General features: G+C 51.1%; 1 protein-coding gene across 4 annotated transcripts; it reads left to right on the forward strand.

Moving 5' to 3' along the window:
• Positions 1-23655: 23655 nt before the first annotated feature.
• LOC112544843 (protein phosphatase PTC7 homolog) lies at positions 23656-119080 on the forward strand. 4 transcript variants are annotated; one of them, XM_075914699.2, is made up of 6 exons: positions 23658-24152; positions 51640-51819; positions 75314-75512; positions 80072-80195; positions 115207-115336; positions 117277-119076. In XM_075914699.2, exons 1-6 carry the CDS (start codon positions 23951-23953, stop codon positions 117333-117335), a joined length of 894 nt encoding a protein of 297 aa, XP_075770814.1. In that variant the 5' UTR covers positions 23658-23950; the 3' UTR covers positions 117336-119076. The 4 variants fall into 4 exon arrangements, 2 of the variants coding, with proteins under 2 accessions (XP_075770814.1, XP_075770815.1); XR_016348227.1 differs by lacking the exons at positions 115207-115336; positions 117277-119076 and adding an exon at positions 86655-95163 and having other exon boundaries at positions 23656-24152; positions 80072-86392; XM_075914700.2 differs by lacking the exon at positions 75314-75512 and having other exon boundaries at positions 51640-51856; positions 117277-119080.
• The last annotated feature ends 24145 nt before the right edge of the window (positions 119081-143225 follow it).

Raw genomic sequence — 143225 nt, forward strand, 5'->3', positions numbered from 1 at the left:
GGGCGGGCAGCGCGGCGCCAGCAGTCACGGCGCCGCGTCGGGGATCGGATCCCTGTTTGTCCGTCTCCGTGGCCCGTGAGCTTCATCCGGGGGCCCGGACGGAGGAGAATCCTGGTTCCCCCTCGGTGCTGAGGGGCGAGCTGCGCCAATTCCTCGCGGATAACCGCGGGGCGAAAGGAAAGGTGCAGCTCGCCCTCCAGCGCTGGGGGGACTTTCACTCCATCCTCCAGGCCACTAGAGCCTTGTTGCAGGAGGGGAGAGGGACCAGTAGGCAGGACGACGCGGCCTACCGTCAGACCCGCAGGTTTCGGGACGCTCTCCTGACCTTCGGGTCGGGGAGCGGTCTGCTGCGGGGTCTGCGTGAGGCCGCCGACTCGCCTGTCCGCGAGGATCTACCCCAGCCCTCACTATGAACTGTACCATCTTCGCAACATTGAATGCCCGGGGCTGTAGGGCGGGTCTCCGCAGGAGCCGGGTGCTCTCCTTCCTTCGGGAGGGGGGGTACTCGGTGGTTTTCCTGCAGGAGACCCACACGACTCCAGCCGTCGAGGCTGGCTGGCGGCTGGAGTGGGGGGACGGGGTGTTTTTTAGCCACCTCGGCGCCCACTCGGCCGGGGTGGCCACCCTGTTCTCCCCTGCCCTACGGCCCGAGGTGCTGGGGACCGCCGGGGTTGTCCCGGGCCGCCTGCTGCACGTCCGGGCCCGCGTGGAGGGGCGGACGTTGAACCTGGTCAACGTCTATGCCCCGAACGCGGGCCCGGACCAGGTCACCTTCTATCGGCAGGCGGCCACCTTCCTCGGCACTCTGGATCCTCGCGAGGGCCTGGTCCTGGGCGGGGACTTCAACACCACCCTCGATGACCGGGACCGTGTAGGACTCGCGAACTGCCAGGCCGCGGCGGACGTCCTCAGGGAGATCGTAGAACATCACTCCCTGGTGGACGTCTGGCGAGACCACCACCCGGACGACAGTACCACCTTCACTTACGTCCGGGTGGGGAAAACACGGTCGAGCCACTCCCGGTTGGATCGCATTTACCTATCACGATTCCATCTGGCACGAGCCCACTCCTCCAGCATCCGGCCGGCCCCGTTCACGGACCACCATTTGGTGTCCGTGAAGGCCTCTCTGACTTCGGAGAGGCTGGGGCCGGCCTATTGGCATTTTAACAATAGCTTGCTGGAGGACGTGGGCTTCGTGGCGTCCTTCCGGGAGTTCTGGCAGGCCTGGCGGGGGCAGCGGCCCGCCTTTCCCTCGGCGCGGCGATGGTGGGATGTGGGGAAGGTGCGCGCCCGGCTCTTCTGCCGTGACTACTCCCGGGGCGCCAGCCGGCGGAGGGATGCGGCGATAGAGCAGCTGGAGCGGGAGGTCTTGAAGCTTGAGAGGCGCCTGGCGTCCGCCCCCGAGGATCCACTCCTCCGCGAGGCGTGCCGGGAGAGGCGGGAGGAGCTCCGAGCCCTGGAAGATCACAGGGCCCGGGGCGCTTTTGTCCGATCCCGCATCCACCTCCTTCGGGAGATGGATCGCGGCTCCCGCTTCTTCTATGCCCTGGAGAAAAGGAGGGGGGCAAAAAAGCACGTCACCTGCCTCTTGGCGGAGGACGGCACCCCCCTCACGGATCCGGCGGAGATGCGTGGAAGGGCCAGGGCCTTCTACGCCAGTTTGTTCTCCCCGGATCCGACCGAAGCCGACGCCTGCAGGGCGCTCTGGACCGAGCTCCCGACGGTCAGCGCGGGCGACCGAGACCGGCTGGAGCTGCCTCTCACTCTGGCCGAGTTCTCGGAAGCCCTCCGTCTCATGCCCAACAACAAAACCCCGGGCATGGACGGGCTGACCGTGGAGTTCTACCGCGTGTTCTGGGACGTCCTCGGCCCGGACCTCGTCACCGTCTGGGCCGAGTCCCTGGAGAGCGGGGTCCTCCCTCTGTCGTGCAGGCGAGCGGTGCTCGCCTTACTGCCGAAGAAGGGGGACCTCCGTGACCTACGGAATTGGCGTCCCGTCTCGCTCCTCAGCACGGACTACAAGATCGTAGCGAAAACCATCTCGCTGCGACTGCGGTCCGTGCTGGCGGACGTGATCCATCCCGACCAGACCTACACCGTCCCGGGCCGTAGTATATTTGATAACTTGTATTTGGTCCGGGATCTCTTAGAGCTCGGGTGTAGGGACGGCTTGTCGTTCGCCCTCCTGTCCCTGGACCAGGAGAAGGCGTTCGACAGGATGGACCACGGGTATCTCCTGGGCACCCTGCAGGCCTTTGGCTTCGGGCCCCGGTTTGTGGGTTTTCTCCGGGTGCTGTACGCCCTCGCGGAGTGTTTGGTCAGGCTCAACTGGACCCTGACCGAGCCGGTCAGCTTCGGGCGGGGGGTACGTCAGGGGTGTCCGCACTTTTTGATCCTTTTGTCTCTAGCCCGCACTTTTTGATCCTTTTGTCATTATTTGTCCCAAGCAATCAGTTGGACATGGGTCCAGTGTCCCTCCCATAAAGCTGGGGAGGGGCTTTTAGAAGGTGGGCGGGCTTTGCCCGCCTACCTTCCCATGATTCCAAATAGACCCCTCTACACCTTGTAATCCCCTTCCCCCCTGTGACGTAGTGGGGGTACTTGCTGGGATGTGGTGACCTCTGCTGTCTGGAGCAAGACCCAGCAGGGAAAACCTCACTAGGCCAAGGTAATGCCAAACTTGTTGAACCAGTGGCCAGACACCCCCCATGGAGAGGAACAAAGGAAGGTGGAATGCTGCCCTGGCTGGGGGGCAGGGCTGGAAATGAGTTAGTTGGTTGCTGGCTGTCTGTGAGGATGGAGGAGACAGCCTAGGGAGAGGAGCTGGAGTTTAGGGGCCCAGTCTCCCCCATCTCAAGGGGGCCTGAGGCATCCTAGCCCAGCTCTGTGACCAGACTACATCTGTGCTATGCTGTATCCTGGAGAGGCAATAAACTTCCTCTATTCCACCGGCTGGTGCAGTCTGTTTGTGCCATTTCGGGGTGCAGGAGACGGGGAACCCCCAACGCGCCGTCACACACCCCCCCCCCCCAGGTTACTGGGGAGCAGGTCACACTCACAGGTGTGCCTGGGCGCCTGGTGTTTAAACACCATCACCACTGGGGTGCTCAGGGTTTCTTTTGGGTTAAGTTGGGGAAAGCCCTATCCACCCCCTTGCTGCAGTTCCTTGCTGGCAATGAATGTAAAATGGCGGTGCCTCCACCTGGATGGCCTTGTACACACACTGGTGCCTTGAGAGCCTCCAGGAACATACTCATTCCAACATAAATCTGGATCTAATTCCAGAACAACTACAGATCATAGACATCTGCCTATCGGAAGCAGCCTGCTAGATCCCAGTTCCAACAGGCATCTAGTCCCGGTCTGTAGCTGCACTCCGACAGCCCCTGGACAGGATCAATTTCCTTGGCAGCAGCCTGGCTCCCCTTCTGTTCCAAACTCCAAGGCAGAGTCCCAGACTGCTCTCTCCATGTGCATGAAGGAAAGAGGCTTAGCAGTCCTCTCCCACACCAGAGTCCTTCCTTCCTGTTTTTCCCAAGGGCTCATGGGAATTGTAGTCTGGATTGTAGCACACAGGGTCTTTTCAGAATAAAACAGAGGCCCCTTTAGTAAGGGGACTACACCCTTTAGATTTGACACTGATGACTCATCATAGAATAATAGGACTGGAAGGGACCTCGAGAGGTCATCGAGTCCAGCCCCCCGCCCTCAAGGCAGGACCAAGCTCCGTCTACACCATCCCTGACAGATGTCTATCTAACCTGTTCTTAAATATCTCCAGAGAGGGAGATTCCACCACCTCCCTTGGCAATTTATTCCAATATTTGACCACCCTGACAGTTAGGAATTTTTTCCTAATGTCCAATCTAAACCTCCCCTGCTGCACTTTAAGCCCGTTACTCCTTGTCCTGTCCTCAGAAACCAAGAAGAACAAATTTTCTCCTTCCTCCTTGTGACACCCTTTTAGATATTTGAAAACCGCTATCATGTCCCCCCTTAATCTTCTTTTTTCCAAACTAAACAAGCCCAGTTCATGAAGCCTGGCTTCATCGGTCATGTTCTCTAGACCTTTAATCATTCTTGTCGCTCTTCTCTGTACCCTTTCCAATTTCTCCACATCTTTCTTGAAATGCGGCGCCCAGAACTGGACACAGTACTCCAGCTGAGGCCTAACTAGTGCAGAGTAGAGCGGCAGAATGACTTCACGAGTTTTGCTTACAACACACCTGTTGATACAACCTAGAATCATATTTGCTTTTTTTGCAACAGCATCACACTGTTGACTCATATTCAACTTGTGGTCCACTATGACCCCTAGATCCCTTAGAGGTAGTACCAAAGACGACAGCAGTTTCACTGTGGCAACAACACATCTCAGCACTTTCCTCCAGTAAGAACACTCCTTTTCAAACCGAGTCTATAATGCAGAATCAATTCTTCCGGACAATTCATGTCTTCGAAAGTTCATATTAATGCTATGTGTAAGTTTGTTCAAAGTTTCATGATCAGCAATAGCTCTTGCAACATTTCTCCAATTAGAGTGACCATTGACAAATGTTTGTTTGCAAATTATTCCCTGACCATAGTCAAGGAAAACATAACAACAGACTGGTTGATTTTTTTTCTCAGAAATTGCCTTGGTGGTTTCTCATTTCTGTGGTCCCATTTTTCTTCATCCTCAGAAAATGGGACTCTCATGAAGACCTCTAAATTGCTTTCATCTTCCAACCTCATACTCTTTTCTCAAGTTTTCCATGTTACCTGTGTTTTTTGGTTTATTTACTAAGAAATATTCTATCATATCCAATGAAATAGATTTTGGCCATGATGCAATGTCTTCAGGGTAGGTTTCTTCCCCTACTTTGAAGTGGCAATGGAACTACAAAATATTAGTAATTTTCTCAGAGTCCACTTGTTCTACTTTTGCAGTCCTCGTGGTAGCCCCATATAAGGAGGGTCTGAATCAGTGTTTCCATTACAGCCAGCTTGAATGGGAAAGGAGTCCTGGCTGTGGTTATGTAAATACACTTCACTCATGGGGTACGTCTACACTACAACGTTAATTCGAACTAACTTAGTTCGAATTAGCTTAGTTCGAATTAGTTAATTCGAACTAACGGATGTAGATTAAAAAAATAGTTCGAATTAGCAAAATGCTAATTCGAACTAGCATGTCCACATTAAGTGGACCCTGAAGCGGGCTTAAGGATGGCCAGAAGCAGTGCCGGCAGGGCATCAGAGGAGGACTTAGAGCGTGGAGATGCTGCCTCAGGCTAGCCAAGGGCTGTGCTTAAAGGGTCCCGACCCCCACCCCGGACAGACAGGGCACTCCAAGCCAGGACTGCTTTGCAAGCGGGGAACCCCTGAGAACTGAGTGCCCACACTGGGCACATCACACCACTCGGCCATCAGCCCGGCTGCACTTGCCGCAGGCTGCCATCTGGGGAGAGGGGGCAATTGGGGGGCTGCAGGACAGCTTCCACCCCCAGAAGCCCGCAGAGCCAGCCCAGTCCTCCCCATCGGGGGCTTGTGCCCCATTCCTCCCTCACCTCCTTCCACTTACCCTTCCCTAGCCCCTCTTCTTGATGTACAAAATAAAGATAACGTGTGGACAAAACTAGAAACTCTCTTTATTTAACAAAACTCGGGGAAACTGGGAAAAGGAGGTGGGAGAGGGGAAGAGAGAGGGTGGGAGAGGGGAGGGGGAAAACTGGGAGGAGGGAGCTGAAAGGAGGAAGCAAGGGAAAGGAGGGGGTGGGGAAACTGAAGGATCGGGGTGGGGGTCTCGCCGGGCCAACCGCCTCCCAGCACGGCGAGGGAGGGGGCCTCGGTGTCCCCGGGGGGATGGGGTGGAGGGTGCGGAGGTTGAGGTGGGGGGTGTGGACATTGAGGAAGAGGTTGTGGGGGTTGAGGAGGAACAGGTGGGAGGGGGGGCAGGAGTGGGAGGAGGGACAGCAGTTGGGGGGGCAGCAGGCGCAGGACCGGCACGGGGCACCATGCTCTGCAGCAGGAGCTGCAGATTGGTGCTCAGCCCTCGGCGCTCAGCCAGCAGCTCGTGGCGGACCTGCAGGTCTTCCCGCATCCAGGCCTGTAGTGTGCGGTGCACGGCTCGCAGGGCCCCCAGGTGCTGGTCCCGGTACTCCTGCTCCGTGCTGGTGGTCCGGAGCAGGCCGCGGGTGCGGGAGCATGTCCCGGGCGGGGTGGTGCGCCCTGCACAAGCAGCTGGTGCAGCTGTAGAGAAAGAAGAGAAGTGGTCAGTTCTCCCTGGGGACGCAGAGGATGATGCCCAGCCCCCTCCCCCACCCCGCAACGTGAGGGTGACCATGTCCTGCACCATCACAGCCGCTGTGCTTGTACAGAGGCCATGGTCAGGATGTCTGGCTCTCCCCGGGACTGGGAGCTGCCCCAAGACCACACCCATGTCCCTGTGCCATGTATAGTGTGGCCGGGGCGGCAGGGGGAGGGGAGATGTCCCCTGCCTCCGTGTAGAGGGGACATGTGAAGGGAAAGCATCCTGCTAGGTCCTGCCCCGGGGTCGGGAGCATGTCACGTCTCTTTGCACAAGCATGTGCCTATTGGGCAATGGCCCCTGGGTGTCACGCAGCTGGAGCCACCTGCCCAAGGGTGGCATGGCACGTGCTCGCACGTGCACAGGTGTCTGCATGATCCGTGGAAGGCATGGCCCACGTGCACGGTCTCTGGTCTCCCCCCCCCCCCCCCGAACTACTTAATTCAAACTACTTACCCGGTACGGTCTCCCTGGTCGACCCTGCTGGAACAGCTGGCGGTGGCCCCTCCGGTGCGCCCAGGTCAGGGCCCTCTGGTCCCGGCTCGCTGTCCCCCGGGCTGGCACGGACCGCCCCTCCCCCCAAGAGTTGGTGGAGGGCGGGGAAGTAGGGGCAGGTGGCAGCCCCTGCAGCGGTGCCGCCCCTTGTGGCCCTGGCGTATCCCTGCCGCAGCTGCTTCAAGTTAATTCGCACCTGCTCTTGGGTGCGCCTGTGTCCCTTGCGGGCCATGGCGGCTGCTATGCGGCCATAGACGGCCGCGTTCCTCCTCCTAGTGCGGAGATCATGGACATTGGGGGCCTGCCCCCAAATATCAATGAGGTCCATGACCTCCGCACTAGACCAGGAGGCCGCGTGCCGTCTACGGCCCCTGGCTGGCCCCTGGGTGCTGGGGGACTGGGCAGGGGACGGCTCGCTGCCACTGGCTGCCTGGCTCATGGTGGGGCCACTGGCTCAGGGGTAGACACTGCTGGCAGGGCTGTCTGACTCCAGTGCCGTCTGGCCAGAATCTACCCCTTTAAGGGCCCGAGGCTGGGGGAGAGGAGAAGAGTTTTCCTGGTGGTGCCCAGAGAGGCCACCAGGGGGAACCTGGGAAGGGCTAGCCTCCCACTAGTTCGAATTAAGGGACTAGTAAATTCGAACTAGGCTTAGTTCGAACTAGGTAATCCTCATTTTACGAGGATTACCTAGTTCGAACTAAGCGCTCCGTTAGTTCGAACTAACTTTCATAGGCGCTACACAAGCGCTCCGCTAGTTCGAACTTAATTCGAACTAACGGAGCGCTTAGCTTACAATGCCTGCATTTACTGTTATGACCACTAATCCTTGCAGTAATTGTGGGAATGCACAATTACTGCAAAGTTAGTTCGAACTAACACAGAAAGGTGTTTTGCCTGGTGTAACCAATTTGGCTGGTGAGGGGGTCACGAACTAACAATTTAATATTGAGCAGGTCTAAGCACCATGGGTATGTCTACACTACAAAGTCAGACTATTTTTAACTCAGTCAGAAGGAGACACCCTGTGAGTGCAAATACCCTGAAAGAGCAGCCTCTGTCCATCCAAGTGTATGTCTACACTGCAGCACTAATTCGAACTAACTTAGTTTTTAGGTCTAGATGCACTAAGCTAATTCGAACTTAATTTGAACTAATTCGAATTCGAATTAGTTCAAATTAACTAATTAGCATGTCCACATTGAGTGGACCCTGAACCGAAGTTAAGGCTGGCTGGAAGCAGTGCCAGCAGGGCATCAGGTTAGGAGTTAGAGCGTGGAGCTGCTGCCTCAGGCTAGCCAAGGGCTGTGCTTAAAGGGACCGGACCCCCACCCCGGACAGACAGTTCTCAGGGTTCCCCACTTGCTTGTCTACCTCGATGAGGGACAGCAAAGCAGTCCTGTCTTGGAGTGCCCTGAGTGCCCACACTCGGCACATTACAGCACTTGGCCATCAGCCCGGCTGCACTTGGCGCAGGCTGCCATCCGGGGTGGGGGGGTCAATCGGGGGGCTGTCAGGATCCAGGAGGCCCTGCAGGAGAGCTTCCACCCCAAGGAGCCCGCAGCGCCACCCCAGTCCTCCCCATCGGGGGCATGTATAGCTGCTATTAAAGTTAATTCGAACTAACAGCTGTTAGTTTGAATTAACTTTGTAGTGTAGACATACCCTCAGAGCCCTATAGATTAAGCTGGGGAGGGAGTCAGTAGGCTGCATGCCCTCCAGGCATTAGCTTTAAGACTGGTTCAACCTGCTTCTCCCCACTTTTTCAATGATAGAGTTAAAGTAGGCTGCGAAAAAGAAACGGGTTTCACTGGTGCACTCCCTCCTGCCAGTCCTGTTGAGTAGGGTCAGCGCGGGAGACAAGCCTAGGACGTTCGGCACGGACCCTTTGTGCTTGAAGGTGGTTCCAGACACAAAGACTCGACAGAAGACACAGTCGGTGCCGACATCTCGAGCACCGCTGGCACCGAGGTCTACAGCTGCACCTGCAGCCCCATCCTCCAGGGGCCCAGCACATACATTAGCACCAACCCCACTGGCACTGGTGCCACCCACTGTTCCGGAGCTGATACTGCAGCCTTCCAGTCTGGCACTGGAGATGCATGATAGATCATCGGCACCGAAAAAGGCTCCCACAAAAATCAATAGGCACCGGCGCCCTAGCCCGGCATCTCTACCCTTTTTGACGGCACCGAGGTCTCTGGTGCCGCACCTTATTGTAACCGACCATGATGCCCCCTCATATATGAGGCAACGGAGGTCCCTATCTCCACCATGGAGGGACCTCCATCATTATGCCCATCCGAGGCACACTTCTCTTTCTCCGCCTCCCTCCTCTAGGGGCTCAGTTATACGCCCCCATTCACCAACGCTGTTTCCACATGCAGCATACTGGGAAGGGCATAGGAGTGCGTTTTCTTCGAGACACTCATCACCCAGATGGTCACACTACCACAGCTACTACCACGACCGTGCACCCTATTGGTCAACTGGCTACTGCCATCACCAGCCTTCACATCCTAGACACTGGTCACTGTGCTGCTACAGATCTTTGCCTTCGCATGGATAGTCGCCTGCGAGGAGGCACTGAAGCAGAAAACACCCCCCTACACACCACCCCAGAGTTCCTCCCCTCAAACACACCACTCGGAGCCTGAAGAGGTGCAACTATCAGACCCCGAGGAACAGCAGCCTGACACTTCCCCTATAGACCAGTGGTCCTCGTCTCCAGACAAAGCCGTAATTCCAGGGGACACGTCACCTCCAGACGACCGTAAACAATTCCAGGAACTAAGTCCTTAGTTCGGCTTAACTTTAACCTGCCGCGTGTAGCCGCGGGTAGTTCGTTTGAACTAAGGGGGATTTAAAAATGGTGGCCGGACGGGAACATGCAAATAAAGCCCGGGATATTTAAATCCCGGGCTTCATTTGCAACTCCGGTTGCCTGATTTGCCTACCTAGCTCGAATTAACGAGCTAGTGTAGACATACCCTAAGAGCTGAAATCACTGGTTTGACTGGGAGCTAGACTCATTGCAGCCAGTGAAGCGGCGGCAGGCGAGGAGTGGTGACCAGTGGTGCGGCGCGGCTGGTAGGAGCGGCAGCAGGCGACCAGCAGAGCGTCCGGTGGCTTGGAACGAGACAGCTGGTGGAGCGTGGCGGAGTGGCTCGTAAGGTGTCCCCTATCTATCCCCCCACTCCCATTTCTACCCAGGTTGGGAGGTGAAACCCTGCGGGTGAACTTTTGGACTCTGGGTGACACTGACCAGGGACAGAGACTTTTGGGGTGCTGGACTTCGGGTGATTCTTGGCTGGGGGCAGGGGGCTTTGCTCATGTTTGGGTTATGAACTCTGTTTGTGGTATTTTCCCAAGTTAATGCCGTATGACTTCTCTCTCTGTTTCATTAAATGTTTCTTTCCTACACTCAGACTGTGCTTGCGAGTGGGGAAGCATTGCCTCTCAGAGGCACCCAGGGGTGTGTGAATTTCCCAGATTACTGGGTGGGGGCTCGAGCCAGTTCTGTGTGAGATGGACCCCAAGGGTATGTCTACACTACCCCCCTAGTTTGAACTAGGGGGGGTAATGTAATTGAGGGGGAAATCTCGCTCCCCTGGGGTACAGAGCCCCCAGAAGGGTCCGAGGCCAGAGGTCAAATCAGAGAGGCAGGAGAGAAATCTAGAAGGAAAAACTTTATGATGCATGCATGCAGGCTGTTACACCAAGAGTGAAAGCAGCTCTGAGTTACAGGTTTTTGGATCCTTTATACAGAATGCTTAGACAGTTCAGTTGTGGATTGTTTTTTTTTAACATATCAAAGTCTCAGCAGAAGTACTCTGAGACTTCTGTTCACACCAGGAGTGCTAGAAGTAAGTTTTATAAAACAAGGCACATGAGAATGTGGAGTGGAGAAGTCTACAAGGCAAACGGTGACAAAGATAAGGGTTTACATGACAAATTGTGACAGACTAGGAGTATCCATGAACTTGAGATAGGCATTGTAAGGGTCTTGATTAGAGCTAATTTGATTTCTCTCTGTTACAGGGAGAGAGGCCTGGAAAACTTTTTAACGCTTACAGCAGTTTTCTTTTAGAGAGTTTTGATTTCCTGCACAGTCCCCCCTTTAGACACAATTGGAGTTATTTGATTTTTCTTCCACATAGTCATACGGAGTTGCAAATGAAGCCCGGGATTTGAATTTCCCGGGCTTCATTTGCATAAAGCTGGCCGGCGCCATTTTTAAATGCCGGCTAGGTCGGACCCCGTGCCGCGCGGCTACACACGGCACGGACTAGCTAGTTTGGATTAGGCTTCCTATCCGAACTAGCTGTACGTGGAACGAGGCGTACAGCTAGTTCGGATTAGGAAGCCTAATCCAAACTAGCTAGTTGGTGCCGTGTGTAGCCGCGCGGCACGGGGTCCAACCTAGCCGGCATTTAAAAATGGCGTCGGCCAGCTTTATGCAAATGAAGCCCGGGAAATTCAAATCCCGGGCTTCATTTGCAACTCCGTATGACTACATTACCCCCCCTAGTTCGAACTAGGGGGTAGTGTAGACATACCCTTTGTTCCGGGCACAATGATTGTTAGGAAGAGATGGGATCCACCTAACAGAGTCCCATGGTGGAAGAAACCGAAGCCCGCTCTGTGACACCACCTGCGTAACCACGCATTTACTTCCTGAATTCGACGATCCCTGCTCAGTCCTTTCCCTTCAACAGGGAGGATGGACGAGAACACCACTTGTGCTCCGAATTTTTTGATCCTTCTTCCCAGTGCTACATAATCCACAGTAACCCGCTCAAGGTCATTCTTGGCCATATTGTTAGTTCCCACATGGAGAGGCAGGAAGGGGTAGCGATCCGAAGGTTTGATCAGTTTTGTAAGCCTCTCAGTCACATCCTGAATTCAAGCTCCCGGTAAGCACCACACCTCTTGAGATTCCTGGTCCGGACAGCAGATGGATGGCTCAGTCCCTCTTAGGAGGGAGTCCCTGACCACCACCACCCGTCGTCGTCTTTTGGGGGTGGTGGCCGTGGAACCCCCATCCCTAGGACTACGCATCCCATGCCTTCCAGTAGATGGTGTTCCCTTCCGGTTTCTTCCTTGTGAGGTCCCTTCCAAAGCATTCACCACCGCAGAGCCTGTGGAGAGAGCCTGAAAGCGATTACTTTCCTCTATAGCATTGGGGGGTTCCTGTATGGAACGGGTCCCATATGAGGAGAGGTTAAAGTGACTGGGACTTTTCAGTTTAGAAAAGAGGAGACTGAGGGGGGATGTGATAGAGGTCTATAAAATCATGAGTGGTGTGGAGAGGGCCGATAAAGAAAAGTTATTCATTAGTTCCCATAATAGAAGAACTAGAGGACACCAAATGAAATTCATGGGTAGCAGGTTTAAAACTAATAAAAGAAAGTTCTTCTTCACACAGTGTGTAGTCAGCCTGTGGAACTGCTTGCCAGAGGAGGCTGTGAAGGCTAGGACTATAACAGAGTTTAAAGAGAAGCTAGATAATTTCATGGAGGTCAGGTCCATAAAAGGCTATTAGCCAGGGGATAAAATGGTGTCCTTGGCCTCTGTTTGTCAGAGGCTGGAGAGAGATGGCAGGAGACAAATCGCTTGATCATTGTCTTTGGTCTACCCTCTCTGGGGCACCTGGTGCTGGCTACTGTCAGCAGACAGGATACTGGGCTAGATGGACCTTTGGTCTGACCCAGTATGGCCGTTCTTATGTTCTTATGTTATGTTCTTATTTGCTGGCCTTTTTCCCCTTCTAGAACTTACATGGTGCCAGTTCTCTACCTGGTCCCGTACTGCCCTCTCTGGCTCTTCCGCCTGCCGTGCTTGCAGGATTAAATGCTGCCTTCTATCGAGGAAGTCTTCATCCTCTCTGATTGAGCGTAGGGTCGACACTTGGTCCTCTGGTCCTCTAATTTTTTTCTTCCAAAATGGCGACCAGCTTGCACTTAGGTCTGCTGTTGTTACCTGCACAGCATGTGCTAGGTTTGTCTTCCTCCCAGAAGAAAGAACGGATTTCATCTGCACTATCACCATCCATACCTGCTGTCCTGGAGAAAGGATTTAAAAGAAAGGCAAGAGAACCTCGCCCCCTTCCCTCTCCCTCTCTAAACTCCCTGTTAGCACTCACCTGTTCACAGGCTCCTTGGTCGCTTGCCCACTGCCTTATAAAGCCCTGGACTGCCTGAAAGTCCCTCCCCCTACCAAGGCTCAGCCAACCAGCAGAGGCTTCTAGAATTCAAACTTTAATTAGAAGCCAACAGTTTCCAGCTGCTAGTCACAGCACACACTCTGTGAAGGGAGGGGGAGGGGGAGGGGGAAGGGGAAGGGGGGGGGAAACCATCACTCTCAAACACAGAGGCTACGTCTACACTGGCCCCTTTTCCGGAAGGGGCATGTAAATTTCACTAGTCGTCGTAGGGAAATCCGCGGGGGATTTAAATATCCCCCGCGGCATTTAAATAAAAATGTCCGCCACTTTTTTCCGGCTTTTAAAAAAGCCGGAAAAGAGCGTCTAGACTGGCCCCGATCCTCCGGAAAAAGTGCCCTTTTCCGGAGGCTCTTATTCTTACTTTGAAGTAAGAATAAGAGCCTCCGGAAAAGGGCACTTTTTCCGGAGGATCGGGGCCAGTCTAGACGCTCTTTTCCGGCTTTTTTAAAAGCCGGAAAAAAGCGGCGGACATTTTTATTTAAATGCCGCGGGGGATATTTAAATCCCCCGCGGATTTCCCTACGACGACTAGTGAAATTTACATGCCCCTTCCGGAAAAGGGGCCAGTGTAGACGTAGCCAGAAGGTGTGTCTACACTGGGCCACTTATTCCGGAAAATCAGCCGCTTTTCCGGAATAAGCCGCGAGCTGTCTACACTGGCCCTTGAATTTCCGGAAAAGCAACGATGCTGTACTGTACAAAATCAGCTGCTATTCCGGAAACCGTACGATGCTCCCGCTCGGGCATAAGTCCTTTTTCCGGAAAAGCTTTTCCGGAAAAGGGCCAGTGTAGACAGCTTTTCCGGAAAAGCAGAAGAAACGTAAAAAAGCGGTTTGGACGGCGGGAGACCCCGTAGAAGCCACGGACTTCCGCATTACCCGAGGGCTTAAAGAGCCCGCACACTACTGGCCGCACGTGGCAGGAGGCCCCCGGAGACCTCCCTTCCTAGCTCTGTCACGTGGCAAGTGTGCTGCCCAGCCACCTCAGCGGAGGCATGGCAGCTCGAGGTGGTCAGCCACCATCACCCGGGGCAGAGGAGGAAGCCCCCAGGGGCCGGAAGCGCAGGGCCCCATCCTGGACCCCCAGGGAGCTGGAGGCCCTCCTGGACCTGTGGGAGGAGGAGGATGGCCCGGAACCTGGCCCAGCAAGGGCACCCCAGCCGCAACTGCGAGCAGGTCCGCTCGAAGGTCAAGGAGTTGCGGCTGGGGTACGTGCGGGCCACGGAGGGGAGGGGAGCAGGACCTGATGCCTGCCCCTATTTTGAGCGGCTGAACTCATTTTTGGGCGAGCCAGCCCCGCAAGGCCCAGCTGTCCCCGTTGACACCTGCCAGCACCCCCCGATCATTCGTCCCACCGAACCGGAGGAGGAAGACGAGAGCGGCGGCGCTTCGGGAGAGGAGGCCAGCGTTGCCACCCAGCAGGCCCCCTCCAGCAGCTCCTCTGTGGCCGGGGAGGAACCCACTGGTGAGTCTTTGAAGGTTACACTCCCAAAGGGCGGGGGGCGGAGGGCGGGGGGGAGCGAGACCCAGGTGTCCGGAGGGGGGAAGGGGAGAGCATGTCACTCAGGCCACGTGAGCTGCACGCTGCATAGCATGCGGCAGTTAGCAGCACGTGCAACCACGTGCAGCCTGGTGACTGAGCGGCAGGTGGCCGTGGCAGGCAGCTGCGGGCACGGCTGGGACCGTGCTTCTCACACACATTTCAGCGGGATCAGGGGGAAGGGTGGATGCCGGCTGGAACCGGCCAGGGCCCGAGGGACTCAGCCCAGAGCCTGCTGCTCCACCAAGGGGTGCAGCACAGGGAATGGCACACTGTCCCAGGCCTGGCTGTGAGGCACAGCCAGCTGCTCCTGGGATAAGTGCAGCGTCACAGTCCTGTGACCGTGGACCGCCACCGAGCCGCTCACCTGCTCCCAGTGCCTTGGCAGGTTCCCTGAGGGAAGTCCCCACTGCGGCCACACCTGTCCCTGGGCTACCAGGCTTGCGGGAGGGATAGTGGGAGGGAGATGGGCCCCTGAGTTTTGCTGCAAGGATGGGACATCTCCTGGTCAGAACCAGAAGGGTGACTGGGTGGGGGGATATCGCACGCAATGGGATCTGAGAGCCCAGACCGCCACTGACAGGTGTGCTCCCAGGCACTGCGTGGGGATGCATCTCGCTCCCTGTCAAACACCAGTGATTAGCCCTAAGCTTTTCACAGTGTCCACCGGCAGGGAGTTCCACAGGTGAACGCAGCACAAGCACCCTCCTGCCCTGCACGGAGCCAGGATACAGACCGGTGCTTACAATACTGCAGGGAGGACCCTACTCCCAGGGGTGGTCCTTCTTGCCAACATACAACACCCCCCGGGAGCAGGAGGGGAACTGAGTGGGCCCAAGCCACAACTGTGCGGTCACCTGGGGCTCTGGGGTGGAGGGCATGGAGGTGTGGGGACAGTGGATGGCCTGCCTGACTGACCCGTCCTTTCTTCTCTTCCCTGCAGCGGGACCCAGCACCAGACCCGCGACTCCAGCAGCAGCGGCACCCCCAGCTGCCCAAGCCCGGAGGACCAGGCTCCGACACCGGGACCAGCTGCTTCGGCGTCATGTCACTGCGGTGGAGGGGATCCAGACCTCCATTGCGGAGCGTGTGCAGGGGGACCAGGAGTGGCGGCAGGAGGGATGGGCTGCGTTCCTGGAGGAATGCCGCGAGATGCGTGCCACAATGGGCACCCTGACGGCACATTTAATACATGCCATCCACTATGGCATGGCCGGACCGCATGCCCCCGCCATCCCTCCGGGAGCACAGCCCATGCCCCCTCCTATCCCTGCTCCTCTCCCAGCTCCTGCTCCTCTCCCTGCTCCTGCTCATGCTCCTGCCCCTGACCCTGACCGTGCTCCTGCTCCTGACCCTGCTCATGCTCCTGCTCCTGCCCCTGACCCTGACCGTGCTCCTGCTCCTGACCCTGACCCTGCTCATGCTCCTGCTCCTGACCCTGAAGACCGTGCTCCTACTCGTGCTCCTACTCGTGCTTCTACTCGTGCTCCTACTCGTGGGCACCTCAGCGTGCAGGCTGCCCCAACGCGGTCTGCCCAGCGTGGGCAGGTCCGCCCCCAGAGGGGCGCTCGCAGGGGCCACCCGTCCCAGTAACTGCCCCTCCCTCCTTCTCCCAGTTAAAGTCCCCCCCCTCCTTCTCCCAGTTAAAGGTCCCCCCCCTCCTTCTCCCAGTTAAAGGTCCCCCCCCGTCCTTCTCGCAGTTAAAGCTCCCCCCCCCCCCCCTCCTTTGTAAATAAAAAGTTCTGTTTTCATTTCAATCTTGTGTGGTTATTGTGTTCCTCTAGTAACTGTACAGAAATTATGTGAGATGCCAATTAGCCACTTCAATTTAAGAGGGTTACAACTGTGGACAACAAATTCATGACTCTATCACCGGGGGGGGGGGGGGGGGGGGCTTTTTCAGTGGTCATTGGTTCGCGGCGCATAAAGAAATACTGAGACTTTTCAGTAAAGATGTAAACCAGAAACTATATTTACATAGCAACAAACAAGCAGAAAAAAATGGTTACAATATGCAGTACAGTACAGATTCAAAAACATAAGTTAGGCGCAGGGAGGACGATTGTGGTGTTGCTGGCCACCTCGATCCTTTGGTCCTTCCGGGCCTCAGGAGAGGAACAGCCAGGAGATCCCTCGACGGATGATTGTGGTGTTGCTGGCCACCTCGATCCTTTGGGCCTTCCGGGCCTCAGGAGAGGAACAGCCATTAGATCCATCGAAGATGGCACTGATGTAAGCCTTCCACACAAGTCCCAAATCCTGTTGGCTGTTCCTCAGGACGGCGATGGTGGCCTAAACCCTAGCCTAACTTAAAAGAAAAACCCTAACTACACCCGACGCACCCGACGAACAGACTCGATGACGGCCGCGATGTGCTGTGACCCGACGCTTTACTATACTATTGGGGGGGGGGAGGTAAGGGGAGGAGGTGGGGAAGGGTAGGAGCTGGGACGGAGTACTCTGGGGTGACCCAAGCGACCCTGCTACGGGGCTTGGGCAAACATGTCCACCAGGGCCTCTCTAATGCGCACCGCCTCCTGGCGCGCCTGGCGGATGGCAGCTGTGTCGGGCTGGTCCAAGGTCTGTGCCTCAGCTGCCACCCATGCAGGGAGGAAGGCCTCCCCACTGCGCTCCACAATATTGTGGAGCACGCAGCACGCGGCCAGCACTTCCGTTGCATTCTGCTCACCCATGTCGAGACGGGTGAGCAAACAACGGAAGCGGGCTTTTAACCGTCCAAACGCCAGCTCCACTGGGTTTCGGGCCCGGTTGAGGCGGTCGTTGAACCGGGCCCAGTTCTGGTCCGGCTGCCCCGTGTAGGGCCGCATGAGCCAGGGCATCAGGGGGTAGGCTGCATCCCCGACGATGCAGATGGGCATCGGCACATTCCCGACAGTCAAGTCCCACCGGGGGAAGTAGGTGCCCGCCTCCAACCTCTGAAATAGTCCTGAGTTCCGGAGGATGCGGGCGTCGTGTGCCCGGCCGGACCAGCCGCCGTAGATGTCCAGGAAGCGACCCCGGTGATCCACGAGGGCTTGCAGGACGATGGAGCAGTACCCCTTTCTGTTCATAAAGTGGGCTGCTCGATGCTCCGGGGCCCGGATGGCGATGTGGGTGGCGTCCAGGGCTCCCCCGCAGTTGGGGAACCCGAGGGCAGTGAAGCCGGCCATGGTCTCATCGACGTCGCGCAGGCGGATGATTCTTGGCAGCAGGACGTCGTTGATGGCGTGGACGACCTGCAGAAGGGTGCAGAGAAACACAAGGGAACACATTACATACAGTCAGGGGTGAGTGTGCGCTCCCTTGGGTCCCCCCCTTGATTCCCTCTGTCCACACACACACACACACACACACACACACACACACACACACCCAGGGCCCCCCTCGCCCCACGCCCCACGCCCCCCCCCACCAGTGGGCCGGTGCAAGGGAGGGACGGTCGAAACCCCTGAGCGACCCAGCCTGGAGTCTTGGGTGTCCCTGGGCCTGGAGTGGAGCACCCTCCCCCCATCTCACTCCACCTGGGACTTACCTGGATGACGATCACGCCAACGGTGGATCTTCCCACCCCGAACTGGTGTGCCACCGAGCGGTAGCTGTCCGGTGTGGCCAGCTTCCACAGCGCGATGGCAACCCTCTTGTTGACGGGGATGGGTGCCCGCAGCCGGGTGGCGGTTCTCTGCAGCGCGGGGGTCAGCCAGGTGCACAGCATCAAGAAGGTCTGCTTCCTCATCCGAAAATTCCGGACCCACTGGTAGTCGTCCCATCGTCCGAGGACCACACGGTCCCACCAGTCGGTGCTCGTTTCCAAAGTCCAAATGGGCCGGTCTATCGTCGGGTGCTGATGCCACGCGGTTGCCAGGACCTCCCTGGTGAGGGAGTCCAAGGCAATCTCTGCCTCCTGGTACATGAACACCAGGGCACCAGCCTGCAGCACGAGCTCCAGGCACCTGTACAGGTCTAACAGGGGCCCGAGCAGGTACATGGCCATCCACGGCTCCATAGCAGACAGTGCAGAGCAGAAAAAATAAAATGCCAGGAAAAGCTGGTGGGGGGCCAAAGGGTGGTGTCCCCAAAACTCACAGGGCAACCACCGACCCTGTGAAGGGTGCCAGTCTCTGGCAGAGGTCACAAGGCACGGGAGCACGAGACCAACGGCTGCCCGGCGAGACCCCTTTAACCACGCGTCTGGACGGAGCTCCGGCCCCGCCCCCGGAAAGGTCTGGTGGCCTTTGCCCTTTTCAAAATGGTTCCGGGCTTTTTGCTTTTCCGGAAAAGCGCGCCGCCAATGTAGACGCGCTTTTCCGGAAAAGCGCATCGTTATCACGGAAACTCCGTGGCCAATGTAGACACTCCTTTTCCGGAAAAGCTGAAAACGGAATGTATTCCGTTTTAAGCATTTCCGGAAATTCATGCCAGTGTAGACGTAGCTAGAAGGAAAAAAAAACCCTCACTCTCAAACACAAGCTCAGCACACAGCAAGAAAGCCCCAAACACAACACACACTGCAGATAGCCACTTCCCTCAAGAGTCCTGTATCTGCTTCTCCTTTACCTGGAGAGCTCCCTCTCTAAACTACGTGTTAGCACTCACCTGTTTGCAAGCTTCTCTTTTATTTTGTAATAAAAAACACTTCTTTAAGGTGATGATTTGATTTTTGTGTACTGGAAGGTCTGTCTGTGTGTATCTGCATGCCTCTGACTGAGGGGTCAGCTACCAGAGACTGCAGCTTGTTTTTCTCTTTCTTTTTGCAAGCTCTTTTGGGGCAAAAGAGCTTGGGGTACCCCTGGGGCTGATTTCATGTGTTAACCCCCAGTTTTAGGGATAAAAAAAACACTTGATGGTGGCAGCAAATCCCCCCCCCCCCCGAATCACAATACACAGATTTTTTGGGGAAGCTTTTGATAACCTGTGTCTGTAGAGGCAAGGTTTTGAGTCCTTTGCAGGCCGCCATCTTCTGCACTCTGAGTGCCAGAGTGGGGAACAGCCCTGACACCAATGACATAGATTTTGGCCATGATGCAATGTCTTCAGGGTAGGTTTCTTTCCTTAGTTTGACAAAATTGCCAACATTTTGTAGTTCCATTGCCACTTCAGAGTCCACTTGTTCAACTTTTGCAGCAGTTGTGGTATCCCTATGTTGAGGGGTGACAAGCCCTTGGAGGCCCCTCGAGCTTATTCTCCTTGCAGGAGTGACATAACAGCCATAGAGTTTTTACAGGATGGCTCAACGGCCCCAGTCTATACCCCAGCCCCTCTATTCAGGGTAATACAGTCCAGCAGCCTATGTCCATAAACACTGGGAAAACTCCCCCACACAGGGGTATGTAAGGAGGGGTAGGGGGACCCAGGCCCTCCTTCTCCACCATGTCCCAGCCCAGGCCCCTGTTGGCAGTAGCATGATCCACTGGTTGCTCAGCGGGGAATCCTGCCACAGCACACTGAGCGCACAGGGCAATTCCCCGCCCTGGGCTACTTCGTACCGGGACTCATCAGACGCTCTCTCCATCCTCACGCTCAAATCCTCTGGCTTCTCTTGTAGCCCCTCTTGGCTTAGCTGGTGCTGTTTGGTCCAGAAGCACTTCCTCCCCTGGCTCTGCGCCAGCGTATCGTTCCCCTTCAGCAGTTAGCCCAGATTGAGCTGCTCCAGAAGCCTTTATCATCTGTCTCCAGTTGGAGCATGTCCAGCAGGGCTGTGGGGGTGGGGCCCTCTCAGCCAGTGTAACTCAACCCCGCACTGAAGCTGATGGATACACCCCATCACACCCCACAACTCGGCAAGTGATCAGATAATTGAGCTGTTTCATCACGCAAACTTTTCGATGAATGTCCTCTATTCAATACTTCAAGGCTACGTCTACACTGCACGCTTCTTGCGCAAGAGTCTTGTGCAAAAGGTCAGTGCAAGAGCACATCCATACTGCCATGTGCATTTGCGCAAGACCATCCATGGCAGTGTGGACGCTTTCTTGCGCAAGAAAGCTGTGATGGCCATTTTAACCATCGGGGCTTCTTAGCATCATAGAATCATAGAATACTAGGACTGGAAGGGACCTCGAGAGGTCATCGAGTCCAGTCCCCTGTCCTCATGGCAGGATCAAATACTGTCTAGACCATCCCTGATAGACATTTATCTAACCTACTCTTAAATATCTCCAGAGATGGGGATTCCACAACCTCCCTGGGCAATTTATTCCAGTGTTTGACCACCCTGACAGTTAGGAAGTTTTTCCTAATGTCCAACCTAAACCTCCCTTGCTGCAGTTTAAGACCATTACTTCTTGTTCTATCCTCAGAGGCCAAGATGAACAAGTTTTCTCCCTCCCCCTTATGACACCCTTTTAGATACCTGAAAACTGCTATCATGTCCCCCCCCTCAATCTTCTCTTTTCCAAACTAAACAAGCCCAATTCTTTCAGCCTTCCTTCATAGGTCATGTTCTCTAGACCTTTAATCATTCTTGTTGCTCTTCTCTGGCCTGTCTCCAATTTCTCCACATCTTTCTTGAAATGTGGTGCTCAGAACTGGACATAATAGTCCACTGAGGCCTAACCAGCGCAGAGTAGAGCGGAAGAATGACTCCTCGTGTCTTGCTCACAACACACCTGTTAATGCATCCCAGAATCATGTTTGCTTTCTTTGCAACAGCATCACACTGCTGACTCATATTCAGCTTGTGGTTCACTATAACCCCTAGATCCCTTTCTGCCGTACTCCTTCCTAGACAGTCGCTTCCCATTCTGTATGTGTGAAACTGATTGTTCCTTCCTAAGTGGAGCACTTTGCATTTGTCTTTATTAAACTTCATCCTGTTTACCTCAGACCATTTCTCCAATTTGTCCAGGTCATTTTGAATTATGACCCTATCCTCCAGAGCAGTTGCAACCCCTCCCAGCTTGGTATCATCTGCAAACTTAATAAGCGTACTTTCTATGCCAATATCTGAATCGTTGATGAAAATTTTGAACAGAGCCAGTCCCAAAACAGATCCCTGTGGAACCCCACTTGTTATGCCTTTCCAGCAGGATTGTAAACCGTTAATAACTACGTTCTGAGAAGGCTTATCCAGCCAGTTATGTACCCACCTTCTAGTAGCCCCATCTAAGTTGTATTTGCCTAGTTTATTGATAAGAATATCATGCGAGACCGTATCAAACGCCTTACTAAAGTCTAGGTATACCACGTCCACCGCTTCTCCCTTATCCACAAGACTCATTGTCCTACCAAAGAAAGCTATCGGATTGGTTTGACACGATTTGTTCTTTACAAATCCATGCTGGCTGTTTCCTATCACCTTGCCACCTTCCAAGTGTTTACAGATGATTTCCTTAATTACTTGCTCCATTATCTTCCCTGTCACAGAAGTTAAACTAACTGGTCTGTAGTTTCCTGGGTTGTTCTTATTTCCCTTTTTATAAATGGGCACTAGATTTGCCCTTTTCCAGTCTTCTGGAATCTCTCCTGTCTCCCATGATTTTCCAAAGATGATAGCTAGAGGCTCAGATAGCTCCTCTATCAGCTCCTTGAGTATTCTAGGATGCATTTCATCAGGCCCTGGTGACTTGCAGGCATCTAACATTTCTAGGTGATTTTTAACTTGTTCTTTTTTATTTTAGCTTCTAAACCTACCCCCTTCCCACTAGCATTCACTGTGTTAGCCATTCCTTCAGACTTCTCGGTGAAGACTGAAACAAAGAAGTCATTAAGCATCTCTGCCAGTTCCAAGTTTCCTGTTACTGTTTCTCCCTCCTCACTGAACAGCGGGCCTACCCTGTCCTTGGTCTTCCACTTGCTTCTAATGTGTTTATAAAAAGTCTTCTTGTTTCCCTTTATTCCCATAGCTAGTTTGAGCTCATTTTGTGCCTTTGCCTTTCTAATCTTGCCCCTTCATTCCTGTGCTGTTTGCCTATATTCATCCTTTGTAATTTGTCCTACTTTCCATTTTTGATAGGACTCATTTGTTATTTTTAGATCATGCAAGATCTTTTGGTTAAGCCAAGGCGGTCTTTTGCCATATTTTCTATCTTTCCTACACAGCGGAATAGCTTGCTTTTGGGCCCTTAACCATGTCCCTTTGAAAAACTGCCAACTCTCCTCAGTTGTTTTTCCTCTCAGTCTCGATTCCCATGGGACCTTACCTATCAGCTCTCTGAGCTTACCAAAATCCACCTTCCCGAAATCCATTGTCTCTATTTTGCTGTTCTCCCTTCTACCCTTCCTTAGAATTGTGAACTCTATGATTTCATGATCACTTTCACCCAAGCTGCCTTCCACTTTCAAATTCTCAACCAGTTCCTCCGTGTTTGTTAGGATCAAATCTAGAACAGCTTCCCCTCCCCTGTAGCTTTCTCAACCTTCTGAAATAAAAAGTGTTGTCCATCCACACTGCCTTCTTGTGGAAGAAGGCCTCTGTTCGGTTGCTTTACTGTAAATCTTCTTGTGCAAGAGTGGGTGGGGTGTGTGGATGCTCTGTGGGTTCTTCCGCAAGAACCCGCCAATGTAGACATAGCCCAGCTCTTTTAAACAACTATTGGTTCTGTCTAGACCAGGGGTTCCCAACCTGGGGTATGTGTACCCCCAGGGGATATGAGAAGTTTGTCAAGGGGGCGCGGGGCATGAAAGAGGTTGGGAACCCCTGGTGTAGGCACCTAGCGAGATAAAACCTCACATGCTCCACTACCCGCAAGCCAATCAATGTCTGTGCGTGAGGGAGCGCATGGCAGCTGGTGTGTGTCTTTAGCTGCTGTGCACCCCTGGCAGGCTGGGGACAGGAAATGAAAGACTTTACGTGCTCTCCGCTCCCAGGCCCTGATTGGTCAAGGTCTATGGGGAACTACACATTCGAGGAGACTGTGCTCCGGCCAGACCATTGATCAAGAGGAGCACTTTTCATGTATTGTACCTGGTAGTTGTAGTCTGTACGTCTGTGGCATAGTTGGGGTACAAATCCCCTTTAGAAACAGAGCCTATGGGAGTCGCGGACATATTGGTTGCTTTTTATGCAAATACATTGAGGACGGCAGCCAATGGAGACCCAGTAGGACGCCTGTATATTTTGCGAGTTCATAGGGAGGTCCCGGATGCTGTGGGCGTGGCCCTAGCCTGCGAAGCGGGTTCTGAACTAGGGGCGGAGTTGACCTCACTCTCTCCCCGTAGTCGTCGCTGCTGTCCAGGCTTGAACTCCGAAGCGTGTTAACGGAAGATGGTGGCGGGGCGCAGAAAGGGACGAAGGGGGATCCGGTTGTAAGGGAGGACTCGGTTCTGAGGCCCGGGGAGGCGCGGGGGTCAGGACGCTGGCGCAGAGGGGCAGCCTGGTTCGGTAGCAGGGAGAAGCTGGAGCGGGCTGCTGTAGCTCAAGTGATCTCGGCCCCCTTCGTGCTGGCTGCTGGGTTGCCCGCGCCATGTTCTCGTTGCTGTCCTATGGCCGGGTGATGGCCCGGGCCGTCTTGGGCGGCCTCTCGCAAACGGACTCCCGCGATTACAGCCTGATGACCGCTAGCTGCGGCTTCGGCAAAGACTTCCGCAAGGGCATCCTCAAGAAAGGCATGTGCTACGGGGATGACGCCTGCTTCGTGGCTAGGCACCGGTCAGCCGATGTGCTCGGTAAGTGCCTGCAGAACCTGCCCCTGACCTCCTTCTCCACTGCCAGCATGGCCCAGGTTCTGCAATGCCGCCCCCCCCCCCCCCCCCGAATGCCGGAGTCACTTGCGCTATGGACACCAAAACTTAAATCTCTTGGCAAATACTCTTTTTTGTACATGGTTTCATGCAGGGGCTGGCAGGTACTGCCGTTCCTAGCCCGGAGAAGGCCTTGGGGGAGTGGAGTGGCTGCTGGATAATTAGGCCCAGCCTTTGGGATCTATTTTATAATTGCAAGGCCTGTTGTGTGTTAAAAGCACAAAGGTAGCTCTCTTTTGTGTCAGTGGTTACAACTTCAGTGGTGTAAATACCTTTAACAGACTCATTGAAAGAGATACTTCCTGTTTTCAAGACACACTATATCCCTGTCACTTGAAAGGCAAAGTGACATTGAGATGGGTTTTAAGTGTCACCTTTCACTTTCAGCACCTGGTTTACCTTGATTACACAGTGTAGCAGTTTTGATTTATACATAGGACTATGCTAATTGAAATGTCATCATGAGCAGAGACTAACTTTGGGTAATTGTCAGGGTGTAAATAGCTGTATTGTGGACATACATTACCTTCTCCAGACATGGTTAAAGTTGACTTTTTTTTTTTTTAAATCAGAAAAGTTCAGCAGTTGAGCTTTTCAGCAGTTGAAACAGGTTTGCACTGTAACTTTATAGTACTAAAAATATCTTAATAAATTTTTAGCCTTATTAGGCCACAATAGTGGGCTTGTGTTGGAATATGTCATAACTTTGTGATATTGGTAATACTTCAGAATGTGGCACTTCAGTGATAACCTGATTACATGATACGACCAAAACATTAGTTCAGAAACACATTTAAGTTGCAAAAGCAGCGAGGAGTCCTGTGGCACCTTAGTCACTCTATAACTGAAGTGTTTGAGCATAAGCTTTTGTGGGCAAAGACCCACTTCGTCAGATGCATGAAGTGGGTCTTTGCCCACAAAAGCTTATGCTCCAACACTTCAGTTACTCTATAAGGTGCCACAGGACTCCTCATCACTTCTGCAGATGCACACTAACACAGCTACCCCTCTCATACATGTAAGTTGGTGATAGGAAATAATGTTGCCATTCACCTTTAAGGGAGCCATGGATGATACTGTGGCTGTTCAGGAGACATGGGTCATGGGTGTGTTCAGTACTTTGCAATCTTTTCCACGACGTTTGTTTTGACTATTTTTTCCCATTAAAAGTAGCTGCCAGACTTCTGTACTGTGACCGTTACCCTTATTGGTTGTTTGTACAACTTATTGTACAACTCCACTGCTGATGGATGACCGAATGTTCAGTGTTCAAGCTCCGCACAAATGAAGCACCTGGGGAAACTTGTCTTCCAGATAAACACGAAATCCTCTGGCACCTTATGATGCATCTGCTGAAGTGGGTCTTTACCCATGAAAGCTTATGCTCCAATAAATCTCTTAGTCTATAAGGTGCCACAGGACTTCTCGTTGTTTATGCACACACATAAGAAAGGCCGTACTGGGTCAGACGAAAGGTCCATCTAGCCCAATATCCTGTCTACTGACAGTGGCCAGTACTAGGTACACCTGAGGGGGTGGACCGAAGACAATGATCAAGCAATTTGTCTCCTACTATCCTTCTCCACCCTTTGACAAACAGAGGCCAGGGACACCATTACTTACCCTCTGGCTAATAGTCTTTTATGCACCTAACCTCCATGAAATTATCTAGCTCTTCACAGCCTCCTCTGGCAAGGAGTTCCACAGGTTGGCTGTGTGAAGAACTTTCTTTTATTAATTTTAAACCTGCCACCCATTCATTTCATTTGGTGTCCTCTAGTTCTTATATTATGGGAACAAGTAAATAACTTTTCTTTATTCACCCTCTCCACACCACTCATGATAGAGGTATATAAAATCATATCACCCCTCAGTCTCCTCTTTTCTAAACTGAAAAGTCCCAGTCTCTTTAGCCTCTCCTCATACGGGACCCATTCCAAACTCCTAATCATTTGTGTTGCTCTTTTCTGAACCTATTCTAATGCCAAAATATCTTTTTTTTGAGGTGAGGAGACCACATCTGTACACAGTATTCAAGATGTGGGCGTACTATAGTTCTATACAGGGGCACTAAGATACTCTTCGTCTTACTTTCTATCCCTTTTTTAATAATTCCTAGCATCCTATTGGCTTTTTTTGACTGCCGCTGCACACTGCGTGGACGTTTTCAGGGAACTATCCACGATAACTCCAAGATCTCTTTCCTGATTAGTTGTAGTTAAATTAGCCCCCATCATATTGTATGTATAGTTGGGGTTATTTTTTCCAGTGTGTGTTACTTTACACTTATCCACATTAAATTTCATTTGCCTTTTTGTTGCCCAGTCACTCAGTTTGGTGAGATCTTTTTGAAGTTCTTCACACTCTGCTTTGGTCTTGACTATCTTGAACAGTTTAGTATCGTCCTCAAACTTTGCCACCTTTCTGCTTACCCCTTTCTCTAGATCATTTATGAATAAGTTGAAAAGGATTGGTCCTAGGACTGACCCTTGGGGGACACCACTAGTTACCCCTCTCCATTCTGAGAATTTACCATTTATTCCTACCCTTTGTTTCCTGTCTTTTAACCAGTTCTCAGTCCATGAAAGGACCTTCCCTCTTATCCCATGGCAACAAGCCAGAGTTACTAGTTCCGCAATTTCCCATTTGAGTTCTTTCAGAACCCTTGGCTGAATGCCATCCGGTCCCGGTGATTTGTTCACGTTAAGTTTTTTTCAATTTGTTCCCAAACCACCTCTAATGACACTTCAATCCGGGACAGTTCCTCAGATTCATCACCCACAAAGGACAGTGCAGGTTTGGGAATCTCCCTAACATCCTCAGCCGTGAAGACTGAAGCAAAGAAATCATTCAGACTAACACGGCTACCCCTCTGATAATTGTTTTCCAGATAGGTGAACTTGGCACGGTGTCTGTGTGTGTCTGTGTCTGTGTGTGAGTGAAAGGAAGAAGGCACGTCTCTACTCCCTGACTCTTCATTTTGTTGTACCACGTATGGTAGCCATACCATAAAGTGGTGTGGTTGTGTTTTTTTTTTTTTTTTTTTTTTTTTTTTTTATGGTACTGCCCAGTAGGCAGTACTGGCACCTCCAGTCAGAGCTTACCTGGAAAGAACGGAGTGTACTGGCACCTCTGTAATGAAAATGGCCGTCTTAAAGGGGCCGTGTCTCTTAGGACAATGACAGGCCCACCACCAGGTGTTCTGGTTTTTGGGGTTTTTTTGTTTTGGTTTTTGTTTCTTTTGCTCAACAGCTTTTCCCCTGGAGTACTGGCACCTTTTTTTGTTTGTTTTGTTTATAAAGCAAACAAACAAAAAAAAGCACTGATATGATATAGATGTGCTGTTCTTTTCCCAGCACATCTTATCTTCCTGCGGGGCTCAGCAGAGAATTACAATACTGAATTTGTCATTGCCACCACGCTGCCATGAAAATTAATGCAAACACAGAATTTTGACTTTGCTGCAAATCCAAATGTTACAGGTAAGTGAAACAGAAAATTGTTGGCAGACTAATAGAATTTATAGAAGAAGTCATCTTTGTTGGTCTTTTATTGCTTTTGTAACATTAAAATGTACCAATAACTTAAGAATTACTTCATGCTCTGCAGACATTAGAAATCAGGATGAATTTTTAATGTCTCAATCCATACTGCTTGAAATCATGGAAATACAGGACTGGGAGGGCTCTTGATAATTCATCTGCACAGGAGCATGACTAAATATCATCTAGACCAGGGATCAACAACCTTTTCAAACCAAAGAGCCAAACTACATCAAAATTCAGAACAAGTGGTCAACAAAGAACTGTATAAGAATGCCTATTTGCATAACTGAAAATATACAACTTAATACTATTGATAATTGACATGATTAATAATAGCATAGATGAAACATTGTACTCACAGACTTTATTTAATGGGACTTCTGCTGTTGCATCTTTTCACACATTTCTTTAGAGTTTACATCACAACTGGTCAAATCCAGCTTAATGCATGCATTCACAATGTCTTCTGTCAATCTTATGGCGGGGGTTGGGTATGTGAGGGTGCTGGAGTCTGGGTTGACGTGTATGAGGAGCTCCGGGCAGGGTGTTTGGGTGTATGATGGACTCAGGGCACAAGGTTGGGTGTGTGGGGGTGCAGGAGTGTTATGATGCTGCAGCCAGATGTGGGCTGGGCCCCAATTGGGGGCTTGTTGGCCAGGCTTCATTTTTAAATAAAGTAACATATTATGTCCAACACAAAAGGTTTCAACATTCTTTATTTATGGTAGGGATCGGGAACCTTTTTTTGGGGGGGGGGGCGCTCACCCACAGAAAAATCAGTCGGAGACCACACAAGCGAGAAGCAAAAAAAAAAAAACCCAACCAAACCAAAAAACCCTCCAAAACCACCCCAACCTTCACTAATGTGGCTTCCAGACTGAAACATCTCACTCCCCTGGTGCTCCAGCCCCATGGTGGGGGAAGAGATGGGGAGGGCTGAGGTTCAAGGCCTCAGGCCAGATGAACTCTTCTGGGGATCCAGGGTTAGTGGATTTTGTTGGCCCTCTAGGCTCTGGTGTGGGGGGGGGGGGGCACGGTGGCAAAAATGAGGGGTTAAGTGTGTGGGATAGGGATGGGGGTGCAGGAGGGGTTGAGGGTGCAAGGTCTGCATGGAAAATAGGGTGCAGGAGCAGGTTGGCAATAGGGTATCTGGCTGGTGGGGGAGGAGGCAGGTGCAAGGCTGGGTGGAGGAGTTGGCTGGGGGTGAATAGGGTGTCTGGCCGACAGGGTTTGCAGGAGCAAGGGAGTGTGCAGGAGCAGGCTGGGGTAGGGTGTCTGGCCAAGAGAGAGGGGTCTCGGCAGGGCGGTGAGTGGAGGGGGTGTGGGGGTCTTGGTGAAGGTGGTGAGTGAGGGGGCTGGGGCACAGGGTCTCGGCTTAAGCGGGGGGCGGGGGGGTCACTTGTTTTCATGCTGGTTCCAGGCACTGCCCACTGCTCCTAATTGGCTAGATTCCAGCCAATAAGGGTGTCAAGGCTGTTTCCTACTCTGGCATGCTGAATGCAGAAAGTGGGGGACTGCAAGAGTTTCAAAACCTTGCCTCTACAGGCACAGGTACAAAAACTTCCCCCCACAAAATCCTAATACCCAAATTTTGTGGAATTTGCTGCCACCATTAACTGCTTTTTGATGCATAAAAAAACAGGGGTGAACATTTGAAACCACCCCCAGGGGTACCTCAAGCTCTTTTGCCCCAAAAGAGCTTGAAGAGGGAAAAAAAGAGCTGTAGTCTCTGGTAAGGATGTTAAATATTGGTTAATTTACTAGTCGAGTAGTCAATGGAATTTCCATCAACTACTCGACCAGTTGATAGGCACGTCCGCATAGCCCAGTGGGGACTCTTGTACATATCAAAGTGGCAGCGCAGCATGCAGCCTGGGGTCAGCGGGGGACTCGATAAGCATTTGCTTATTGGATAGTTGACTAGTCCTTCACATCCCTTGTCTCTGGTAGCTGACCCCTCAGTCAGAGGCATGCAGATACACACAGACAGACCTTCTTATGTTTCCTGTCTTCGCATGTACCAGCTCTGCCTTCCCCATTCGATAGACAGCAGCAGAGGGGGGCTGGAGGCAGCAGCACAGGAATGGGGGGGGGGCAGGCAGCTCCATGGGATCTAGTGCTTTTGGAGAGCTGGCTTTTAAGGTGGCTCCTGCCTGCCCCCCACACACCTGCCTCTGTGGAAGGCAGCAAGGGGTCAGGGGGCTCCCTGGCAGCGCACTGGCTGCCAGCCCTGCCCCTGGCAAGTGTTTTAGTAACTGTGTGACCAATAAAATTGTTTGCGGCTACACAATTACTAAAGTAAACGTTATCTAACACCCCTAGTATATGCTTCATTTAAGTTATTGCTGTGGGGTGGGGGGCATGAGATGAGGCTTTCAGTATGCAGGCTGCCCTGGGGAGAGAAGACTACCCAAGCCTTCTCACCTGCCCAAGCTGCTGCTGAGAGAAATGCCTCTCCATGGCTGCTGTAGGTACAGCTGGAGGAGGGGTGAATGTTTCCCAGTTTGGGTAAGTCCAGGTTTCTCTGCACCCTGCACTCCACACCTAGAGTGAGGAATGCAGCAAACTGTGCACTTCCCTTGCTCACTAATGTATGGGGCCATTGCTGGCTGTTTCCCTCCTCCATGATTTGTAGGACAATCCCCCCCCCCCCCCAGCCTAAAGAGTGCCTGTGGGGTAGGAGGTTTGGGGTTGGAGCAGTTCTGGACAAGGGGAAGGACGCGCCCCCAGCAAGCCTTTTGACACGTGCCCTGGTGATTCTGTCTCTTTTTTTCTGTTTGGTTTTCATAGAATACTAGGACTGGAAGGCAGGGCCGGCTCCAGGCACCAGCAAACCAAGCAGGTGCTTGGGGCGGTATTTCGGCCCGCAGGAGGAGCAGGGTGGTGGGGAGCCCCGTGGAGGCCGCCCTGAACTGGGAACCCCGTGCCTGGCTGCTCGGAGCCTGTGCCTGGCCCTGGGACACTAGCAGGGCAGGGCGCCCGGGCCCAGTGCAGGGCGGCTGCGGCTGCTGACGCTGAGCTTGGCGGGGCAGGCCGCAGCCATGGTGGCTGCTCCCGGCTGCCGGCTCACTGAACTGGAGTTCAGGGGCTCAGCGCAGCCTGACTGCTCGGAGTCTGCGCCTGGCCCCAGAGCGCTGGGAGCTTTGCGTGGGCAGCCCCAGGTACTTCCTGGGGGGTGGCTGATGAGGCTAAGCCCGGGGGCCTCTTTTTCACCTTTGAGAGTGTGCCCCCTCCCCCCCCCGGTCGGCAATGCCCCCTCTCATGTGCCCTTCCCGCAGCTCCCCCTCTCCCACCGCCCCGCCTGTGTTCTCTCCCCTGCCTCTGAACCCCCCCCCCCCTTGACTGGCTGTCCCTCCCACCCGGCCTGTGTGCCCCTGCCCACTATCCTGCAACCCTCACTACCGCCCCTCCCCTCCTCTCTTCTCTTCCTTGGCTCGGCCTCTGCCCAGCAACCCCACCTCCTAGCCCACTGCAATGCTGCTGTCAGCAGTGGATATAGGGCAGGGTGAGCGGGGCGGCTGCTCCGGTCCCCGAGCTTTAATAGGCCCCGCGCCAGCGCTGGTGTGTTAAACCTCTCATCGGCCCTGCTTAGAGCAGGGTCGGCAGCCTGGGGCCTGCGGCGCTTTGGAAGCTTGAGCCCCGCCCTCACCGCAGCAGGCAGCCCACGCAGGCGCTTCAGTAGCTGGAGCAAACCCCACGCTGGTCGGGTCCGTCCGTGAGGCAGCAACAGCCCCACCCCCACGCAGAACAGAACAGCGTGGCGAGGCCCTTTTGTGGTGCAGGAGCTGCAAGCCGGCAGGGGAGGGTCCCTCAGGGCCGCTTCAGCCAATGGGCTTGCGCGGGAGGGCGGGACCTGGACAATGGCACCTGCGGGAACCCACCAATCACCGCTCCCCTCAGGCTTTTAATCCCCCAGTACATGGCCAGGCAGGAGATAAGGAATCGCCCCTTACATTGGAGGAGGAGAAGCCCCATACCCCCAAGGCTGGGAGGTCTGCTGCCACCACTGCAAATAGGAAACGTAGGGTAGTGGTGGTCAGAGACTCTTCTGAGGGGGACGGAGGCACCCATCTGTCGCCCTGACATTTCATCTCGGGAGGTGCTGTCTGCCGGGGGCCCATATCCGAGATGTTACGGAGGCATTGTGGAGGATTATCCGGCCCTCTGACTACCGGCCCATGCTACTCATCCATGTGGGCACTAACGATACTGCGAGGTGTGACACTGAACAGATCAAGAGTGACTACAGGGCTCTGGGAGTACGGGTGAAGGAGTTTGGAGCGCAGGTGGTATTTGCTTCGATCCTTCCTGTGGCGGGTAGGGGCCTGGGCAGAGACAGGTGCATCCTGGAGGTGAATGCCTGGCTGTGAGGATGGTGTCGCCAGGAGGGCTTTGGCTTCCTCAACCACGGGATGCTATTCCAGGAAGGACTGCTAAGCAGGGATGGTGTCCACCTTTTGAGGAGGGGGAAGACCCTATTTGGACACAGACTGGCTAACCTAGTGAGGAGGGTTTAAACTAGGTTTGAGGGGGACAGGTGAGCAAAGCCCACAGGTACGTGGAGAACATGGAGACCTGGGAGATAAGTCGGAAATGGGAGGGAGTGTGGGCTACAATGGCTGAGAGAAAGGAGGGTCAGGGCAAAACTGGGAGGCAAGGTCAAATCAGTATCTTAGATGCCTATATACAAATGCGAGAAGTATGCATAATAAGCAGGAAGAACTGGCCGTGCTAATAAATAAGTACAATTATGACATTGTTGGCATCACAGAAACTTGGTGGGATAATACACATGATTGGAATGTTTGTATGGAAGGGTACAGCTTGCTCAGGAAGGATAGACGGGGAAAAAAGGGAGGAGGTGTTGCCTTGTATATTAAAAATCAACACACTTGGAGTGAGGTGGAGATGGACATAGGAGACGGAAATGTTGAGAGTCTCTGGGTTAGGCTAAAAGGAGAGGGTAGGCCCGCTGCTCAGTGAGGAGGGAGAAACAGTAACAGGAAACTTGGAAATGGCCGAGAAGTTCAATGACTTCTTTGTTTCGGTCTTCACCAAGAAGTCTATGTAGGAATGCCTAACATAGTGAATGCTAGTGGGAAGGGGGTAGGTTTAGAAGGTTAAAAAAAAAAAAGAGCAAGTCAAAAATCACCTAGAAAAGTTAGATGCCTACAAGTCACCAGGGCCTGATGAAATACCTCCTCTATCAGCTCCTTGAGTATTCTAGGATGCATCTGAGCCTCTAGCTATCATCTTTGGAAAATCCATGGGAGACACAAGAGATTCCAGAGGACTGGAAAAGGGCAAATATAGTGCCCATCTATAAAAAGGGAAATAAGAACTGTGATGTAGTGGGGGTACCTGGCTGGTTTCTATGCTGCTGGCTCTGGGGTAACCCCCACTGGCTGCAGTTGGTACCACGGCCCAGCAAAACAGGATGAGTCATTATGCAAAGGGTGTCTCAACTTGTCTGACCAGCCACCCCCCATGGAGAGGAACAAAGGAAGGTGGATGCTGCCCTGGCTGGGGGGCAGGGCTGGAGGAGAGTGAGTTAGTTAGTTAGTTTCTGTCTGAGAGCATGGAGGAAGCAGCGTCAGCAACAGGCTGGGGGGTTTAGAAGCCAAGACCCCTGCCCCATATGAAGGGGGGCTGAGGCATCCTAGGCCTGCCCTGTAACCTGATGACATCTGTGCTGTGCTGTATCCTGGAGAAGCAATAAATCACCTCTATTCTACTGGCTGGCGGAGTCTGTTCCCGCCATTTTGGGGGTGCAGGAGGCGGGGGACCCCAACGCGTCGTCACAAGAACAACCTAGGAAACTACTGACCAGTTAGTTTAACTTCTGTGCCAGGGAAGATAATGGAGCAAGTAATTATGGAAATCATCTGTAAACACTTGGAAGGTGGCAAGGTGATAGGGAACAGCCAGCATGGATTTGTAAAGAACTAATCATGTCATACCAATCTGATAGCTTTCTTTTGCTGTTCTCCCTTCTACCCTTCCTTAGAATTGTGAACTCTATGATTTCATAATCACTTTCACCCAAGCTGCCTTCCACTTTCAAATTCTCAACTAGTTCCTCCCTATTTGTTGGGATCAAATGTAGAACAGCTTCCCCCCGGTAGCTTTTTCAACCTTCTGAAATAAAAAACTGTCTCCAATGCAGTTCAAGAACTTATTCGATAGTCTGTACCCCACTGTGTTATTTTCCCAACATATATCTGGATAGTTGAAGTCCCCCATCACCACCAAATCTTGGACTTTGGATGATATTGTTAGTTTTTTAAAAAAAGCCTCATCCACTTCTTCCACCTGGGTAGGTGGCCTGTAGTAGACTCCTAGCATGACATCACCCTTGTTTTTTAACCCCTTTTAGCCTAACCCAGAGACTCTCAACATTTCCGTCTCCTATGTCCATCTCCACCTCACTCCAAGTGTGTTCATTCTTAATGTATAAGGCAACACCTCCTCCCTTTTTTCCCCGTCTATCCTTCCTGAGCAAGCTGTACCCTTCATACAAACATTCCAATCATGTGTATTATCCCACCAAGTTTCTGTGATGCCAACAATGTCATAATTGTACTTATTTATTAGCACGGCAAGTTCTTCCTGCTTATTATGCATACTTCTTGCATTTGTATATAGGCATCTAAGATCCTGATTTTGACCTTGCCTCCCAGTTTTGCCCTGACCCTCGTTTCTCTCTGGGCATTAGAAAGTTTTATGAGAAGCAATCCTATTCTAGGCATATCCCATTGTCCTGACGCAACCAAAACTTTACCTCACTTTAAGTCATGATAAGAGGAAGCTGTATGCTTAATTTGGTGGTCCTACCTCTTACCATTTAGGAGGAGTTCTTGAACAGGCGAAACTCTCTCAAATGTGTAGCAGATTTTATGTGCTTGAAGACTTATGTACCTCCTCAGTCTTCTCCATTTTAGGGATGTAAGCGACTACTTAGGCATACGCTTATTGGATACTCATCGGATTGTCGACTTAACTAGTTACTTCCTCAGCCCCCCCTCCCCCCCATTGTTGCCCCTGTCAGAGAGAGGCAGCAAGGGGGCAGGGAGCAGGAGCCGGTGCTGGTGGGAGCCAGCTTAAAATCTGTTTCCGCCAAGCACCATCAGGAGGCAGGGGTGCAGCCGGGACCTGGCAGCGCTTCCGCCTTTCAAATGTAGCAGGAGCCGGCAGGGCTCTTGCTACATTTCAAAGGCGGCGGTGCCCTTATCAACTAATAGATTTGCATCGACTATTCGATCAATGATTCAATTAGTTGATTAATCTAAATTTAATATCCTTACTCCAGATTAAACAAGCCAATTGCGTTTCAATCTTTCCTTGTAGGTCATGTCTTCTAAGCCTCGAATAACTTGTAGTACTGTTCTCTGGACGTCTTCAATTTGTCCACATCTTTCTAATGCCCAGAACTAAACACAATACTTCAGCTGAGGCCTTGTCAATGCTGAGTAGAGTGGAAGAATTGCTTCTCAGATCTTGTTTACAACACTTCTGGTAATACATTCCAAACGGTTGCTCACTGATTTTTGCATCAGTATTACACTGTTAATTGATTTAGTTTGTGATCCATTTATAATTCCCAGATCCTTTTTCCTAGGCAGTCATTTCCCACTTGGTATTTTTTGTAATTGATTGTACTTTGTACAAAGTGTAATACTTTGCATTTGTCTGTACTGAATTTCATCCTATTCAGGCCATTCCTCCAGTTTGTCAAGATTATTGTGAATTCTAATTCATTTAAAGCACTTGCATCCCTTCAAGTTTGGTATCCTCTGCAAATTTTATAAGTATACTCTGTATGCCATTGTCTAAATTATATATGACAATATTGAATAGACTGGACCCAGAATGTCGGTGTCGCTTTTCCAGCCCTCTCTGTTTCCAGTATTTATGCTGAAATCCCCTTGCTGTTCTGACCTCACTCTCCTCAAATACCCCTTCGTTTTTTTAGTGTATTAAGCTGAAGTTCTTCACCCCTACTTTTTGCCTTGTGTAACTTTGTATTGACTCCCCTGTAGCCACTCTGCTGGGAGAGCTCTCTCCTGTTGCCATCAAGCACCATTGCTGCTTTCAGTGACACTTATGTTAGTCTGAGGTGTGGTTTGGTTTTTTTTGCCCACACCCCTAACTGACAAAAGTGCTAGTATAGAAATACCCACAGTATTCCACTCTACTAGAATACTAAAGGTACAAGGGTCATCTTTAAATAAATTGAGATACCGGCAGTCCCCAGGTTACGTACAAGATAGGGACTGTAGGTTTGTTCTTAAGTTGAATTTGTATGTAAGTCGGAACTGGTACATATTGTAGGGGAAACTCTAGCCAAACATTTCTCCAGAGCTCAGTTTTATTCTCCCACACCTCACTTCCCTCGGTCCTTTATTCTCAAGCTGAGGTGTCAGCTGAGAAAAGCCGCCCCGCGTCTCCCTGGTCTGCTGGGGAGGGGGCGCTAGTTTCGCATCTCCCTGGTCTGCTGGGGGGAAGCAGCTAGTGTGGGGTTGCCTCACATCGGATCCCTACTTACAAACGGGGTAAGTCGGATCCATGTAACCCGGGGACTGCCTGTACTAGCCCTACAGAACTTGAAAACAGGAGACCAGCATTTTAAAAGAGCGACAGTTCAAATGCAAGAGGGCTTGGAATGGAGATGCTGGAAACAATACTGGGACCTCCCCGTGGCCATGAAGCAACCTCTGTCTGCGGCCAGCCTGGCCTGCTGTGGGCTGAGTCTGCTTCAGGGCAGCTTCCCCTGTTCCCTCCCTCCCTCCCTCAGCAGCCTCTGTCTGTGGGGAGCTTGGACCCCCCCCCCCCCCCAAAACAGGGACTGCTGCCACCCCGTACTACTGCCTCTATCAGAGGTAGCAGTGGCTGCAGGCACCTGGTCTGTGAGGGGAGCTGGTATTTAAACTGGCTCCTCTCACGGACCGGCTCCTGCCTGGCACCCTGCACCGCTGCCTCGGATAGAGACAGTAGCATGGGGTGGCCGGGGGCTCCCTGGGAGTGGTGCCAGATTGCACTGGCTGCCAGCCCTGCCCCCAGGGACTATAGAATAGTCAACTAACTGCTAAGAATTCATGTGGTTATGCAACTATTCAATTAACCAATAGCTAACATCCCTAAACCAGACTGCAGAACTGGATGGTTCTTTGTGTGATGTCCCTGTGGGTGCTCCACTGTTGGTGTTGGGTTGTCCTGGTGCCGCAGATCGGAGTTTTTCCTAGCAGTAGTCATCCAGACCGCACGTGCGTGTCAGGTGCTTCATGCCCTTTGCCCCTTCTCTTTGTGTGCACGGTCTGGCTCTTGCCAGTTCCTTCTTTGCCACCCTCGGTCACAGACTCCTCAGCTAAAAGAAGGGCTTCTCCTGCATGGTCTTTACCACCAAGCTGTGTAAGCACCAGGGACAAGCCCAGAACATCTGGCACTGTCCCGGCCCATTCTAAAGACGTGTATGCCAAGATGCACCGTGCTACGCCAGTGCTGGCTACTTCAACTATGGCAACAGCACCCGTACCAGCTCAGGAACTGGCACCGGTTCAGTCTTCAGCACTGGCTCGGATCTAGGGGACCGCAAACTCAGCAGGCCACTACAGCACTGCCGGCACCGAGGGGCTCACCAGCACCAGCTAAGGCACGCTCTAAGACCAATAGACAGACCGCCATTTCCCCGAGTCCGGAACCGATCACATTTTTCTCCGGCACCGTCCTACCCCCTTGCTTCCACCGCTGGCACTGGTGGGAGATGTGCATCATCGCACTGATAGGAGGCATTACAGATTCTCTCCCTGCTCCTCGGGCCTGTACCGCTCATCTCCTATACCTTGACACATATCAGTGTCTCCTCTGCCCTCTTCAAGAGGCTTGGTCAGATTCCCTGGATCTCCCACTTGATCAGTGTGTGCTACTTATCACAATGACTATAGGAGCACCTTTTCTTCTAGGCACTCCTCCCCCACAAGATCTTACTGTGATCATCATAGACATTGATAATATCGTGTGGCCCAATGGGGGCTATCATAGTAATATCTATCACCAATGCATACATGACACTGCTCTCCTTGGGTATGTCTACACTACAGCGCTAATTCGAACTAACGCATCTAGAACTAAAAACTAGTTCGAATTAGCATTTTGCTAATTCAAACTAGCGTGTCCACATTAAGTGGACCCTGAACCGGGGTTAAGGATGGCCGGAAGCAGTGCCAGCAGGGCGTCAGAGGAGGACTTAGAGCGTGGAGATGCTGTCTCAGGCTAGCCGAGGGCTGTGCTTAAAGGGTCCTGACCCCCACCCCGGACAGACAGTTCTCAGGGGTGCCCCGCTTGCAAAGCAGTCCTGGCTTGGAGTGCCCGGAGTACCCACACTGGGCACATCACAGCACTCGGCCATCAGCCCCGCTGCACTTGCTGCAGGCTGCCATCTGGGGAGAGGGGGCAATTGGGGGGCTGCAGGAGAGCTTCCACCCCCAGAAGCCTGCAGAGCCAGCCCAGTCCTCCCCATCGGGGGCTCGTGCCCCATTCCTCCCTCACCTCCTTCCACTTACCCTTCCCTAGCCCCTCTTCTTGACGTACAAAATGAAGATAACGTGTCTTCCAAAATGGAATCTGTCTTTATTGAACAAAACTGGGGGAGACTGGGAAAAGGAGGTGGGAGAGGGGAAGAGAGAGGCTGGGAGAAGGGAGGGCAACTAAAATGATCAGGGGTTGGGAACAGGTCCCATATGAAGAGAGGCTAAAGAGACTGGGACTTTTCAGCTTAGAAAAGAGGAGACGGAGGGGGGACAGGATAGAGGTCTCTAAAAGCAGGAGTTGAGTGGAGAGGGTGCATACAGAAGAGTTCTTCATTAGTTCCCATAAAGAAGGACTAGAGGACACCAAAGGAAAGGAATGGGTAGCAGGCTTCAGACTAGTAACAGAAAGTTCTTCTTCACAAAGCAAAGAGTCAACCTGTGGAACTCCTTGCTGCAGGAGGCGGTGAAGGCTAGAACTGGAACAGAGTTTACAGGGAAGTGAGATCAAGTCATGGAGGTTGGGTCCATGGAGTGGTATTAGCCAGGGGATAGGAGTGCTGTCCCTGCCCAAGGTTTGTGGAAGGCTGGAGAGGGATGGCACGAGACAAATGGCTTGGTCACTGTCTTTGGTCCATCCCCTCCAGGGTCCCTAGTGTTGGCCGCTGTCGGCAGACAGGCTACTGGGCTAGATGGACCTTTGGTCTGACCCAGTACGGCCATTGTAAGCTCAGGGCTCAGGGTCGGGGGTCTCACTGGACCCCCTTGATTCTCTTGCACACCTGCTCCTGGGTGGCCAGGCTGGCAGCTATCCTGGCCAAGCTGGCCACTTTCCTGTGCCTAGTGCGGACATCGTGGACGAGGTCTACGATGTCCGCACTAGCCCAGGAGGGTGCCCGCCTCTTGCGGTCCTGGGCAAGCTCCCGGGAGCCGCCAGCCTGGTCCTGGGAAGAGCGGGAGGGCTGGGGGGCATCGGGTGGGTGGCTCGATCAGTGCCAGGTGCAGGGTCTGCTGGCTGGGTGCTGGCAGGCTTGCACCTGGCACGGGCACCGTAGCCAGCCCGTGCCCCTTTAAGGGGTCCGGGGCCGGGAGGGGGGCAGACGAGTTTCCCTAGTGTTGGCCAGAGTGGCCACCAGGGAAAGCTGGGGAGGGCTAGCCTCCCACTAGTTCGAATTAAGGGGCTACACACCCCTTAATTCGAACTAGCTAGTTCGAACTAGGCTTAATCCTCGTAGAATGAGGTTTACCTAGTTCGAACTAAGCGCTCCGTTAGTTCGAATTTAATTCGAACTAGCGTAGCGCTAGTGTAGCGCCTATGAAAGTTAGTTCGAACTAACATCCATTAGTTCGAACTAACTTTGTAGTGTACACATACCCCTTGTTACTACTGGTCCACCTCCAGATGTTGTTCTATGGTTTCTCCTGCACCAGCCCACAGGCATCCTTCCACCCCACTCCCTTAAACCACCTCTCTCCCTTCCCAGCAATCTGAGCTGGAGGAAGGCCAACTCTCTGAACAGGAACAACTGGACACCTCGCCCGCAGACCACTCCTCCTCTTCTCCAGACAAGGCAGTGATTCCAGGTGATACCTCACCCATGGATTACCTCAGGGAATTTCAGGAGCTGTTTAAAAGAGTAGTGGCCAGCCAAGAGGTCCAATTGATGGAGGTACAGAAGAAGCAACATCGTCTTCTCAAGAATTTTCAACCTTCACAAAGGGCAAAGAGCGCACTGCCCATTGACGGGGCTATTATGGAGGTGGTCAACGATATATAGCAAACTCCAGCCTCTGCCTCACCGACTAACAAAAGGGCATGGACTTTGTTTTTTCTCACCCCCAAACTGAATTCTCTGGTCGACACCATACAACAAAGAGCTAAAGTGCCCAAATAAGAGTGCTGCGTCCGACAAAGAAAGCAAGCGCTTGGACCTTTTTGGTAGAAAGGTTTATTCATCAACTGTAGTACTAAAGATGGCCAATTATGCAGCACTGTTAGCTAACTACGATTTTGATAATTATTCAAAGCTTACAGATCTCATGGAACATTCGCTTGACAACAAGTGGCCAATCCTGAAGTCTGTCATTCAGGAAGGCTATGCATTGGTGCAAACAGCCCTACAAGTAGCTCTGGATGTCACGGAGACAGTTGCATGCTCCACCGCCACATCAATTGTAATGCGAAGGACCTCTTGGCTGCAATTAGCCGGTGTTCCCAAAGAGCTGCAATCTAAAGTAGAGGACCTCCCTTTCGACAAACAGAAAATATTCGCCGAAAAGACCTGATGAGGTCCTCCATACCAGTAAAGATTCAAGAACAACTTTGCCAAAATTAGGCATGTCTAAGCCGCCCCCCCATTGACGAAAACGGTATGTGCCATATCAAAGGCACCGTGAAATTGTGTACCCCAGGTACCAGAATAGGGAATTTGATCAACAGCATAACAGGCAACATCCTCAAAGGAAGCATCTGCAAAATATCTGTACGTTCAATGAGCAGAACAATAAGTAGCAGGTTTCACGTATTGGTTGTGGGCATGCAAGATTTCCCCCCCCCCCCCCCCCCCCCCGGTCTGTCAACGCCAAGACCAGGTCTGAAACCACTTTGTCATTGGTGGGCTGCCATCACCACTAACTGCGGGGTCTTCAAGCTCATAACCTCAGGCTATGCAATCCTGTTTATATCACTTCCCTCTCCTTCTCTGCCCCTCTTCAGGGACCCCTGTCATGAGGTCCTATTAAAGCAAGAGGTCCAACAACACCTCACCCTCGGGGCAGTGGAGAGGGTACCACATAAGTTCAGGGGCAAAGGCTCTTATTCCCACTACTTCCCCACCCAAGAGAATGGGAGGCTGGAGACCCATTCTTGACCTCCACAGACTCAATCGGCATCTCTGCAAACAGCGGTTCAAAATGGTGACCTTGGCATCTATCATTCCAGCGCTTGACCAGGGGGACTAGTTTGCAGCCCTCAACCTACAAGACGCCTACTTCCACGTTATAATTCACCCTGCTCACAGGCGTTTCTTAGGTTAAAAAGGTAGCATGTGGTATTGGAAGTGATCTATTGCTACTGTAAATCTTGTCTTCTGCACCCAGGGTCTTTTCCAAAACACTTGCCATGGCTGCAGCATACTTATGACACAAGGGCATCATCCTATTCCCATATCTCGATGACTGCCTGTCACAGCTCACAGGTTGTGCCCACACTTGGCCCCTCGGCTCCTGGGCGGAACCCCCCTCTCCAGTGCAGCGACCCTCTCTTGGGGTGCCCACTCTCACCTGGGGGGGGGGGGTCCGCCCCTCTGCCTCTGCGACTGGGCCTTCAGCCGCCTACCTCTGCTGTGAGCTCCTTTGGGGAGTCCACTCACTCTGGAGCCCCGGGGCCTCCCCTCCCAGAAGGAATAGTGCCACCCTGTTCTCTAGACCAGAGCATCTCCCAGCCAGCACAAAACAGGAGGGTTTATTGAACTTTGAACACAGCAAAGGATCTCTCAGGCCAGTAGGCCCGGGCCCTCAACCCTGCACATCAGTCTCCCCTCTGTCTGTCCCCCCCAAAACAGCCCTCATCTCCCAGCAGAGCCTCCACTATCCCCAGCAACGGCCCCTCCCCAGTCCATTGTCTTCTCCCCAGGTAAGAGGGTCGCCTGGGCCCCTTTTCTCCGCCTCCTTTCATTCATCCAATATTCTCCCCTTGCTGGGATCAGCTCGGCCAGTTGCTGGGGTCCCTCTCTGCAGCCGTGTCATCTAAGCAGGGCCGGGGTCACCAGGGACCCAGACACCGTGGCTCCAATTCTGGGCTGTTCTCTGAAACAACAAACTCCCCACCTTTGTCACATTAAATTAGTAATTTCCGGGCACTCAGTGCCCCCCTGTATGTAACACCCCCCCCTTGAACCCCCAAAACTCCCCACTCTGCCTAATCAAAGGCCTCTTCTTTGTGGAAACACTCTAATCAATTAATGCAGTGCAAGTGGTATTCGAATCCCTAGGTCTCATGATCAATCTTCAGAAGTCTTCTCTGACTCAGCACAATCCTTGGAGTTTATAGGCGCCCGCTTGCACTCAACCGCAGCACAGGCGTACCTACCGTTACAGAGGTTCAAGATGATACAAGACCTCGCTGCAGTTGTCTGAGTCCCATGGTACAAATACTTACATTGTGGTGGCCGTGTGCCCCATTAGCTGAAGGACAGGTATGTGGTGGCTCATGCACAGCTATGCTTTTGCTGCATACAACATTGTGAATATTGTGCCTGGATGGCGTGTGTACGGAGGGCAAATTGGGGGGGCCCCCCCCACCTACCCAGGGTGGTCGTGTCCCTCAGGTGGTGGGCTGAACCCAATAACTTACTAGCTGAGGTGCCCTTCCACCGAGACTAGCCCGTGGCACAAATTATGTTAGATGCCTCTTTCCTCGGTTGGGGATGTTGAAGCAAAAGACTTCTCTGTGTTTAGGTGGCTAACACACAGCTTTATTGATCAATAAGGCACAAAGTGAGCCAAACGTGAACCCAGCAGGACCGGGCCCAGTAAGGCTGCTAATACAAATCAATCCTAGTATCTTTAGACCCTTAACCAAACTAGTCTGAGGTCAGGGCATCCAATTACAGAAATCCATCAATTAAATTCAGAAGAGAAGACTGTTGTCACTCCCTACTGCCTGTTTCTTCTTGGTAAGAGCTTCAGCTCAAATGCATTCTAATGCATTCCAAAGGCCTCATCCTTCTGGCCTTTCTCACATCGGTGAAGGAGAGTTCACGCTCTAGCGTACGTGCAGAAGCAAGAGACTTAAATGGCTTCTGTTATACAGAATGGCTTATAGCTAAATATGAAATGGCTTCCACAGGGAGCACACTTGGACGGTCACCTAGTACAGGGCTGATGGTCCACCAAAGAAACTTTTTTCCACATCAATCTCTTGGACCTGAGAGCTGTCTTCAATGTGTGCAAGCGCTTCTCTGTGTGCATCCAGGGCACCCCAGTCAGAATCCTCACTGACAATATGACCACGATGTACTACATATATCAATAGGGTGGTGCTTTGGCGCATAGGGAGTGGGATCGAGCAATATGCTTATGGAACTGGTGTATCCAACGCAGAGTAACACCGATGGTCAGGGCTCGACAATCTATTGAATCTACTCGCCCGTGGCGAGTAGATTTCAGCCCGGCGGCGCGCGCATGCGCAGTGTGGGGCTGGTGAGTGGCTTTCACCGCAGTTCGTCAAACCCTGCTGATGTTGTCATACTTACCCGGCATCAATGATGTCACAGCAGATGCACTTAGCAGACATTTCCTGAAGGACCACGAGTGGGAGCTAAACCATTGTATACTCCAACCAATTTTCCGCCGCTGGGGATTTCCCCAAATAGACCTCTTTGCTTCATGCCACAATGCCAAATGTCTGCCGGAGTGGGCCTGGGATCCCTCGGAGACACCTTTATCCTCAATTGGAGCGGCCCCTTCATGCCTTCCCTCCAACCCCACTGATCCCCAGGGTCCTTGAAAAGCTCAACAGGGAAGGAGCAACAGTAATCCTCATAGCCAGGGCTTGACAAACCGTGGCAAAAGCCGCTTGCCAGCCCCGCATGTGCAAGAGCTGCATTGCGCATGTGCGTGCTGCCGGTAAACAGGGTGCCGGGCTGAAATCAACCCGCCACGAGCAAGTAGATTCAATAGATTGTCGAGCCCTGCTCATAGCCCCCTTTTGGCCCCGTCAAACATAGCTTCCTTATTTCTTTCGGATGTTTTCTCTTCCACCCTATTCCCTTCCCGAACACCACGATCTGTTGATTCTCAGGACCATGGCGCTCTAACACATCCCCAGCCCAGCCTACTGCGCCTGACAGCATGGTTCCTTGTTGGTTCTGAGAATCCGAAATGAAATGTTCTCATTTCTGCTATGTATCAAATACCTCTTTGACGCAAACATACTTCTCTATCCACCTGTCTTCAGAAGTGGTGTGGATTTGTTTCATGGTGTACAGAAAGACACCTGGACCAGAGTTTCAAGCCCCTTCATGAGATCTTGGAATCTATTCTCTCCTTAAAGTAATCAGGCCTAGCCTTGGCTTCTCTCAAAATTCATCTTGCAGTAATTACTTCATTCTGCCGTACTGTAGATGGAGGGGGGATATGATAGAGATATATAAAATCATGAGTGGTGTGGAGAGGGCGGATAAAGAAAAGTTATTTATTAGTTCCCATGATATAAGGACTAGAGGACAGTAAATGAAATGAATGTGTAGCAGGTTTAAAACTAATAAAAGAAAGTTCTTCATGCAGCGTGTAGTCAACCTGTGGAACTCCTTGCCAGAGGAGGCTGTGAAGGCTAGGACTATAACAGAGTTTAAAGAGAAGCTAGATAAATTCATGGAGGTTAGGTCCATACAAGGCTATTAAGCAGGGGATAGAAATGGTGTCCCTGGCCTCTGTTTGTCAGAGGCTGGAGATGGATGGCAGGAGACAAATCGCTTGATTATTGTCTTCGGTCCACCCTATCTGGGGCACCTGGCCCTGGCTACTGTCGGCAGACAAGATGCTGGGCTAGATGGACCTTTGGTCTGACCCAGTACAGCCATTCTTATGTTTATGTTCTTATGAGTGTCAGTATTGGCACACCTCACTGTTAGCCAGTGGCTGGGGTAGTGAGTGATCTGTGAGCCCTATCACACCTGAGTCTTTGACTGCTAGGACAAAGTCCCTTCGCAGCGGGCAGCCAGGGAGACTGACGGGTGCCTCAAAGAGTCTGCCCCATGGAGGCGCCACAACTCAATGCTCAGCTCTTACTGCGTTTACCCCGACTGGCTATAGTTCTTTTGATTGTGTTTGGTTCTGTTACAGCAACAGGAGTCGTCAGGTTAAAGCTTAAACAGTTACTATTTTATTGTTACAAGGCAAGCTTAGCTGTTAAATGTCACTGCTGTGTTACAGATGACACAGCCACTACAAAAGGCAAAACCGAAAATACAATGAAAAGTCACTTAAAGGTACCATGAAACCCTTTTGGCTCTCTGAGCTCTTATTGAATGTGCGCAAAAATAGACACCTAGCAGATATATTCTCACTCCTGCGATCCTTACTCCGGCAAAGCCAGTGTTTCTCTCAATCCAAATGGGAAGCACTCAGTACGAGACTAAGGTGTCCTAAAGTCTCGGGGGTCCAAGACCGCCTCATCAGCAGGTATATGGGTGGATCTCCAATTAGAGTGGGGCACAGGGCCCCACTTTATATCCCCGTGGTCACGTAGACGCTTCTCTAGCCATTAAAATGCCAATTAAGTTGGAATGTCTTTGTGACGCCCGTTCCCACAGGGGGTCCAGAGCTTAATTTGCACCTGTGAGGTGGAGGTAACTAAATCATTAGGGCCAGACATCCTTTTTCTGATGGGGCAGTAGATTCCTCTTCTGGGGCAGAGTGTAGGCGTATCAATACTGGTACCAGCCAAAGGTAGCCCAAGGCCCTATCACCTGCTGGCCCAATTGCCGTTATCTGGTTCCTGTCTTGCATCCAGGGCCATTATTATTCCAGCACCTCCGGAGGCCCTGGAGCCTTTGAAGACAGAGTTTCGCTCTCAAGGATTCTCTCACCCAAGGATGTTGGGGGGGCGGCGTTTCTTTCTGGCTACACTCACCACAAAAAGATTTACCCAGGGGACTATCGAATCTTCATCCACCTCATAGGACAGCGCCACAGTTGTGGAACCTGGAATGGTCCTAGGCACCCTCACTCAACACTCCCCCCACTTGAGCTACTAGCCGCCTGTCCACTATTGATGTTAACCATCAAAGTGGTCTTCCTATTAGTGAGAACATCTGTTTGCAGAGTGGGTGAGCTCACTGCACTAGCTGTTAAACCACCATACACAGTAGTCAAAAAGGACAACGTTATACTCCATCCTCACCCTTTCTTTGGCCCAAAAGTGTCCTCTGAATTACATATTAATGAGCCAATTGTTCTTCCACCCTTCTATCCAAAGCCACACACATCTCAACAGGATGCCATTCTTCTTTTTTTCCTGGGGAGTTCTATTCCAACTTCTTAAACAGATGAACTTCCATGTTCATTCTGTTCAAAGGAATTTTAAGAGTGGGATTTAGATACTGCATACTGTACTTAACATGAACCAGGCTAGTGTCTGAAAGGCTGTGCACTATTTTGGGGAAAATCTGATTCATGTTGATGGGCTATACCGGGGTGGGCAATAATTTTTTGCCTTGGGGGCCACTTCAAAAATTTTTTGAAGTAGCCCTAGGCCACCCCGGAATGGTCTGAGGGTGGGGGAGCCCCTTTGCTCCCCACTTCCCACTAGACACCTATGCCCTGGAAGGAGCTTGGCACGCTCCCCCACCCCCAGGCCAATCAGGGCCTGGGGTGGAGGAGCGTGGGAACCCTCCTCCCGCCCTGCAAAGAGCATGTGGCACTTTGGAGTGCTGCGAGGCCGGGGCAGGGCGAAGGAAGCGTCACGCAGCTCCCCCAGACCCTGATTGGCCTGGGGGCAGGGGAGTGCACAAAGCCCCCACCCCCCCCACGCCCTGTGAGCTGAATTTCAAATGGTGTCCTATGTGAAGGACATTTGTAGATGAGTAAATTGCATGTTTGTGACGGACTGGGCCGGGTGTGGGCACAGCTGAGGGCGTCCGCTCAGGGCAAATTGCTCAAAATTGGGGGCTCCTTACAGCCCCAGACTGGAAACCTTCCCAAACAGGCCATAAACTGGTCACACCGAACACTTTAGCTGCCTACCTGGCCAGCTAGAAGCCTCATGAGCAAATCCCCTCTGACACCCCAGCAATATCCATGCCCCAAACAGCCCCGGGCCTAACACACAGGTGAGGGGTTATAGGACCCGATCTCACCTACCCCGAACGGGTTCTCCGGTCCCAGAAACCAGCCACAGATCCCAGGTCAGTTTACACTCTGGACCTTACCCACAAATCACACTGAGCCAAACCTTTAGAATCGAACATCTAAAGGTTTATTACAGAAAGAAAGAAAAGCATGAGAGCGAGGTTGTTAAAGTATCGTACATTACATGCATTGAATCTCCCAGTTCTCGATGCAGGCTCGCAGCAAAGATGTTATAACTGCTGGCTTAAAAGTCTCTGGTTACATCCTATGTCAGGATGGGTCCGCAGTTCTTTCCGGCTCGTTGTTCCCTGCAAGGCTCCATCTGTGATTCGGAGCCAAGCTGAAGACCAAAAATGGAGGATGGCACTTATATACCTCCTGGGTCTCTTCCAAGCTGGAGAGTCACATGGTCAGTGGCCAGGCCTATAGCTTCATTCCCCAGGTGTGTCTTTGGCCTTTAGAGAGCTGTTGTCCCTAGAGCCCCACTCATTAACATATCCATATGCTGAGCATTCCTCGCCTATTGCTCAACCTTGTACAGCAAAGTTTCCAGCATCCATAGAGAGTACATGTTTATAACTTCACGTACAGTTATTATACAATTACCTGAATAGCATATATAGAATCAGAAGACAATAAGCTTTTGTTTGACACCTCACATGGCCCACTTTGTATACACTTTGGGGCAAATACCCCCCCCCCCCATGGGTGCAGCAGTGAGCTGGCTGCTCCCTTTAAAATCCAGTAACGTGACAATGTTACTGTTCAAATTTTCACTCAGCTGGAGGTTGGGTCTATCCTTTTTCCAAAATAAACTTTCTAAGTATGCTCCGAAAGTGACTCATTGTGCTGTATCATGAATAATAGCTTCATTTAGGCCTCAGTTGAAGTATTGTGTCCAGTTCTGGGCACCGCATTTCAGAAAGGATTTGGAGAAACTGGAGAAGGTCCAGAGAAGAACAACAAGAATGATGAAAGGTCTAGAGAACGTGACCTATGAGGGAAGGCTGAAAGAATTGGGCTTCTTTAGTTTAGAAAAGAGAAGACTGAGGGGGGACATGATAGCAGTTTTCAGATATCTAAAAGGGTGTCATGAGGAGGAGGGAGAAAACTTGTTCATCTTGGCCTCTGAGGATAGAACAAGAAGCAATGGGCTTAAACTGCAGCAAGGGAGGTTTAGGTTGGACATCAGGAAAAAGTTCCTAACTGTCAGGGTGGTCAAACACTGGAATAAGTTGCCCAGGGAGGTTGTGGAATCCCCATCTCTGGAGAGATTTAAGAGCAGGTTAGATAGACATCTGTCAGGGATGGTCTAGATCAGTGGTTCTGAAATTGGGGTCCATGGGCCACTAGTGGTCTGCAGACACCTTACAGGTGGTCTGTGGCTCAAGCTCAGCCCCCTCCCTCCCCATAAAATGGGGAGCCCACACTGGTGTTGCAGCCTCATGGCACCTGTCTCTCCCCCCCCCCCCCCCCCCCCCATGCCCAAGGTTGGAGTGCCAGCATGTGGGGGGGGGGGGGGGGGAGGGTGAGAGTGGAGAAAGCTCCAAGCTGCCTCACTGGATCTGCCTCATGGGGAAGATGTAGATCCAGAAGCTGCTCCACGTGCTGCCACTGCCCCTGCATCGACTTAAACTGTGCACGTGAAACACGGGTAAAACAACATATCCGCTTTAAGAGTGAGTGCAGGGATAGGAACAGGGGAGCGGTTGAGCACTAAGACCCAGGGGAAGCATTGCTTCCCCTAGGTCTTTTGGCCAGCAGCCATTTTGTGCCAGCACCCTTGGGGAACCAGGTAAGCTTGGGGGCTGGGGGGGCGGGCAGGTTCTGAGTGTTTGTAGGGTTGCCAAGTGCCCGGCATTTTTGCCTCCTGGCTGGGAAAAATTCAGAAAATACTGGACATCTCAGGTGTCCAGTATTCTCTCTCTCTCTCTCTTTTTTTTTTTTTTTTAAACCAGACAGGAGCTGAAAATACCAGACTGTCTAGGTGAATATTGGACACCTGGCAACGTTAGTGGTGCCCAGAGCTGGACATAATACTCCAACTGAGGCCTAACCAGCGCAGAGTAGAGCGGAAGAATGACTTCTCGTGTCTTGCTCACAACACACCTGTTAATGCATCCCAGAATCATGTTTGCATGATAGAGTTAATCTGGACTACGGGAAGCCCTTCACTTCAGTCATCCCTTTCCCTTCCTCTCCTGCCCCCCCCCCCCCCCCCCCCAGGCACCAGGGGAGTGAGGTGTTTCAGTTGGGGGGAGGAATTGGAGGGGTTTTTTGCTCTTTGCTTGTGTGTCCCCCAACTGATTTTTCTGTGGGTCAGTGGCCCCTGACCCAAAAAAGGTTCCCCACCCCTGCCATAAATGAAGACAGTATTGAAAGCTTTTGTGTTGGATGTAAATTTAATATTTTAGTTGAAAATTAAGTTTGAACGAACATGAGACAGTTAAAGCACTTAATCTGTTCAATAATTTTGATTTAGTATTTCCTTTCTTACTGGTTAATTTAAACCAATCTCCCTAGCTGAAGCAGTAGCAAAAATGGCTCTGGTGAGTTCTAAGATTCTGTGACTTTTTTTTTGGGGGGGGGGGGGGGGGGGGTCACAGAATACTTCAAATTGTAATTCTTATATGCTGATGATCAGACAGATCCTTAACCGAATTAAATCATGCAACATTTTCAAATGGGATTATTTCTTACTGGGTATCTGCAATCTACCTTAATGTGTCCCTTTTTAGGCAATATTTGAATGCAGTAGTGTTAGCATTAAGAACAGACTCTGAAAACTGTAAACATATTTCAGACAGCACATTAGCATTAGCTGTTACCAAGCCACCACACTGCTGTAATTTAGAAGCTTTAACATTACTGTGTGATCAGGTGAGCCAGTCATATTTTGTATACTATTGCAGTTCAGCTTTCTTTTGTACTAATGATGGAACTGACTTGTTCTTTTTTTTATTGTAATTTATCTTAATCTTTTACTGCCCAGTCATTTTTTTTTAAACAAGTCTTAAAACATTTTTGCACTTGCAGGGTGGCTGGTAACCTCAGATGGGAATTTAAAGGAGTAAATGAATTGTGTGCTATATTGGTTGTGACATTGTTCATTAGGTTTAGTTTTTATGTTAGTCTCCCTTGTTCTATCTCCCTCACCCCGTTACCTTTGTTTCCTTGCCATGAGTGCTCCCTTACATTTTCCCTACCATTTATCTTGCAAAATAAACATCTCCCTACACTACTTTTGGTCCATACCGCCCCTGCTGCCACCATCCATGCACCCCTTTTGCCATGTGTAAATTTACTATCCACCTAGTAACCAAAGGACTAAACCTAACCAGTCAAAGTTAATACAGAAAAGGATAGAAGTGTGGCACTGTCCGGGACTGCACCGCCCAGGAACTTTTGGGAAAAGCTAGGAGGGTGGGGTCAGAGGTTCATCTCTTGTAGCCTCTGGCTTAAAGGTGCCTTGAATTTTCCTTCCCCTACTTCTGTAAAAACAAAAATCCTCTTACTACTGTGAGAGAAAAGGAACTTTCTCTCTTGCCCACCTTCACACTCCAGACTGCTGCTAGTGGTGAGGGACTCTACTAATCCACCCATCTCCAGCCTCCTGCTCCAGTGTGCATAATTTTAGCACTTGTCTTAGTTGCCGCTCCAAGCTTTATCAGAGTGAAACAGATCTGATTTACTGCTGTCAGTGCTGTTCTGAATGGCTACAGTGAGCTCGAGTCCACTTAAACTCTTGCTTGGTTGAAGTTGTAAGCAGCCACAGAGGCTCTAGAGTGTTCTTTCTGCTGATGTAGAACACAAAATTGCATTGATCTTCAAACACTTTTTTTTAATGGAAGTTCTACTTTCTGCAGAAATTGGTACCACTCACAGGAAAAGGACCACATCACTGTGAATGAGCACTAAAAGAATACCTGTCAGGAGATGTTAGATTGGGGGGGGGAGTTCCTCTACTTTATCTTCATTTCTGTTCTATTTAAATTATTCTATATGCTTCTTCTCCAACACTTCCATTCCTCCTTCTGTGTGCCTGTATCAGAAAGTGTGGTCTGTATCCCTGAAAAGCTACTTAATTCTCCAATAAATCTTTCTTACCGCAAAGTCAGTCTATTCACAGAACATCACTCTAGTTATTTAGCTTTAGACTTTAATCTGTTTTACTAACTGACAGATTACCTGGATCTTTACCCTACAGCTAACGTTTGAAGTTCACCTACATATGTATGCTTTCCATAGTGTGTGGTTTCTTTAAAACCAAAAATTCTCAGGTTTCTAACCATATAGCTCCATGCTGTAGCTGTTCTCCAGTCATAATGAAACTGTAAATAACCATTTGGGGAAAATGTTTAATACAGAAATAGGACTAGCAAACTGTGGCGTCTGTTTTAGATGTTGGACTTTCTACATATATTCAATTCGTTCTAGCATATCAAAGCATTTGAAACATTTATGTTAAGTTGGTTTTTTTTCTCTTTTTAGGGGTAGCAGATGGTGTAGGTGGCTGGAGAGACTATGGGGTTGATCCTTCTCAGTTCTCAGGGACTCTAATGCGAACATGTGAACGTTTAGTAAAAGAAGGACGGTTTGCACCAAGCAATCCTGTTGGAATTCTTACTACAAGTTATTGTGAGCTGCTGCAGAACAAAGTACCTTTGCTTGGTAAGTGCGCTGCTGCAGAACAAAGTACCTTTGCTTGGTAAGTGCAGCAAATATTGTTCTGGTGTGGTGCATGTCCTCCTAGATGCAGATATGTAGACTTAAAGTTGTTTTATTATTTAAACTTGGAACACTAGCATAAGCCCCTGCCAGCTTTTTAATTTAAAGAGGAAAACTCTAAATGAAACTGCAGATCTGTAACCTTGTCTTATGAGGATCTTGCACAGTGGATACAAAATAAGTTCCTGCTGCAGTCAGCTAATACTAGCTATATCTTCAACAAAATAATTCTCAATTTGAAACCTTTAGGGAGTTTTTAGCTTTGTGATTTGAGCTCAGGTTGAACCTATATTTTTCTGAAGATAGTAACTAGAGTATCCTGTTATTGGGTCTCCTTGCCCCTTACTGCTGCTCTTGAGCTTCCTGTACACTGTAAGTTTTAGACTTCGCTGAATGTAATTCAAAGGGGTAAGATTGTACTGTAAATGGTTTATGCTGTATGGTCATTGGCATGCTATTGTATTTCCTTTGTGCACTGCATTTAACAAATCATTTGTAGCATATTTCTTTTGCTGTGCTTCAAATCTCTCTTCTCACAAAGTATGCCTTTGGATATGTGCATGCAACACCCCTGGAAATCAGTGGGAATTATGAGTGGACGTGAAGGCAGAATTAGGCTGTGAATAGGCAACCTTGAAAACTGATCCCTAAGGCTATGTCTATACTGCAAAAACTCACGGAGCGTCCACAATACAAGCGCGTCTTTGCACGAGAAAAAATACAGTAGATCGTCAGAAGACGGGGCTTTTTGTGCAAGAGTTATTCCTCTTTCTATGAGGAATAAGCCTTTTTGCGCAAGAGCTCTTACGCAAAAAGGCATGTGTGGATGGGCAGGAGGGGGTTTTTGCACAAGAACTGGCCTCCAGGAAAAAGCACACGTGCTCTGGTGGATGCTCCAGACAACTCATGACAGCTCTATAGTTCCTGTCTGCTGGCCCCTCCTTAAAGGTGCAGGCCCCCTGGACAAGCTTCGTGGCAGGAAGCTGACCCCAGAGAGCAGCACCTCACCCCGTGGCTCTCCCTGCCACAGCCAGGATGAGGCATGTCTGCCCCTGCTACCCCCGGCCCTCATCAGGAGCAGCCCCCGGGGGTCACAGGACCCACCCAGGGGCACCAAGAGGCGCACACCCTCCGGGTCTGGTCCAGAGGTCAAGGCCCTCTTGGAGCTGTGGGGACAGGAGGAGGCCTTGCAGGATCCCTGGGCCCGGAGGAGAAATGTGGATATCTTTGGCCGGATGGCGCAGGCCTTGGCCGAGCATGGACATCCATTCCGGACCTTTGAACAGGTCCGGAGTAAGGTTAAAGAACTACGGCTGGCATATGTCCGTGCCAGCAAGTGCTCGGGGGCAGGACCCCACACCTGCCCCTACTTCAGGGAGCTCCATGCCATCCTCGGGGATGTGGGGGACGAATCCCCATCCACCCTGGTGGACTCTGGGCTACGGACCCCCATAGTGAGGCAGCTGGAGTAGGAGGGCGAGGGCCAGCCGGCTGTCAAAGCAGAGGAGGAGCCGAGGGGCACTGTGACCCTGTCTTTGGAGCCGGTGCCTGGCAGCCAGGATCTCTCCCAGGCCACCTTGGACAGCTGGGAGGGATCCTCAGGTGAGTGGTCTCCTCATCACTCACTTCAGAGGGTGGGGGAGGCAGGTGCATGGGGGGCGAGTGTTGCTTGGGCTGCTCCGGCTGGACACCGCGCACGTGCCACATACGTCCTGCCACGGGGGGGAATGCCACGGGCTGGAAGCAGACTAGCCACAAGGGTGCAGGCCTGACACCCCCCCCCCCCCCGCCACACACACACACACACACACACACACCGAGGAGTACTGCACACAGTACGCAGCCATACCTGCCCATACGAGACAGCAGCCGCGTCCGTAGAAAGTGTTGCGAGCCACCCCGTGTGTGCGGCCCCCAGGGAGCCCCAGCCTGCTCCCGGCTCCTCTGCCGCCCCTGAGGGAATCCCACTGTGGCCGGACACTTCCCTGGGCTGCTTGTCTGTGGGCTTGGGGGTGGGGAGGAGGAAGCGGGCACCCCAGTCCTCTGGGCCGCAGACTGTTGGTCGCTGCTCACAGAGGAGGGCACGGCCTCAGGGACAGTGTCTGCAGGGATGACTGACCACCTCTCCCTCTGTGTGTTCTCCACAGCCGGACCAGCTGGGAGTGAAGGGCCAGCCAGTCCACCACTGCCACCTGCCACAGTTCAGGGACCACGAAGATGTGCCAGGGCCCGGCATCAACTCATGCAGCACCATGTCACTGACATAGAGAGGATGGAGGAGATGCTGACCCACAAGGTCCACTCCAACCTTGAGTGGCGGCAACATGCCTGAGGACAGTATCTGGAGCTGTGTGACCGCATGTGCGATATAATGGCCAGCATGGCAGCACACATGGCCAATGCTGCTCCTCCTGGCTCCCACCCTCCTGCCCCTCGGCCATGCCCATGCCCTCTCCTCCTGCCCCCCGTCTTGGCCACCTCCCTCTGCTCACTGCCCCCACCCATCCACAAACCCGACTAAGCCCCCACACCTGAGGTGGCACAGGCAGCTGACCCTCACAGTCATGAGTCCCCCTCCCAGTTTACAGCCCCCTCCCCCTGCCCACCTTTGGTTGATGTTGAATAAATACAGTTTATTCTTGGTTGCAACACTGGCATTTAATTTCAAAAAGGGGAACTATGCAAAAATGAGGCTAGTTAAACAATGTCATGGCTCCTTCCCCACGCTGGCACAATAAATGCAGAAGTGGGGGCCAGCAAAAAAGGCAAAGGCATAAAATGAGCTCAAACTAGCTACAGGAATAAAGGGAAACAAGAAGACTTTTTATAAATACATTAGAAGCAAGAGGAAGACCAAGGTCAAGGTAGGCCCACTGGTCAGTGAGGAGGGAGAAGCAGTAACAGGAAGCTTGGAAATGGCAGAGATGCTCAATGACTTCTTTGTCTCAGTCTTCACCGAGAAGTCTGAAGGAATGGCTAACATAGTGAATGCTAGTGGGAAGGGGGTAGGTTTAGAAGCTAAAATAAAAAAGAACAAGTTAAAAATCACCTAGAAATGTTAGATGCCTGCAAGTCACCAGGGCCTGATGAAATGCATCCCAGAATACTCAAGGAGCTGATAGAGGAGGTATCTGAGCTTCTAGCTATCATCTTTGGAAAATCATGGGAGACAGGAGAGATTCCAGAAGACTGGAAAAGGGCAAATATAGTGCCCATTTATAAAAAGGGAAATAAGAACAACCCGGGAAACTACAGACCAGTTAGTTTAACTTCTGTGACAGGGAAGATAATAGAGCAAGTAATTAAGGAAATCATCTGTAAACACTTGGAAGGTGGCAAGGTGATAGGAAACAGCCAGCATGGATTTGTAAAGAACAAATCGAGTCAAACCAATCCGATAGCTTTCTTTGGTAGGATAATGAGTCTTGTGGATAAGGGAGAAGCGGTGGACGTGGTATACCTAGACTTTAGTAAGGCGTTTGATACGGTCTCGCATGATATTATTATCAATAAACTAGGCAAATACAACTTAGATGGGGCTACTAGAAGGTGGGTACATAACTGGCTGGATAAGCCTTCTCAGAACGTAGTTATTAACGGTTTACAATCCTGCTGGAAAGGCATAACAAGTGGGGTACCGCAGGGGTCTGTTTTGGGACCGGCTCTGTTCAATATCTTCATCCACAATTTAGATATTGGCATAGAAAGTACGCTTATTAAATTTGCAGATGATACCAAGCTGGGAGGGGTTGCGACTGCTCTGGAGGATAGGGTCAGAATTCAAAATGATCTGGACAAATTGGAGAAATGGTCTGAGGTAAACAGGATGAAGATTAATAAGGACAAATGCAAAGTGCTCCACTTAAGAAGGAACAAGCAGTTTCACATCTACAGAATGGGAAGTGACTGTCTAGGAAGGAGTACGGCAGAAAGGGATCTAGGGGTCATAGTGTGATACTGTTGCAAAAAAAAGCAAACATGATTCTGGGAAGCATTAACAGGTGTGTTGTGAACAAGATACGAGAAGTCATTCTTCTGCTCTACTCTGCGCGGGTTAGGCCTCAGTTGGAGTATTGTGTCCAGTTCTGGGCACCGCATTTCAAGAAAGATGTGGAGAAATTGGAGAGGGTCCAGAGAAGAGCAACAATAATGATTGAAGGTTTAGAGAACATGACCTATGAAGGAAGGCTGAAAGAATTGGGTTTCTTTAGTTTAGAAGAGAGAAGATTGAGGGGGGGGACATGATAGCAGTTTTCAGGTATCTAAAAGGGTGTCACAAGGAGGAGGGAGAAAACTTGTTCATCTTGGCCTCTGAGGATAGAACAAGAAGCAATGGGCTTAAACTGCAGCAAGGGAGGTTTAGGTTGGACATTAGGAAAAAGTTCCTAACTGTCAGGGTGGTCAAACACTGGAATAAATTGCCCAGGGAGGTTGTGGAATCTCCATCTGTGGAGATATTTAAGAGTAGGTTAGATAAATGTCTATCACGGATGGTCTAGACAGTATTTGGTCCTGCCATGAGGGCAGGGGACTGGACTCGATCTCGAGGTCCCTTCCAGTCCTATGATTCTATGAAAAGTACCCCAAAACCTTATCTACTAGGCTTTTGTATAAAACTTCCCCCCAAAATCGTAACAATGAAGACTTTGGGAATAAAACGCTGCTGCCACCCCCCAAATATTAATAAAGCAACCAGGGAGAGACTACTTTGGGAAATCTCACCCCTAATGTACAAACCAGGACACACAAATTAACCAATACCAGGTTAATAAAAAGAAAAGAGAAAGAACTTCTATTATGAATCATCACAATTTTCCTGTTGCAAGTATAATGACTAGATGGAACAGTAACAATATAATATACTCATGAAGGAGAAATTTACCATGGGCCACGAACTTAGGGTATGTCTACACTACAAAGTTAGTTCGAACTAACGGATGTTAGTTCGAACTAACTTTCATAGGCGCTACACTAGCGCTCCGTTTGAACTAGGTAAACCTCATTCCACGAGGATTAAGCCTAGTTCGAACATACTAGTTTGAATTAAGGGGTGTGTAGACCCTTAATTCGAACTAGTGGGAGGCTAGCCCTCCCCAGCTTTCCCTGGTGGCCACTCTGGCCCACACCAGGGAAACTCTACTGCTCCCCTCCCGGCCCCTTAAAGGGGCACGGGCTGGCTACGGTGCCCGTGCCAGGTGCAAGCCTGCCAGCACCCAGCCAGCAGACCCTGCACCTGGCACTGATCGAGCCACCCACCCGATGCCCCCCAGCCCTCCCCCTCTTCCCGGGACCAGGCTGGCGGCTCCTGGGAGCTTGCCCGGGACCGCAAGAGGTGGGCACCCGCCTGGGCTAGTGCGGACATCGTGGACCTTGTCCACGATGTCCGCACTAGGCACAGGAACGTGGCCAGCTAGGGCAGGAGAGCTGCCAGCCTGGCCACCCAGGAGCAGGAGTGCATGAAAATCAAGTTGGTCCACTGAGACCCCCAACCCTGAGCCCTGAGCTTACAATGGCCGTCCTGGGTCAGACCAAAGGTCCATCTAGCCCAGTAGCCTGTCTGCCCACAGCGGCCAACACTAGGGATCCTGGAGGGGATGGACCGAAGACAGTGACCAAGCCATTTGTCTCGTGCCATCCCTCTCCAGCCTTCCACAAACCTTGGGCAGGGACAGCACTCCTACCCCCTGGCTAATACCACTCCATGGACCCAGCCTCCATGACTTGATCTCACTTCCCTTTAAACTCTGTTCTAGTTCTAGCCTTCACAGCCTCCTGCAGCAAGGAGTTCCACAGGTTGACTCTGTGCTTTGTGAAGAACAACTTTCTGTTACTAGTTTGAAGCCTGTTACCCATTCCTTTCCTTTGGTGTCCTCTAGTCCTTCTTTATGGGAACTAATGAAGAACTTTTCTGTATGCACCCTCTCCACCCAACTCCTGCTTTTAGAGACCTCTATCCTGTCCCCCCTCCGTCTCCTCTTTTCTAAGCTGAGAAGTCCCAGTCTCTTTAGCCTCTCTTCATATGGGACCTGTTCCCAACCCCTGATCATTTTAGTTGCCCTCCCCTCTCCCAGCCTCTCTCTCCCCCTCTCCCACCTCCTTTTCCCAGTCTCCCCCAGTTTTGTTCAATAAAGACAGATTCCATTTTTGAACACAATTGTCCTTTATTTTGTACATCAAGAAAAGGGGCTAGGGAAGGGTAAGTGGAAGGAGGTGAGGGAGGAATGGGGTACACGCCCCCCATGAGGAGGACTGGGCTGGCTCTGTGGGCTTTTGGGGTGGAACCTCTCCTGCAGCCCCCCGATTGCCCCCTCTCCCCAAATGGCAGCCTGCGGCAAGTGCAGCCGGTCTGATGGCCGAGTGCTGTGATGTGCCCAGTGTGGATACTCCGGGCACTCCGAGCCAGGACTGCTTTGCAAGCGGGGCACCCCTGAGAACTGTCTGTCCAGGGTGGGGGTTGGGACCCTTTAAGCACAGCCCTCAGAGCGTGGAGATGCTGTCTCAGGCTAGCCAAGTCCTCCTCTGATGCCCTGCCGGCACTGCTTCCGGCCATCCTTAAGCCCGGTTCAGGGTCCAATTAATGTGGACATGGTAGTTCGAATTAGCAAAATGCTAATTCGAGCTAGTTTTTTAGTCTAGATCCGTTAGTTAATTCGAACTAAGCTAATTCGAACTAATTCGAATTAAGTTAGTTCGAATTAACGTTGTAGTGTAGACATACCCTTAATTATAAAGGCGAGCAAAACCCATTTCTAAATGCACAGGCCAGATCCCATTTCCCAAACCATAAAACCTAACGGATTTATCTAAACTTTAGGTTACTTACAGACTGTGAAGAGTATTTTTGTAGAAGGATACATTGTGTCCCCTTCAATAGCTGGAGAGAAACTACCCAGGGACAAAGGACGGAAAAACCCAAAAATTCCTTTGTCCCAGTTGTAAATTCCTACCTACATGTCTATTGGCTGCCTGCCACCTGGTTTAGGTAAGGGACATATTTAACCCCTTAGTCCCCAGGATGCTGGCTAACCCTCATGATCAGAACACAGAAATTAAAAGGTACAGTGACTAAAGTAAAATCCCTGCAAGCTGCATGGACACTTTTCAAAGACACCATAATAGAGGCCCAACTTAAATGCATACCCCAGATTAAAAAAACATAGTAGAAGTAAAAAAGAGCCACCGTGGATCAACAACCATGTAAAAGAAGCAGTGAGAGATAAAAAGGCATCTTTTAAAAAGTGGAAGTCCAATCCTAGTGAGGTAAATAGAAAGGAGCATAAACACTACCAAATTAAGTGTAAGTATGTAATAAGAAAAGCAAAAAAGGAGTTTGAAGAACAACTAGCCAAAAGCTCAAAAGGAAATAAAATGTTTTTTAAAAAAACAGTGAGGAGTCCTGTGGCACCTTATAGACCCGTGGTCCCCAACACGGTGCCCGCGGGCACCATGGCGCCCACGGGGGCATTTCAATGCGCCCGCCAGGTGCTCGGGGCTGGCCTGGCCCCGGGCACATGGCGCACGGGTGCTTGGCGGGGGGAGCGCCGGGCGTGCGGCACTCGGCGGGGGCGGGCGCTGGCCCCGGGCACGCGGCGGGGGGAGCGCCGGCCCCGGGCGCGCGGCACTCGGCGGGAGGGGGGGAGTGCCGGCCCCGGGCGCGCGGCACTCGGCGGGGGGGACCGCCGGGCGCGCGGCACTCGGCGGGGCAGCGCCGGCCCCGGGCGTGCGGCCCTTGGAGGGGGTCCTGCTCCCGGGCGCGCGGCCATGGGGGTCCCCGCCCCCGGGCATGCAGCTGGGGGGGTCCCGCCCCCCGGGCGCACTAGTGTCCCCGCCCCCTGGCGCCCTGCGGGCAAACGGCCATGCCCCCTGGCGCCCGACAACCTCAAAAGGTTGGGGACCACTGTTATAGACTAACTGAAGTGTTTGCCCACGAAAGCTTATGCTCCAAGACCCACTTCGTCAGATGCATGTTTTTTAAGTACATCAGAAGCAGGAAGCCTGCTAAACAACCAGTGGGGCCCCTGGATGATCAAGATACAAAAGGAGCACTTAAAGACGATAAAGTAATAGTGGAGAAACTAAATGAATTCTTTGCTTCGGTCTTCACGGCTGAGGATGTTAGGGAGATTCCCAAACCTGACGTCCCTTGTAGGTGACAAAACTGAGGAATTGTCCCAGATTGAGGTGTCATTAGAGGAGGTTTTGGAACAAATTGAAAAACTTAACGTTAACAAATCACTGGGACCGGATGGCATTCAGCCAAGAGTTCTGAAAACTCAAGTGTGAAATTGCGGAACTAGTAACTATGGTTTGTAACCTGTCCTTTAAATCAGCTTCTGTACCCAGTGACTGGAAGATAGCTAATGTAACACCAATATTTAAAAAGGGCTGTAGAGGCGATCCTGGCAATTACAGACTGGTAAGTTTAACGTCAGTACCGGGCGAATTAGTTGAAACAATAGTAAAGAATAAAATGATCAGACACATAGAAGAACATAATTTGTTGGGCAAAAGTCAACATGGTTTCTGTAAAGGGAAATCCTGTCTTACTAATCTATTAGAGTTCCTTGAAGGGGTCAACAAACATGTGGACAAGGGGGATCCAGTAAATATAGTGTACTTAGATTTCCAGAAAGCCTTTGACAAAGTCCCTCACCAAAGGCTCTTGTGTAAATTAAGTTGTCATGGGATAAGAGGGAAGGTCCTTTCATGGACTGAGAACTGGTTAAAATACAAGAAACCAAGGGTAGGAATAAATGGTAAATTTTCAAAACGGAGAGGAGTAAATAGTGGTGTTTCCCCAAGGGTCAGTCCTAGGACCAATCCTAATCAACATGTTCATAAATGATCTGGAGAAAGGGGTGAGCAGTGAGGTGGCAAAGTTTGTGGACGATACTAAACTGCTCAAGATAGTTTGGTGAGATCTTTTTAAAGTTCTTCACAGTCTGCTTTGGTCTTAACTAAGTGATTGGGTAACAAAGTGGCAAATGAAATTGTATGTGGATAAATGTAAAGTAATACACATTGGAAAAAATAACCCCAACTACACATACAATATGATGGGGGCTAATTTAGCTACAGCTAATCAGGAAAGAGATCTTGGAGTCATCGTGGATAGTTCTCTGAAGACGTCCACGCAGTGTGCGGCGGCAGTCAAAAAAGCAAACAGGCTGTTAGGAATCATTAAAAAAGGGCTAGAGAATAAGACGGAGAATATCTTATTGCCCTTTATATAAATCCATGGTACGCTCACATCTTGAACACTGTGTACAGATAGAATCATAGAATACTAGGACTGGAAGGGACCTCGAGAGGTCATCGAGTCCAGTCCCCTGCCCTCATGGCAGGAGGAGATGTGATCTCCTCATCTCAAAAAAGATATACTGGCATTAGAAAAGGTTCAGAGAAGGACAACTAAAATGATTAGGGGTTTGGAAGGGGTCCCATATGTGGAGAGATTAAAGAGACTTTTGCGTTTGGAAAAGAGGAGACTAAGGGGGGATATGACAGAGGTATATAAAATCATGAGTGGTGTGGAGAAAGTGAATAAGGAAAAGTTATTTACTTGTTCCCATAATATAAGTACTAGGGGGCCACCAAATGAAACTAATGGGCAGCAGGTTTAAAAGAAAAAAAAGGAAGAAGTTCTTCACACAGCGCATAGTCAACCTGTGGAACTCCTTGCCTGAGGAGCTTGTGAAGGCTAGGACTATAACACAGTTTAAGAGAGAACTAGATAAATTCATGGAGGTTAGGTCCATAAATGTCTATTAGCCAGTATGGAAGGGTGTCCCTAGCCTCTGTTTGTCAGAGGGTGGAGATGGATGGCAGGAGAGAGATTGCTTGATCATTACCTGTTGTGTTCCCTCTCTCTGGGGCATCTGGTATTGGCTACTGTCGGCAGACAGGGTACTGGGCTGGATGGACCTTTGGTCTAACCCATTACGGCCGTTCTTATGTTCTTATTGGGAATGGAGAGGTTGTGGTGGGGATGGGATGTGGCTGCAAGGCAGGGGCCCCTTGGTAGGAGGCGCTGGGCCTAGTTACTGGGGTGCTTGCAAGAACCTCTCCCTCAGGGCCTCCCGGATTTGCACCCCAGCCTGGTGGGCCTGCCGGATGGCAGCTGTCTGGGGCTGCTCAAACGCACGGCCCTCGTGGCTGGCATCTGCGCCCCACCATGGGAGGAAGGCCTCCCCCTTCTTCTCCACAGTGTTGTGGAGGACACAACATGCTGTGACCACCTCGGGGATGTTGTGCTCCCCCATGTTGAAGCAGGTGAGCAAGCAACGGAAGCACGCCTTGAGACGGCCGAAGGCGCACTTTACCTGGTTCCTGGCCTGGTTCAGGTGGGCATTAAATTGTTCCCTGCTGGGGTCCAGGTGTTCAGTGTAGGGCTTCATGAGCCATGCCATGAGGGGGTATGCCGTGTCCCCCATGACGTACAGTGGCATCTGAACATCCCCAACCGCAAATTCCTGGTGGGGGAAGAATGTGCCTGCCTCCAGCCTGCAGAACAGGCTGGAGTTTCGAAAGATGCAGACATCGTGTGCCCTGCCCGACCACCCCACAAAATGTCCGTGAAGTGTCCACGGTGGCCGACCAGGGCCTGCAGCACCATTGAAAAGTAGCCCTTGCGATTGATGAAGTAGGCCACTCGATGGTCTGGTGCTCAGATGGGGATGTGAGTCCCATCTATGGCTCCCCTGCAGTTGGGGAACGAATCCAGCCATGGTCGTGTCCAGGTCTCGCAGACAGATGACCCTCTTCAGCAGGATGGAGTTGATGGCCCTCACCACCTGCAGAAGGACACAGAAAACACACAGAGAATGGGGGGGGGGGGTGCATGAGCCCTTGAGAGGTGCCTGCCCCCCTCCAATGCCCTCTCCCCCCCCCCAAACGCCCCAGGAGCCTCCCCATGAGGCTTTCCCCCGAGCAGCAGGGCTGTATGAGGGCGGGATGGCACAACCTCCCAGGGGGCGGAACCCCCCCCAGCCAGGACTCTCCCATCTCCCGTGCAGGGACTGCAGCCCCAGAGGGCCTTACCTGCTTGAGGAGGGCCCCGACGGTGGACTTGCCCATGCCGAACTGGTTGCCCACCAACCGGTAGCTGTCCGGGGTGGTGAGCTTCCAAAGGGTGATGGCGACCCTCTTCTCCACAGAGATGGTGGGCTGCAGGTGGGTGTCTTGTCTCTGGAGGGCAGCGGTGAGCTAGGCACACAGCTCGAGGAATGTCTCCTTCCTCATGTGGAAGTTCTGGAGCCGCTGCTGGTCAGCCCACCGCTCCATCACCAGCCAGTCCCACCAGTCGGAACTGGTGTCCAGCTTCCAGAACCGCCTCTCCACAGTGGGCTACAGTTGCCACAGCGTAGCTACCGCATTCAGGGAGACGGACTCCACGTTGAGCTCGGAGTTGAGCTCCTGCAGGAGCAGCATGGTACCGTGCAGCAACTGCTGCACAAACTGCAGCATGGCCATGTGGGGCCAGAACATGCCCCGGGGCATCTCTGGCTCTATGGCACAAAATGGAAAAGCCATGGTGTCCAAAGAAGCACACAGCATCTACACAGCAGTGTTATTTTGGAATAACGATGTTATTGCAAAATAACATAGGCTATGTCTACACTACAATGATCTATCGGAAAAAGGTATGCAAATTGTGCTCCACAATTTGTGTGCCTTTTTCCGATTAGTTTTTTTAGAAGAGGCTTTTCTGAAATTTGGCCTGTCTATACTTTTCCAAATTTTGGAAAAAACCCTCTTTCAGAAGAGCCCTTCTTCCATGTGGGAGGAGGAAGATAGGGCTTCCAAAAGCGCACGTCTGCTCTTCCTCAAAAAAATGCAGCGCCGTAGCACCGGTGGCTCTGGAGCTGGCACAAGCCAGGACTGCTCGGTCCCCGCTCAAGTCAGTTCCTCTGGCACTACCCCCGCTGCGGCTCTGCACAGTGGCGCTTATCAAATAATCATATAGTTGATATACGATTAGCCAAATAATCGCGTTTTAACATTCTTAGATGGGCATGCCCAGTGTATCTGTTGCTTGGGCCAGGAACATTCACTGAAGAGCTGCCACCATTGTAAGAAGCTCTCATCCAGATCACTGAAGGCAAGAGAGCTCCAGTTAAAGCTCCTCACCATGGAAAAAGTGGAGAGGCCAGCCTGGAACCGGCACCTCAAACCTCCCCAGCCCAGACCTCACCAACAGCGGCTTCATAGAATCATATAGAATCATAGAATAATAGGACTGGAAGGGACCTCGAGAGGTCATCGAGTCCAGCCCCCCGCCCTCAAGGCAGGACCAAGCTCCGTCTACACCATCCCTGACAGATGTCTGTCTAACCTGTTCTTAAATATCTCCAGAGAGGGAGATTCCACCACCTCCCTTGGCAATTTATTCCAATATTTGACCACCCTGACAGTTAGGAATTTTTTCCTAATGTCCAATCTAAACCTCCCCTGCTGCACTTTAAGCCCATTACTCCTTGTCCTGTCCTCAGAAACCAAGAGGAACAAATTTTCGCCTTCCTCCTTGTGACACCCTTTTAGATATTTGAAAACCGCTATCATGTCTCCCCTTAATCTTCTTTTTTCCAAACTAAACAAGCCCAGTTCATGAAGCCTGGCTTCATAGGTCATGTTCTCTAAACCTTTAATCATTCTTGTCGCTCTTCTCTGTACCCTTTCCAATTTCTCCACATCTTTCTTGAAATGTGGTGCCCAGAACTGGACACAGTACTCCAGCTGAGGCCTAACTAGTGCAGAGTAGAGCGGCAGAATGACTTCACGAGTTTTGCTTACAACACACCTGTTGATACAACCTAGAATCATATTTGCTTTTTTTGCAACAGCATCACACTGTTGACTCATATTCAACTTGTGGTCCACTATGACCCCTAGATCCCTTTCCGCCATGCTCCTTCCTAGACAGTCGCTTCCCATCTTGTATGTATGGAACTGATTGTTCCTTCCTAAGTGGAGCACTTTGCATTTCTCTTTATTAAACCTCATCCTGTTTACCTCTGACCATTTCTCTAACTTGCTAAGGTCATTTTGAATTATGTCCCTATCCTCCAAAGAAGTTGCAACCCCACCCAGATTGGTATCATCTGCAAACTTAATAAGCGTACTCTCTATCCCAATATCTACATCATTGATGAAGATATTGAACAGTACGGGTCCCAAAACAGACCCTTGAGGAACTCCACTTGTTATCCCTTTCCAGCAGGATTTAGAACCATTAACAACAACTCTCTGACTACGGTTATCCAGCCAATTATGCACCCACCTTATCGTGGCCCTATCTAAGTTATATTTGCCTAGTTTATCAATAAGAATATCATGCGAGACCGTATCAAATGCCTTACTAAAGTCTAGGTATATTACATCCACCGCTTCTCCCTTATCCACAAGGCTCGTTATCTTATCAAAGAAAGCTATTAGATTAGTTTGGCATGACTTGTTCTTCACAAACCCATGCTGGCTATTCCCTATCACTTTCTTACCTTCCAAGTGTTTGCATATGATTTCCTTAATTACCTGCTCCATTATCTTCCCTGGGACAGACATTAAACTGACCGGTCTGTAGTTTCCTGGGTTGTTCTTATTCCCCTTTTTATAGATGGGCACAATATTTGCCCTTTTCCAGTCTTCTGGAATCTCCCCTGTCTGCCATGATTTTTCAAAGATCATAGCTAAAGGCTCAGATACCTCCTCTATCAGCTCCTTGAGTATCCTGGGATGCATTTCATCAGGACCTGATGACTTGCTGACATCTAAGTTTCCTAAGTGATTTTTAACTTGTTCTTTGTGCATCCTATCTTCTAAACTTACCCTCTCTCTGCTTGTATTCACTACGTTAGGCACACCTCCAGACTTCTCGGTGAAGACCGAAACAAAGAAGTCATTGAGCATCTCCGCCATTTCCAAGTTTCCTGTTACTGCTTCTCCCTCCTCACTAAGCAGTGGGCCTACCCTGTCCTTGGTCTTCCTCTTGCTTTTAATGTATTTATAAAAGGTCTTCTTGTTTCCCTTTATGCCTGTAGCTAGTTTGATCTCATTTTGTGCCTTTGCCTTTCTAATCTTGCCCCTGCATTCCCGTGTTGCTTGCCTATATTCATCCTTTGTTAGTTGTCCTAGTTTCCATTTTTTATGAGACTCCTTTTTTATTTTGAGATCATGCAAGATCTCCTTGTTAAGCCAAGCTGGTCTTTTGCCATATTTTCTATCTTTCCTACACAGCGGAATTGTTTGCTTTTGGGCCCTTAACAACGTCCCTTTGAAATACTTCCAACTCTCCTCAGTTGTTTTTCCCTTCAGTCTTGCTTCCCATGGGACCTTACCTACAAGTTCTCTGAGCTTATCAAAATCTGCCTTCCTGAAATCCATAACCTCAATTGTGCTGGTCTCCCTTCTACCTTTCCTTAAGATCATGAACTCTATTATTTCGTGATCACTGTCCCCTATACTGTCTTCCACTTTCAAGTTCTCAACTAGTTCCTCCCTATTTGTTAAAACCAAATCCAGAACAGCTTCTCCTCTGGTAGCTTTTTCAACCTTCTGAAACAGAAAGTTGTCTCCAATGCAGTCCAGAAACTTATTGGATAGCCTGTGCCTCGCTGTGTTAGTTTCCCAACAAGGCTCCTTGGCTCTGAGGTTCCAGCCAAGAAAACGGTCAAAAGAAAACACTCTTCGCCCTCAGCAAAGAGGGCAACGAAGAGATCATCTCCCCAAAGTAAGCTTCCATCGCTAAAGGGGAAGGCTACTGGGGATGCGCAGGTACTGGGGAAGTCCGGTACGGACAAACCCCAAGGAGCAGTGTCTTCTAAAGAATCACGCCCTGCAGTCTGGCATCCAACCCAAAGAAAACCGCCACTGTGCCATTGGTACTGATAGTGACGGTACCAATGAAAACAGTACCTAAACTGCCTCACGGTACCACCGACAGGAGGTGCTCTGAACCGCTGGTACGGACAATGGCCAATTTGGTACTGGCCCCGAGTACAGAAGTCTCCCTGGTACTGTCTACATCTAGGATATGGGCAGACTCTCTAACACATGGACAACTTGCCGCACCGGTGGTACTGACCTTCACTCCAAGACCATTGACTACCCAGCAGGAGCTAGCAACAGCATTGGTACCAGGCACACCCTTATTCAATACTAACGCCACAACAACACTGGAGGGAACGAGCAGGCTCGCCATGCTATTGAGCTTGGTGCCCCCCTTTTCCAGCGACAGTGATGATGAAATCATTCTCCCCACGACACTCATCACCAAAGTCAGCTGCACAGATACAGCTATTGCAGCACATAGCTCAGCCCCAGATGTGGCAGCCTTTTCCATGGCTCCCTCCCATCCCGCTCCCACAACCTTGGCAGGGATGGGACACTTTCAGTACCTTAAAGGCTCAAGTACCAGCACCTCAACTGATGCTGCCACCTAGGCCTCCAACAGTGGCCCACAGGTCCCTTACACCTGCAAGATCTGAGATCACACAGGAGGAGATAGAGGACTTGGACAACTCTCAGGGAGAGGATACATTACCTCCCTCGCACATCTTGTCGTCTTCCCCTGACAAGACAATAATGTCCCCTCCACCAACTGTGGGGGGTGACTTAGTCTTTTCAAGACTTCTAAAAAAGGGTGACTAATACCCTCGACATCTCATTGGTTGAGGTGCCCGAGACACAGCACAAACTTACCAACATTACAGGCCTCACCTTCATCAAAGATTGCACTGCCAGTCAATGAGGTCATATTGGACCCAGCAAAAATCCTATGGCAAACACCAGCTTCTATCGCCCCAACATCAGAAAGAGCTGACAGGAAGTAGTATGTCCCAGTGAAAGGGGCTGAATTTTTATTCATGTACCCAGCACCAAATTCTGTGGTCGTTGATGTAGCCAACAAAAGATGCAAGCAAATGCAATAAAAATCCACCCCCTACAACAAGGAGTGGAAGAAGCTTGACATTCTGGACAGAAAATAATATTCATCTGCCTCCCTCCTGATCAGGATAGCTAACTATGCGGCGCTGTTAGCAAAGTTTAACATATCACCATTTTCAGACCATGAAAAATTGTATTGAATGGCTACCTGACGATAGTAAGGCTTCCTTCCAGTCCAACATAGACAAAAGCTTCCTTATAGCTAAGACGGCACTGCAAGCATCCCTCAGCATAGCTTATACTGTAGCTACGTTGGTAGTCATGTGGTGTCTCTCCTGGCTGCACCTCTCAGGATTCCCTAGGGAGGTCCAGAACACTGTTGAGGATTGCCCCTTTGAAGGCCAAAAGCTTTTTTTCCATGACCACAGATGCCTTACTACATTCGCTCAAGGACTCATGAGCAACATTAAAGACCCTGGGCATGTATGTTCCCCAAACCAGGAAGAAACTAAATAGACAATTCACACCTCAGGGCAGAGCATCCTCATCGTACTCATCCCAGAGAAGCTATGATCTAAGGAGGAGACAGAGGCAACAGAAACATAGATAAACACAGGAACAACCTACCACGTCCCAGTCCACCAACATCCGACAAACTTTTTGTAAAAAATTGGATTGATCAGCTAGTTTTTTTTTCTCTTGGTTTGTGCCTATTTCAGTGAGCAACCTTACCCCAGCCTATTCCAGAACTAGTTCTGTGTTTCTGTTCCATGCTGACTAGTACCCTTTTTCTTTCTGAATAATATCTATTATTAAGACAAAAGAATGAAATGCGGCTGTGTTTTGAAACTTGGAGCCGCTAGTGAAAGATTCTGATCTTTTTTCCTCTAACGTATGGTATCAAAAAATCTATTGGAGATGGTTTGTAATAATGTGAGAGAGCTGTTGAAGAAAGATTTGGTTTTTCTAGTTAGAATTACTGTCTATTGAATTCAATGTATTTACTTCTCTATGAAGGACCTGGACAGTGTTGGCCTTTTTCCAATATAATATTTGCTGTGGTTTCTCTACTGTCACCATCAGCCTCCAGTCCTAGAATCATAGAGCTCCCCCTGCTCTAGGCAGGCCCAATCCCAACTTAAATCAACCTAGCCAGGGCTTTGTCAAGCTGAGACTTAAAAACCTCTAGGGATGGAGATTCCACCACCTCCTTAGGTAACCCATTCCAGTGCTTCCCCACCCTCCTAGTGAAATAGTTTCTCCTAATATCCAACCTAGGCGTCTCCCATTGTAACTTGAGACCATTGCTCCTTGTTCTGCCATCCGTCACTACTGAGAACAGCCTCTCTCCATCCTCTTTGGAACCTCCCTTCAGGAAGTTGAAGGCTGCTATCAAATCCCCCCTCACTCTTCGCTTCTGCAGACTAAACAGACCCAACTCCCTCAGCCTCTCATAGGTCATATGCTCCAGCCCCCTAATCATTCTGGTTGCCCTCCACTGGACCCTCTCCAATGCGTCCACATCCTTTTTGTAGTGGGGGGCCCAGAACTGGACGCAATACTCCAGATGTGGCCTCACAAGAGCCGAATAAAGGGGAATAATGACATCTCTGGATCTGCTGGCAATGCTCTTCCTAATGCACCCTAATATGCCATTAGCCTTCTTGGCTACAAGGGCACCCTGTTGACTCATATCCAGCTTCTCATCCACTGTAACCCCCAGGTCCTTTTCTGTAGAACTACTACTTAGCTGGTTAGTCCCCAGCCTGTAACAATGCTTGGGATTCTTCTGTCCCAAGTTCAGGACTCTACACTTGTCGTTGTTGAACTTCATCAGATTTCTTGTGGCCCAATCCTCCAATTTGTCTAAGTCACTCTGGACCCTATCTCTGCCCTCAAGCGTATCTACCTCTCCCCCTAGCTTAGTGTCATCTGCAAACTTGCTGAGGGTGCAATCCATCCCCTCATCCAGGTCATTAATAAAGATATTGAACAAAACCAGTCCTAGACCCGAACCTTGGGGCACTCCGCTAGAAACCGACCGCCATCTTGACATCGAGCCGTTGATCACTACCCGTTGGGCTCGACCGTCTAACCAGCTTTCTATCCATTTCACAGTCCATGTATCCAATCCATGTTCCCTTAACTTGCTGGGAAGAATATTGTGGGAGACCGAATCAAAAGCTTTGCTAAAGTCAAGGTATATCACATCCACTGACTTTCCCATGTCCACAGAGCCAGTTACCTAATCACAGAAGCTAATCAGATTGGTCAGGCACGACTTGCCCTTCGTGAATCCATGTTGACTATTCCTGATCACTTTCCCCTCTTCCAAGTGCTTCAAAATGGATTCCTTGAGGATGACTTTTCTGGGGACTGAGGTATGGCTGCCTGGTCTGTAGTTCCCTGGATTGTCCTCCTTCCCTTTTTTAAAGATGCTAGATTGGAATGAATGAAAACGCCACAGTGCCCTCAGACATAAATAGAATTCCTCCCTTCCTTACTCTACATGTTAATCCATCTAGAATGGTAATTAGAAACGTGTTTACAAGAAATTTAGTAGTAACCTAGTGTACCAAAACCAAGATAACTTTTAAGATCTCCAGAGATAAATACTGGGGAAGAAAACTATCAGATCCTCCCCTGGGATAGTGCTTGGGGTGTGTTATAGACCACCAGGATCCAATTTGGATATGGATAGAGACCTCTTTAATGTTTTTAATGAAGTAAATACTCATGGAAACTGTGTAATCATGGGAGATTTCAACTTTCCAGATATAGACTGGAGAACAAGTGCTAGTAATAGTAATAGGGCTCAGATTTTCCTAGATGTGATAGCTGATGAATTCCTTCATCAAGTAGTTGCTGAACCAACAAGGGGGGATGCTATTTTAGATTTGGTTTTGGTGAGTAGCGAGGACCTCATAGATGAAATGGTTGTAGGAGACAACCTTGGCTCGAGTGATCATGAGCTAATTCAGTTTAAATTAAATGGAAGGATAAACAAAAATAAATCTGAGACTAGGGTTTTTGATTTCAAAAGGGCTAACTTTAGTAAATTAAGGAAATTCGTTAGGGAAGTTGATTGGACTGAAGAAATTATGGCTCTTAAAGTGGAGGAGGCCTGGAATTATTTTAAGTTAAAGTTGCAGAAGCTGTCAGAAGCCTGTATCCCTAGAAAAGGGAAAAAAATTATAGGCAGGTGTGTTAGACCAAGCTGGATGAGCAAGCATCTCAGAGAGGTGATTAAGAAAAAGCAGAAAGCATATAAGGATTGGAAAATGGGAGGGATCAGTAAAGAAAGCTGACTTATTGAGGTTAGAGCATGTAGGGATAAAGTGAGAAAGGCTAAAAGTCAGGGGGTATGTCTACACTACCCTCCTAATTCGAAATAGGAGGGTAATGTAGTCATACCGCAATTGCAAATGAAGCCCGGGATTTGAATTTCCCGGGCTTCATTTGCATAAAGCCGGCCGGCGCCATTTTTAAATGCCGGCAGTTCGAACCCCGTGCCGCGCGGCTACACGCAGCACGGAGTAGCTAGTTCGGATTAGGCTTCCTAATCCGAACTAGCTGTACTCCTCGTGGAATGAGGAGTACAGCTAGTTCGGATTAGGAAGCCTAATCCGAACTAGCTACTCTGTGCCGCGTGTAGCCACACGGCACGGGGTTCGAACTGCCGGCATTTAAAAATGGCGCCGGCCGGCTTTATGCAAATGAAGCCCGGGAAATTCAAATCCCGGGCTTCATTTGCAATTGCGGTATGACTACATTACCCTCCTATTTCGAATTAGGAGGGTAGTGTAGACAAACCCAGGTAGAGTTGGACCTTGCAAAGGGAATTAAAACCAATAGTAAAAGGTTTTCTAGCCATATAAATAGGAAAAAAACAAAAAAAGAAGAAGTAGGACCACTAATTACTAAGGATGGAGTGGAGGTTAAGGATAATCTAGGAATGGCCCAATATTTGAACAAATACTTTGCTTCAGTCTTTAATGAGGCTAATGAAGATCTTCGGGATAATGGTAAGTTAACAAATGGGACTGAGGATAAGGAGGTAGATATTACCATATCTGAGGTGAAAGCCAAACTCGAACAGCTTAATGGGAGTAAATCGGGGGGCCCAGATGGTCTTCATCCAAGAATATTAAAGGAACTGGCACATGAACTTACAAGTCCATTAGCAAAAATTTTTAATAAATCTCTAAACTCAGGGGTTGTACCATTTGACTGGAGAATTGCTAATATAGTTCCAATTTTTAAGAAAGGGAAAAAAAGTGACCCGGGTAACTGTAGGCCTGTTAGTTTGACATCTGTAGTATGTAAGATCCTGGGAAAAATTTTGAAGGAGAAAGTAGTTAGAGACATTGAGGCTAATGGCAATTGGGACAAATTACAACATGGTTTTACAAAAGGTAGATCGTGCCAAACCAACCTGATCTCCTTTTTTGAGTAAGTAACAGATTTTTTAGATAAAGGAAATGCAGTGGATCTAATCTACCTCGACTTTAGTAAGGCATTTGATACAGTACCACATGGGGAATTATTGGTTAAATTGGAAAAGATAGGGATTAATATGAAAGTTGAGAGGTGGATAAGCAACTGGTTAAAGGGGAGACTACAACGGGTCATACTGAAAGGTGAACTGTCAGGTTGGAGGAAGGTTACTAGCGGAGTTCCTCAGGGATCAGTTTTGGGGCCAATTTTATTTAATCTTTTTATTGCTGATCTTGGCACCAAAAGTGGAAGTGTCCTAATAAAATTTGCGGATGACACAAAGTTGGGAGCTATTGCCAATTCAGAAAAGGATCGGGATATCATACAGAAAGATCTGGATGATCTTGGAAATTGGAGTGATAGCAATAGGATGAAATTTAATAGTGAGAAGTGTAAGGTTATGCATTTAGGGATTAATAACAAGAGTTTTAGTTATAAGCTGGGGACACATCAGTTGGAAGTAACGGAGGAGGAGAAGGACCTCGGAGTCCTGGTTGATTACAGAATGACTATGAGCCGCCATTGTGACATGGCCGTGAAAAAGGCTAATACGATCTTGGGATGTATTAGGCGAGGTATTTCCAGTAGGGATAAGGAGGTGTTAGTGCCATTATACAAGGCATTGGTGAGACCCCATTTGGAATACTGTGTGCAGTTCTGGTCTCCCATGTTTAAGAAGGATGAATTCAAACTGGAACAGGTACAAAGAAGGGCCACTAGGATGATCCGAGGAATGGAAAACCTGTCTTATGAAAGGAGACTCAAGGAGCTTGGCTTGTTTACCTTAACCAAAAGAAGGCTGAGGGGGGACATGATTGCACTGTTTAAATATATTAGAGGGATAAATACCAGGAAGGGAGAGGAATTATTTAAGTTTAATACCAATGTGGACACAAGAACAAATGGATATAAGCTGGCTAGTAGGAAGTTTAGACTTGAGATTAGATGAAGGTTTCTAACCATTAGAGGAGTGAGGTTCTGGAACGGCCTTCCAAGGGAAGTAGTGGGGGCAAAAGATCTATCTGGTTTCAAGATTAAACTAGATGGGTTTATGAAGGGGATGGTTAATGAGATAACATGATCTTGGTAACTAATTGACCATTCATTATCAGTGGGAAATAGGTCAATGGAGGGATGATAGGAGTTACTACAGAGAACTTTCTGGGTGTTTGGCTGATGAGTCTTGCCCACATGCTCAGGGTTTAGCTGATCGCCATATTTGGGGTCGGGAAGGAATTTTCCTCCAGGGTAGATTGGCAGAGGCCCTGGAGGTTTTTCGCCTTCCTCTGTAGCATGGGGTACAGATCACAGCTGGAGGATTCTCTGCATCTTGGGGTCTTCAAAGTATTTGAAGGCTTCAATATCTGAGATATAGGTGAGAGGATTATTCTAGGAGGGGTGGGTGAGATTTTGTGGCCTGCACTGTGCAGGGGGTCAGACTAGATGATCATAATGGTCCCTTCTGACCTTAAAGTCTATGAGTCTATGAGTCTATGAAATATTAGTAATATTAGTTACAGAACAAGTGATGATGTTTGAATGAACTTCTGATAGTCCTAATTAAAAACTTGGCATATGCTGTTATCAAAACTTTCCCAGTTGTTGGGATGTTGGTCAGCCAGCTATAAAGTGTCTAAGCAGCAAACAGTGCCTGCAGGTATTTGTTTAAATATTGGAGCTAATTTCTCAAGCTCTAAAGCAATGCACTTACTTCTGAATGAATTACATTGTATGGTTTATTAATCAGGCCTCCTTTGGAGCCAGTCTTTCAAAGTTTTTTGTCTTTAAAGGAGCATGTTTGTTCTGCCACCAATAGTGGAACAATAATGAAAGTGGTCACCAGATAATCTATTTACTCTATGCCAATTATTTTTAGCTGTGAATGAAAGCATACAGACACCACCACCTAGCATAGTGTAGGTCAGCAATGGGCACCCTAGGCTAGTGAGCTCCTTGATCTCAGTGGGTCGCAAGGTTGCTATAACCAATATGGTCTCCTGAGATAGGGTAGTTCTGCTAACTGTGTTTGTGTACCTAGAATTTGCAGGGTGTGCTGATAACATTGTGAGCCATTCACTCCCTCTGCATCCAAAGTGCTGCTATATGCAGTGTGCAATCGGCATGCACCTCACTTCATGTGCCCTTGCTTTACATGCATGTCACCTTTAATAATAGCAGTAGGGAAAAAAGCCTACATGGAATGAAACCAGCAGAATCTGGCAACCCTGCACATGGCCAACGGTAAACAATGTTTACCCACCACTGGTGTCTTCTTAAACCCTTGTACTCCAAGTGGAGCATAGGTCATCTACACGTCTCCTCCACTTCACTCTGTCTTGAGACAAAACTTCTAGCTAACTCCAGGAGTACCCCGGTTGTTGTCCTTCAATCTCAGTAGATCTTCTCCACGTTGTCCGAGGTCTTCCTCTTTGACGTTTTCCTTGCTGGTTCCATGTGAGAGCTTGACAGACTATGCTGGATGATGGTTTTTCTGAGAGTGTGACCTAGCCATCCCCACTTTCGTCTCTTGATTTGATCGTCAAGTGATTTTTGTCCTGCTCTGTTCCAAAGCTCCTCATTTGTGACAAAGTCTTACCATTTGATGTGAAGGATGTACCTCAGGCATCTGTTTACAAAATACTATCAATAGCATCACACTAATCATGGTTTCATTATTCAATCTAGTTTCTCCTATAGGAGACTATTCTTACATACCAACACCTAAATGATGGAAATGTATTGGAATATAGCACACAATGTAATGAGAGAAATCAAAGCCAGATAAGTAAATTTTGTACAAATAAATCTGTAGCTAGGAGTGGAAACAATTGCAGAAATCTCAGTACTTTGTTCCTACTCTTAATGCATATTCACTTTGTATTAACAGGAATTCTGTTGGGGGGGGGGGGCGGGTGCAGGTTGTTGGGTTGTGGTGGGTTTTTTTTCCCCCCAACAATGATAGGTATTTGAACAGCTGGTCTAAGAAGAAAATCTAGTGAAGAATAGATTTTGTAATCTATATGGTGATCTTGAGTTAATAGAGTTAATTTTTTTCTAGGAAGCAGTACAGCTTGCATAGTAGTTCTGGACAGAACAAGTCATCGTTTACATACGGCAAACTTAGGAGATTCTGGTTTTTTACTAGTCAGAGGAGGAGAAATAGTACATCGGTCTGATGAACAGCAGCATTACTTCAACACTCCATTCCAGCTGTCAATAGCTCCACCAGAAGCAGAGGGAGTCGTCTTAAGTGATAGGTGAGATGGGGAATTAATCAGAAACATGGATCAAGAACTTGAGATTGTCTTCAAAGGATACATGCTTCTGGTCTTTATACTGAAACTTAGCATATGGGCTTTTAATAATAATTCTATTTGAAAGGTGAATCCCCTTCCCCACCTGCTTGTCTTCAACCTAGTCTAAATATTTCACAGACCTAAATTTACCATACACTGTAGGCTGTTGCCACGGCCTAATCCAGGGCTGGGCAAAATACGGTCTGTGGGCCAGATTTGGCCAGCCAAGCCACCAGATCCGGCCCGCGGATGCAGCTGGGAGCCTCAGGAAGACTCCCTGCTTGCCCCACCTGCCCCTGCATGCTGCTCAGAAAAGCAGCTGCCAGGCCATTTGTGTTTCACTGCTGTGAGCTGGGGAGAGGGTGGAGAGGCTTCATGTGCTGCCCCCAGCACAATCCCATCGGCCAGTTTCTAGCCAATGAGAGCTGCCTGTTTGAACAACAGGCAGCACACAAAGCACCTCTTCCTCACTCCTATTTGCAGATGTACGTGGCCCTTGCAGACTGTGCAGGTGCGGGCAGGCAGGGAGGCTGCCTGAGAAATGTGCTGGGCTGCTGGCTGGGAGTCACCCAGCTAAGTCTCCTGGCCAGAGCCTGCCTCTTGCACCCCAGCCCCTCCCTCCCCCCAAACCTCTGTCCCCCACTCCTGCCCCTACCCTCCATAAGCTGAACCCATACGCCCTCCCAGACCCTGCACCCCAGTCCCATGCCCCAGTTCACAACTGCGTACTTCACCCAAACTCCCTCCCATACCCCACACCCCTCCTGCACCTCAATCCCTTACGCCAAGTTCCCTTCTGCACCCGCACCTCTTCCATTAATATCATGGAAGAGTGCAGCCCCTGCCCTTGACCACTTTCCAAAATCTTGGAGTGCCCCAACCCCCAATCAAAAATTATTGCCCACCCCGGCCTAATCTCTGCTCAGAGTAAGAGTGATCTGATTACATGCAGGTGATTCCTTTCTGTAAGGTTAGGTGCACACTGAGTATTAAGTGTTTCCGATATCCTCAAGGGGACTTGCTTATTAACTTTTCTGATGAAAATACAAATATACCTCTTTCTGTACACACATGTCTCCACTTAAGGTCTAGGTCCTAGAAATGACTTCACCTGTCATGTGCTGCAATATCTGGACACAACAGGAGAATTAAGGTTGTAACCTTCATGATAAAATCCATTGCTTCTGTGGTTTAAGTTGAGCTCTTAACATTCTTGCAACACAAATAACTTTTAGCTGCTGCCTCTTTATTTGGCAGCATTTGTAGGAGCTTTAAATGCAAGTTAATATTTTGGCCTACTAATGAGTCAATATTTGGTGCATGATCTCTTTCTCTTTTTTTGAACTAAGTAAAAGTAATAGGATCAGGGGCAGTAGCATAAAATATTTTATGTCTTAAAGCTTTTTTGCTAAACGGTGAGCATTACTTGATGGAACTTATGTAAAGTACATATGATGCCATTATCTGGAAAAATACTGAAGCATATAAAAGTAGCTGCCAGGCATCTGGCTACAACATATCTGCAGTGAGATGCAAATTAAAGATGGACATAGTGCACTGTGTATTATAACCCTACTAGCTAGCAAGCAAAGCTGGCCTAATGTATAACACTTTTTTTCATTTGATTTAAGTCAAATATAGTGTGTTCAGGTTGTTGTATATTAGAATAGTGCCTTATCTTATTGCAAGTTGTCCTTCCTAACCCCCATGCATCGTTTGGGACTGATTAGGAATACACTAACATACATAGCCGGGCAGTGAGGTAGTGAATACTTGAGGAACAGAACAGGGAAGTGTGTGATTGCAGCTTGCATTTCAGTACAGCTAAGTTTCCAGCAGCACACTGTGTTCAGTCAAAATGATCAAAACTCCATTTTGGCAGAACATTGAGCTCAGAGATGGGAATGCTATAGCAGTGGTATAGCAAGGGTGTTATGTGCCTGGGGGCAAAGGCAAATTTTGCGCCGCCCCCCCCCCCCAATCATTTGTTACTTATGTATTTGATGTTTATTTCTAAGTCAGCAAAAATAAGAATGTACATTTCAAAAAAGAACCGCCCCCAGCTGGATCCCCCCCTTGCCTGTTCTGCCGCCATGTGGGGCTCCCTCCGGCGCATGGGGCTGTTCTGCTTCCAGCCAGACTGACGTGCCCGCTGGCCAATTGGCGGCTGCGGTTTCTTGGAGGGGTGAGCTACAGGCGAAGACCCAGCCGCTGTGGCCCAATGGGGGTTGTAGTCGCAGATGAGGCCTGTGCGCCAGCTGCATTCTGCACCTGCTCAGCCTGAACCCCCGCCCTGTGAGCCCACCCGCATGGGGGGGTTCGCACTCATTTTCGATTTCCTGCAGGTGTGGAAGCAGCTGGCGCCCGCGGGGTCCTAGTGCCGTCCTTCCCTCCACTGTCTGGCTGTCAACATAACTTTTGGCGGCTAAATTGGCGCCCCCCCCGCTGCATGGCGCCCGGGGGCAACTGTCCCCCCCCCCCTTGCTACGCCACTGTGCTATAGAAGTATACCCTAGCCAATAGAAACTAGTAATTTCAAAGCAGAGGACATGACTTCAAAGCAATATGTATTTCAGAGATGATTATTCATTAGTTTAGAAAAATGACACCTCACTAGTGAAATCTAAAAGTGCAAGGTATGTCTCCTTGTCTAATGTCTGTCTGCTTTTGGGCTGTTTTTGTAATAGAATAAAGGAAATGCTTTTTCTTGACTGGTTTGGTGGTATTTTTATTTAAACATTGTACAAGTTAAATTTCTTAAGTCAAAGATTATAGACTCATTAAAGTGCTCTTTTTTTAAAAAAATAAATAAATAAATCCTGAATATAGAAAGTGACAGAGCTGTGTCCAGGGAATGCAGTATGAATCCCAAGTCCTTGTTCTGAGGTTGTAGACTCCAAATGGGGCAAAGTTTGGGCTTTATGATTTTTTAATACCAAAAAAGTTATTTTGAGGATGTTTGGGAGTAGTGCCAACTACTGTATAGTTTTAATTGTAGGAAAGTATACAAAGAGTGAAGAGAGGAAAGCTGTCATAGGAGTTTGAAATCCTTGCACTTTAAAAATCCACTCTTTATTGCACAATAACTGTAAATAGTTCTATTTCTTGAGTGAGATCTAGGTATCTTCAAAAGTACAGTCCATTGGGCGAAAAGATAAAAGTAGCACAAAAAGAGTTGTCAGAATAACATTCTTGGAAATTAGAAAAACAAAGACTGAGTCACCATGGAATAAGGAAAGTGTGAGATGAATCAGTTTTAAAATGCCCACACTTCCACTCTGACTCATGGTTGTATCAGTTCACTAAGTCTCTTGCACTCTTACCCTTAATTACCTTTGCAATTAATGTTATGTCTACATTGCAGAGTTTTTTCCGGAAAAACGGCCGTTTTTTCCAGTAAAAATACACTTACGTCCACACTGCAATTGTGTTCTTTCAACACAAAGTCGGAAGAATGCAGGGGGTTTTCCGACCGTGGTAAACCTCTTTCTACAACAAAGAAGCCTTTTTCTGAAAGAGCTATTTTGGAAAAAGGGGTGTGTGGACGGGGAAGAGGGTTTTTTTCCCGAAAGAAGAGTCCTCCAGGAAAAAGCACAGGTGCCCTGGCGGCCACTCCATCCATAGTAATCACAACTTAAATGCGAGATAGATAGCGTCCACATTGATTGGATGCTTTCAAAAAAGATTGCTTTTTTCAATGCGCTTTTGCTGTGTGGACACTCTCTTTCGAAAGAAGTTTTTCTGGAAGATCTCTTCCGGAAAAGCGTCTTCCGAAAGAAGCCTGCAGTCTAGACGTAGCCTAAACGTGAGAATAAATATTAGTATCTTTCTTCTATCGACTAAGCTTAATGTTAAATTGGTTCTATCCGGGGAAAGAGTCAAGTGATCTAAAAGTCTAGTTTGAAATACTAACCTTTCTGAAACTGCAAGTTCAAATTACAGCCCTGCATCCTTCTAGTAATGGTATGCTATGTCGTTTTTATCCTAAAATCTCCCAGGAAGATCTTGTCTATACCAAAATAAATACTTCCTTCTCTATATTATATACCACTGAACCATCCGGCTACTGCCCATTGTTAGTGATGATGTACCCAGATATCTGAAATACTTTGGGATCCTTCACAATAAAAGGTGCTTCATTATCCAGTAAGCAGGCTTGCCATTTCAATGGTAAATTACCCTTTTAGTTATAGCCCGTTCTACATATTTAAGTGGGAGTGAGAAGAAAACCTCAACAAACTGCAGTACTTCCTAATGGTTACAACAAAGACATATTTACAAAATATATTAAACTGAAGAATTGTCCTAATCAGGCATTTTCAGTGCAATTCTATGGTGTGGTGTTTCTGATGCTCCCTGTTTGTGATCATACTTCTGTTATTCTGGCTGTATTTTTCCAGAAAATAATTTAATAACACCAGTGATTTGCGAAACCTATTCATGCTGTAGTTGAACAAGGTTTGGTACCATTAGCATAAGCTAGTGTCCATTTCTTTGACATGGTGGTGTTATCTTCACAGCCCGGATGCTGCTGACAGTACTACTTTTGATGTTCAGCTAGGAGACATTATTCTGACAGCAACAGATGGACTTTTTGACAACATGCCTGACTATATGATTCTGCAGGAACTAAAAAAGCTGAAGGTAACTGAAAATGAAGTGTGTGCAGTTGCATTTCATTCCCGTAACTCATCTGTAATACGAATAATAGGCAAAAATTACTTTCTCTTAAATGATCCAAGAGCAGCTTTTGTATGTAACTATCGAATGAGTACTCTATTGTATTAAACAACTTTATCTTGGGTGACATAATTGTTGAGCTTGAAAATACAATATAATTCAGCTCTAAAAGAAGAAAATGTGGTATACAAATTAGTATCCGCCTGTCTGAGCGTCTTTGAGGAAGCTATTTTTTCCTTACTAACTTTTCAGTATCATTTCATATTTTGGTTTCAAGAGAGGCTTGTCTGCTGATTATCTCTCTATCTCAGGGATAAGATCCTAAGTGGCTGCCTTGTAGACAGAGTGACTTGGAGATGCTCAAAGAATTTTCAGAACACTTGCTTGAAATTTCTCATCTTTCCTCCTTTTTTTCTGAACAACATTAAAATCTGAAAGGCCTTGTTTCAATCTAAAGCTATGGCTTGGTTAGGTTTTTGTTTTTTAAAACCTCATATTCTTAGTCGAGATTGGGCATGCTGTAGACAAGAGTTTTATAATGTCTTGTGTAATTTGCTTAATGGGTACTGTGAGGAAAAAAATGTTAAACAACCGTAAGAACGGTCATACTGGGTCCAACCAAAGGTCCATCTAGCCCAGTATCCTGTCTGCTGACAGTGGCCAATACCAGATGCCCCAGAGAAAGGGAACACAACAGGTTATCATCACGTGATCCCTCCCCTGTCATCCATTTCCAGACAAACAGAGGCCAGGAACACCATTCCTACCCATCCTGGCTAATAGCCACTGATGGATCTAACCTCCATGAATCTATCTAGCTCTTTTTTGAACCCTGTTAAAGTTCTAGCCTTCACTGCATCCTCTGGCAAGGAGTTCCACAGGTTGTGCGCTGAGTGAAGAAAAACTTCCTTTTGTTTGTTTTAAACCTGCTGCCTATTAATTTCATTTCGTGACCCCTAGTTCTTCTTTGTTTGAAAATTTGTAGAAAATTTGTTCCTCTTTGTAGAAAATTTGTTCCTCTTTGTTTCTGAGGACAGGACAAGGAGTAATGGGCTTAAAGTGCAGCAGGGGAGGTTTAGATTGGACATTAGGAAAAAATTCCTAACTGTCAGGGTGGTCAAATATTGGAATAAATTGCCAAGGGAGGTGGTGGAATCTCCCTCTCTGGAGATATTTAAGAACAGGTTAGATAGACATCTGTCAGGGATGGTGTAGGTGGAGCTTGGTCCTGCCTTGAGGGCGGGGGGCTGGACTCGATGACCTCTTGAGGTCCCTTCCAGTCCTATTATTCTATGATTCTATTGTGGGAATAAGTAAATAACTTTTCCTTATTCACTTTTCCACATCAGTCATGATTTTATAGACCTCTATTCTACCCCCCCCCCCCCTTGGTCTCCTTTTTTTCTAAGATGAAAAGCCCAAGTCTTTTTAACCTCTCTACGTATGGAACCCATTCCAAACCCTTTTCTGAACCTTTTCTAGTGCCAATATATCTTTTTTGAGATGAGGCGACCACATCTGTACGCAGTATTCAAGATGTGGGCGTACTATGGTTTTATGTAGAGGCAATAAGGTATTCTGTCTTATTCTCTATCCCTTTTTTAAAATAATTCCTAACATTCTGTTTGGTTTTTTGACTGCTGCTGCACACTGAGTGGATGTTTTCAGAGAACTATCCATGATGACACCAAGATAGGTAGTTGTAGCTCAATTAGTCCCCGTCATGTTGTATGTATAGTTAGGGTTATTTTTTACCTGTACCAGCGCGAACAGGAACAGCTAACAGGAGAGTTTGGAGAGGGAGTTCTCCAGGTAAAAGAGGAGTAAAAACGGGACCCTTGTGGTAAGTGGCTGTCTGGAGTGTGTGTTTGTGTGTGAGGGAGTTATTTGCAGTGTGCTGAGCTTGTGTTTGTCTGTTTGATTTGTTTTGTTTGGTTTGGTTTGGTTGGTTGGTTGGTTTGTTTGAAGGAGCTTTGTGACGGGGCACCCTCGGCCCCGTGCACTCCCGCGGACAGCCCCGCGATCCAGGGGCAGGGAGGAGAGACTGACTCACTCCCCCGGCGGTGCGGTGCATGCGCACAGGCTTGCGCACCGCATTTAAAAAGCGGCCAGACCAGCTGGGAGGAGGAGGAAGTGGCAGGAGGCGGCGGACCGGCACGAGAGTCCCCGCAAACGGGCGGAGGCGTGCGGCGGGAGCTACAGGGCGGCGACGGCGGCGCCTGAGGAGGGGGAGGGGACAGCTGGAGGTACAGGGCAGCGGAGTAAGGCGCCGAAGCCGGCAGGGGCAGGCGCGAAGCACCGCGCCCGGGCGGCCTGAGGGGCCGACTCGGCAGGGGCTGCTGGGAGCTCACCGGAAGACCGGAGACCCCGGGGCCCTCACGAGGCCCGGGGCCGCGACGTCCGGGGACACCTACATCGACAACACGCCGATAGACCGGGGAGGCTGTGAGTAACCCCCCAGCGGGTGCCGAGCTCTCCCCACCCCAGACAGCAGGTGATCCTGCACCAACCACGGGGATCTAGGGGGGCTTGCTGGGTGGTAGGTTGGTCTTTCCCAACTACCTGGGCGTGGACCGTACCGAGCCCCCTTTACGGCGCAAGCCCAGAATAAAGCTAGGGATAGGAGCCTCCGTGCAGTTAACGCGAGGACCCCATCCCACACGGACTTGGGGCGGGGAGGGGGGGGGGAAGCGAGGTGAATTCGTGACACGCTTCTAAAAGGTTTGAAATCTAGAAGCCTCTGTTAATTGGCTGCGCCTCAGTCAGGGGGAGGGGCTACCAGAGCTATACTCGGCGACCAGGAACAGCTAACAGGAGAGTTTGGAGAGGGAGGTTAGAGGGCACTAGTGACTTCTGACCTTCTTTAAAACATAACTCTTAGAATAATCTATATTCCAGAGGTGTAAAAAGAATCCCAGTTTATACTTAAACTTATTCATTAGAAAAATGGAGGCAGAAGCCCAGCAGCAGAGTGGGGGCTATCCTGTTTATTGTGTCGAGTGTAACATGTATGATTACCTGCCCTGTGGGCGGGTGGCGTATGTGTGCACCCGTTGCAAGGAGCTCCTGACCCTCAGAGACCGAGTTCGGGCTTTGGAGGCCAGGGTGGCTGAACTGGAGGAGCTAAGGGAGGTAGAGAGATATGTTGATGAGTCTTTCCGGGACACTGTAGTACTGTCCCACCTCCAGTCTGAGAGCCCCAGTGCTCTTAAGGAGGATGAAAGTCTCAAGGGAAAAGAGCATTCAATGGGAGCAGAGGGAAACCATCCCGTAGTTGGGACCCTCCTCCCAGAGGATGCTGCGGTATCCTCTCGCACTGAGGATACCTCTGAGGGGGAGGGGATGCCAGTTAGGAAGAGGCAGGTGTTAGTAGTGGGTGATTCGATCGTTAGAAACATAGATAGTTGGGTTTGTGATGACCGGGAGAACCGTATGGTCACTTGCCTGCCTGGTGCGAAGGTTGTGGATCTCTCGAGGCATCTAGACAGACTTATGTGTAGTGCTGGGGAGGAGCCAGTGGTCGTGGTACATGTAGGTACCAATGACATAGGGAAGGGTAGGAGAGATGTCCTGGAGGCCAAATTTAGGCTGCTAGGAAAGAGACTGAAATCCAGGACCTCTATGGTGGCATTCTCGGAAATGCTTCCAGTTCCACACAAAGGGCCAGGTAGGCAGGCGGAGCTTCAGAGTCTCAATGCGTGGATGAGACGATGGTGTAGGGAAGAGGGGTTTGGATTTATTAGGGACTGGGGACACTTTTGGGAGAGGGGGAGCCTATATAGGAAGGATGGGCTCCACCTAAACCAGGGTGGAACCAGACTGCTGGCACTAAACATTAAAAAGGCCGTAGAGCAGTTTTTAAACTAAGAGATGGGGGAAAGCCGATTGGTGCAGAGATGCACGTGAATCGGAGGGAGACTTCTCTTAGAGGAGAATCCATTGATAGAGATTCTCTAAGCTGTAGTCAGAAAGAGAGGAGGGGAGAGGGCAAACCATGGGCCAGAGCAGACAAACAACCGCATCCAAAGGAATCCAATGCATCAGGGAAGGGCAGACAAATAAGCAGTGGCAAATTTTTAAAGTGCTTGTACACAAATGCTAGGAGTCTGACTAATAAGATGGGTGAACTATATATAGCGAAAAGATAGAGCAGGCCGTGTGGGTGGCCGAGTGGCACTGTATGTGAAAGATAACGTAGAATCAAATTAAATAAAAATATTAAATGAATCAACATGTTCAATAGAATCGCTATGGATAGTAATTCCATGCTCCAATAATAAGCAATTAGCAGTAGGGATATATTACCGACCACCTGACCAGGACAGCGATACTGACATTGAAATGCTGAGGGAGATTAGAGAGGCTACCAAAATAAAGAACTCTATAATAATGGGGGATTTTAATTACCCCCATATTGACTGGGTACATGTCACCTCAGGAAGAGAAGCAGAGATAAAATTTCTCAATAGCGTAAATGACTGCTTCTTGGAGCAGCTGGTACAGGAACCCACAAGGGGAGAGGCAATTCTCGATTTAGTCCTGAGTGGAGCGCAGGATCAGGTCCAGGAGATAACCGTTGCAAGACCACTTGGGAATAGTGACCATAATATAATAACATTCAACATTCCTGTGGTGGGAAGAACACCTCAGCAGTCCAGCATTCTGGCATTTAATTTCAAAAGGGGGAATTACACAAAAATGAGGAGGTTAGTTAAACAGAAATTAAAAGGCACAGTGACTAGAGCCAAATCCCTGCAAGCTGTATGGAAACTTTTTAAAGACACCATAATAGAGGCCCAACTTTAATGCATACCCCAAATTAAAAAACAAACATATTAAGACCTAAAAAAGTCACCGTGGCTTAACCATCATGTAAAAGAAGCAGTGAGGGACAAAAAGGCATCTTTTAAGAAGTGGAAGTCTAATACCAGTGAGATAAATAGAAAGGAACATAAACATTGTCAAATCAAGTGTAAAAATGTAATAAGAAAAGCAAAAAAAAGATTTTGAGGAACAGCTAGCCAAAAACTCAAAAAGAAATAGCAAAATGTTTTTTAAGTACATTAGAAGCAGGAAGCCTGCTAAAAAAACAGTGGGTCCCCTAGACGATCGACTAACATGACACCGATATTTAAAAAGGGCTCTAGAGGTGATCCTGGCAATTACAGACCGGTAAGTCTAACTTCAGTACCAGGCAAATTAGTCGAAACAATAGTAAAGAATAAAATTGTTAGGCACATAGAAGAACATAATTTGTTCGGCAAAGGTCAACATGGTTTCTGTAAAGGGAAATCATGTCTTACTAATCTATTAGGGTATGTCTACACTACAGCGCTAATTCGAACAAACTTATTTCGAATTAGTTAATTCGAAATAAGCTAATTCGAAATAACGCATCTAGACTCAAAAACTAATTCGAATTAGCATTTTGCTAATTCGAAATAGCACGTCCACACTGATCGGACGCTGGGTCGCATTTAAGGGCAGCTGAAACAGGTTCCGGCAGGGCATCAGGTCAGTAGTTGTTTTCTGTGGCTGTCTAAGGCTATCTGAGGCTTGTGCTTAAAGGGACCCCCCTGGACAGCCGGTTCTCAGCTTTTTTGCTTGCTTGCCTACCTCGCCGAGGGACAGAAAAGCGTTTTCCTCTCCACCTGCCTGTGTCGGTGGTTCCCATTGGGACGTCGCCACAGTTGGCACCTTGGAGCCAGAGCTCGCCCTGGGCATTCTGCTCCAGTTTTTGGACTTGCTGCTGCAAGCCTGCCAGCAATGGCTGGAGGCTGCCTGGCACCATCTGGTGCACGTCAGCCCCCTGCCCCGCCTCCCTGGGGGCCGTGGAGGAGCCGCAGCAGCACCCGGATGCCAGTGTGCCCCGCCGCATCTGGCGTCTGGACACCAGCAGCGACTGGTGGGACCGCATCGTCCTGGAGTGCTGGGGAGACCAACAGTGGACCCAGAACTTCAGGATGAAGGACACCTTCCTGGAGCTCTGCGAGTAGCTCGCCCCTGCTCTGCGGCGACGGGACACTTGCATGAGGCCTGCCATCCCCTTCCAGAAGCGTGTGGCCATCGCCCTGTGGAAGCTCTCCACGCCAGACAGCTACCGATCCGTCGGGAACCAGTTTGGCGTGGAGAAATCCACCGTCGGAGCAGTGCTTGTGAAGGTACGGCACTCACCGGCCACTGGGCAGGGGGGAGGGGAGCTGCAAGGAGGGGATGGGCCGCCCCAGGGAAAACGGGGAGGAGGCGAAAGTGCCCCGCACAGGAGGGTTCAGTCTGTCCCGGCCTTACTACACGCCGCCTGCTGCGGCCAGAATTGCAGCGGGGGTTGCTTCTGGGAGTGGGTCTCGGGGCAGTGCCAGGGAACGAACACTCCCAGCCACCCGGGCACCCCAGTGATTCACAGTTTGGTGTGTTTCCCTGCAGGCAGTCAAGGTCATCAACAGGGTGCTGCTCCGCAGGGTGGTCCGCTTCGCCGACCCGAACGCCATCATCCAGGGGTTCGGGTGCCCTCGGCTTCCCCAACTGCGGGGGGGGCCATCAATGGGACGCACATCCCCATCCGTGCCCCGGAACACCAGGCCTCCCAGTACATCAACCGCAAGGGGTACTTCTCCGTGCTCCTGCAGGCCGTGTCTGACCACCGGGGCCAGTTCGCGGACATTAATGTGGGCTGGTCCGGCAAGGCACACGACACACAGGTGTTCCGCAACTCCTCCGTGTGCTGGAGGCTGCATGCCGGGACCTTCTTCCCCGACCGCCACATCAGGGTCGGGGACGTGGACATTCCCGTCTGCCTGGTGGGGGATGCAGCCTACCCCCTACAGCCCTGGCTAATGAAGCCCTACACGGGACACCTCAACCCCTCCCAGCAGGCCTTCAATGCCAGGCTCACCAGGGCCCGCATCATGGTGAAGGGGGCCTTCTGACGCCTGAAAGCATGGTTTAGGTGCCTTCTCACCCGCCTTGACCTTGCCGAGCACAATATCCCTCCCGTGGTGGCAGCATGTTGTGTGCTGCACAATTTATGTGAGCGGAAGGGGGAGGCTTTCCTGCCAGCCTGGATGGCTGAGGCTGACCGCATGACTGGCCAGTATGCGCAGCCCCGCACCGCCGCCATCCAGGAGGCCCAGCGGGGGGCCGTCCAGACCCGGGAAGCCCTGCGGGAGAGCTTCCTGGTGGAGGAGGACTGAACTCTCCCTGCATGCCCCACTGGGGCTTTCTTCCACCCTCCCCTCCTTCCCCTTTCCCCTCCCTAACCCCCCTTCCTAATGTCAAATAAAGACACCTGTTTGAAAAAAAAAAATCTCTTTTATTTTACATAACTGTATAGCCGCTATTAAAGTTAATTCGAACTAACGGCTGTTAGTTCAAATTAAATTTGTAGTGTAGACATACCCCCAGAGTTCTTAGAAGGGGTTCATAAACATGCATACAAGGGGGAACCAGTAGATATAGTATACTTAGATTTTCAGAAAGCCTTTGACAAGGTCCCTCTGTGACGTAGTGGGGGGTGCTGTCTGCTGTGTAACCCAGTGTGGTGTGGTGATGGTGCCTTGCTGGTTGCTGGGTTTGGGCAGTGGGCTGTGGGTGACCTCCACTGGCGGCTATTTGTAGTACGGCCCAACAAGACAGCAGATGAGTCACTAGGCAAGGGTCTCACAACCTGTCCGACAGGTTGCCTCCTAGGGAGAGAGACAAAGGGAGGAAGGCGGGGTCGAACCCCTGGCTGAGGGCAGGGCTGGAGGAGAGTTTTAGTTTCGGTCTGGGAAGCAGGGGAGAAGGGGCTAGAGAGGGGGCTGGAATTGCACGCCCTCACCAAAGGCTCTTGTGTAAATTACATTGCCATGGGATAAGAGGGAAGGTCCTTTCATGGATTGAGAACTGGTTAAAAGACAGGAAACAAAGGGTAGGAATAAATGGTAAATTTTGAGAATGGAGAGGGGTAACTAGTGGTGTCCCCCAAGGGTCAGTCCTGGGACCAATCCTGTTCAACTTACTCATAAATGATCTGGAGAAAGGGGTAAGCAGTGAGGTGGTAAAGTTTGCGGATGATACCAAACTGTTTAGGATAGTCAAGACAGAAGCAGACTGTGAGGGACTCCAAGAAGATCTCACCAAACTGAGTGATTGGGCAACAAAATGGCAAATGAAATTTAATGTGGGTAAGTGTAAAGTCATGCACGTTGGGAAAAAATAACCCCAACTATACGTACAGTATGATGGGGGCTAATTTGGCTACGACAAATCAGGAAAGAGATCTTGGAGTTATTGTGGACAGTTCTCTGAAAACGTCCACACAGTGTGCTGCGGTGGTCAAAAAGGCAAATAGGATGCTAGGAATTATTAAGAAAGGGATAGAGAATAAGACACAGAATATCTTACAGCCCCTGTATAAAACTATAGTATGACCACATCTTGAATACTGTGTACAGCTGTGGTCTCCTCACCTCAAAAAAGATATTTTGGCCTTAGAAAGGGTTCAGAAAAGGGCAACTAAAATGATTAGGGGATTGGAATGGGTCCCATATGAAGACAGGTTAAGTTAAAGCGACTGGGACTTTTCAGTTTAGAAAAGAGGAGACTGAGGGGGGATATGATAGAGGTCTATAAAATCATGAGTGGTGTGGAGAGGGCCGATAAAGAAAAGTTATTTATTAGTTCCCATAATAGAAGAACTAGAGGACACCAAATGAAGTTAATGGGTAGCAGGTTTAAAAGTTCTTCTTCACACAGCGTGTAGTCAACCTGTGGAACTCCTTGCCAGAGGAGGCTGTGAAGGCTAGGACTACAACAGAGTTTAAAGAGAAGCTAGATAAATTCATGGAGGTTAGGTCCATAAAAGGCTATTAGCCAGGGGATAAAATGGTGTCCCTGGCCTCTGTTTGTCAGAGCCTGGAGATGGATGGCAGGAGACAAATTGGTTGATCATTGTCTTCGGTCCACCCCTTCTGGGGCACCTGGTGCTGGCCACTGTTGGCAGACAGGCTACTGGGCTAGATGGACCTTTGGTCTGACACAGTACGGCCGTTCTTATGTTCTTATGCAGCGGGTGCGGTGCCCGTGTTTAGGGGAGTTGGATGGTGTAGTCTGTGTTGTGGTCGGGCTCAGCCCAAGGTGGGTAGCGGCTTGGTTAGCTGGTCCAGTGCCTCTCGCTCTGGTTGCAGCAGTTGCCACTCTAGAGGTCGGGCAGCAGCTCCTTGTCCTTCGGAGGTCTTTTGTACCTGAGCTTCGGGGGTGGGGCCCTGTGACAGGGTGCCTGCCCTGCACTGGCCCTTTAAGACCAGGACTCAGGCCCTGAGTCAGGGTGGGAATAGAGGGACCAGCTGAAGCTGTTGGGCTAATGAGAGCCCAGCTATCAGCTATAAATAGGGTAGCACAGTTTGCTTAGGGGGCCAGTGGAGAGCTGACTGCAGAGGAAGCAGGAGTTCCTTGGAGGGAGACAAGCTGGGGGATAGCCAGCAATGGCTGGAAGAGGGCCAGCCAAGACTCCCCCTGGCTAGGGGCTGGAGACAAAGCCCTGGTTTGGAGGCGGATCATGATGCAGCCTAGGTAAGCAGGGCAGTTGAGACAACCCCGATGCCAATGATGAGCAACCCATACAGACTGTAACTTGCCCTGAGAGGGGCTAGATGAGGACAGTCAGGGGGCACTGAGGCACGATAGGGGGCTTGCACCCTGACAGGCCCACTCAGCCACCTGGGTCAGGTGGACTCCTTGAGCTCGAGTGCGGGGTGGGGCCGCCCTGTCACACCTACTCTTAAATATCTCCAGAGATGGGGATTCCACAATCTCCCTGGGCAATTTAGGAAGGTAGTCAAACACTGGAATAATGTCCAACCTAAACCTCCCTTGCTGCAGTTTAAGCCCATTGCTTCTTGTTCCATCCCTAGAGGCCAAGATGAACAAGTTTTCTCCCTCCTCCTTATGACACCCTTTTAGATACCTGAAAACTGCTATCATGTCCCCCCTCAATCTTCTCTTTTCTAAACTAAACAAACCCAATTCTTTCAGCCTTCCCTCATAGGTCATGTTCTCTAGACCTTTCATCATTCTCGTTGCTCTTCTCTGGACCCTCTCCAATTTCTCCACATCCTTCTTGAAATGTGGTGCCCAGAACTGGACACAATACTCCAACTGAGGCCTAACCAGCGCAGAGTAGAGCGGAAGAATGACTTCTCGCGTCTTGCTCACAACACTCCTGTTAATACATCCCAGAATCATGTTTGCTTTTTTTGCAACAGCATCACATTGCTGACTCATATTCAGCTTGTGGTCCACTATAGCCCCTAGATCCCTTTCTGCTGTACTCCTTCCTAGACAGTCGCTTCCCATTCTGTATGTGTGAAACTGATTGTTCCTTCCTAAGTGGAGCACTTTGCATTTGTCTTTATTAAACTTCATCCTGTTTACCTCAGACCATTTCTCCAATTTGTCCAGATCATTTTGAATTATGACCCTATCCTCCAGAGCAGTTGCAACCCCTCCCAGCTTGGTATCATCTGCAAACTTAATAAGCGTACTTTCTATGCCGATATCTAAATCGTGGATGAAGATATTGAAGACAGCCAGTCCCAAACAGACCCCTGCGGAACCCCACTTGTTATACCTTTCCAGCAGGATTGTGAACCATTGATAACTACTCTCTGAGTATAGTTATCCAGCCAGTTATGCACCCACCTTATAGTAGCCCCATCTAAGTTGTATTTGCCTAGTTTATTGATAAGAATATCATGCGAGACCATATCAAACGCCTTACTAAAGTCTAGGTATACCACATCCACCGCTTCTCCCGTATCCACAAGACTCATTATCCTACCAAAGAAAGCTATCCGATTGGTTTGACACGATTTGTTCTTTACAAATCCATGCTGGCTGTTCCCTATCACCTTGCCACCTTCCAAGTGTTTACAGATGATTTCCTTAATTACCCGTGTTGCATAAATTGCAAGGTTCGTCCCCTGGAGGCTAGTCTAATTTGCCCACAGAAGAGTCTCACACTTTTAGGCTGGGTCCAACTCAATTTTATTGTTTGCAAACAATGTTCGGCCAAGGAGCTCAGTGCTCAAAGCAAAGCCGAGCCCGGGCGTTGGCTAGTTAACTTCTTATATAGACTCTTAAAACTGTCTTAAATGGCTTGCTAAAACATAATTGGCTATTTTAACTTTGCTCTTAACTTCCTTCTCAAGCTTGGTTCATTACCAAATAAGGCTTGGTACAGCATACAATAGCGCTTATACAACAAGTACAGCAATTCTCGGAAGTTGCAGACTTAAACGTGGGGCGTGCAGTTTCATTCTTACTCAATGGAGATGGGTTTAGCTTTCTGCTACACCTGCTCCATTATCTTCCCTGGCACAGAAGTTAAACTAACTGGTCTGTAGTTTCCTGGGTTGTTCTTATTTCCCTTTTTATAAATGGGCACTATATTTGCCCTTTTCCAGTCTTCTGGAATCTCTTGTGTCTCCCATAATTTTCCAAAGATGATAGCTAGAGGCTCAGATACCTCCTCTATCAGTTCCTTGAGTATTCTAGGATGCATTTCATCAGGCCTTGGTGACTTGCAGGCATCTAACATTTCTAGGTGATTTTTAACTTGTTCTTTTTTATTTTATCCTCTAAACCTAGTTGTCTTAGCTAGGCCTCAGACCAGGCCCGTACAGTTTGGGCATATGTGAAAGATTCTTAACAGAAACTGTGGTCAAGATCTTACATACTGTCATGGGGCTGGTGCATCCCACGCCCCTTGGGGGTCAATGTGGCCCAGCGGCCTAGTCTCTAGCTCCCCCAGTCTGGGAGTCAATATGGCCCAGCGGCTGAGTCTCTAATGCCCCTTGTCAGGGCATAAGGGTGTGGTGGGGTAGGGGGCCCTGGGCCCTCCCTCTCCACTCTTATGCCTGTCCCGGAGAGGTATAAGGATCTTGCGGAAAAAGGGGGGTTTGTGCAAAATGGCCACGGCCACACTGCCTGTTTTTGCACAAAAACACCTAGCACAAAAAGGGAATGAAAGAGTATACAAATGAAGCGCGGGAAAATGTTAATTGCGCTTCATTTGCATAGACTCTTGTGGCAAAACTAATAGTGTAACCGTAGCCATACTGTGTTTTTTAAATTTGAGATATACATTTAAGTTGGGCCTCTCTTATGGTGTCTTTGAAAAGTTTCCATGCAGCTTGCAGGGATTTTACTTTGGTCACTGTACCTGTTAATTTCTGTTTAACCTCCTCATTTTTGTGTGGCTCCCCTTTCTAAAATTAAAAGTATCAAGAAATTTTATCTCTGCATCCTGTCCTAAGGTGACATGTACCCAGTCAATATGAGCATAGTTGAAATCTCCCACTATTATTGAGTTTTTTTTATTTTGGTAGCCTCTCTAATCTCCCTTAGCATTTCAGTCACTAGCACTGTCCTGGTCAGGTGGTCGACAATATATCCCTACTGCTATATTCTTGTTATTGGAGCATGGAATTACTATCCATGGAGATTCTATGGAACATTTTGGCTCATTTAAGATTTTTACTTCATTTGATTCTACATATTCTTTCACGTCTAGTGCCACTCCCCCACCAGCATGAACTGTTCTGTCCTCCTGATATATTTTGTACCCTGGTATGACCATGTCCCATTGACTGTTCTTATTCCACCAAGTTTCCCTGATGCCTATTATATCAATATCCTCCTTTACAAGGCACTCTAGTTCACCCGTCTCATTTAGACTTCTAGCATTTGTGAGCAAGCACTTTAAAACTATAACTCTGCCGGCCGCCCTTCTCTGGTTAGCAGGGAAGAACAGTCTCAATAAAGAAGCATCAGGCAGACTGCTCGTGTCTGTATCTGATGTCAAGACAGAAAGAGATCAGAAGGTTCTTTGTTGAGAAGCATTACTGGGGGTGCTCCATGAGGTGTTGAGCGCCCCAGCGCTTTCCGACGGATTTTTCTCTCAGCAATGTATCGGGGGCCGTGCATGAGCCTCCCTCAGTACTATCACGCATGCACAGCCCCCCTCCCTTCAGTTCCTTTCCACTGCTCCTGGCTTCAGACGGAACTCTCCTGCTCCGCAAAGACTTCTCACAAATCCCTTTCTTCAAACAGTTGTTCTTAGAATTAGCTTACCTTTACAGTTTTATGGTTAATAGTTAGTTATTCCACTTGTTTAGAGCTAGGTTTAAAAAAAAAAACCACAGCAGTCTTGAACTGCTGTCTTTAGCCACTCGGCTTTAAAGCTGCGGGCTCTGCAAGAACATAATGCCTGTCTCCCACTGCGCTAAGCTGAAAGCACATGAAGACAGAGAGCTACGAATTAAAATGTCCTATTGTGACAAGGACAGACACAATAGGTCTGACCAATGCACCTATGAGGCAAACGTCCCCTAAGCCATCAAAGGCAGGGGCGAGCTCTCTGAACCAGCAGCCCAGACAGCGGCACGCTGAGGGGAGAAAGACACACTGCTCAGGCAATAACCACCTGAGCACGTTTGACCGCCCAGGAACCTCATGCGAGTACAAAAAGGGGCAATAAAAATGTAAAAAAGACTGCCCTTACTGAGGCAACAGGTCTCCCCCCTGCCTGCCTCACGTTCTGCGCTGTCTGACTCAGCAGTGCTTGCACTGCCCTCCCACTGGCTATAGGAGCTCTTCCCGCTCCTAGCACAGCATTGAGGAATCCCCTCACAGACCAACTGCTGCGTGCTGGCCCCCCTCTCCCATTACCGGGGCAACACCTCAGAGGAGAGCTATGGGGGGGGGGGGGAATTGTTTACAGTTACCAGAGCATACTCCCCTCATTAGTCACAAAGACCTGGCAATTTTCCCCACTTCACAGTCGCATAATTTAACTGATAACATACATCCTCAATCTCCATTCTCTGATTATTCTGACTTCCTCTCTGCCCTCTCTGAGGATGAGGAAGAGTGCTTACCTGCCTTTTCACCTCAGCCGTATAGGGAGGGCTCTATACAGTCTGCTTATCAGCAACAGGGCTTTTTTAGAGCATAAATGGCTCCCTGGGCTCCTTATTTTTGGATGCCACCGCCTATGCTTTGCCCCCCACAGTGGCAAATGTTCAATCAACCACCTCAACAATATAAAAAGAAACCATGCAAGACCAAGCACATGGCAAAGCCCTGCTCTCCCTTAAACTTATCACCCCACACCTCCATGAGGGGAACTGACTGTGAAAGTCATTGCTCTCCTATGTCAGCTTCTACATCTCTATTACTTTCAAACGCAGCCTCCACCATGGAACAGACATTGCTACCACATGTCACTCATGCCTCCGATGATCTCTCCTCTTTTCAAGAATTATTTAAAAGAGTTGCTATCAATTTAAATATATCTATGGAAGAAATTCAGCTCTCTCAACATGAAGTCACTAACATCCTTCAGCCCAGCCCATATTAATCCAGCCATCCTGGAGCTCGCTAAAACACTATGGCAAACACCTGCATCTATCCTCCCAACATGCAGGAAAGCTGACCGAAAATATTATGTCCCCCCTAACGGTTCTCAATTCCTTTTTTTCCCACCCCCCACCCAACTCCCTCATCGTAGACGCTGCACAGCAGAGGAACAAACAACAAAATCGTTCCACCCCATCCAAAAAGGACAATAAACGCCTGGATATGTTCGGAAAGAAGGTTTATGCCTCAGCCACTCTTCAGATGAGAGTGGCGAACTATGCAGCTTTATTAAGTAAATACGACTTCAATAATTATACAAAATTCAAGACTTTTATTGAAGATTTCCCTGACAGTAAAAAGGCACAGTTTCAGGCTCTTGTTTCAGAAGGCTGGATAATATCACGGATAGCCCTGCAAGCTGCACTTGATGCAGCAGACACAGCTACAAGGACTACTGCAACAGCAGTCACTATGGGTATGTCTACACTACAAAGTTAGTTCGAACTAACGGACGTTAGTTTGAACTCACTTTCCTAGGCGCTACACTAGCGCTCCGTTAGTTCGAACTTAATTCGAACTAATGGAGCGCTTAGTTCGAACTAGGTAAACCTCATTTTACGAGGATTAAGCCTAGTTCGAACTAGCTAGTTCGAATTAAGGGCTGTGTAGACCCTTAATTCGAACTAGTGGGAGGCTAAGGCTTCCCAGGTTTCCCTGGTGGCCACTCTGGCCAACACCAGGGAAACTCTATTGCCCCCCTCCCGGCCCCGGAGCCCTTAAAGGGCCACGGGCTGGCTACACAGTTTGTGCCAGTTGCAAGGCTGCCAGCACCCGTGCCAGCACAGCCTGCACCTGCCACAGGATGAGCCAGCCATCCGAGGGCTCCCAGCCCTCCACTGCTCCCCAGGACCAGCCTGGCGGCTCCCAGGAGCCTGCCCGGGGGCGCAAAAGGTGGGCACCCGCCTGGTCAAGTGCGGAGATCGTGGACCTCATCGAGGTTTGGGGGGAAGCCTCCAATGTCCATGATCTCCGCACTAGCCACCGGAACGCGGCCGTCTACGGCCGCATGGCTGCCAGCCTGGCCGCCAGGGGCCACCAGCGCAGCCGGGAGCAGGTCCGCTGCAAGGTCTAAGACCTGCGGCAGTCCTACTCCCGGGCCTGCCAGCCAGGGGCCGACCCAGAGGCCTGCCCCCACTTCCACGCCCTGGACTACCTCCTGGGGGCTCATGCCGTCCCTGTCCCCCGGGACGTGATTGACCCCGGGGCAGAGGGCTCGCTCCTGGAGACGGAGGAGGAGGAGGAGGGCTCTGAGAGCCAGGAGCCTGCCGCCAGCCTGCCCGGGACCCGGGACCCCCGAGGCACCCCACAGAGCCGCTCGCCTGTGTCATCTGAGGCCGGGGAGGCGTCCACCTGTGAGTACCATCGTGTTCCCCTTATGTGTACGGGGGGCTGGGGCGAGAGGGAGCCCCGGACCGTGCGCCTGGGCCTTGCCCACCACGGAGCAGCAGCTGGGGATCCTGCAGGGGCCCTGGCCTTGCAGAGGGGAGCTGGGTTTCACACACCTGGGCCCCTGGGGTAATTGACCGCTGGTCTTGTTGCACCACAGCCGCAGCACCTGGGACTGCAGGGCACACCACCCCGCCTGCAGCAGCCGCCCGCGCCCGGGCAAGCAGGACAGCCAGGAACCAGGAGGAGTACCAGAGGCGGCACCTCCGGTTCCTGGATCGACAGCTCCATCTCCAGGACCACTGGGTCCAGGAGGACCTGAGGCTGCGCCGGAGGAGTCTGGAGGCCCTGGAGGAGCAGGGCCGTGCCCTGCGAGGCCACCTCCAGAGCCTGCTCGACCACTTCCCATTTCCTCCTCCTGCTGCTCCCCCTCTTGCTCCGCCTGCTCCTCCTGCTCCCCCTCCTGCTTCCTCCACACCCCCTGTCCCTCCTGCCCCCCCCCCAACCATTTCCCACCGACACCCCCGGACCCGCAGTGTGGCGAGACGGGAGAGGCAGCCGGACTCCCACCCCTGAGCTTTCCTTTCCCTTCCTCCCTTCCCTCCCCTTCCAGCTCCCTCGTCCCAGGTTTCCCCCTCCCCTCTCCAACCCTCATTCCTCCCTTCCCGCACCCAGTTATGTTAAATAAACAGACGTTTTTGTTTCAAAAACAGGTGTCTTTATTTTACAGTAGATAGGGAGGGGAAAGGGGAAGGGGGGTAGGGTGGAAGAAGGCCCCAGTGGGGCATGCAGGGAGAGGTCAGTCCTCCTCCTCCTCCTCCACCAGGAAGCTCTCCCGCAGGGCTTCCCGGATCCGGACGGCCCCCCGCTGGGCTTCCCGGATGGCGGCGGTGCGGGGCTGACCGTAGTGTCCAGCCATGCGGTCAGCCTCAGCCATCCAAGCTGGCAGGAAAGCCTCCCCCTTTCGCTCACACAAATTGTGGAGCACACAACATGCTGCCACCACGGGAGGGATGTTGTGCTCGGCCAGGTCCAGACGGGTGAGGAGGCATCAAAAGCGGGCTTTCAGTCGCCCGAAGGCCCCCTCCACCACGATGCGGGCCCTGGTCAGCCTGGCATTGAAGGCCTGGCGGGAGGGATTGAGGTGCCCCGTGTAGGGCTTCATCAGCCACGGCTGCAGTGGGTAGGCGGCATCCCCCACCAGGCACACGGGCATGTCCACGTCCCCGACCCTGATGTGGCGGTCGGGGAAGAAGGTCCCGGCCTGCAGCCGCTGGCACACGGAGGAGTTGCGGTACACCCGGGCGTCGTGTGCTTTGCCGGACCAGTCCGTGAACTGTCCCCGGTGGTCACACACGGCCTGCAGGATCACGGAGAAGTACCCCTTTCTGTTGATGTACCGGGACGCCTGGTGTTCTGGGGCACGGATGGGGATGTGCGTCCCGTCGATGGCCCCCCCGCAGTTGGGGAAGCCGAGGGCGCCGAATCCCCGGATGACGGCGTCCGGGTCGGCGAGGCGGACCACCCTGCGGAGCAGCACCCGGTTGATGGCCTTGACCACCTGCGGAGAGAGACACAGCAAAGCGCCCATCAGTGGGGCGCCCGGGTGGCTGGGAGCGTGCGTGCCCTGGCAGTGCCCCGCGCCCCACTCCCAGAAGCAACCCCCCTGGCAGCGTGTAGTATGACGGGACAGCCCGACCCCTCCGGTGCGGGGCGCTTTCGCCTCCTCCCGCCCCCCCTTTGTCCCTGGGGCGGCCCATCCCCTCCTCGCAGCTCCCCTCCCCCCCGGCTCGGTGGCCGACGAGTGCCATACCTGCATGAGCACCGCTCCGACGGTGGATCTCCCCACGCCGAACTGGTTCCCGACGGATCGGTAGCTGTCCGGCGTGGAGAGCTTCAATAGGGCGATGGCCACCCGCTTCTGGAGGGGGATGGCGGGTCTCATGCGAGTGTCCCTTCTGCGCAGGGCAGGGGCGAGGCACTCGCAGAGCTCCAGGAAGGTGTCCCTCCTCATCCTGAAGTTCTGGGTCCACTGTCGGTCCTCCCAGCGCTCCAGGACGATGCGGTCCCACCAGTCGGTGCTGGTGTCCAGACGCCAGATGCGGCGGGGCACGCCGGTGCTGGGGCGCCGCCGCGGCTCCTCCACGGCCCCCAGGGCGGCCAGGCGGAGAGGCAGGGGGCTGACGTTCACCAGGTGGTGCCAGGCAGCCTCGAGCCATTGCTGGCAGGCTTGCAGCAGCAAGTCCAGAACGTGCACCAGAAGGTGCAGGGCGAGCCGTGGCTCCATGTTGCCACCTGCGGCGGCCCCCTCGAAGGGAAGCACCAACACAGACGGGCACAGAGACCAACGCTTTGCTGTCCCTCGGCGAGGTTGGCAAGCAAGCAGGAAAAACTGAGAACCGGCTATCCAGGGGGGTCCCTTTAAGCTCGAGCCTCAGATAGCCTCAGACAGCAGCCACACAAAGCAACTGCTGACCTGATGCCCTGCCAGAACCGGTTTCAGCTGCCCTTAAATGCCCCCCTGCGTCCAATCAGTGTGGACGCGCTAGTTCGAATTAGCAAAACGCTAATTCGAACTAGTTTTTAGTTCTAGATGCGTTAGTTCGAATTAGCTTAGTTCGAATTAACTAATTCGAACTAAGTTAGTTCGAATTAGCGCTGTAGTGTAGATGTACCCTTTGAGACAAGCCTCATGGTTCAAGTCCTCTGCTTTCCTCCGCCAAGTGCAGCCATCGGTAGAAGATCTTCCCTTCGATGGAGAAAAACTGTTTTCTGCAAAGACCAATGAACTGCTCCAATCGATGAAAGAGTCCACAGCCATATTGCGGTCACTCAGTATCCAAACCTCTATGACTAGACAGAGACAGTACAGGTACCAACCATATCAGAGACCTAGGTACCCACAATTCACCTACCAGTAGCAGAGGCAAGACCAGGCCCTGTACCAACAGAGGGGTCGCAACAGGCAGTACAGGCGTCGCCCTCAGACTAATAACCCTAACCATTCATCCCAACCCAGCAAGCAAATTTGAAACAACGGTCGAGAGGAGTAAAACTACGCCACATGCATCAGAGCTTGAGATTTGTTCTAAACCTTTCATTTTTCGCTTATTACCTTTCCTTTAAAATTGGGTATCTATTACTCCCTAGGTTATACCATCCCTTTTCTCTCTCCTCCCCCTCCCCAACCTCCCACCCTGTCCCTCTTCAGGGACCCTGTCACGGGACAGGTCACCCCTCAGGCTTACAGCCCTGTCATCATCGGGGTTGCCTGCCCGCGCACCTTCCCCTCACCCGTGTTTCCCCACAGTACTCTACCAGTTCGGCAACAAAAGTCCGTGGCTCGTTTAAGAGCCCCCTGAGTCTCGATCTCCCTAGGCACTATGGGATGACTGCGAGGGGGATTCGGGCCCGCCCTCACTCCGGGTCCCGACCCAGGACCCTAAAGGCAGTGGTGCACTGTCGCTGCCTGGTTGGTGGGGATTCCCCCGTAACTCACCAACCCTCGGGATACGGTTGAGGCGCCCCCGCTGCCTTCCGTCCCCGTCCTGGGTCACTTCCTCCTCCTCGCCGGGCTTGCCTCTTCTGCGACGAGCTGCTCCGCCTCCTCGGCCGCCGGTGAGCACTCCCTCCACGTCGGGCTGGTTCCCCCCCCCCCCCCCCCCGGTCAGAGCATCTCTCCTCCTCTTTTGCTCTCCCGGGCGTCCTTTGAAGGGCCCGCATTCCCTGGCCCCGCCCTTCACGCCCAGGCGCCGACTAATGACGTCACCTGGGGGTCCCCTCCCGGTGACGTCTAAGTCACGTGAGCCGGGGCGCCGCACGCGAGCGGCTGCGTTCCCAGCTTCCGGGGCCGTCTGGCCCTCGTGGGTTCAGGAGTGCGGGGTGCCATAGGTTCCTGGGCCGCAGGAACCGGCGCCCCGTCACAGACCCCCTCACGAAATCATATTACAACAAGAAGTTGACCACCTTCTTGAATTAGGAGCCATAGAACCAGTACCCCAAGAGTTCCACGGAACCAGATTCTACTCACATTATTTTCTTGTAGAAAAGAAGACAGGTGGTTGGAGACCGATCCTTGATCTTCGGTTACTAAATAAATACATAAGGAAACAAAAATTCAAAATGGTCACTCTAAACACTATTATCCCAGCTCTGGAGCCTGGTGACTGGTTTTCTTTTCTCAACCTGCAGGATGCATATTTTCACGTATCCATTTGCCCCTCTCATAGACATTTTATCCGTTTTACTTTAGGTCTCCAACATTAACAGTACACGGTACTGCCCTTTGGACTCTGCACTGCACCAAGGGTATTCACGAAGATGCTAGCGGCTGTCACTGCTCACCTCAGAAAGCAAGAAGTCATGATTTACCCGTACTTAGACGATTGCCTTATCAAAGCGAAGACCAGTCAAGACTGTTACCAAGATACCATTACTGTGATAACCTGCCTTCACTCATTAGGCTTCCTAATAAATTACGGCAAATCAACACTCACGCCAACCCAAACAATCCAATTCATCGGAGCTCAGCTCAATTCAATCACAGCCAGAGCCTCTTTACCGACAGACAGATTCACTCGCATCAGTCAACTGGCAAAATCCCTTCAAGATATGTCAGTAGTAAGGGTTTACGATTGCCTTCAACTATTAGGTCACATGGCATCATGCAATCCTGTGGTCCCAAATGCACGTCTCTTTATGAGATGTCTCCAGGGTTGGCTTTGACGCAAGTACAAGCCGCACGTCCATCATATGAACAAAATGATTACACTACCACACCCAGTGAAAGCATCCCTACACTGGTGGACAAAATCATGCAACCTGTGCATAGGCAGTCCCTTTTGAACCCAGGAACCCTCTGTAGTTGTCACTACAGACGAATCCCTTATGGGTTGGGGTGCCCATACAGAAGGCCACACGGCCTATGGTCTCCAACAGATCGCATGCTCCACATCAATGCTCTCGAACTCAGGGCAGTTCGCCTGGCATGCCAACATCTGTTACCAAATGTCACGGGGATACATGTAAAAATACATACAGACAACACCACATGCATGTCCTATATAAACAGGCAAGGTGGTGCCCGATCACGCACTCTATGCCTGGAAGCTATAGCACTTTGGAATTGGTGTCTAGCCTGAGACATTCGCATATCTGCTTGCCATCTTCCTGGGGCCCTCAATTCAATGGTAGATGCCCTCAGCAGAGCTCTGCCACAAGAGCATGAATGGGAACTCGACTATACACTCCTCAGCGACATATTCAACCAATGGGGTTTCCCAGATATAGATCTATTTGCCACTTCAGTAAGCAAAAAATGCCAAAGTTATTGCTCCAGGGCGGGCATGGGGAAAGAGTCCTCCGGAGATGCTCTAGTTATAACCTGGAATGCACTCCTACATTACGCTTTCCCCCTGTTTCCTCTCCTCAACAGAGTCCTCGTAAAGATTCTGAACGACAAAGCCAAAGTTATCCTCATTGTACCCTGCTGGCCCCGACAGCCGTGGTTTCCCCTTCTACTCAGGCTAGCAATATATCAACCAATCACGCTTCTGAACGATCCCAACATTCTTTATCAGCCAGGGATCATGTATACTCACCCACAGTTTCGCACACTCCATCTCAAGGCGTGGTACCTAGATGGTTCACAGGCATAGAACTGCAGTGCTCTCAACAAGTACGTGATGTCCTCTTACAGAGCAGAGCACCTGCAAAAAGAAAAACATACATGAGCAAATGGACTCGATTTGTTCTCTGGGCAACCTCTCGTAACATATGACCTCAAGACGCTCCACTTCCTGATATACTGGAATACCTGTTACACGTCAAACAATCACATCTCTCCCTCAGCTCAATCAGGGTCCACCTAGCAGCCATTGCAACCTCTCACAACAGTGGAAGACACCACAGTCTTCGCGCACCCAGTAACTAAGTGACTTTTGAAAGGTCTTCAGGCTCTATACCCAGAGGTGGCACCCCCTCAAGAGCCTTGGGACTTACACTTGGTACTAACAGCCCTCACAAAACCGCTATTTGAACCCATGGTGACATGTTCCCTACGCCATTTATCCTTAAAGTTGGCATTTTTGGTAGCTATAACATCAGCCCGCAGAGTGAGCGAGTTGGCTGCCTTGATGGCAGAACCACCTTTCACCATATTTTTTAAGGACAAGGTCACAATGTGACCACACCCAAAATTCCTCCCCAAGGTGCGCTCCCCTTTCCATTTGAATCAGACAATATACTTACCAGTATTCTTTCCAAAACCCCACGCTAATGCTTTTGAAGCTCAGATGCACACCCTAGATGTCAGAAGGGCTCTCTCCTTCTACATCGACAGAACAAAATCTTTCAGATCCTCTCCTCGTCTTCTCGTCTCCATCGCAGATCATAGCAAGGGAAAACAAATTTCATCACAGAGGTTGTCACATTGGAGCTCAGATTGCATTGCTACCTGTCATTCCCTAAACGACCTACCTCCGCCAGTTCAGATTCGGGCACACTCCACAAGGGCAGTTGCCGCATCTGTGGCTTACCTGAGGAAAATCCCACTTCATGACATATGTGCAGCAGCCACATGGTTGTCAGAAAACATCTCTGCAAAACATTATGCTCGCCTCCAGCATAGCAAACTAGCAAAAGCTGTACTACAAACGGCATACTTACCTGATGCAAAGTCCTTGCCTCCATAAGAAAATATTGCTTAACGTCATGTCATGTGGAGCACCCCTAGGGATGCTTCTCGACGAAGAAAAGGAGGTTACTCACCTTCCTGTAACTGATGTTCTTTGAGATGAGCGTCCCTGGGGGGTGCTCCACTACCCTCCCTTCCTCCCCTCTACTTCAGAATGCCCTCATGATAACATCTATAATACATTATTTGCCGGGTTCCGGATAGAGAAGAAACTGAAGGGAGGGGGGCCGTGCATGCGTGATAGTACTTAGGGAGGCTCTCGCGCGCCGCGCATGCGTGGCCCCCGATACATTGCTGAGAGAAAAATCCGTCGGGAAGCACTGGGGCGCTCAACACCTCAGGTGGAGCACCCCCAGGGACGCTCATCTCAAAGAACGTCAGTTACAAGAAGGTGAGTAACCTCCTTATCCTTGTGATTCAGCATGATCACACTGTTGCTTTTAGGAGTAATTAGAATATAGATTGTGTTATAAAGAAAATATGACGAATGATTAAAAGTTGGTACTAATAGAAATTTTGTATTGGAAGTAGATTGATACCTTAACTAAAGCAATTGTATCCCTTTCCCCACATGAAACAATTGTGTAGTTCCTGGGGAGGGGGAATGAATGAGCTTGGAACGTGAGTGTTTGGAGAAAGATAACTTGTAGGCTCAGCAGTTCCAGAGTCCAGATGATCAAAGAAGGGGGAGAAGAAGCTGGAAGACTCAGGGGCATGGAGGTACCATCAATTGGGCCCAAGATAAGACAGACCGGTGCAGGACCTATAGATGGTCTTGGAGTTAAGAGCAAGCACCTCTTCCCAGATGAACACTGGGAAGGAGGCACTAACATACTGATGTCAGATGACAAAGAAAAACAACTTCCAGATAAACATGGTGATTAGGAAATGACACAGCAAAATGTATAGACCTGAATGGGTCTCGTCAGGATCGGCATGTCAGTCTGGACCAAGAGAAGCCCCTACTCCTCCCCCTCGCATTTAACTTGCCTGGCCAGTGAGTTCATGTGAGCAACAAACTGGTAACTTTAAGCAATGACAATACGGGGGGTGTGTGTGTGCATATGCATATAATGGAATTAATATTACATTGTCAATAAATATGGCCTTTTGCCTTATCCCCCTAAAAAGATCCTGTAATATTCTTCCAAGTATAACAACAATGGATATACATGGCTCCAGTTTTGAAGAGAAACACAAGTTCCACCTATTGGCACAATTGGTTAAGACACCAAATAGAAATCTGGGTTATGATGGAATGCTGAGCTAAGATTTGTCAAAGTCTGTTGACTTCCCCAAATTGTTGGGGAAATTCAGATATACTCATGAAAGCATGTATAAATTAGAGACGATCAAAATGGTTGTGTGTGAAAGTAGCTGTTTGTCCCTTGTCTTGCTCAGCATGGAAATAAATCCACTCCTGAGTAAAGCAGCATGTACTGAAAAGTTAAAGGTGATTGGAACTCCTGGAGGAAATTCATTATATAGAAAGCTTGCATTTTCTCTGGATTTTCATCATTGACTTAAAAACTAGATCATAGAATCCTAGGGCTGGAAAAGACCTCAGGAGTCATCAAGTCCAGCCCCTGCCCAAAGCAGGGCCAATCCCAACTAAATCAACCTAGCCAGGGCTTTGTCAAGCTGGGACTTAAAACCTTCTAGGGATGGAGATTCCACCATCTCCCTAGGGAACCCATCCCAGTGCTTTACCACCCCCCTAGTGAAATAGTTTTTCCTAATATCCTGCCCATTAGGACTCAGGCCTTTCAGTTTCAGGTGTTGCCTGCAGCCATTACCAGGGGCGTCCTTAAAGCCAGGAGGCCGCCAGTGGGGGAGCCCTTTGGAGGTAGACCAAGGGCAAGGGTGTGTGCTGTGATGGTAGATTATAATGGAGTATGTCTTTAATTGTGTGTGCTGGTGAGAGCAGCACACTTGGTTGTGTGGTGGTCTATTCAGTCCCTGGTGAGAGCAGGGAGGGCAGGCGAGGGTTCTTGGTGAGAGGAAGTTCCCTTTAGCTACCCAAACTGAAGGTGTGTGTTTGTTCTGCCGCCCCCCCCCCCCCCCCCACCGCCACTATGTGGTTTGGCACAGATGGGGTGCCTAAGGAGGAGGGCTCAAATGGCATCGGGGCAGTTGTGACAGGTAGGGGAAGATATGGAAGTAAGATCTGGACTGGCCAGCCAAGGGGAATGAGGTTTAGACAGTTATGTGCTATTCTTTTTTCCGGTCCTATTCCCAGCCTTAACCATTTTGGGAACTTTAATACCTGGCCATCACCCCTGAGGGAGCTGTTGCTGAATGCCAGGTCAGTATCCCAGAAGACAGCTGTCATCCACGATTTAATTCTGAATGAAGGGGCTGACCTGGCTTGTATCACTGAGACCTGGCTGAGAGTGGAGGGAGGCGTCAACCTTTCCCAATTGTGCTCGGCTGGGTTCTCAGTACAGCATCAGCCGCAGCTTAATGGTCGGGGAGGTGGGGTGGCAGTATCTCGATAGACAATTATCTCACTTGCTAGGGTTGTGGTCCAACAAAGTGTCAAATTCGAGTGTCTGTACTTGATGTTGGGTGGCCAGGATAGGTTGGGTATGCTGCTTGTGTGCCGCCCACCTCACTCTACGGCAGATGCTCTGCTTGAGCTGGCCAACGTGGTCTCAGACGTGGCATTGAAGACGCTGAGGCTTTTGGTCTTGGGGGACTTTAATATCCACGCTGAGTCTGTTCTGTCTGGTCCGGCCCAAGATTTTATGGATACCATGACCACCCTAGGATTATCCCAAGAAATAATTGACCCAACATATGTTGCCGGTCATACACTCAATTTGGTTTTTTGGACTAAGGGTGATAGAGTTCTTGGGATAAGGGATGTGGCTACACTCCCTTTGTCATGGACTGATCACTACCTGGTCAAGTTTAGACTATCTGCTGACCTTCCTCTCCGCAGAGGCGGAGGACCAATTAAGATGATCCGCCCTCGGAGGCTGATGGATCCAGAGCGTTTTCTGAGGTCCCTGAGGGATTGTTCAGGCATTATGGCAAATGGTCCTGTAGATCCCCTAGTTGATACATGGAACACCGAGGTAGCCCGGGCAGTTGATATGATTGCTCCTAAGCGCTCTCTTCGGACCAGTTGAGCCAAGTTTGCTCCCTGGTTTCCTGGGGAGCTGATGGCAGCAAAACAGTCTGTGCGACGGCTAGAACGCCGCTGGAGGAGAGCTAGAGCTGAGTCTGATCGACTGTGGGTTCGAGCTGAACTGCGAGCTTACTCTGTGGCGGTGCTGACAGCGAAGAAAAGCTACTTCTCCACCCGTATCGTGTCCGCACAATGCCGTCCAGTGGAATTGTTTCGAGTAGTGCGGGGCCTGTTGCAGTCTGGCACTCATGATGAAATAGAGGAGCCTTTGGCCCCCCGCTGCAATCTGTTTGCAAAGCATTTTGCTAATTAAATCCAACCGGATGCAGGCGATCTTGACTCTGGTTGGTGTGGGGCACAGAATGTGTTGAGTGCACCACCCAGTCTTTTTTCTCTGGATCAGTTTCAGCTACTGCAGACTGAGGATGTGGACAGCTTGGAGGAGTGCGACCAACCACGTGCTCACTTGACCCCTGCCCTTCATGGCTTATTAAATCTAGCTGGGAAGGGATAACTGGCTGGGTCCAGGGGATTATTAATGCGTCTTTTAGATCTGGTATGGTTCCTGCTGCCTTGGAAGAGGCAGTGATAAAACCGTTACTCAAGAATGTTACAGGCTCCACATGACTTAAATAACTATTGCCCAATTGCTAATATTCCCTTCTTGGGCAAGGTACTTTGGTGAGCGGTGGCGCTGCAACTCCAAGCTTTCTTGGAAGAAACAGACTACTTAGATCCATTTCAGTCTGGCTTTAGGCCTGGTTTTGGAACTGAAACAGCCTTGGTCGCCCTGGTAGACGATTTACCCCGGGAGATAGACAGGGGGAGTGCATCCCTGTTGATTCTCCTAGTCCTCTCAGCGGCTTTTGATACCATTGACCATGGTATCCTTCTGGGACGCCTGGCAGAGTTGGGTATTGGAGGCACTGTTTTGCAATGGTTCTGGTCCTACCTGTCGGGACGCTTTCAGAAGGTGGGGCTAGGGGGCTGCTATTCGATCCCATGGCGATTGTGCTATGGGGTCCCGCAAGGTTCCATCTTGTCCCCTATGCTGTTTAACATCTACATGAAGCTGCTGGGAGAGGTCATAAGGAGTTTTGGAGGGCGGTGCCATCAATATGCAGATGACACCCAGCTCTATTTCCCTGTGACATTAGAACCAGGTGTGGCAGTGACCGATCTAAATCGGTGTCTAGAGGCAGTGATGAAGTCAAATAGCGCTGAAGTTGAACCCAGATAAGACTGAGGTCCTGTGGATCAGGAGGCCATCTGTTCCTGAATGTGGCATGGCACCTGTTCTAGACGGGGTTATTCTCTCCCTGAAAGAACAGGTACGCAGCTTGGGAGTCCTCCTGGACCCTTTAACATTTGAAAATCAGATTTCTTCGGTGGCCAGGAGTGCCTTTGGGCAACTTAGTTTGATCTGCCAGCTGCGACCCTTCCTGAACAAACATGACTTGGCCACAGTGATCCATGCTCTTGTTACATCCCTACTGGATTACTGTAATGCACTTTATGTAGGGCTGCCTCTAAAGAGCCTTCAGAAACTTCAACTGGTCCAGAATGCGGCTGCTCGAGTTTTAACTAACACTCATTAATACAGAGCACATTATGCCAGTGCTTCAGCAACTGCACTGGCTTCCGGTATGTTTCCGGGCACAATTTAAGGTTTTAGTTATGACCTATAAAGCCTTAAATGAGTTGGGTCCAGGGTATCTGAAGGACCGTCTTCTCCCATATGAACCTGCCTGGGGATTGAGGTCAGCTGGGGAGGCTTTGCTTTGTGTTCCCCCACTTGTGGAGATAAGATTAACATCTACGTGGAACAGGGCCTTCTCAGCTTTTGCTCCCAGGCTGTGGAATTCTCTTCCTCGGGATATTCGCATGGCACCAACGCTAGCGTTGTTTTGGCGTCAGGCTAAAGCCACCCTTTTTACTTGTGCTTTTATTGGTGTTTGAGTCTGTATTTGTGTGTTCCTCCTCTCTATGGCTGTGTCTACACTGGGCTACACTGTGTCTACACTGTGTCAGCCGCTTTTCCGGAATAAGCTGCGAGCTGTCTACACTGGCCCTTGAATTTCCGGAAAAGCAACGATGCTCTACTGTACAAAATCAGCCACTATTCCGGAAAAACTATTCTGCTCCCGCTCGGGCAGAAGTCCTTATTCCGGAACACTGTTCCGGAAAAGGGCCAGTGTAGACAGCCCAGTAGTCTTTTCCGGAAAAAAGCCCCGATTGTGAAAATGGCGATCGGGGCTCTTTTCCGGAAAAGCGCGTCTACATTGGCCACAGACGCTTTTCCGGAAAAAGGGCTTTTCCGGAAAAGCAGCCTGCCAATGTAGACGCGCCTTTTCCGGAAAAACTGAAAACGGAATAGTATTCCGTTTTAAGCATTTCCGGAAATTCATGCCAGTGTAGACACAGCCTATATGTTTTTAGCTGGTTATGTCCCTCTGAGGTCTCATATTTTAAATTCTCATATTTTAAATTTTTATATATATTTGTATTTTTTTTGGTTTGCTCTTGTAAGCCGCCTTGAATATTTTAAATAGAAAGGCGGGGTAAAAATATTTAAATAAATAAATATCTAACTTAGACCTCCCGCACTGTAACTTGAGGCCATTGTTCCTTGTTCTGCCATTCGTCACTACTGAGAACAGCCTCTCTTCAGCCTCTTTGGAACCTCCCTTCAGGAAGTTGAAGGCTGCTATCAAATCCCCCCTCACTCTTCTCTTCTGCGGACTAAAGAAGCCCAAATCCCTCGGCCTCTCCTCGTAGGTCATGTGCTCCAGCCCCCTAATCATTTTTGTCGCCCTCCGCTGGACCCTCTCCAATGCGTCCACATGCTTTCTGTAGTGGGGGGGGGGGAGAATTGGACGCAGAGCTCCAGATGTGGCCCCACCGGTGCCAAATAAAGGGGAATAATCACTTCTCTAGATCGGCTGGCAATGCTCCCCCTAATGCACCCTAATATGCCATTTGCCTTCTTGGCTACAAGCACACACTGTTGACTTATATACAGCTTCTCATCCACTGTAATCCTCACGTCCTTTTCTGCAGAACTGCTACTTAGCCAGTCTGTCCCCAGCCTGTAACAATGCTTGGGATTCTTCCATCCCAAGTGCAGGACTCTACACTTGTCCTTGTTGAACCTCATCAGATTTCTTTTGGCCTGATCCTCTAATTTGTCTAGGTCACTCTGGACTCTATCCCTGCCCTCCAACCTAACTTAGTGTCATCTGCAAACTTCCTGAGGGTGCAATCCATCCCCTCATCCAGGTAATTAATAAAGATGTTAGAATCATAGAATGTTGAACAGAACCGGCTCTAGAACCGATCCTTGGGGCACTCCGCTTGAAACCAACCGCCAACCTGACATCAAGCCGTTGATCACTACCCGTTGGGCCCAATAATCTAGCCAGCTTTCTATCCACCTTGCAGTCCATTTATCCAATCCATACTACCTTAACTTGCTGGCAAGAATATTGTGGGAGACCATATCAAAAGCTTTGCTAAAGTCAAGGTATATCACATCCACCGACTTCCCCATGTCCACAGAGCCATTTACCTCATCATAGAAGCTAATCAGATTGGTCAGGCATGACTTGCCCGTGGTGAATCCATATTGACTATTCCTGATCACCAGGGCTTGCCAAGCGGTGGTGAGCCCCGCTCGCCAGCTGCGTGATTTCGTGCTGTTCTGCATTCTGCGCATGTGCAGATTGCTCTGCGCCGGCTCTTCCGGGTTGTAATCTACTCGCCACAGGCGAGTAGATTACATTATTTGTCAAGCCCTGCTGATCACTTTCCCCTCTTCCAAGTGCTTCAAAATGGATTCCTTGAGGATTCCCTCCATGATTTTTCCAGGGACTGAGGTAAGGCTGACTGGTCTGTAGTTCCCTGGATTGTCCTTCTTCCCTTTTTAAAAGATGGGCACTACATTTGCCTTTTTGCAATCATCTGGGATCTCTCCCAATCGCCACGAGTTTTCAAAGATAATGGCCAAAGGCTCTGCAATGACATTTGCCAACTCCCTCAGTACCCTGGGATGCATTAAATCCAGACCCAGGGATTTGTGTATGTCTAGCTTTTCTAAATAGTTCCTAACCTGTTCTTTCTCTACTGAGGGCTGCCCACCTCCTTCCCATACTGCATTGCCTAGTTCAGTGGTCTCCAACCTTTTTACACCAAAGATCACTTTTTAAATCTCAGAACAGGCGAAGATCTACCGCCCTGCCCTCTCTATTCTCCTCCTGTCCATCACTTGCTATCCCCAGCCCTTACTTACACATTCTGATAAACACTTTGTTAAATTATGCGATGTATAAAATTAAAATCACGTGTTTATAGTTATGAAATAAATGGTCCGTTTTTATTCATGCTATTTAAATCTAAAATGAAGCATTTATAGCTATACATTTTGTGGGGACAGAGTTCTATGGCTGGGGGCAGGGGAGAGGGAACAGGGTCCTGGGAGGGCAGAGGACAGGATTCTGCAGCAGGGGACAGGGTGCCAGTGGGGACAGAGTTCTGTAGCTGGGGACAGGGGACAGGGTGCCAGTGGCAGCAGAGAGTCCCCTGCATCTGCCTCGTCCCAGGATTCTCCCCCCCCCCCCCCCCCGAGGGAAGCCAGCACATACCTCCTTCCTCCGGGCCTGACTCCCCCTTCTCTCTCCCCCCCCCCCCCCCCCCCCCCCCCCCGCAGTGCAGGGAAACCCCTCGCCTGCCTGCCCCGGGGCCAAACCCCCCTCTCGCGGCCCGGCCCAGCCCAGCCCAGCCAAACAAACCCCGGGGCCAACACCCACTCCCACGGTGCAGGGAAACCCCTGCGCTTAACTCACCCCTCCAGTGCCGGCGGCGCAGGGAAGCCTCCGCACTCCTTTTCTGGGGCCGACGCCCCCTCCCCCAGCACGCAACAGAGGGAAGCAGCCGGAAGTGACGCGGGCTTCAAACAGGACTTCCGTCCACCCCGCAGGAAGCCGGCACTACACTAGGGGCTTCTCGGGGGTGGGGGGAAAATGGGGGGGGGGGTTGCCCGAATGCCTCGCGATTGACTGGTCAATACCTTGCGATCAACCAGTCGATCGCAATCGATGGGTTGGTGACCACGGGCCTAGTGCATTTGTCTGGGAGCTGACCTTGTCTGTGAAGACAGAGGCAAAGAAAGCATTGAGTACTTCAGCTTTTCCCACATCATCTGTCACTAGGTTACCTCCCTCATCCAGTAAGGGCCCCACATCCTCTCTGATCACCTTCTTATTCTAACATGCCTGTCGAAACCTTTCTTGTTATCCTTCACATCCCTTGCTAGCTGCAATTCCAATTGCGCTTTCGCCTTCCTGATAACTCCCCTGCATTCTCAAGCAATATATTTATACTCCTCCCTGGTCATGTATCCAAGTTTCCACTTTTTATAAGCTTCCTTTTTGTGTTTAAGCTCACCAAGGATTTCCCCGGTAAACCAATCTGGTCGCCTACTATATTTGCTTTTCTTGCTGCGCATCGGGATAGTTATAGGAGAGTGCTTATTGGCTCCCTCTTTGTTAAAACTCATGCAAATGATGTTTTAGTGCATGGGGTAACCTACATTGCTAGGTGCAGGCTGTCTATGCTGGATACCCAAACTCCACAAAATAGTAGCATTGATGATTTCATTGGGTATGTCTACACTACAGCGCTAATTCGAACTAAGCTAATTCGAACTAACGCATCTAGAACTAAAAACTAGTTCGAATTAGTGTTTTGCTAATTCGAACTAGCATGTCCACATTAAGTGGACCCTGAACCGGGGTTAAGGATGGCCGGAAGCAATGCCGGCAGGGCATCAGAGGAGGACTTAGAGCGTGGAGTTGCTGCCTCAGGCTAGCTGAGGGCTGTGCTTAAAGGGACCCGACCCCCACCCCGGACAGACAGTTCTCATGGGTGCCCCGCTTGCAAAGCAGTCCTGGCTTGGAGTGCCCTGAGTGCCCACACTGGGCACATCACAGCACTCGGCCATCAGACCGGCTGCACTTGCCGCAGGCTGCCATCTGGGGAGAGGGGGCAATTGGGGGGCTGTAGGAGAGCTTCCACCCCCAGAAGCCCACAGAGCCAGCCCAGTCCTCCCCATCGGGGGTGCGTACCCCATTCCTCCCTCACCTCCTTCCACTTACCCTTCCCTAGCCCCCCTTCCTGATGTACAAAATAAAGAAAACGTGTGGTCAAAAATAGAATCTCTCTTTATTGAACAAAACTCGGGGAGACTGGGAAAAGGAGGTGGGAGAGGGGAGGGCAATTACAATGATCAGAGGTTTGGAAGAGGTCCCATATGAAGAGAGGCTAAAGAGACTGGGACTTTTCAGTTTAGAAAAGAGGAGACTGAGGGGGGATATGATAGAGATCTATAAAAGCATGAGTGGGGTGGAGAGGGTGCATCAAGAAAAGTTCTTCATTAGTTCCCATAATAGAAGGACTAGAGGACACCAAAGGAAAGGAATGGGTAGCAGGCTTCAAACTAGTAAGAGAAAGTTCTTCTTCACAAAGCAAAGAGTCAACCTGTGGAACTCCTTGCTGCAGGAGGCTGTGAAGGCTAGAACTAGAACAGAGTTTACAGGGAAGTGAGATCAAGTCATGGAGGTTGGGTCCATGGAGTGGTCTTAGCCAGGGGGTAGGAGTGGTGTCCCTGCCCAAAGTTTGTGGAAGGCTGGAGAGGGATGGCACGAGACAAATGGCTTGGTCACTGTCTTCGGTCCATCCCCTCCAGGGTCCCTAGGGTTGGCCGCTGTCGGCAGACAGGCTACTGGGCTAGATGGACCTTTGGTCTGACCCAGTACGGCCATTGTAAGCTCAGGGTCGGGGGTCTCAGTGGACCACCTTGATTTTCATGCACACCTGCTCCTGGGTGGCCAGGCTGGCAGCTCTCCTGCCCTAGACGGTCACTTTCCTGTGCCTAGTGCGGAGGTCATGGACGAGGTCCACGATGTCCGCACTAGACCAGGCGGGTGCCCTCCTCTTGCGGTCCCAGGCAAGCTCCCGGGAGCCGCCAGCCTGGTCCCGGGAAGAGGGGGAGGGGGAGGGCGAGGGGGGCATCGGGTGGCTGGCTCGAGCCGTGCCAGGTGCAGGGTCTGCTGGCTGGGTGCTGGCAGGCTTGCACCTGGCACGGGCACCGTAGCCAGCCCGTGCCCCTTTAAGGGGTCCGGGGCCGGGAGGGGGGCAGACGAGTTTCCCTGGTGGTGCCCAGAGTGGCCACCAGGGAAAGCTGGGGAGGGCTAGCCTCCCACTAGTTCGAATTAAGGGTCTACACAGCCCTTAATTCGAACTAGTAAGTTCGAACTAGGCTTAGTCCTCGTACAATGAGGTTTACCTAGTTCGAACTAAGCGCTCCGCTAGTTCGAATTAACTTTGTAGTGTAGACATACCCATTCTGATTAGATCCATTATCTAGTGTTGGCAAAATGTATTTTTCAAGGCATGTTTATGCTTCGTGGTAATATAAAGCCTTTGCCCTACACCTCCTACTAAGGATGTAAAATCCTGTTTAATCAGTTAATTGGTTAAACAATATGTTTAACTGGTTAATCACTTACATGGAGTTGGGTGGGTGGCCACTACAGCCCTTTTGGGCTGGAGCAGTGGCCGGGCCAGGCAAGGGGCAGCTCTGGCAGGGCTGGAGCATCCCCTGCCCACAGCAGGCTACTCCAGCCAGGCCAGGCCAGGCCTGCCGGTTGACCATAACAAGTAACCCTTACCTCTGGGCTGGGCAAAATCCAGCCCATAAGCCACCAGGTCCAGCCTGTGCATGCAGCGGGGAGCCTTAGGCAGACTCACTGCTTGCCCTGCCCACTGCTCAGAAAACCAGCAGCTGGGCTGTTTGTGTTTCACAGTTGTGAGCCTGGGGGAGAGGCTTCATGTGCTGCCCCGCCCCCAGCACGATCCCCTTGGCTGGTTTCTAGCCAATGGGAGCTGCCTGTTTGAAGAAAGCACCCCTCCCCTCAGGAATTTCTTCAGACGTACATGGCCCCTGTGCAGGGGCAGGCAGGCAGGGAGGCTGCCTGAGAAATGTGCTAGGCTGCTGACGAGGAGTCACCCAGCTAAGTCTCTCAGCCAGAAGAGCCTGCCCCAGCCTCTCCCTCCTGCAACAGTGCCTGTACCCCCAAAAGCCAAACCCTCTGCCCCCTCCTGAAACCATACCCCCTCCCAGACCCTGCATCCCAGTCCCCTGTCCCAGGTCATAACTGCCTCCTTCACCCAAACTCCCTCCCAGACTTGCACCCCAGTCCCTTTACCCCAAGCTCCCTTCTGCACCCAATCTCCATCCCAGACCCTGCACCTCCTCCATTAATATCATAGAGGAGTGCAGCTCTTGACCGCTTTCCAAAATCTTGGAGTGGCCCTCCCATAAAAATTATTGTCCATTGCTGCCTTACCTGGTAAGGGTGATGCTTACCAGTTAACCATTCACATCCCAACTTCCTACAGCTCATCCTTACTATTAAAAGTAGCTTTATTTTTCCATTCCTTGCTCTAGGATGGTGCTTTTGTGCTATGATTGAGTGCTCTGCATTTTTTGGAGGCGATATTTTTGAGTGAAAACTACTTTGGTTTAGCATTCTGTTTGCAAAGATTGGGTATTGGGCTATACAGAAGAACTGAGCTGGATGAGTGGAGTGTATGCTCTGGGTAGTCAGAATAAGCAAAGGGAAAGCCTAGTTTCTCTGCTAAGATGCCCCTTTGATACGTAAAATACAAAGAAGTTCAGTCTTCTTTCTCCCTTCCTAAGATAAGCATTTGTTCATAACTCATGCACAAATTAGGGATGTCAATGACTAGTTGACTATCCAATAAGCAAATGCTTATCGGATAGTCAACACAGTAGTCGACTAATCGCTTCTCCCCCCCCCCCCAACCCCTTGCTGCCTCTATCAGCTGGCCCCATGCTCCTGCAGTGCTTTTGGCTTTGAAGTGTAGCAACAGCCCTGGGGCTGTTGCTACACTTTAAAGGCAAAGGCGCCCTTATCAACTAATTGAATAGTCGATGCAAATTGCATCAACTGTTCGATTAGTCCATTAATCTAAATTTAACATCCCTAGCACAAATGACTAGTGGGAGATAGAGGTTGAGACTTAATTACCTACACACACACATTCTTAAGATAGACTAATTTAATTCAAGATACAATTGAGAGTGCCTCAACATAAGAAAGGTCTACTATCTAACTTGCAACATTGTTAATTATATCAATATTCCAGTCATGCATATGTGCCTATATGAAATTCCCTTTGGTGGTTTGCTTTTGTAAGAATAACTTGTTCTTCCATCAATTTAGAATTCTAATTATGAGAGCATACAACAGACAGCAAGAACCATTGCTGAGCAAGCTCACGAACTGGCCTATGATCCCACTTACATGTCACCTTTTGCACAATTTGCATGTGACAATGGATTGAATGTGAGAGGTAAGATTCCTACTGCTGGATAACATACATTTGATGGTGTCAGTTGAAATTCCTTTGTTGGACTCATGCTAGAGTTCCTGAATAGTAAGCAATAAGAACATAACACAAGAATGGCCGTACTGGGTCAGAACAAAGGTCCATCTAGCCCAGTATCCTGTCTGCCCAGTGGCCAATGCCAGGTGCCTCAGAGGGAGGGAACACAACAAGTAATCCTCACGTGATCTCTCCCCTGTCATCCATTTTCAGACAAACTTAGATATGTTCTGGGAAAGAGGATGCCAGCCTGTCGAGGGGCACGCCCCCTTGACGGTACAGAAAGTCACCAATGTCTGTTGTAGGCCCCCTTTCCCTAGCGCCAACACGACCTGCAGGTTCAGTTTTAACTAGTGCCCCTCTCACAGGGTATATACGGCTCTAAGGCCTAGTCAAGAGTGCATGTCCCTCCTATCAGAGTACTTACAGCCCAGCCCAAAAGTACAGGTCCCTCTGTCAGGGTATTTACGGCTTTGAGGCCTAGTCACGAGATAAGCCCTCCAAAGGCTAGGGAGCTGCCTGGTTGGGGGGTATGGGAGAGGTTGGGGGACCCAGGCCCTCCCACTCCACCGGGTCCGAGCCCAGGGCCCTGTGGGCAGAGGCAAGTGCTGCTGCCTGCTTGGTGGGGATTCCTGCCGATACACACCAAGCTCCCCAGAGGCTAATTCTCCACCCTGGGCTATTTCCTTCCACACTCTATGGGTTGTTCGGTCCGTTGAACTCCTGTAGGCGGCCCCCTTAGTCAGGGCTGTCGTTGGGGCTGGGGCTGTGGCCGCTGGAGGGATAACTTAGGGACTCTGGCACCAAGCTCCTTCCCCTCTGGCGGTCAGCCCCAACTGAGTGGCTCCCTGAGCTTTTATACCCTGCCTCCCCTGGGAGCATGCCTGGTGGGGCCTTTTCAGCCAGCTGGGCCAAGGCAACTCCCTGCCCCTCAGTGTGGGATAGATATGCCCCGTCACACAGCCATAATTGGAAAGTAGTGTGATCCAGTGCATAGAACACTGGACTGGAAGTCACCAGACCTGTGCTCTGTTTTTCACTCTATCACTGACCTGATTTGTGACCTGAACATAGCACATTGCCTCTGTCTTTATTTTCCCTCCTGTCTTCTGGTCTAATTAGGGGATGTCTGAGGGTGGCCCTAAGCCAGCACCCACAGTCCTTGGGTGGCATGGTCACAGTGCCCCCAGGCTCCAGTCTTGGGAATTGGGTGGCCAAGCAGCACGGTCTCAGCTAGCCCCAGGGATCAGACAGGTTGGGCAGCATGGTGGCTACACTCCCAGCCCCAAGCTCCCCCCAGTCCTCTGCCCTGAGCACCCTCCCTGCCCCCATGGGTTGTGGTAGGACAGTACCTTTAAGTTACTTTCACACCTGGTCCTGAGGGTTCCATTTAATATTCAGTTTAAAGAAACTTCAGGGGGTAGCCAAGTTAGTCTGTACAGGAAAAAACAACAAATGGTCTGGTAGCACTTTATAGACTAACAAAACATATAGATGGGATAAGGGCTGTGCCCACGAAAGCTCATGATGCCATCTACATGTTTTGTTAGTCTATAAAGTGCTACCAAACCATTTGTAGTTTAAAGAAAGTCTTTCAAATGCATGGGGCAAGACTCCCTTCATGGGCCATCGGAACCTCCTCCTGTTGCCGGGAGGTGCTTAGCCTGTGTGCCCCTCTCAGTATTCCATCTGCCTTATGGGTGTCAAATCTGTAATCTTCTTAACTCCTGCCAGCTAGAGCATAATCATTAGTTACTTCCCTTTTGACTGCTGGTCCTTTGTATTCACAGGCTTAATTGGAATTTGTGTAATAAAATACCACCTTATGGAGTAACTTCACCAGAACCTTACACAGCATTCTTACAGCACCACAATCCTTTGTAATGGACTATTTTCTTGCATTACAGGGGGAAAGCCAGATGACATCACCGTCCTTCTTTCTATAGTAGCCGAATATACAGACTGATTTGTCTAAAATGTCAATGTCTGTTTTCCATTATCTTGGAGTTCCTACCTACACATGTACTGTTTCCTGCTGGCCGGATCGATTTCTTTCTTTGCAGCTCATCTCAAGGGCCATTACTCAAGCTTGTTGCCTCTTACAAGGCAATTGAGATCCTTTAAGAATCACTACTGCAGTACACTGGTTTTCATCTGCCAGCAAGAAATGAAGAAAAAGGCATGAAGCTTGTCTCTCAAAACTTGGTAATCATTCACAAGGTGGGGGAAACCAGATCCATATGGTTACTACTTCTAAAATATTACTAGTTTAAAATGATTATTATTGGTTACAATTCAAAATGAGATTTAATAAATACAATTGATAAACTCTCCCCAACAGGGTGTACTACTATTCTGCTAGAAACATCCATTATCCAACAAAGGCGATGTTACAAAGCATACTTTCATAAACATAGTCTTGTTTCAGTGATAGGTGAGGATTTGTGATTTTTATATATATAGACACACACACTTTTTCTCTCCAGTTTATGGGGGGTTTATAGCATCTGTAAACATTTTGCTCTTGGCAAACATGGTGTCAACCTTAGGAGCCTTTTTCTAATACAAAATTTGAAATATTAATTTGAGCTGTATGGATGCACAAGTGTTTTGTGATTTCAGGTGCTTAATTGTGATCTTCCACATGAAAGTGGAAGGACTCCTCGCCGCTTTTCCACATGAAAGTTTTACAAATAATTCGTCCATAATGGGGCCTGGTATGTCTAGATGTTTTTTTGTGGTGGGGAACTTTTTGTTTAAAAAGGGTTTAATAATATTTTAAGTTGTAACTCAAATTTACGAAAGCTAGACTATTCAAAGTTGAGATTTAACACAATATCATTCGTCTGTGTCTGATCAGCATGCATGCTGCAATACCTAAGAATGATGGCTTGCATTAAGAACTGATAATCCTCAACTCTGGACTTCGTTGGTATGTTGTGTGGGTTTTTTTGTTTTGTTTTGCAGAGAGCATTACTGTTAACTAGACATGGTTTGTGTCTTGCCATTTTTGTTTTGTATAAAATAGAATCTGTACCAATTAATTTGATTCTTGTCTTGCTAACTCAAAAGTGCACCTCTGCTTATGCTGTAGCAGCAGCAGTAAGTATACAAATGGAAAATTGGTTAATAATTAGCAAACTTTACATTTCAGTAACTGATATTTGCGATTTTCAGAAAAAACCTTCATGATGATTACAATTATTCAGTAGCCACTCTGCAATATAGCATTTCCTTATGAATTTTAGTCATTGGCAGTTGTTTCTCCAGTTCCTGCAAGCTCTTTTTCTGAGGTGCATAAGCTGATAGCTGTAAAGATTATATATATTTTTGGTCACTTTTTCATTACCTTTTTTTGCTGGTAGAAAAGTACTTAGAAATAAATTAAAGCCATGTTTTATATAAAAGTCAGGTAACAATGTCTAGATGAGTGCAGTTATATTTCGTCAGTAAGGAATCTCTCCTTATCTGAAAGGAGATTTTACTACCTGGCTTATTGTATTAAAACTGTTTAAGTTTGAGTAAATCTCAAATTGTTTAAAGAATCTTTTTTTTTTAGTTGTATATTTGCATAGAGTTTTATTTATTTAAAATCACTTAACATGTACAGTAAAACTCCAATTGTCTGGCATCCAGTGGTCTGGCACTCCCGATAGTATGGCACCAACTGGAACCCGAAAGTGCTCCGGCCAGCTGGACAATTGGAGCTGCTCTGCACCGCTTCCCCAAGTCCGCTGCTGCCACTGCTGAAACTGACGAGTGGAGGACTTGGGGAAGCGACGGGCAGAGCAGCTGGGGTGCTGCCGGGTTGGTCCCGCAGCGCCGCTCAGGTGAAGGGCAGCGCTGCGGGACCAACCCGGCAGCACCCCAGCTGCTCTGCCCCGCCGCTTCCCCAAGTCCGCCACTGCCACTTGCAGCCCCAGCTGGCCTGTCGCCAGCTGGCCTGTCGCCAGCGGCTGCGCAGGGCTTCCCCCGCCTTCCCGCAAAACAGCGGAGGGTTCGCCCCACGCCACACCGTTCCCCGCCGACCCCCCCCCCCCCCCAGACCCGTCACAGCCCCCTGCCGGAGTACCTCCTGATACTCTGGCATATCCGATAATCTGGCACCCCCTGGGTCCCAAAGGTGCTGGATTATCGGAAGTCTACTGTACCATGTACATGTCATTTTACTATATTTTAACGCATCATGCTTGTAACAGGCATTTCATTTATGAGTGATTAATTTGGAAGCTGTTGAGTAATTTATTTGTATTCATAAATTGGCATAATGTTAGCTATAGTTTAAATCACCTTTAATTACCTGTTAAAATGCCTTAACTACCCTAACTTGGCCAAAATAGTAGTAGTTTGGTGGGGGTATGGGAAGGGTTATAGTAATGAAAACACCAATTGAGAAGGAGACAACTTCACATGTACTGTGTTTGCGGGCCTTTTAACTTTTAAAAGTTGAACAAGCTGCATCTAGGTACCTTTTGTTGGAAGGCATGTATTTGTGCTGTGGCATGGGGCTTCATTTTTAGTGTTTGAGGAATGTCTCAAGTCTGAACATTCTCTACACTAGATTCTCCAGTATTTACTGTCACAATTCCTTGTTAGAGCAGACTAGATCAATTACAGACTTTCCTATTCTTGAACTTACTCTGATATACCCTGGTAGAGCTGGACTGTTTCCTCACTTTTCCTGCCCAACCCTCCCTGTTCACTATTTTCTATAACTACAAATTAGGTGAAGCAAAATGCAGGACTATGTAGCACTTTGAAGACTAACAAGATGGTTTATTAGATGATGAGCTTTCGTGGGCCAGACCCACTTCCTCAGATCAAATAAATATTATCATCTAATAAACCATCTTGTTAGTCTTTAAAGTGCTACATAGTCCTGCATTTTGCTTCAGCTACACCACACTAACACGGCTACATTTCTATTACTATTCTACAAATTAGGGTATGTATGTGGATCAGATGAGTGAGTGGCAAACGTGTTTCCCTTCCACCCCCCGAGCTCGGTTGTCACTGTGCTCTGCCTCTACTGATCCAGGATTTTGGAATCCTAGGTCATAGAAATCCAGCTGTCCTAGTAGTGACTGAACTGTCTCTACTAATGGGTCTGATTCTAAATCTTGTTTTTGTGTTAATTGCAGTTTAGTCTATATATAAAGCCACTTGCCTCACACATCATGTTTTTTTTAATAATGAACAAATGTGCATTTTAATTTACAATGTGTACATTTATCCCTCACTGGACACACCAAAGGCCAGCAAAATTTATAGAAGCGACAAGGCGTCCTGTAGCACCTTATAGACTGACAGATGTATTGGAGCATAAGCTTTCGTGGGCAAAGACCCACTTCGTCAGATGCATGTAGTGGAAATATCCAGAGGCAAGTATAAATATGCAGGCCAGAATCAGGCTAGAGATAACAAGGTAAATTCAATCAGGGAGGATGCGGCCCACTTCTAGCAGCTGGTCTGGAGGTGTGAATACCAAGTGAATACCAAGGAGAAGCTGCTTTTGTAAATTTTGGAAAAATAGCTTTTTCCATCTGTTAAAGCAATACTGTATTATAAAGAGTTAATATTTTTATCACATGCTTGAGAAAAGACAGTTACCTGTTCTGTAACTGGATGCTCTTTGAGATGTGTGGCTCATATTCATTCAATATAGGTGTGTGTGTCTGCCACATGCACCGGTGCTAGAAGTTTTTTCCCTGAGCAGTACCCATAGGGACTGGGGTCCCCAGCGCCCCCTGGAGTGGTGCATGCACACCACACTATATAGGGCACCCCGGCCCCTCTCTCCTCAGTTCTTTCTTGCTGGAACTCCAACAGAGGGGAAGAGGGTGGGAGGTTGAATGGACATGAGCAACAGATCCTGAAGAACACCACCTACAGAACAGGTAACTGTCTTCTCTTCTTCGAGTGCTTGCTCATGTCCATTCAACATAGGTGACTGTAAGAAGCCTCTGAAGAGGTAGATAGGAGTTATAAGAATGCATACTGCAATACAGCCCTGCCGAACACGTCATTCTCCCTGGCCTGCTGTGTGATGGTATAATGAGACGTGAATATATAGACCGACGACCATGTTGCCGCCCTACCGATGTCCTGAATCGGGACATGCACAAGGTAAGCTCGCGAGGAAGCCTGAGCCCTAGTGGAGTGGGCCCTAATCAACTCTGGTGGTCGGGCCCCTGCCAACTCATAGCACGTGCAGATGCAGGAAGTAATGCATTTGGACAGCCGTTGGAAGGGAATGAGAGAACTCCTCCTGCATTCTGCATAGGCCATAGACAGCTGCGTGGAACTGCGAAAGGGCACATGTCGTCTCCAGGTAAAAGGCCAGCGCCCAACGCACATCCAACACATGGAGGCACATTTCCTCATTGTTTGCATGAGGCTTGGGGTAGAAGACCAGCAGAAAAATGTCCTGGTCCACATGGAAGGCCAGATGAGGTTGCAGCTAGACCTTATCCTTGAACTGGGTATACGGTGGTTCCAACGTCAGTGCCTGGAGCTCCAACACTCATCTAGCCAAGGTGATGGCGATCAGGAAGGCTACCTTTGAAGGAGAGCAGCAACAGCAGGCATGTGGTCAGGGGCTCGAGAAGAGGACCTGTGAGCCGTGTCAAGACCAGGTTCAGGTCCCACTGTGGGAGAAGGTCTCTGACCTGGGGGTAGAGCCATTCCAGGCCTCTCAGGAACCGAGAGGTGATGTCATGGGAGAACACCGAATGGCCTTGGATGGGCGACTGAAATGCGGAAATGGTTGCCAGGTGGACTTTAATGGTGGCCAAGGCAAGGAGCTTCTGGTGCCGGGGGGGCACGTGCCTGCACAGGTCTGTGCACCGACTCTGAAGATGCGGAAGGTCACGCGTCATGCCCTAGTCTCTCACGTGCAGACTGATGGGGGACTTGGGGGCACTCTCCTCTCGGACACCAGAGGAGAGTGGGATATTTCATCCCCTTCCACTCCCACCCCCCCTTCCCCTCCCCCTTCCCCATCCCTCTTCAGGGACTCCACTCACGAGCATCTTCTCAGGATGGAAGTACAGAAGCTTCTTGACCTGGGGGTGGTGGTGGAGGTCCTCTGAGACCACAGGGGAAAGGGCTTCTACTCCCGCTACTTCCTGGTCCCAAAAGCCAAGGGCAGCTTCCACCTCGTCCTGGACCCAAGGGATCTAAATACCTTCATACTGAAATCCAAGTTCAAGATGGTTACCCTGGCCTCCATCATTCCTTCCCTAGACATGGAAGACTGGTACGCTGCCCTCGATCTCAAAGACACCTACTTTCACATTTCTATCACACCTGCGCACAGGCGATTCCTCCGCTTTATGGTGTTTCACGACCATTATCAGTTTATGGCCCTCCCCTTTGGCCTTTCTACTGCCCCCAGGGTTTTCACAAAGTGCATGGCAGTAGTGGCTGCTTTCCTGAGGAAACGGCAGGTCCAGGTTTATGTGTACCTGGACGATTAGCTCGTAAGAGGCTCCTCCCCCTCCCAAGTGATCAGCCATATATCTCTCGTAAGGGAAACGTTCCTCAGGCTGGGCCTTATACTGAACGAGGCCAAATCCACCCTGGTTGCCACTCAAATGATAGAATTTGTGGGAGCTTTCTTGGACGCGACAAAGGGCAGGGCCTCCCTCCCCATGGGGCGATTCATGACACGGAGGAATAACAGGTAGTTCGATTTAGGGCTTTAATTTGAACTACCGGGTCCCTGCCGTGTGTAGACGCGGGCAGTTAGTCCGGACTTGGAAATTTCAAAAATGGCGACCGGCCCGGAAGATGCAAATCAAGCGCAGGATATTTAAATCCCGGGCCTGATTTGCAACTTCGAATACCTACGTTAGCCTCCCTAGTTCGAACTAGGGGGCTAGTGTAGACATACCCTTTATGTCCATAAGTCCATTTCATAAATCATGGGGGGGCGTCTGTCACACTCCCCACATAGGGTATGTCTACACTACAGTGCTATTTCAAATTATCTTATTTCGAAACAGTTAATTCGAAATAACGCATCTATACACAAAATCTATTTTCAAATAGCGTTTTGCTATTTCGAAATAGCGCATCCACACTGAGTGGACCCTGAACCGAGGGCATCAGGTTAGGACTTAGCCTCAGGCAACAGCCCCACACACTAACTGAGCTCTGTGCTTAAAGGGACCCTACCCCCACCCCAGACAGACAGTTCTCAGGGTTCCCTGCTACCTTGTCTACCTTGACAAGGGACAGCAAAGCGCTCGGCCACATGGAGCCAGAGCTGCCCCTGGGCACACCGGTGTATCCCGTGGGGTCGTTGCTATCAGCCCGGCTGCATTTGCTGCAGGCTGCCATCCGGGGGTCCATCGGGGGGCTGTCAGGATCCAGGATGCCCTGTGGGAGAGCGTCCACCACGAGGAGCCCTCAGAGCCTCCCTGGTCCTCCCCACCGTGGGCTCATGCCCTATTCCTCCCTCACGTCCTTCCACTTACCCCTCCCTAGCCCCCCTTCCTGATGTCAAACAAAAGACGTGTTCAGAAATATGAACCAGGTTTTGTACAATAAACTGGGGGGCGGGGAACTGGAAGGGGGAAGCGAGGGGAAGAATGGGGAGGGGAAGCTCAGGGGTGGGGGGTCTTGCCGGGCCAACTGCCTCCTAGCACCGTGGGAGAGGGGGCTTCAGCCTCCCTGGGGGGATGGGGAGGAGGGGAGGGGGGGCAGGAGTGGGAGGAGGAACAGTAGCTGGGGGGGGCAGCAGGCGCTGGGGCAGCATGCTCTGCAGCAGGGCCTGCAGGGTGTGAGCACATGGCACAGCCCTGGGCAAGCTGCTGCCAGCAGAGCTGCAGGTCCTCCTGCACCCAGCCCTGGATGGTGTGGTGCAGGGCTCGCAGGGCCCCCAGGTGCTGGTCCCGGTACTCCTGCCACGTGCTGGTGGTCCAGAGGAGCCCTAGGGTGCGGGAGCATGTCCCGGGTGGGGTGGTGCGCCCTGCACGTGCGGCTGTGGAGAAAGAAGGGGAGTGGTAAGTTCTCCCTGGGGACGCAGTGGATGATGCCCAGCGCCCCCTGCGAGGTGAGGACGACCGTGCCCTGCACCGTCAGAGCTGACATGCTTGCACAGAGGCCATGGTCGGGATGTCCAGCTCTCCCCAGGAGTGGGAGCTGCCCTGAAACCGCACCCATGCCCCTGTGCCGTGTATAGTGTGGCCGGGACAGGGGGGAGGTGTCCCCTGCCTCTGTGTAGAGGGTGTGTGTGAAGGGTGGGCATTCTGCTGGGTCCCGCCCTGGGGTCAGGAGCATGTCAGGTCTCTTCACACACATGTGTGGCTATCGGACCATGGCCCCTGTGTGCACACAGCTGCAGCCACCTGCCCAAGGGTGGCATGGCACATGCCCACACATGCACAGGTGGCTGCGTGATCCATGGGAGGCATGGCCCACGTGCACGGTCCCTGCTCTCCCTCCCTGCTCTGCCCCCCCCCCCCCCCCGGTAGGGGACAGTGCCGGCACTTACCTGGTGTGACCTCCCCTGATGACCCTGCTGACTCTGGTGCCGGGACAACTCAGGGGTCCTGCTGGTGTGGCACCCTCCGTGCTGGCCACTCTGCTGCTCCTGGGTCAGGGCCCATTGGTCCCTGCTTGCTGCCCCCCCGGGGTGGCACAGACTGTCCCGCCCCCCCCAGGATGCGGTCGAGGGCAGGGAAGTAGGGGCACGTGTCAGCCCCTGCTGCTGCACCGCTCCTGGTGGCCCTGGCATACGCCTGCTGCAGCTCCTTTATTTTGAGATGCACCTGCTCCTGTGGTCCTTTCTGGCCATGGTGGCCACTATGCGGCCGTAGATGGCCGTGTTCCTCCACCTGGTGCAGCGATCATGGACATTGGGGGCCTCCCCCCAAACCTCAATGAGGTCCATGATCTCTGCACCAGTCCAGGTGGGCGCACACCATCTATGGCCCCTGGGAGGTGGGGCACTAGGTAGGGGACACCAGGCTGGCACTGGCTGCCCAGCTCATGACGGGGCCACTGGGTGCGGGGCTGGCAGTGCTGGCTTTCTGCAGGCAGGCCTCTGGCTCGCACGTGCCCAGTAGCCAGACTCTACCCCTTTAAGGGCCCCTGGGCTGGGGGAGAGGAGACGAGTTTTCCTGGTTGTGCCCAGAGTGGCCACCAAGAGAAACTGGGAAGGGCTGGAGGCCCCCTATTTTGAATTTGGCGTTATTCCTTGTAGAATGAGGTTTACCAAATTTGAAATAAGCGCTCCTCTATTTTGAATTAACTTTAATAGCATCTATACATGCAAACCGCTAATTCGAAATAACGACTGTTATTTCAAATTAACTTTGCTGTGTAGACATACCCAAAGTGAGTGGTCCACAGAGAATATCAGCCTACCGCTTTTACTTTCAGTCTGTGCCATGGCACTAATGTTTTGACCTCATAACCCATGCTGGGGGTCAGTATAACTTCACATGATTGCATAGAGGGTTTTTTAAAATCCAGTGCACACAAACTTGCAGTGGCATTGTCATGATTATGAGGGTTAGCCAGCAGCCTGGGGATTAAGGGGTTAACTACACCTAGCCAGGTGGAGTGACCAGTAGGAATGTAGGAGGGAGTTTCAACCTGGGACAAAGGAATTTGGGTTTTTCCTTTGTCCTTTTGTCTCTCAGGGTACGTCTACACTACAGCGCTAGTTCGAACTAACTTAGTTCGAATTAGTTAATTCGAACTAAGCTAGTTCGAACTAACGCATCTAGAACAAAAAACTAGTTCGAATTAGCGTTTTGCTAATTCGAACTAGCAAGTCCACATTGAGTGGACTCTGAACAGGGCTTAAGGATGGCCGGAAGCAGTGCTGGCAGGGCATCAGAGGAGGACTTAGAGCGTGGAGATGCTGTCTCAGGCTAGCCGAGGGCTGCGCTTAAAGGGTCCCGACCCCCACCCCGGACAGACAGTTCTCAGGGGTGCCCCGCTTACAAACCAGTCCTGGCTTGGAGTGCCCGAAGTACCCACACTGGGCACATCACACCACTCGGCCATCAGACCGGCTGCACTTGCCGCATGCTGCCATCTGGGGAGAGGGGACAATCGGGGGGCTGCAGGAGAGCTTCCACCCCCAGAAGCCCGCAGAGCCAGCCCAGTCCTCCCCATCGGGGGCTCGTGCCCCATTCCTCCCTCACCTCCTTCCACTTACCCTTCCCTAGCCCCCCTTCTTATTGATGTACAAAATAAAGGACACGTGTTCAAAAATAGAAACTCTCTTTATTTAACAAAACTCGGGGAAACTGGGAAAAGGAGGTGGGAGAGGGGAAGAGAGAGGCTGGGAGAGGGGAGGGGGAAAACTGGGAGGAGGGAGCTGAAAGGGGGAAGCAAGGGAAAGGAGGGGGTGGGGAAACTGAAGGATCAGGGGTGGGGGTCTCGCCGGGCCGACCGCCTCCCAGTACAGCGAGGGAGGGGGCCTCGGCGTCCCCGGGGCGATGGGGTGGAGGGTGCGGAGGTTGAGGTGGGGGGTGTGGACATTGAGGAAGAGGTTGTGGGGGTTGAGGAGGGAGAGGTGGGAGGGGGAGCAGGAGTGGGAGGAGGGACAGCAGTTGGGGGGACAGCTGGTGCAGGATCAGCACGGGGCACCATGCTCTGCAGCAGGAGCTGCAGGTTGGTGCTCAGCCCTCGGACCTCAGACAGCAGCTCGTGGCGGACCTGCAGGTCTTCCTGCATCCATGACCGTAGTGTGCGGTGCACGGCTTGCAGGGCCCCAAGGTGCTGGTCCCAGTATTCCTGCTCCGTGCTGGCAGTCCGGAGCAGGCCGCGGGTGCGGGAGCATGTCCCAGGCGGGGTGGTGCGCCCTGCACGAGCAGCTGGTGCAGCTGTAGAGAAAGAAGAGAAGGGGTCAGTTCTCCCTGGGGACGCAGAGGATGATGCCCAGCCCCCTCCCCAACTCCGCAACGTGAGGGTGACCATGTCCTGCACCGTCACAGCCGCTGTGCTTGTACAGAGGCCATGGTCAGGATGTCTGGCTCTCCCCGGGACTGGAAGCTGCCCCAAGACCGCACCCATGTCCCTGTGCCATGTATAGTGTGGCCAGGGCGGTGGGGGGAAAGGGGAGATGTCCCCTGCCTCCGTGTAGAGGGGACATGTGAAGGGAAATCATCCTGCTGGGTCCTGCCCCGGGGTCGGGAGCATGTCACGTCTCTTTGCACAAGCATGTGCCTATTGGGCAATGGCCCCTGGGTGTCACGCAGCTGGAGCCACCTGCCCAAGGGTGGCATGGCACGTGCTCGCACGTGCACAGGTGTCTGCGTGATCCGTGGAAGGCATGGCCCACGCGCGCGGTCCCTGGTCTCCCTGCCACCTCCCCCCCCGAACTACTTAATTCAAACTACTTACCTGGTACAGTCTCCCTGGACGACGCTGCTGGCGGTGACCCTTCCGGTGTGCCCAGGTCAGGGCCCTCTGGTCCCGGCTCAATGTCCCCCGGGCTGGCACGGACCGCCCTGCCCCCCAAGACTTGGTGGAGGGCAGTGAAGTAGGGGCAGGTGGCAGCCCCTGCAGTGGCGCCGCCTCTTGTGGCCCTGGCGTACGCCTGGCGCAGCTTTTTAATTTTAATGCGCACCTGCTCCTGGGTGCGCCTGTGTCCCCTGGTGGCCATGGCGGCTGCTATGCGCCCATAGACGGCCGCATTCCTCCTCCTAGTGCGGAGATCATGGACGTTGGGGGCCTGCCCCCAAACCTCAATGAGGTCCATGACCTCCGCACTAGTCCAGGAGGCCGCGCGCCGTCTACGGCCCCTGGCTGGCCCCTGGGTGCTGGGGGACTGGGCAGGGGACATGTCACTCCCACTGGCTGCCTGGCTCATGGTGGGGCCACTGGTTCGGGGCAGAGACTCCTGGCAGGGCTGGCTGACTCCAGTGCCGTCTGGCCAGAGTCTACCCCTTTAAGGGCCCGGGGCTGGGGGAGAGGAGAAGAGTTTTCCTGGTTGTGCCCAGAGAGGCCACCAGGGGGAACCTGGGAAGGGCTAGCCTCCCACTAGTTCGAACTAAAGGGCTACACAGCCCTTAGTTCGAACTAGCTAGTTCGAACTAGGCGTTAGTCCTCGTAAAATGAGGTTTACCTAGTTCGAACTAAGCGCTCCCCTAGTTCGATTCAAATTCGAACTAGCGGAGCGCTAGTGTAGCACCTATTAAAGTTAGTTCGAACTAACGTCCGTTAGTTCGAACTAACTTTGTAGTGTAGACATACCCCCAGAGAGTTCTCTGCAGCTACAGAGAGGGACAAGCATGTCTCTCTCTCTCTCTCCAAGACACCATTCTTCATTTTCTGTAAGTAGGGTAAAGTTTAGGCAGTTTCGTTAGGTTTTATTGTTTTAAGGGTTGGGTATGGGACCTGCTCTCTGGCACTGCTTAAGAGATGTTTTGGCTTTTCTTTGTAACTAAGTTCTAGGCCCATGGAGTTTCTCCATGAGTGTATTTTGTTACCTTCCTCTCTAGTCATTATACTTGCAACCGGAATATTGTTGTAATAATAAAAGTTCTTTCTTTTCTTTTTATTAACCTGGCAGTGGTTAATGGTGTGCCCTGATTTTTGTTTTAGGGGTAAGATTTCCCAAATGATCTTTCCCCTGATTTCTTTATCAACATTTGGGTGGTGGCAGCAGAAGTTTTATTCCCAAAATCTAGGGTTTTAAGATCTTGGGGGGAAGTTTTATACCAAAGCCTGGTAGATAAGGCTTTGGGGTACACTTGCTGGCCCCCACTTCTGCATTTATCATGCCAGAGTGGGGAAGGAGCCATGACAGTCATTAGAGGAGGTTTTGGAACAAATAGAAAAACTTAATGTTAACAAATCTCCGGGACCGGATGGCATTCATCCAAGGGTTCTAAAAGAACTCAAATGGGAAATTGCAGAACTGTTAACTGTGGTTTGTAACCTATCCTTTAAATCAGCTTCTGTACCTACTGACTGGAAGATAGCTAACATGACACCAATATTTTAAAAGGGCTCTAGAGGTGATCCTGGCAATTACAGACCAGTAAGTCTAATGTCAGTACCAGGCAAATTAGTCGAAACAATAGTAAAGAATAAAATTGTGAGGCATGTAGAAGAACATAATTTGTTGGGCAAAAGTCAACATGGTTTCTGTAAAGGGAAATTGTGTCTTACTAATCTATTAGGGCAGAGTTTCCCAAACTATGGGCCGGTACCGGGCCACGGGAAAAAATTACCAGGCCTCAGCATGGCTGGTGGCTTTCGGCAGGACCGGCCTTAGGCCGATTCGGGCCCCACGCCCCTGAACCCAGAAGTGCCGGCGAATTACAGAGCCGGGGGCCCTGCTCCACCGATATGTGGAGCTGGGTCTCTCCCCCGGCTCTGCCGGGCGCGGGCCCGGGTCCCCCGTGCCGGCCCCGGGTCCCCCGTGCCGGCCCCGTGCGTCCTTCCACCCCGCCCCCAGAGTGTCCCCGCCGTGCGTGGCTCCTCCTCACCACCTGCTGCTGCCCATGTGCGGCGTTGCACATGGGCGGGGAGGACGCCCGGGCGTGACGTGATGTCACGGCCCAGGATTTTAAAAGTCTTCGGAGGCACGTGGCGGGGCCACGCTGGTTCTGGCGGCCTCCGGCCCCACAATGTGGAAGGCAGAAGGTAGGGAACGGGCTTGGGAGGAAGCGGCAGAGGCAGCGGTGATGGGCTTGCGCAGAAGGGGAGGAGTGGAAGGAGAAGGGGCTTGGGAGGGGAAGGCACCAAGGGCCAGGGTGCAGGAGACAGAGACAAATGCCAGGGGGGCAAGTGCAGACAACGAGGAAAAGGGCAGGAGGGGCGGTGTCAGTGGGAGGGGGGACGGTGATGCTGGGAGAGGAGAGGAGACAAGAGGAGAAGGGCATTGGGGGCTGGAGGAGGAGGTGCTGGGAGAAGGCTTGAAAGGAATGGTGGGCATGAGAGAGGTGGGGGTGGAGCAAGTCATGTGTGAGGGCAGAGGGGCAGGAGGTGGGTATCAGGGAAAAAGAGGGCAAAGGGGGCAGGGGCAGTGAGGGAAGGGGGAGGCACCAGGAGGATGCAGGGGTAAGGGAAGGTGCAGGTGCCAGGGGATTCTGGGGTGAGGAGGAGGGGAGAGCTGGCCACCAGAAGCAGAACTGAATGGGGGAATCGGGGCAGGCTAGGGAGGTTGGGGGGCCAGTGGAAGCAAGGCTGCCGGGGGGTGCGAGGTTGGGGGCAGGGAGCTGGCTGGGGAAGATTGGGGGGGGAGAGAAGAAGCGGCTGCCGAAAGGAGGGCTGGATGTGGGCAGCGGGGGGACCTGGCTGCTCGGGAGAGGGTTGGGGGCAGTGTGGCTGGCCAGTGGCGGAGCAGGGGGGAGCAGGGGGGAGGAATGAATCGGCCTGCAGGGAGTGGGACTGACCCAGCCATACGTAGACCTTGGGACGCTGCCCCTGTTCCCCTTTCCCCCTCGCAAAGCACAAAGCATGAGCTAGTCCGGCCCGGGGATTCTATTGTCTCGCCCCTGCCCCCCCGCCGCGTAGTTGCGAACTGTCTGGCTGGCTGACACACACATGCAGCCTGAGCACATTTACCAGCCAGGCAGTTTGAAACTACAAACTGATACATCTAGTAATAATACAACTTCCCTACTGAGAAAATACCAGACATGTTATGTGTGTGGTATTTTCTCAGTTTGTGTGTTTATATTTTTGGGCTGCAAAAAGCAGTATTGGAAAAAAAAGGTTCCAACTAAAGTAAAAAGTTTGGGAAACCCTGGTCTAACCAGCTTTCTATCCATCTTACAGTCCAGTTATCCAATCCATATTCCTTAACTTGCTGGCAAGAATATTGTGGGTGACTGTATCAAAAGCCTTGCTAACCTGGCACTGGGGGTTTTGGGAGGACCAGAAACAACGTATTTGAATATTCATCATTTGATTAATTAATATGCAAATTAACATTACCGGTCCTCCAAAAGTTCATGAATGGATTTACTGGTCCCCGTGTCAAAAAGTTTGGGAACCCCTGTATTAGGGTATGTCTACACTAGCTCATTAGTTCGAGCTAGGTAGGCAAATGAGGGCAACTGGAGTTGCAAATGAAGCCTGGGATTTAAATATTCCGGGCTTCATTTGCATGTTCCCGGGCGCCGCCATTTTTAAATCCCCCTTAGTGCAAACTAACTGCCCGTGGCTAGATGCGGCAATTAAACGGTAATTCAAACTAACTCCTTAGTTAGGGTTAGGGTTGCCAGACGTAGAGTTCTTTGAAGGGGTTAACAAACATGCAGACAAGGGGGATCCAGTAGATATAGTATACTTGGATTTTCAGAAAGCCTTTGACAAGGTCCCTCACCAAAGGCGCTTAGGTAAATTAAGTTGTCATGGGATAAGAGGGAAGGTCCTTTCTTGGATTGAGAACTGGTTAAAAGACAGGAAACAAAGGGTAGGAATAAATGGTAAATTTTCAGACTGGAGAGGGGTAACTAGTGGTGTCCCCCAAGGGTCAGTCCTAGGACCAATCCTTTTCAACTTATTCATAAATGATCTGGAGAAAGGGGTAAGCAGTGAGGTAGTAAAGTTTGCAGATGATACCAAACTGTTTAGGATAGTCAAGACAGAAGCAGACTGTGAAGATCTTCAAAAAGATCTCACCAAACTGAGTGATTGGGCAACAAAATGGCAAATGAAATTTAATGTGGATAAGTGTAAAGTAATGCACATTGGGAAAAATAACCCCAACTATATGTACAGTATGATGGGGGCTAATTTGGCTACGACAAATCAGGAAAGATCTTGGAGTTATCGTGGACAGTTCTCTGAAAACGTCCACACAGTGTGCTGCAGCAGTCAAAAAGGCAAATAGGAGGCCAGGAATTATTAAGAAAGGGATAGAGAATAAGACCCAGAATATCTTACTGCCCCTGTATAAAACTATGGTACGCCCACATCTTGAGTACTGTGTACAGATGTGGTCTCCTCACCTCAAAAAAGATATTTTGGCCTTGGAAAGGGTTCAGAAAAGGGCAACTAAAATGATTAGGGGTTTGGAACGGGTCCCATATGAGGAGAGGTTAAAGTGACTGTCACTTTTCAGTTTAGAAAAGAGGAATGTAGTCGGTTTGCCTGCCTGGAGGGGTTCCTCCTCCTCCTCCTCTGGTTCCGTGGGCAGCCACTCCACCCCACTACTCTCCTGAGGAGGAGGAGAGGCAGCAGGATGCAGGGGCTGCTCTCTCCCTTCTCCTCCCCTTGCTCCTGCTCCTGCACCAGCCGAGGCTCTCCCTGCTCCACCCAGCCACCACCTGAGGCCTCTGAGCTGCTGGACCTGCTCCCCCGGACACTGCCGCCTTCCACCACCACCAGCTGCTGCTGCTGCCTGAGGGGAGGGGGGGGCCTGCCGGCTGCCCTCCCTCTCCCCTCCACTCCGGAGGAAGAGGACCTCACCAGCACCACCACCCAGAGGCCTGCCCCACCTGGCTGCCGTCTGCCCGCTGCTGCTGCTGCTTCACCACCTGCACCCCGCCGAGGGAGATGAGGACCGCTACTTGGACTGTGGAGGGGGTTTGTTTGTTGGGACTGAGCCTTTCATCTGCTCTTGGGGTGGTGGTGGACTGAGATACCAAGAGGGGGCTGGGGGGAGGTGTAGAGCCCTCCCCCCCGGTCCGGCCACCCCCCCCATACCACCACCCCCACAACCCCCTCCACCAACCTTGTATCACTTGGACCCGCCCCTCGGTGGGGCACGCTACCAACCCCCCGCTTTTGGCCAGCTGGGACTGCTCTGCTGCAGCTGCGGGCGAGGACTGACCTTCCCACAAGCGCTCGTGGGTGTGCTCCGCCTGCCTCCCTTGGACTCGGCCCCCCCCTCCCTCAGCAGTGTTTGGTTGGGGGGCCTTTCACCCCTTTCACCCCCCCTTTTTTCCCGCCCTGCCCCCACTGCAGAATCCTTGCCCATTCCTCCCCGCTAGCCAGTCCTGTCTTCCCTTCCTTCCTGCCCTCCTTCCCTCAGTTTGTTTCACCTGCCCCGCCTGCCTCTAGCTTACCATGGTTTGTGCCTTACTTCCCAGCCCTAGCTTTGCCCTGTCCTGCCTTGCTTACCCAATACCCGACCCCAGCCTCCCAGTAGTCCTCTGGCCCCACCCAGAACTCCGGTCCCCATCCCGAGCGCTTGCACCCCTTCCTTCCCTCTCCTTTTTAGTTAGCCCCCTTGCACAATGCACTCCCCCCCCCCCGACAGCCCCATAGTCCCCTTTTGCATCCCAGTGCAGCCGGAGGAGCCAGCCCCCGTCCTGCACCTGTTACCTGACCCCCTTCCAGTCCTGCCAGTGCCCTCCTCCTCTGCTTCCAGCCTTGCAGGGAGGAGTGGTTGCTGGCCTTTCAGGTTCCCCATTCATATTCACCCCTGGTAGAACCCTCCCTCCCTGTAATCAGTTGGTGGGAGGAAGTGGTTGCCCCCCCCTTTTTTTCTCCCTCCCTCCCTAATTGCGTACCCCCTTTCCTCGCGTGTCCCTCCCCTGCAATAGCGCCCTCCTCCTCTGCCATAGTCTTAACAGGGAGGAGTGGCTGCTAACCCTCCCTTTCCACGGTTGCCCCTTCCTCGAACCCAGTGCCCTCCCCTCTTCCACCCCCTCTCCGTTCATTGACGCCCTCCTCCCCTGCCTGCTGCTTGGCGAGGCGGAGTGGCTAGTCCTTACCCCTCCTCCTTGCCATCTGTGCCTCCTTCCACCCTCTCCCCATGATGGAGGAGGCCCCTGCCCCTGTTGGCCCTCAAATAACTGCTGCGGCTGACCTCCCAACCCCTGGCCCGAGCGCTGCCGCTGCCACGGCCGCTGCCCCCCCTGATGCGGGTGGGCCTTCTACCTCGGCCGGTAAGAAGCGCCAGGGAGGGAAGAAGGGCAAAGGCCCTGCCCGGAATGCTACACCTCCTGTGGCCGAGGCTGTCCCGCCCACTGCAGCCCAAACATCTGCCGCAGCCCCTTCTTCCCCCATTGTTCCTTCCACCGGCTCTGGGGGTGATCCACCCACAGCCCCCAGAGCGTACGCCCAGGTGGCCGCTGCTGCCCCCCCCACGTGCCGGATCATCCACCCCGACTGCCGCCTCCAGCCCCATCCCTGGTGGCCGGGGCCCCTTTCCCACCTTGACCAGGAGGCACGGCGTTCGCTGCCTCCTGGTCGCCGCCTCGCCCCACATGGAAACATACGTGCGGGCGTTGGCGAGGGTGGTGGGGGCCTCGGCCGTGGTGGCGGCCTCCAAAATGTATGGCAAGGCGGTATTCTTCCTTGCCTCGGAGGCCACTGCCCAGGAGGCGGTGGAGAGGGGTGTGGCGGTGGGGGGGCGTGCACATGCCCCTCGAACCGCTGGAGGACCTGGGCGTACGGGTGGTCCTCACCTCTGTCCTGCCCTTCCTCCCCAGTGCCGCCCTGTTGCCTTCCCTCTCCACTCTGGGGAAGCCCATTTCAACTATCAGCCCTCTCCCGTTGGGCTGTAAGGACCCCGCCCTCCGCCACATCCTGTCCTTCCGCCGGCAGGTACAGCTGCAGCTGCCGCCAGCGGCGCGTGGCGGGGAGACGTTCGAAGGGTCCTTCTTGGTGTCCTACCAGGGGGCCCTCTACCGGGTCCATTACTCTTCAGGGGAGATCCGGTGCTTCCTCTGCCGGGCGATGGGGCACGTCCGGAAGGCCCCCCTCCGAAAGATCCCAAGGGGGGCCAGCGCTGCCGAGAGTGCCCCCGACGAGCTCCAGCAGGAGGCGCCGGAGAAGGAGGCCGTGGCAGTGAGATGGGACGATGTCGTCCCCCCTGTGGAGCCTATCCGCGAGGAGGCCTCGGGTGGAGCCCCCTCGGCCCCGGCTCCAACTGAGCCCTCCTCTGTTTCCGCTGAGGTAATTGTTGCCTTGGTGGCCAGAGGGGAAGGATCCGGGGCCGAGGGGATGGAGCTTAGCTCCATCTTCGAGGAGATCGAGGCCCTGGGTCTGACCCCACTCACCCAGGGGGAGGACGACCCTCCGCCAGCGGGCCTTGGTCTGGGCGGCAACTCTGCGGCGCTGCCCCCTCCTCCCCCCAACCCCGTGTCCCAGGTGGCCGACCCCGTCCTCACACTCGGGGCGCCCCTGATACTGCCCACTGGCTCGGCCGACTCGAGTGCCGGAGCTGATGCCGCCAAGCCCTCCGGGGTGATGGCTGGCGCCAAGTGGCTGGGTCTTGGGTCTGGAGGCGCCCCCTCTTCCGCAACCGAGGCGGGGCGGTCATCTCCCCTTCCCGCTGGGGGCCCAGCAGAAGACACCACTCTGGCCGACGCCGAGGTACCAACTCCTGTCTCTCTACCTGAGCCCGGCATCGATGTGGGCCCCCTTCCTGTTCCTGATTCCCAGGTCCCCATTTGGGAGGCGCCGCAGCCTTGTGGGATGGCCACGGGGGATCCCCCCCCCCAGACCCCGCCCGGGATTCTGATCCCCTCCCATGTCCCGATCCTCTCCCTACCTCTGTTTCCGCCCTCTACGAACCCATTTCCAGCCCCGAGCTCTCCCCTGTTCCCGATTCCTCTCCTACCCCTATCTCTTCCCCATTCCCTAACCCGACCCACCGTCTGGCCTAGAGCCCACCCCTCTTCCCGCCACTACCGTGGAGAATACCCCCCCGCTGCTGTCCCCCCATCCTTTTCCCATCCCGGTCCCCGTCGTGACACCTGATCCGTCCCCACTGCCCCCCCAAATGTCCGCTAGTGCCACCCCCACGAGGGCTGTCTCATTCGCGCTAGCCGTGGGCAGCCCTCGGGGGGTGGTATTTGTATCCCCAGTCCCCAACCCGTTGGGGGCTGCCTTGTTCCCTCCGCCGCCCCCTCCCTTGCTGGGGTCGGGGACGAGCAGCGTGGCGCCATCGGTGTCGGCACTGCGTTGGGGATCGGATCCCTGTTTGCCCGTCTCCGTGGCCCGTGAGCTCCACCCAGGGGCCCGGACGGAGGAGAATCCCGGTTCCCCCTTGGCACTGAGGAGCGAGCTGCACCAATTCCTCGCGGATAACCGCGGGGCAAAAGGGAAGGTGCAGCTCGCCCTCCAGCGCTGGGGGGACTTTCATCCCATCCTCCAGGCCACCAGAGCCCTGTTGCAGGATGGGAGAGGGACTAATAGGCAGGACAACGCGGCCTACCGCCGGACCCGCAAATTTTGAGACGCGCTCCCGGCCTTCGGGGTGGAGTGCGGTCTGCTGCGGGGCCTGCGGGGGGCCGACGATCATCCTGCCCGTGAGGATCCACCCCAGCCCTCTCAATGAAGTACACCATCATCGCGACGTTGAACGCCAGGGGCTGTAGGGCGGGTCTCCGCAGGAGCCGGGTGCTCTCCTTCCTTCGGGGGGGGGGGGTACTCGGTGGCCTTCCTGCAGGAGACCCACACGACTCCAGCCGTCAAGGCTGGCTGGCGGCTGGAGTGGGGGGATGGGGTGCATTTTAGCCACCTCGGCGCTCGCTCGGCCGGGGTGGCCACCCTGTTCTCCCCAGCCCTACGGTCCAAGGTGCTGGGGACCACCGAGGTTGTCCCGGGCTGCCTGCTGCAAGTCCGGGCCTGCATGGAGGTGCTGACATTGAACCTGGTAAATGTCTATGCCCTGAACGCAGACCCGGACCAGGTCACCTTTTACCGGCAGGCGGCCACCTTCCTCGGCACTCTGGATCCTCGCGACTGCCTGGTCCTGGGCGGGGATTTCAACACCACCATCGATGACCGGGACTGTGTAGGACTTGCGAACTGCTAGGCCGCAGCAGGCATCCTCAGGGAGATCGTGGACCATCACTCCCTGGTGGACGTCTGGCGGGACCACCACCCGGATGACAGTACCACCTTTACTTACGTCCGGGTGGGGAACGAGCGGTCGAACCACTCCTGGTTGGATCGCATTTACCTCTCCCGGTTCCATCTGGCACGAGCCCACTCCTCCAGCATCTGGCCGGCCCCGTTCACGGATCACCATCTGGTGGCCGTGAAAGCCTCTCTGAGTTCAGAGAGGCTGGGGCCGGCCTATTGGCACTTTAATAATAGCTTGCTGGAGGAGGAGGGCTTCGTGGCGTCCTTCCGGGAGTTCTGGCAGGCCTGGCGGGGGCAGCGGCTCGCCTTTCCCTCCGCGCGGCGATGGTGGGACGCGGGGAAGGTGCGCGCCCGGCTCTTCTGGTGCGACTACTCCCGGGGCACCAGCCGGCGGAGGGATGTGGCGATAGAGCAGCTGGAACGGGAGGTCTTGAAGCTTGAGGGGCGCCTGGCGTCCGCCCCCGAGGATCCACCCCTCAGCGAGGCCTACTGGGAGAAGCGGGAGGAGCTCCGGGCCCTGGAAGATCACAGGGCCCGGGGCACCTTCGTTCGATCTCGCAGCCAGCTCCTTCTGGAGATGGATTGCGGCTCCCGCTTCTTCTACTCCCTGGAGAAAAGGAGCGGGGCCAAAAAGCACGTCACCTGCCTTTTGGCGGAGGACAGCACACCCGTCACGGATCTGGCGGAGATGCGTGGAAAGGCCAGGGCCTCCTACGCCAGTTTGTTCTCCCCGGATCCGACCGAAGCCGACGCCTGCAAGGTGCTCTGGACCAAGCTCCCGATGGTCAGCGCGGGCGACCGAGACCGGCTGGAGCTGCCTCTCACTCTGGCCGAGTTCTCGGAAGCCCTCCGCCTCATGCCCAACAATAAAACCCCGGGCATGAACGGGCTGACCACGTGTTCTGGGACGTCCTCGGCCCAGACCTCGTCACCGTTTGGGCCAAGTCCTTGGAGAGCGGGGTCCTCCCTCTGTCGTGCAGGCGAGCGGTGCTCGCCCTATTGCCGGAGAAAGGGGACCTCCGCAATCTATGGAACTGGCGTCCCGTCTCGCTCCTCAGCACGGAATACAAGATCGTAGCGAAAGCCATCTCGCTGCGACTGCGGTCCGTGCTGACGGACATCATCCATCTCGACCAGACCTACACCGTCCCGGACCGTAGCATTTTTGATAACCTGTATTTGGTCCGGGATCTCTTGGAGCTTGGGTGTAGGGACGGCTTGTCGTTCGCCCTCCTGTCCCTGGACCAAGAGAAGGCGTTCGACAGGATGGATCATGGGTATCTCCTGGGCACCCTGCAGGCCTTCGGCTTCGGGCCCTGTTTTGTGGGTTTTCTCCGGGTGCTGTACGCCCTCGCGGAGTTTGGTCAGGCTCGACTGGACCCTGACGGAGCCGGTCAGCTTCGGGCGGGGAGTATGTCAGGGGTGTCCGCTGTCGGGCCAGCTGTACGCTCTGGCGATCGAGCCCTTCCTCTGTCTCCTCCGTAGGAGGTTGACGGGGTTGGTGCTCCGAGAGCCGGAGCTGCGGCTGGTCTTGTCGGCGTACGCCGATGACGTGCTCCTCGTGGTCCAGGACCCGGGCGACCTGGCGTGGGTGGAGGCCTGCCAAGCCGTCTACTCGGCAGCCTCCTCTGCCCGGGTCAACTGGGTCAAGAGCTGTGGCCTGGTGGTTGGGGACTGGTGGCAGGCAGGCTCCCTCCCATCCGCGCTTCAGGCCATCAGGTGGAGCGCGGGTCTGCTGCTCTATCTGGGCATCTATTTATCCGCCACGCGTCCTTCTCCACCGGAAAACTGGCAGGGTTTGGAGGCCAGGGTGGGTGAGCGGTTGCAGAGATGGGCAGGACTGCTCCGGTGTCTCTCCCTTCGCGGGAGGGCGCTGGTGCTAAATCAGCTGGTCCTGTCCATGCTCTGGCACCAGCTCAACACCCTGCGCCCGGCCCCGGAGGTCCTGGCCAAGCTCCAGAGGCCAGCTTTGGGGTTCTTTTGGCCAGGACTGCACTGGGTCTCTGCAGGGGTCCTGTCGCTCCCCCTGGAGGGAGGGGGCAGGGCCTGGTCTTCATGCGCAGCCAGGTCCGGACCTTCCGCCTCCAGGCCCTGCAGAGACTCCTCTTTAGTGCAGGTAGTCCGGCATGGGGCACCTTGGCGCGCGCCTTCCTCCGCCACCTCCGAGGGCTCCGATACGACCGGCAGCTCTTTTTTATCCACCCGAGGGGTCTTCCGCGAGACCTCTCAGAGCTGCCGGAATTCTACCAGGACCTCCTCCAGACCTGGAAGCTGTTCTCGGCGACCAGGTCCGTTGTGGCCTCCAAGGGAGCAGACCTCCTCGCGGAGCCCCTGCTCCACAATCCAGCCTTGTGCGTGCAGGTGGCGGAGTCTCCCTCGGTGCGCCGGAGGCTGATCCTGGCAGAAACCACCATGGTCTGAGACCTGCTGGACTACGACAGGGGGGACTGGGTGGATCCCTGAGCGCTCGCTCAGCGCATGGGGCTCTCCACCCCCCGAAGCCCCCTGCGCCTACTCCAGGAGGTGAAGGCAGCCTTGCCGCGGCCCGCTCTCGACTTCCTGCAGTGGTCCATGTGAGAGGGTACACCTCGCCCCTCCCTTCCTGCAAACCCTCCGTCCCTTTTTATCGGGCCCCTGTTCCGTGGGCCCCCCCCGGCCTTCCCATCCTCGGACCCCCAGCCGGCTGCAGAACTTGCAGCCAGTTTGCTTTCGAACCGCGCCTAGGGAACACCTGTACACGCTCGTGCTCCACACTTTACATTTCCCCACACTCGTGTCCCGCCCCGATACCAAGTGGCAGGACTACCTAAGACCCGTTGAGGGTGGGGAACCCCGATGGGCCAGCGTATATTCCACCTTAATTCCGCGGCCCGTTGGGGACATCAGTTGGCGGCTCCCGTGAGCACGGGCGTGTACCTGGCGCGGTTCACTCCAATCCCAGACACCTGCCCCTTTTGCGGCGTGAGGAAAACCTGGCGCACATCTACCTTGAATGCGCTAGGTTGCAGCCCCTATTCCGGCTCCTCCAGAACTTCTTATTGAGGTTCTGGCTGCACTTTTCCCCTCACCTTTTCATTTACGCACACCCTATCCGTGGCCCCACAAAGTTGCGAGACCTCATCAACCTCCTCTTGACCTTAGCTAAAACGGCCATCTACAACACCAGGGAGAGGATGTTAGGCGAGGGGATTCCCTGCGACTGTGGGGCCTATTTCCGTTCATCCCTAGTATCACGTATCCGGGCAGAGTCCGCTGGCTCCCTTGACAGCTTCGAGGAGCAGTGGGCGCTGTCCGGGGTACTCTGCTCGGTGTCCCCATCTGGTTCCCTGGTTTTGACCCTTTGACCCGCACCCCGACTGTGTTTTTCATTATTTGTTCCAAGTATTTAGTTGAACCCCAGGTCCAGTCGTCCCTCCTTCAAGGCTGGGGGAGGGGCTTTTAGAAGTGGGCAGGCTTTGCCCGCCCACTTCCTGGGTTTCAAATAGGCCTGCCCCACTCCACTCCAGAGAAGGAGAGGCAGCAGGGTCCAGGGGCCGCTCTCTTCGGGTATGTCTACACTACAGCTCTAATTCGAAATAACTTAGTTCGAATTAGTTAATTCGAACTAAGCTAATTTGAATTAGCACATCCAGACTTAAAAACTAGTTCGAATTAGCATTTTCCTAATTCGAACTAGCATGTCTACATTAAGTGGACCCTGAACCGGGGTTAAGGATGGCCGGAAGCAGTGCCGGCAGGGCATCAGATGAGGACTTAGAGCGTGGAGATGCTGTCTCAGGCTAGCCGAGGGCTGTGATTAAAGGGTCCCGACCCCCACCCTGGACAGACAGTTCTCAGGGGGTTTCCCGCTTGCAAAGCAGCCCTGGCTTGGAGTGCCCGGAGTACCCACACTCGGCACATCACAGCACTCGGCCATCAGCCTGGCTGCACTTGCCGCAGGCTGCCATCTGGGGAGAGGGGTCAATCAGGGGGCTGCAGGAGAGTTTGCACATGTCATTGAGGAGCCTTTGGCCATTATCTTTGAAAAGTCGTGGAGATCGGGCGAAATCCCGGATGATTGGAAAAAGGCAAATGTAGTGCCCATCTTCAAAAAAGGGAAGAAGGACGATCCAGGGAACTATAGGCCGGTCAGTCTTACCTCGGTTCCTGGAAAAATCATGGAAGGGATCCTAAAGGAATCCATTTTGAGACACTTGAATGAGAGGAAAGTGATCAGGAATAGTCAGCATGGATTCACAAAGGGCAAGTCATGCTTGACCAATCTGATTAGCTTCTATGATGAGGTAACTGGCTCAGTGGACATGGGAAAGTCAGTGGATGTTATATACCTTGACTTTAGCAAGGCTTTTGATACGGTCTCCCACAATATTCTTGCCAGCAAGTTAAGGGAATGCGGATTGGATAAATGAACGGTAAGATGGATAGAAAGATGGCTAGAAGGCCGGGCCCAGCGGGTAGTGATCAATGGCTCGATGTCAGGATGGCGGTCGGTTTCTAGTGGAGTGCCCCAAGGTTCGGTTCTAGGACCGGTTTTGTTCAATATCTTTATTAATGACCTGGATGAGGGGATAGATTGCACCCTCAGCAAGTTTGCAGATGACACTAAGCTAGGGGGAGAGGTAGATACGCTTAAGGGCAGAGATAGGGTCCAGAGTGACTTAGACAAATTGGAGGATTGGGCCACTAGAAATCTCATGAGATTCAACAAAGACAAGTGTAGAGTCCTGCACTTGGGACGGAAGAATCCCAAGCATAGTTACAGGCTGGGGACCAACCAGTTAAGTAGTAGTTCTGCAGAAAAGGACCTGGGGGTTACAGTGGATGAGAAGCTAGATATGAGTCAACAGTGTGCCCTTGTAGCCAAGAAGGCTAATGGCATCTTAGGATGCATTAAGAGGAGCATTGCCAGCAGATCCAGAGATGTCATTATTCCCCTTTATTCGGCTTTGGTGAGGCCACATCTGGAGTACTGTGTCCAGTTCTGGGCCCCCCACTACAAAAAGGATGCGGACGCATTGGAGAGGGTCCAGCGGAGGGCAACCAAAATGATTAGGGGTCTGGAGCATATGACCTACGAGGAGAGGCTGAGGGACTTCGGTCTGTTTAGTCTGCAGAAGCGAAGAGTGAGGGGGGACTTGATAGCAGCCTTCAACTTCCTGAAGGGAGGTTCCAAAGAGGATGGAGAGAGGCTGTTCTCAGTAGTAACAGATGGCAGAACAAGGAGCAATGGTCTCAAGTTGTGGTGGGAGAGGTCCAGATTGGATATTAGGAAAAACTATTTTACTAGGAGGGTAGTGAAGCATTGGAATGGGTTACCTAGGGAAGTAGTGGAGTCTCCATCCCTAGAGGTGTTTAAGTTTCGGCTTGACAAAGCCCTGGCCGGGTTGATTTAGATGGGATTGGTCCTGCCTAGAGCGGAGGGCTGGACTTGACGACCTTCTGAGGTCTCTTCCAGTTCTATGATTCTATGATAAGGGGATGGTTGGATGAAATAACATGATCTTGGTAACTAATTGACCATTCATTATAGGGAACTTTCTGGGTGTCTGGCTGGTGAGTCTTGCCCACATGCTCAGGGTTTAGCTGATCGCCATATTTGGGGTCAGGAAGGAATTTTCCTCCAGGGTAGATTGGCAGAGGCCCTGGAGGTTTTTCGCCTTCCTCTGTAGCATTGGGCACAGATCACAGCTGAAGGACTCTCTGCATGTTGGGGCCTTCAAAGTATTTGAAGGCTTCAATATCTGAGACATAGGTGAGAGGATTATTCTAAGAGGGGTGGGCGAGATTCTGTGGCCTGCACTGTGCAGGGAGTCAGACTAGATGATCATAATGGTCCCTTCTTACCTTAAAGTCTATGAGTCTATGAGTTTCCACCCCAAGGGGACCGCAGAGCCAGCCCAGTCCTCCCCATTGGGGACTTGTACCCCATTCCTCCCTCACCTCCTTCCACTTACCCCTCCCTAGCCCCCCTTCCTGATGTACAAAATAAAGGACACGTGTTCAAAAATAGAAACTCTCTTTATTGAACAAACTAATCTGATAGCTTTCTTTGATAAGATAACGAGCCTTGTGGATAAGGGAGAAGCGGTGGATGTCATATACCTAGACTTTA

The sequence above is a fragment of the Pelodiscus sinensis genome, chromosome W, assembly GCF_052426305.1.
Source record: "Pelodiscus sinensis isolate ZL-2025 chromosome W, ASM5242630v1, whole genome shotgun sequence".
NCBI classification, from domain to species: Eukaryota; Metazoa; Chordata; order Testudines; family Trionychidae; genus Pelodiscus; species Pelodiscus sinensis.

Coding starts and splice junctions, on each gene's coding strand:
- LOC112544843 (XM_075914699.2), top strand. CDS start 23,951: ATGTTCTCGTTGCTGTCCTATGGCCGGGTGATGGCCCGGGCCGTCTTG. Junction 75,513..80,071: donor GGAGTCGTCTTAAGTGATAG/GTGAGATGGGGA, acceptor TTATCTTCACAG/CCCGGATGCTGCTGACAGTA. Junction 115,337..117,276: donor CAATGGATTGAATGTGAGAG/GTAAGATTCCTA, acceptor CTTGCATTACAG/GGGGAAAGCCAGATGACATC.